The following is a 142,592-nucleotide window of genomic DNA, read 5'->3' as shown; positions in this document are numbered from 1 at the left end:
GCCTTTAACCCTAACCCTAACCCTAACCCTAGCCCCCAGCCTTTAACCCTAACCCTAACCCTAACCCTAGCCCCCAGCCTTTAACCCTAACCCTAACCCTAACCCTAGCCCCCAGCCTTTAACCCTAACCCTAACCCTAACCCTAGCCCCCAGCCTTTAACCCTAACCCTAACCCTAACCCTAGCCCCCAGCCTTTAACCCTAACCCTAACCCTAACCCTAGCCCCCAGCCTTTAACCCTAACCCTAACCCTAACCCTAGCCCCCAGCCTTTAACCCTAACCCTAACCCTAACCCTAGCCCCCAGCCTTTAACCCTAACCCTAACCCTAACCCTAGCCCCCAGCCTTTAACCCTAACCCTAACCCTAACCCTAGCCCCCAGCCTTTAACCCTAACCCTAACCCTAACCCTAGCCCCCAGCCTTTAACCCTAACCCTAACCCTAACCCTAGCCCCCAGCCTTTAACCCTAACCCTAACCCTAACCCTAGCCCCCAGCCTTTAACCCTAACCCTAACCCTAACCCTAGCCCCCAGCCTTTAACCCTAACCCTAACCCTAACCCTAGCCCCCAGCCTTTAACCCTAACCCTAACCCTAACCCTAGCCCCCAGCCTTTAACCCTAACCCTAACCCTAACCCTAGCCCCCAGCCTTTAACCCTAACCCTAACCCTAACCCTAGCCCCCAGCCTTTAACCCTAACCCTAACCCTAACCCTAGCCCCCAGCCTTTAACCCTAACCCTAACCCTAACCCTAGCCCCCAGCCTTTAACCCTAACCCTAACCCTAACCCTAGCCCCCAGCCTTTAACCCTAACCCTAACCCTAACCCTAGCCCCCAGCCTTTAACCCTAACCCTAACCCTAACCCTAGCCCCCAGCCTTTAACCCTAACCCTAACCCTAACCCTAGCCCCCAGCCTTTAACCCTAACCCTAACCCTAACCCTAGCCCCCAGCCTTTAACCCTAACCCTAACCCTAACCCTAGCCCCCAGCCTTTAACCCTAATCCTAACCCTAACCCTAGCCCCCAGCCTTTAACCCTAATCCTAACCCTAACCCTAGCCCCCAGCCTTTAACCCTAATCCTAACCCTAACCCTAGCCCCCAGCCTTTAACCCTAATCCTAACCCTAACCCTAGCCCCCAGCCTTTAACCCTAATCCTAACCCTAACCCTAGCCCCCAGCCTTTAACCCTAATCCTAACCCTAACCCTAGCCCCCAGCCTTTAACCCTAATCCTAACCCTAACCCTAGCCCCCAGCCTTTAACCCTAATCCTAACCCTAACCCTAGCCCCCAGCCTTTAACCCTAATCCTAACCCTAACCCTAGCCCCCAGCCTTTAACCCTAATCCTAACCCTAACCCTAGCCCCCAGCCTTTAACCCTAATCCTAACCCTAACCCTAGCCCCCAGCCTTTAACCCTAATCCTAACCCTAACCCTAGCCCCCAGCCTTTAACCCTAATCCTAACCCTAACCCTAGCCCCCAGCCTTTAACCCTAATCCTAACCCTAACCCTAGCCCCCAGCCTTTAACCCTAATCCTAACCCTAACCCTAGCCCCCAGCCTTTAACCCTAATCCTAACCCTAACCCTAGCCCCCAGCCTTTAACCCTAATCCTAACCCTAACCCTAGCCCCCAGCCTTTAACCCTAATCCTAACCCTAACCCTAGCCCCCAGCCTTTAACCCTAATCCTAACCCTAACCCTAGCCCCCAGCCTTTAACCCTAATCCTAACCCTAACCCTAGCCCCCAGCCTTTAACCCTAATCCTAACCCTAACCCTAGCCCCCAGCCTTTAACCCTAATCCTAACCCTAACCCTAGCCCCCAGCCTTTAACCCTAATCCTAACCCTAACCCTAGCCCCCAGCCTTTAACCCTAATCCTAACCCTAACCCTAGCCCCCAGCCTTTAACCCTAATCCTAACCCTAACCCTAGCCCCCAGCCTTTAACCCTAATCCTAACCCTAACCCTAGCCCCCAGCCTTTAACCCTAATCCTAACCCTAACCCTAGCCCCCAGCCTTTAACCCTAATCCTAACCCTAACCCTAGCCCCCAGCCTTTAACCCTAATCCTAACCCTAACCCTAGCCCCCAGCCTTTAACCCTAATCCTAACCCTAACCCTAGCCCCCAGCCTTTAACCCTAATCCTAACCCTAACCCTAGCCCCCAGCCTTTAACCCTAATCCTAACCCTAACCCTAGCCCCCAGCCTTTAACCCTAATCCTAACCCTAACCCTAGCCCCCAGCCTTTAACCCTAATCCTAACCCTAACCCTAGCCCCCAGCCTTTAACCCTAATCCTAACCCTAACCCTAGCCCCCAGCCTTTAACCCTAATCCTAACCCTAACCCTAGCCCCCAGCCTTTAACCCTAATCCTAACCCTAACCCTAGCCCCCAGCCTTTAACCCTAATCCTAACCCTAACCCTAGCCCCCAGCCTTTAACCCTAATCCTAACCCTAACCCTAGCCCCCAGCCTTTAACCCTAATCCTAACCCTAACCCTAGCCCCCAGCCTTTAACCCTAATCCTAACCCTAACCCTAGCCCCCAGCCTTTAACCCTAATCCTAACCCTAACCCTAGCCCCCAGCCTTTAACCCTAATCCTAACCCTAACCCTAGCCCCCAGCCTTTAACCCTAATCCTAACCCTAACCCTAGCCCCCAGCCTTTAACCCTAATCCTAACCCTAACCCTAGCCCCCAGCCTTTAACCCTAATCCTAACCCTAACCCTAGCCCCCAGCCTTTAACCCTAATCCTAACCCTAACCCTAGCCCCCAGCCTTTAACCCTAATCCTAACCCTAACCCTAGCCCCCAGCCTTTAACCCTAATCCTAACCCTAACCCTAGCCCCCAGCCTTTAACCCTAATCCTAACCCTAACCCTAGCCCCCAGCCTTTAACCCTAATCCTAACCCTAACCCTAGCCCCCAGCCTTTAACCCTAATCCTAACCCTAACCCTAGCCCCCAGCCTTTAACCCTAATCCTAACCCTAACCCTAGCCCCCAGCCTTTAACCCTAATCCTAACCCTAACCCTAGCCCCCAGCCTTTAACCCTAATCCTAACCCTAACCCTAGCCCCCAGCCTTTAACCCTAATCCTAACCCTAACCCTAGCCCCCAGCCTTTACTCCTGGTGTGCCCCCTGGTCCCAAGGGTTGCAAAATCCTGGTCCTCAGGGCCCCCCTGCCCTGCACATTTTTTATTTTTCCCCACTCCAACATACCTGATACAAATGAACAGTCATTACTAAGCTTCTCCAGAGCTTGATAACAACCAATTCATTTGTATCAGGTATGTTGGAGCGGGGAAAAATCTAAAATGTGCAGGACAGGGGAGGCCCTGAGGACCAGGGTTGAGCACTAGTGACCTAAGCCTGTGATTTTCGACCTTAAGCATTACAGACCAATTGTTCTGAATGAATCGGTAGTTATCTAGCTCTGCAGAAGCTTGATAATCACCCTTCATTTGAATCGGGTATGTAAGAGCAGTGAAGCATGTAAGACAGGGGGGCCCCAAAAACTAAGATTTTGAACCACTGCCATACTATAAGGTCACAATTGCTGCCCCTTGTGGTGGATATAACATGTTGAGGGGTCAAAATGCAGGTAATTTGCAACGGGATGGGTAATGCCTGTTCTGTGACCACAGGTATGTACGTGGGTCATACAAAGGTTCCCCAAGGAAACAGGCATGGACGGTAAGGGTTTAGCAATCGCGGAGGACAACTTTGGTGTCAGCTTCTACATCCAACCAGTGTCTTGGCCCCTTGTTAAGATAATGAGGGGGTTGTTGGAGTAATGTGATCAGGGCTGGGTGTTCAAGGGAGGGAAGCGAGTTCTGAATAAAAGGCCCTACAAGGGTCTTCAGGATGAAAAGCCATGGGTTGGGTTGCCAGGAGATGGATGGGGTTTTCAAACTAAAAGTCCTCTGAGAATGGTGAGAAGGCTAATGAGCGAGTATTGGGAGTATAAGTTCAAAGTTACTGTGCCGGAAAGCCAAAAAGCTTGTCAAAATAAGTCCCTTTAGGAAGAGGACAATCACTGGGGGTAAAAAAAGACTGTGGGTGAAAGGAAGGTCCTTGAAACTAAGACTCCCTTCAAATTGTGCCCGAGAGGGAAAGTCATGATGGTAGCAGAGATCCAATGTGTGTGTGGGGGTAACCAGAGATGGGCTGTAGCATTTTCAATAAAGTCACAATGAAGTGAAAGTATGGCAGGATGATGACCACTGGGGGTTGGAGAGGACCCTACAAGGGTTCAACAAATGGAAGGCCATGGGTCAGGGTGACCAGTGGCAGGTAAGAGGAAAGCCTTTCAAAAAAAAGGTCCTTTACAATTTCAGGCAGAGGAGGTCGGTAGGTCTGACGAGGGTCGTGGTGGACTGAGACAATCAATGAGAGCTTGTCAAAATAAGTCCCATTGAAGTGGAGGAGGATGCTGCAGGTAGCAGGAAGGTCAGAACCGAGTCCTTTAAGATACGTCAGAGAGGCCCTACAAGGGTCTTAATGGATGAAAACCCAGGGTTGGGTTGCCAGGAGATGGACAGGGTTTTCAAAAAAGTCTGAGAATGATTGGGAGTATAAGGTCAAAGTTAGACCGTGGCAGAAAGCCAAAAGGCTTATCAAAATAAGTCCCATTAGGAAGAGGACAATCACTGGGGGTACGGAAAGATCTTACAAGGGCCTTATTGTAAGAAGACCATGACTGACCAGTGGTGGGTGAAAGGAAGGTCCTTAAAAATAAGAGGCCCTTCAAATTGTGCCCAAGAGGGAAAGTCATGATGGTAGCAGAGAGGTCCAATGAGAATGTGAGTCTGTGTGGGGGTAACCAGAGATGGGCGGTAGCGTTTAAAAAAAAGTCCCAATGAAGTGAAGGTATGGCAGGATGACCACTGGGGTGGGAGAGGGCCCTACAAGGGTTCAATGAATGGAAAGCCATCGGTCAGGGTGACCAGTGGCAGGTAAGATGAAAGCCTTTCAAGAAAAAGGTCCTTTACAATTTCAGGCACAGGAGGGGGGTGGGCAGTGTGGTGGACAGAGACAACCAATGAGAGTTTGTCAAAAAAAAAGTCCCATTGGAGTGGAGGATGCTGTAGGTAGCAGGAAGGTCAGAACCGGGTCCTTTAGGCATAGGTCCCAAATGGTTAGGGTTAGAGTCAGAGTTGGGTAGGGTTCTGGTTACAACAGCGACTAGTACAGGTCCAAAGCTCCAACAAGGTTAGGGTTAGGTGTTGGTCCAGAGGCTCAGGGATGTATAGACAGGAGAGATGACAAGGAGAAGTCAGGAAGTGGGAGAGAGAGAAATGACTACAGAGCCAACACCCACAGGGCAAAGGACACTTTCCCACAGGGCTAAGCAAGTCTACCTCCCATCCAAAGGGTGGTCCCAAGGATGGGAGGAGAGGGTGCAAAGGGGTAATTAAGGGTAGGGTTTTAGGTGAAGAATCATAAGCACCTTCCCAGAGGAGAGGATTGCAGGGTGAAATTGGGGGACTGTATCCATTTCCCAGAAGAACACAGCTGCTATCAAGGGGTCCCCAAGGCAAGGGAGAGGGTTTTTTGGGTAAAGGAAGAGAACCGAAGGAGAGAGAATTGATGGCAAATCTTCAGATCTTCTTAATGATAAAGGAATCAAGGCAAATCTAAGGTTGGAATGAGAAGGAGCTGTAGGGGTGAGTAGAGACCAAGGCCCAGGCAGGTTAGGTAGCATTAATGAGGGTAAGGTGTGGCAGTAATGATGAGGAAACACCCTGTGGGACCCCAACGGGACCACAGTACAGGTGAGGCCCCATTTAGGCACGCCCACCTGAAACCCCACTAACTCCGTCCCCTTATGATAAACTAGGGTTAGTATAGAGTTTGTATAATGTCTAAAGTCCAGTAAAGATCCAAGAAGGGTATCAATCCCAACATTTGGTAATATAGGTCTAGCAATGACAAACTGGATATACCAAGGTCTAGGATGAGATCTGTTGGAAACCGGTCTGGAGAATGGGAGTAAAAGTGATGACATACCGCTGTCCGAAGACTAACCCCATTCTTGTCCAAATCGGGCCAGTAGAACTAATTTGTGAAGGAAACCTTTTTATTAGCAATCAATGCTAATGCTAATAAGCAAAATGGTGCAAGTTTTAGGAGGGATTGGAGAGTAAGTTCAATGTGAAATAAAATGTGAATTGTAAAGCTTGAATTTTTGGAAAAATAAATTTATTTGAAAATAAATTTAAAAAATATATATTAGCAATCAGTGCTAATGCTAATAAGCAAAAATGGTGCAATTCTTACCTTGGATCCTGCCCACTGCTCTCGCCACACGGAAAATGTTGGGGTAGAATGGATACCCAGTAAGAGGCACAATAAACTGTGCAAGAGAACATGTCCAAGAGAATACATTTCTCATGGGGAAGCCAACAAGCACCAGAAACCAGGGAGGCAAAAGCGTATCCTGGGGTATGGGTTTGATCACACCCCTTGGGCTAAAGGGTGATGATCAGAATCAGTCAAGGTGTAGTGCAGTGGTGCATGAGTGGGGCTACCCCCCGTAAAAGACTAGGCTACGATCAAGGTCCTGAGCCCTGGACCACCACATCCTGCGTGCTGTCCCGAGTGGGACGCAGGAGGGCCGCATACTTACCGCCCACCCAAACAGACTGCTTGTTAACACCGCAAGGTTACCACAGCCTGCCCGGAGAGGGCCTGAAGAACCACTTGCCCGGACAGACTGCTTGTGGTCACAGCCTGCCCAGAGTGGATCAAAGTCTCCCGCCCACCCAGACAAGCTGCCCCTGTCGCAGCTTACCCAGCGGGGGCTAAGGAGTGCTGGCGGAAGGGAGGTAAGGCTCCTATCGAGCCTTGGAACTCCCTACAAGCTTCTACCAGCGGCTAGGGCCTAGGTTTGTCGGCGGGTGAGTCCTGGGAATATGTCCCATTGTGCTAAACCACTGGACCCACCAATCTTCTACCGACGCTAACTATACCTCGGAAAAGCATACTCACCAAAGCTGTGTAAAACCCAGTCTGGAACCCCTACGTCAGGAGTCTGCCGAGGGATCCGGATGAGGCCTTGAATTGTTTCAGGGAGACCCCATCAACTGAGGTAGCAAATCTTTCAACGGTGAGAGCGGCAAGCGGCGTCAGCAACGGGTATCAAAAACCCCATTGAGCCTAATCAAACTGGAAAATGATTGAGAAACCAAAGGTAGGAATGGTAGCCCCGAAGAGGGGTATCGGCCTGCGTATTGGTGAAGATTAAATCGATCTGCTTCTCTGATAGACACAGCGATTGGTTGACTGGCACCAAAGTGTCGAGGCCGCTCCCCAGAAATGGGGAGGAGCCCCTGTGAAATAAAATGGGTCCCCCAACCTGTCAGTCCAGGGGACATGGCAGTGTAGGGAGGACCCAGGCACCTGAGGGTGTCAGGGCCACCCCCCCAGAAATGGGGAGAGGCCCAGGACAACCCCCCAGAAATGGGGAGGGGCCCCTGTGAAATAAAATGAGTCCCCCAACCTGTCAGTCCAGGGGACATGGCAGTGTAGGGCAGGACCAGGCACCTTGGGTTAGAGAAAGAGACTTTAGGACTTTACCATGGAGAAGAAAGGGGGGTTAGGACTTAATCATGTAGAAGGGGGGTTTGGAATTTACCATGGACAAGAGAGAAAGAGACTTTTACCGTTTTGAAGAAAGGGGGGTTTGGACTCCCGCTTGACTTCCGCTTGATTGAGAGAAACCAAAGGTAGGAATGGTAGCCCCGAAGAGGGGTATCGGCCTGAGTATTGGTGAAGATTAAATCGATCTGCTTCTCTGATAGACACAGCGATTGGTTGACTGGCACCAAAGTGTCAAGGCCACCCCCCAGAAATGGGGAGGGGCCCCTGTGAAATAAAATGGGTCCCCCAACCTGTCAGTCCAGGGGACATGGCAGTGTAGGGAGGACCCAGGCACCTGAGGGTGTCAGGGCCACCCCCCCAGAAATGGGGAGAGGCCCAGGACAACCCCCCAGAAATGGGGAGGGGCCCCTGTGAAATAAAATGGGTCCCCCAACCTGTCAGTCCAGGGGACATGGCAGTGTAGGGAGGACCCAGGCATCTGAGGGTGTCAGGGCCACCCCCCCAGAAATGGGGAGGGGCCCCTGTGAAATAAAATGAGTCCCCCAACCTGTCAGTCCAGGGGACATGGCAGTGTAGGGCAGGACCAGGCACCTAAGGGTTAGAGAAAGAGACTTTAGGACTTTACCATGGAGAAGAAAGGGGGGTTAGGACTTAATCATGTAGAAGGGGGGTTTGGAATTTACCATGGACAAGAGAGAAAGAGACTTTTACCGTTTTGAAGAAAGGGGGGTTTGGACTCCCGCTTGACTTCCGCTTGAGTGAGAGAAACCAAAGGTAGGAATGGTAGCCACAAAGAGGGGTACAGGCATAATTTTAAGTGAAGATCAAGCTAATCTGTTTGTCTGATAGACACAGCAATTGGTTGACTGGCACCAAAGGTGTCAGGGCCACTCCCCAGAAATGAGGAGAGGTCCAGGGCCACCCCCCCAGAGAGATGGGGAGGGGCCCCTGTGAAACTAAATGGGTCCACCGACCTGTCAGTCCAGGGGACATGGCAGTGTAGGGCGGGACCAGGCACCTGAGGGTTAGGGTTAGAGAAAGAGACTTTAGGACTTTACCATGTAGTTTTTTTTTGGATTGTACCATTTTGAAGAAAAGGGGGTTTTGGACCTTTCTCCCCCCCATAACTCTGCCTAGGAGGCTCCCCCTGGCCCCAAACTAGGTCTGGTCTGCTCATTAGAAGCCCCTCTATGTGCAGTGTTTGGATGGGATTTTTGTATTTGTATTTTTTGGAAACACCCCCTCTGAAGCCTTTTTTCCCCACAATCCCGACTAATCTGTTTACTGCCTGCCTACCTTTCTGTCTGTCTGTCTGTGTCTGTCTTAGTATATTGTATTTTTATATTTATCTGTATATTTAGGAGGTTTAGCTTGGGTGTGTCATGGGATTTCAACAAGTTGAGACCATGCCAACAGGTCTTCTGCTCTAAGAGAAAGCTGAGACCATGTCAACAAGATCATCTCAAAAAGTATTTTGAAAAGTATTTTGAAAAGTAATTAGAAAAGTCAGGTGAGTCAGGTGGCTGAGCGGTGAGGGAATCGGGCTAGTAATCCAGCCAACTGACGTTGTGTCCTTGGGCAAGGTACTTCACCCTACTTGCCTCGGGGGAATGTCCCTGTACTTACTGTAAGTCGGTCTGGATAAGAGCGTCTGCTAAATGACTAAATGTAAATGTAAAGTATTAAAGTATTTTTGAAAAGTAATTAGAAAAGTATTAAAGTATTTTTGAAAAGTAATTAGAAAAATATTAAAGTATTTTTGAAAAGTAATTAGAAAAGTATTAAAGTATTTTTGAAAAGTAATTAGAAAAATATTAAAGTATTTTTGAAAAGTAATTAGAAAAATATTAAAGTATTTTTGAAAAGTAATTAGAAAAATATTAAAGTATTTTTGAAAAGTAATTAGAAAAATATTAAAGTATTTTTGAAAAGTAATTAGAAAAATATTAAAGTATTTTTGAAAAGTAATTAGAAAAGTATTAAAGTATTTTTGAAAAGTAATTAGAAAAATACTAAAGTATTTTTGAAAAGTAATTAGAAAAATACTAAAGTATTTTTGAAAAGTAATTAGAAAAATACTAAAGTATTTTTGAAAAGTAATTAGAAAAATATTAAAGTATTTTTGAAAAGTAATTAGAAAAATATTAAAGTATTTTTGAAAAGTAATTAGAAAAATATTAAAGTATTTTTGAAAAGTAATTTATTAAAGTACTTTTCAAAATACTTTCAGAAATACTTTAATAATTTTCTAATTACTTTTCAAAATACTTTTCAAAATACTCCCGGCACATTGATGGGATTTCAACAAGTTGAGACCATGTCAACAGGTCTACTGCTCTAAGAGAAAGCTGAGACCATGTCAACAGGTTTACTGCTCGAAGAGAACCTGGGAAGCACCTGGGAACCAAACTTGGTCTGGTCGAAAAACAGGTTAAAATCCAATCCAAAACACGCCCGTAGAGGGGACTCTGATGAGCAGACCAGACCTAGTTTGGGGCATGTAGGGCCTTTCTAGGCAGAGTTATGGGCCGGACAGAAAGGGAAGACAAATATGGTCGGAAATCTTAAAAAACAATCCAAAACACGCCCGTAGAGGGGACTCTGATGAGCAGACCAGACCAAGTTTGGGGCATGTAGGCCCTTTCTAGGCAGAGTTATGGGCCGGACAAAAAGGGAAGTCAAATATGGTCGAAAATCTTAAAATCCAATCCAAAACACGCCCGTAGAGGGGACTCTGATGAGCAGACCAGACCTAGTTTGGGGCATGTAGGCCCTTTCTAGGCAGAGTTATGGGCCGGACAAAAAGGGAAGTCAAATATGGTCAATTTAAAACAAAATCCAATCCAAAACACGCCCGTAGAGGGGACTCTGATGAGCAGACCAGACCAAGTTTGGGGCATGTAGGGCCTTTCTAGGCAGAGTTATGGGCCGGACAAAAAGGGAAGTCAAATATGGTCAATTTAAAACAAAATCCAATCCAAAACACGCCCGTAGAGGGGACTCTGATGAGCAGACCAGACCAAGTTTGGGGCATGTAGGGCCTTTCTAGGCAGAGTTATGGGCCGGACAAAAAGGGAAGACAAATATGGTCAATTTAAAACAAAATCCAATCCAAAACACGCCCGTAGAGGGGACTCCGATGAGCAGACCAGACCAAGTTTGGGGCATGTAGGCCCTTTCTAGGCAGAGTTATGGGCCGGACAAAAAGGGAAGACAAATATGGTCGGAAATCTTAAAATCCAATCCAAAACACGCCCGTAGAGGGGACTCTGATGAGCAGACCAGACCAAGTTTGGGGCATGTAGGGCCTTTCTAGGCAGAGTTATGGGCCGGACAAAAAGGGAAGTCAAATATGGTCAATTTAAAACAAAATCCAATCCAAAAAACGCCCGTAGAGGGGACTCTGATGAGCAGACCAGACCAAGTTTGGGGCATGTAGGGCCTTTCTAGGCAGAGTTATGGGCCGGACAAAAAGGGAAGAGAAATATGGTCGAAAATCTTAAAATCCAATCCAAAACACGTCCGTAGAGGGGACTCTGATGAGCAGACCAGACCAAGTTTGGGGCATGTAGGGCCTTTCTAGGCAGAGTTATGGGCCGGACAAAAAGGGAAGTCAAATATGGTCGAAAATCTTAACCTTTTCAAAATCCAGTTAAATTTGCCTGAAAACGCCTAAACAGCATACCCAAAGTAAATTGGAAGCTGTTCTTGAACCATTTGGAGTACATGCATGTAAATGATCTCTTTTGAAAGCTGACACTCTGAAGTTATGTCCCCTGTTGTCAGGACCCCTGTCAGTCCTACTAGTGTTGAGTAATAGAAGCTTGAACACAAGGAAAGTGAAAATTTCTATTTCCGTCTAGATTTTGTTTTGAAAACAGAGGCCTGAAGAGGTCTAGAGGTGGTAGGTATTAGCTGGAAGACTAAATTGGACCACAGGTTGAAGCCTTACCCAATTCAAATCAAAAGTCAAACATAATACCACAATATATTCATATTTGACACATGTTTTTATAAGAGTACATCCATTCATTTTCTAAAAGGGCCTTTTGGAGACTCCAAAATGACCCTTTGTAACCAAGGTCAAATACTCAGGATAAAAGGTATTATTTTTCATAATTGTTATCTCTAATGAAAGGTGGTACTTAGAACTATCATATATAATAGCTAAATCCCTAATTAGTATTACTGAAACACAAAAATTGAAGCATGAACACATTGGAGTGCTTTATCTGATTCCCAGGATTGGCGCACAAAGAAAACGGATTCTTTCAACCTTATTGCGCAATCGACTTTTATTTTGACGGCTCCACAGACACATACAAATGAGGTATTGGCATTTTCAGCTAGCTTTCAGCTACAAGGCTAACGAGCTCATTTTGTAGCCAGTCGAAGCCAGTTCGAGAAATTTGTTTAGAAAGAGTGTGGGGGGGGGGGGGGCGGGGGGGGGGGCAGGACGCACAGACCTAATTGGCTTTAGAGGGCTGTCAACGGGGCATGGAAGCTCCTATTGGGTCAAACAAGGTGTCAATCAAAAGGGGAGGGTTCAACGGACATTTTGATTGCTTCATATCGTGAAAACTCCGTTGCTAACCGGAGAACAGAACACTTTTATGTGAACAAGTTGTTTCTTCCGTCGGCTAACTTGCATAATGAAACAAAGGATAATGGCTATTCATGAACGTAAAACATTGTATTTGGACGAATTACTTTAATAGTTAGATACTTTGAACCCTTGGGAATGTACGCAGATCAAGTTTTGATGTGTTGTTTGCATACCTGGACGACACAGAACCTTTGAGGGTAAGTAGAGACGTTTGGCTTTGTAAACAACACCAAAGTGGTGACTGGACAAAGACGTTGACTAAACTTGTTGTTGTGACTCGATCTTGAAATGGTTTACATATCTACAAGCACAAGAATCGTAGCTTTTGTTTGTTTTGGATTGGATTTTAAGATTTCCGACCATATTTGACTTCCCTTTTTGTCCGGCCCATAACTCTGCCTAGAAAGGCCCTACATGCCCCAAACTAGGTCTGGTCTGCTCATCAGAGTCCCCTCTACGGGCGTGTTTTGGATTGGATTTTAAGATTTTCGACCATATTTGTCTTCCCTTTTTGTCCGGCCCATAACTCTGCCTAGAAAGGCCCTACATGCCCCAAACTTGGTCTGGTCTGCTCATCAGAGTCCCCTCTACGGGCGTGTTTTGGATTGGATTTTGTTTTAAATTGACCATATTTGACTTCCCTTTTTGTCCGGCCCATAACTCTGCCTAGAAAGGCCCTACATGCCCCAAACTTGGTCTGGTCTGCTCATCAGAGTCCCCTCTACGGGCGTGTTTTGGATTGGATTTTGTTTTAAATTGACCATATTTGACTTCCCTTTTTGTCCGGCCCATAACTCTGCCTAGAAAGGCCCTACATGCCCCAAACTAGGTCTGGTCTGCTCATCAGAGTCCCCTCTACGGGCGTGTTTTGGATTGGATTTTAAGATTTCCGACCATATTTGACTTCCCTTTTTGTCCGGCCCATAACTCTGCCTAGAAAGGGCCTACATGCCCCAAACTTGGTCTGGTCTGCTCATCAGAGTCCCCTCTACGGGCATGTTTTGGATTGGATTTTAAGATTTCCGACCATATTTGACTTCCCTTTTTGTCCGGCCCATAACTCTGCCTAGAAAGGCCCTACATGCCCCAAACTTGGTCTGGTCTGCTCATCAATCCCCTCTACGGGCGTGTTTTGAAATGGATTTTAAGATTTTCGACCATATTTATCTTCCCTTTTTGTCCGGCCCATAACTCTGCCTAGAAAGGGCCTACATGCCCCAAACTTGGTCTGGTCTGCTCATCAGAGTCCCCTCTACGGGCGTGTTTTGGATTGGATTTGTCTTCCCTTTTTGTCCGGACCATAACTCTGCCTAGAAAGGCCCTACATGCCCCAAACTTGGTCTGGTCTGCTCATCAGAGTCCCCTCTACGGGCGTGTTTTGGATTGGATTTTAAGATTTTCGACCATATTTATCTTCCCTTTTTGTCCGGCCCATAACTCTGCCTAGAAAGGCCCTACATGCCCCAAACTTGGTCTGGTCTGCTCATCAGAGTCCCCTCTACGGGCGTGTTTTGGATTGGATTTGTCTTCCCTTTTTGTCCGGCCCATAACTCTGCCTAGAAAGGCCCTACATGCCCCAAACTTGGTCTGGTCTGCTCATCAGAGTCCCCTCTACGGGCGTGTTTTGGATTGGATTTGTCTTCCCTTTTTGTCCGGACCATAACTCTGCCTAGAAAGGCCCTACATGCCCCAAACTTGGTCTGGTCTGCTCATCAGAGTCCCCTCTACGGGCGTGTTTTGGATTGGATTTTAAGATTTTCGACCATATTTATCTTCCCTTTTTGTCCGGCCCATAACTCTGCCTAGAAAGGGCCTACATGCCCCAAACTTGGTCTTTTCTGCTCATCAGAGTCCCCTCTACGGGCGTGTTTTGGATTGGATTTTAAGATTTTCGACCATATTTCTCTTCCCTTTCTGTCCGGCCCATAACTCTGCCTAGAAAGGCCCTACATGCCCCAAACTAGGTCTGGTCTGCTCATCAGAGTCCCCTCTACGGGCGTGTTTTGGATTGGATTTTAAGATTTTCGACCATATTTATCTTCCCTTTTTGTCCGGCCCATAACTCTGCCTAGAAAGGGCCTACATGCCCCAAACTTGGTCTTTTCTGCTCATCAGAGTCCCCTCTACGGGCGTGTTTTGGATTGGATTTTAAGATTTTCGACCATATTTCTCTTCCCTTTCTGTCCGGCCCATAACTCTGCCTAGAAAGGCCCTACATGCCCCAAACTAGGTCTGGTCTGCTCATCAGAGTCCCCTCTACGGGCGTGTTTTGGATTGGATTATAAGATTTTCGACCATATTTGACTTCCCTTTTTGTCCGGCCCATAACTCTGCCTAGAAAGGCCCTACATGCCCCAAACTAGGTCTGGTCTGCTCATCAGAGTCCCCTCTACGGGCGTGTTTTGGATTGGATTTTAAGATTTTCGACCATATTTCTCTTCCCTTTCTGTCCGGCCCATAACTCTGCCTAGAAAGGCCCTACATGCCCCAAACTAGGTCTGGTCTGCTCATCAGTGTCCCCTCTACGGGCGTGTTTTGGATTGGATTTTAAGATTTTCGACCATATATGACTTCCCTTTATGTCCGGCCCATAACTCAGCCTAGAAAGGCCCTACATGCCCCAAACTTGGTCTGGTCTGCTCATCAGAGTCCCCTCTACGGGCGTGTTTTGGATCGGATTTTAAGATTTTCGACCATATTTCTCTTCCCTTTTTGTCCGGCCCATAACTCTGCCTAGAAAGGCCCTACATGCCCCAAACTTGGTCTGGTCTGCTCATCAGAGCCCTCTACGGGCGTGTTTTGGATTGGATTTTAAGATTTTCGACCATATTTGACTTCCCTTTATGTCCGGCCCATAACTCTGCCTAGAAAGGCCCTACATGCCCCAAACTTGGTCTGGTCTGCTCATCAGAGTCCCCTCTACGGGCGTGTTTTGGATTGGATTTTGTTTTAAATTGACCATATTTGTCTTCCCTTTTTGTCCGGCCCATAACTCTGCCTAGAAAGGGCCTACATGCCCCAAACTTGGTCTGGTCTGCTCATCAGAGTCCCCTCTACGGGCGTGTTTTGGATTGGATTTTAAGATTTTCGACCATATTTGACTTCCCTTTTTGTCCGGCCCATAACTCTGCCTAGAAAGGCCCTACATGCCCCAAACTTGGTCTGGTCTGCTCATCAGAGTCCCCTCTACGGGCTTGTTTTGGATTGGATTTTAAGATTTTCGACCATATTTCTCTTCCCTTTTTGTCCGGCCCATAACTCTGCCTAGAAAGGGCCTACATGCCCCAAACTTGGTCTGGTCTGCTCATCAGAGTCCCCTCTACGGGCGTGTTTTGGATTGGATTTTAAGATTTTCAACCATATTTCTCTTCCCTTTCTGTCCGGCCCATAACTCTGCCTAGAAAGGGCCTACATGCCCCAAACTTGGTCTTTTCTGCTCATCAGAGTCCCCTCTACGGGCGTGTTTTGGATTGGATTTTAAGATTTTCGACCATATTTCTCTTCCCTTTCTGTCCGGCCCATAACTCTGCCTAGAAAGGACCTACATGCCCCAAACTAGGTCTGGTCTGCTCATCAGAGTCCCCTCTACGGGCGTGTTTTGGATTGGATTTTGTTTTAAATTGACCATATTTGACTTCCCTTTTTGTCCGGCCCATAACTCTGCCTAGAAAGGGCCTACATGCCCCAAACTTGGTCTGGTCTGCTCATCAGAGTCCCCTCTACGGGCGTGTTTTGGATTGGATTTTAAGATTTTCGACCATATTTCTCTTCCCTTTCTGTCCGGCCCATAACTCTGCCTAGAAAGGCCCTACATGCCCCAAACTAGGTCTGGTCTGCTCATCAGAGTCCCCTCTACGGGCGTGTTTTGGATTGGATTATAAGATTTTCGACCATATTTGACTTCCCTTTTTGTCCGGCCCATAACTCTGCCTAGAAAGGCCCTACATGCCCCAAACTAGGTCTGGTCTGCTCATCAGAGTCCCCTCTACGGGCGTGTTTTGGATTGGATTTTAAGATTTTCGACCATATTTCTCTTCCCTTTCTGTCCGGCCCATAACTCTGCCTAGAAAGGCCCTACATGCCCCAAACTAGGTCTGGTCTGCTCATCAGTGTCCCCTCTACGGGCGTGTTTTGGATTGGATTTTAAGATTTTCGACCATATATGACTTCCCTTTATGTCCGGCCCATAACTCAGCCTAGAAAGGCCCTACATGCCCCAAACTTGGTCTGGTCTGCTCATCAGAGTCCCCTCTACGGGCGTGTTTTGGATCGGATTTTAAGATTTTCGACCATATTTCTCTTCCCTTTTTGTCCGGCCCATAACTCTGCCTAGAAAGGCCCTACATGCCCCAAACTTGGTCTGGTCTGCTCATCAGAGCCCTCTACGGGCGTGTTTTGGATTGGATTTTAAGATTTTCGACCATATTTGACTTCCCTTTATGTCCGGCCCATAACTCTGCCTAGAAAGGCCCTACATGCCCCAAACTTGGTCTGGTCTGCTCATCAGAGTCCCCTCTACGGGCGTGTTTTGGATTGGATTTTGTTTTAAATTGACCATATTTGTCTTCCCTTTTTGTCCGGCCCATAACTCTGCCTAGAAAGGGCCTACATGCCCCAAACTTGGTCTGGTCTGCTCATCAGAGTCCCCTCTACGGGCGTGTTTTGGATTGGATTTTAAGATTTTCGACCATATTTGACTTCCCTTTTTGTCCGGCCCATAACTCTGCCTAGAAAGGCCCTACATGCCCCAAACTTGGTCTGGTCTGCTCATCAGAGTCCCCTCTACGGGCGTGTTTTGGATTGGATTTTAAGATTTTCGACCATATTTCTCTTCCCTTTTTGTCCGGCCCATAACTCTGCCTAGAAAGGGCCTACATGCCCCAAACTTGGTCTGGTCTGCTCATCAGAGTCCCCTCTACGGGCGTGTTTTGGATTGGATTTTAAGATTTTCAACCATATTTCTCTTCCCTTTCTGTCCGGCCCATAACTCTGCCTAGAAAGGGCCTACATGCCCCAAACTTGGTCTTTTCTGCTCATCAGAGTCCCCTCTACGGGCGTGTTTTGGATTGGATTTTAAGATTTTCGACCATATTTCTCTTCCCTTTCTGTCCGGCCCATAACTCTGCCTAGAAAGGACCTACATGCCCCAAACTAGGTCTGGTCTGCTCATCAGAGTCCCCTCTACGGGCGTGTTTTGGATTGGATTTTGTTTTAAATTGACCATATTTGACTTCCCTTTTTGTCCGGCCCATAACTCTGCCTAGAAAGGGCCTACATGCCCCAAACTTGGTCTGGTCTGCTCATCAGAGTCCCCTCTACGGGCGTGTTTTGGATTGGATTTTTAAAAATTTGACCATATTTTTCTTCCCTTTTTGTCCGGCCCATAACTCTGCCTAGAAAGGCCCTACATGCCCCAAACTAGGTCTGGTCTGCTCATCAGAGTCCCCTCTACGGGCGTGTTTTGGATTGGATTTTAAAAAATTTGACCATATTTTTCTTCCCTTTTTGTCCGGCCCATAACTCTGCCTAGAAAGGGCCTACATGCCCCAAACTTGGTCTGGTCTGCTCATCAGAGTCCCCTCTACGGGCGTGTTTTGGATTGGATTTTAAGATTTTCGACCATATTTGACTTCCCTTTATGTCCGGCCCATAACTCTGCCTAGAAAGGCCCTACATGCCCCAAACTTGGTCTGGTCTGCTCATCAGAGTCCCCTCTACGGGCGTGTTTTGGATTGGATTTTGTTTTAAATTGACCATATTTGTCTTCCCTTTTTGTCCGGCCCATAACTCTGCCTAGAAAGGGCCTACATGCCCCAAACTTGGTCTGGTCTGCTCATCAGAGTCCCCTCTACGGGCGTGTTTTGGATTGGATTTGGTTTTAAATTGACCATATTTGACTTCCCTTTTTGTCCGGCCCATAACTCTGCCTAGAAAGGGCCTACATGCCCCAAACTTGGTCTGGTCTGCTCATCAGAGTCCCCTTTATGGGCGTATTTTGGATTGGATTTTAAGATTTCCGACCATATTTGACTTCCCTTTTTGTCCGGCCCATAACTCTGCCTAGAAAGGGCCTACATGCCCCAAACTTGGTCTTTTCTGCTCATCAGAGTCCCCTCTACGGGCGTGTTTTGGATTGGATTTTAAGATTTTCGACCATATTTCTCTTCCCTTTCTGTCCGGCCCATAACTCTGCCTAGAAAGGCCCTACATGCCCCAAACTAGGTCTGGTCTGCTCATCAGAGTCCCCTCTACGGGCGTGTTTTGGATTGGATTTTAAGATTTTCGACCATATTTGACTTCCCTTTTTGTCCGGCCCATAACTCTGCCTAGAAAGGCCCTACATGCCCCAAACTAGGTCTGGTCTGCTCATCAGAGTCCCCTCTACGGGCGTGTTTTGGATTGGATTTTAAGACTTTCGACCATATTTCTCTTCCCTTTTTGTCCGGCCCATAACTCTGCCTAGAAAGGCCCTACATGCCCCAAACTTGGTCTGGTCTGCTCATCAGAGTCCCCTCTACGGGCGTGTTTTGGATTGGAATTTAAGATTTTCGACCATATTTCTCTTCCCTTTTTGTCCGGCCCATAACTCTGCCTAGAAAGGGCCTACATGCCCCAAACTTGGTCTGGTCTGCTCATCAGAGTCCCCTCTACGGGTGTGTTTTGGATTGGATTTGGTTTTAAATTGACCATATTTGACTTCCCTTTTAGTCCGGCCCATAACTCTGCCTACAAAGGCCCTACATGCCCCAAACTTGGTCTGGTCTGCTCATCAGAGTCCCCTCTACGGGCGTGTTTTGGATTGGATTTTGTTTTAAATTGACCATATTTGTCTTCCCTTTTTGTCCGGCCCATAACTCTGCCTAGAAAGGGCCTACATGCCCCAAACTTGGTCTGGTCTGCTCATCAGAGTCCCCTCTACGGGCGTGTTTTGGATTGGAATTTAAGATTTTCGACCATATTTCTCTTCCCTTTTTGTCCGGCCCATAACTCTGCCTAGAAAGGGCCTACATGCCCCAAACTTGGTCTGGTCTGCTCATCAGAGTCCCCTCTACGGGCGTGTTTTGGATTGGATTTGGTTTTAAATTGACCATATTTGACTTCCCTTTTTGTCCGGCCCATAACTCTGCCTAGAAAGGGCCTACATGCCCCAAACTTGGTCTGGTCTGCTCATCAGAGTCCCCTCTACGGGCGTGTTTTGGATTGGATTTGGTTTTAAATTGACCATATTTGACTTCCCTTTTTGTCCGGCCCATAACTCTGCCTAGAAAGGCCCTACATGCCCCAAACTTGGTCTGGTCTGCTCATCAGAGTCCCCTCTACGGGCGTGTTTTGGATTGGATTTTGTTTTAAATTGACCATATTTGTCTTCCCTTTTTGTCCGGCCCATAACTCTGCCTAGAAAGGGCCTACATGCCCCAAACTTGGTCTGGTCTGCTCATCAGAGTCCCCTCTACGGGCGTGTTTTGGATTGGATTTGGTTTGAAAGGCCCTACATGCCCCAAACTAGGTCTGGTCTGCTCATCAGAGTCCCCTCTACGGGCGTGTTTTGGATTGGATTTTAAGATTTTCGACCATATTTGACTTCCCTTTTTGTCCGGCCCATAACTCTGCCTACAAAGGCCCTACATGCCCCAAACTTGGTCTGGTCTGCTCATCAGAGTCCCCTCTACGGGCGTGTTTTGGATTGGATTTTGTTTTAAATTGACCATATTTGTCTTCCCTTTTTGTCCGGCCCATAACTCTGCCTAGAAAGGGCCTACATGCCCCAAACTTGGTCTGGTCTGCTCATCAGAGTCCCCTCTACGGGCGTGTTTTGGATTGGATTTGGTTTTAAATTGACCATATTTGACTTCCCTTTTTGTCCGGCCCATAACTCTGCCTAGAAAGGGCCTACATGCCCCAAACTTGGTCTGGTCTGCTCATCAGAGTCCCCTCTACGGGCGTGTTTTGGATTGGATTTGGTTTTAAATTGACCATATTTGACTTCCCTTTTTGTCCGGCCCATAACTCTGCCTAGAAAGGGCCTACATGCCCCAAACTTGGTCTGGTCTGCTCATCAGAGTCCCCTCTACGGGCGTGTTTTGGATTGGATTTTAAGATTTTCAACCATATTTCTCTTCCCTTTCTGTCCGGCCCATAACTCTGCCTAGAAAGGCCCTACATGCCCCAAACTAGGTCTGGTCTGCTCATCAGAGTCCCCTCTATGGGCGTGTTTTGGATTGGATTTTAAGATTTTCGACCATATTTGTCTTCCCTTTTTGTCCGGCCCATAACTCTGCCTAGAAAGGGCCTACATGCCCCAAACTTGGTCTGGTCTGCTCATCAGAGTCTCCTCTACGGGCGTGTTTTGGATTGGATTTTAAGATTTCCGACCATATTTGACTTCCCTTTTTGTCCGGCCCATAACTCTGCCTAGAAAGGCCCTACATGCCCCAAACTTGGTCTGGTCTGCTCATCAGAGTCCCCTCTACGGGCGTGTTTTGGATTGGATTTTAAGATTTTCGACCATATTTCTCTTCCCTTTCTGTCCGGCCCATAACTCTGCCTAGAAAGGCCCTACATGCCCCAAACTTGGTCTGGTCTGCTCATCAGAGTCCCCTCTACGGGCGTGTTTTGGATTGGATTTTTAAAAATTTGACCATATTTTTCTTCCCTTTTTGTCCGGCCCATAACTCTGCCTAGAAAGGCCCTACATGCCCCAAACTAGGTCTGGTCTGCTCATCAGAGTCCCCTCTACGGGCATGTTTTGGATTGGATTTTGTTTTAAATTGACCATATTTGACTTCCCTTTTTGTCCGGCCCATAACTCTGCCTAGAAAGGGCCTACATGCCCCAAACTTGGTCTGGTCTGCTCATCAGAGTCCCCTCTACGGGCGTGTTTTGGATTGGATTTTAAGATTTTCGACCATATTTCTCTTCCCTTTTTGTCCGGCCCATAACTCTGCCTAGAAAGGCCCTACATGCCCCAAACTAGGTCTGGTCTGCTCATCAGAGTCCCCTCTATGGGCGTGTTTTGGATTGGATTTTAAGATTTTCGACCATATTTGTCTTCCCTTTTTGTCCGGCCCATAACTCTGCCTAGAAAGGGCCTACATGCCCCAAACTTGGTCTGGTCTGCTCATCAGAGTCTCCTCTACGGGCGTGTTTTGGATTGGATTTTAAGATTTCCGACCATATTTGACTTCCCTTTTTGTCCGGCCCATAACTCTGCCTAGAAAGGCCCTACATGCCCCAAACTTGGTCTGGTCTGCTCATCAGAGTCCCCTCTACGGGCGTGTTTTGGATTGGATTTTAAGATTTTCGACCATATTTCTCTTCCCTTTCTGTCCGGCCCATAACTCTGCCTAGAAAGGCCCTACATGCCCCAAACTAGGTCTGGTCTGCTCATCAGAGTCCCCTCTACGGGCGTGTTTTGGATTGGATTTTAAGATTTTCGACCATATTTGACTTCCCTTTATGTCCGGCCCATAACTCTGCCTAGAAAGGCCCTACATGCCCCAAACTTGGTCTGGTCTGCTCATCAGAGTCCCCTCTACGGGCGTGTTTTGGATTGGATTTTGTTTTAAATTGACCATATTTGACTTCCCTTTTTGTCCGGCCCATAACTCTGCCTAGAAAGGGCCTACATGCCCCAAACTTGGTCTGGTCTGCTCATCAGAGTCCCCTCTATGGGCGTATTTTGGATTGGATATTAAGATTTCCGACCATATTTGACTTCCCTTTTTGTCCGGCCCATAACTCTGCCTAGAAAGGGCCTACATGCCCCAAACTTGGTCTGGTCTGCTCATCAGAGTCCCCTCTACGGGCGTGTTTTGGATTGGATTTTTAAAAATTTGACCATATTTTTCTTCCCTTTTTGTCCGGCCCATAACTCTGCCTAGAAAGGCCCTACATGCCCCAAACTAGGTCTGGTCTGCTCATCAGAGTCCCCTCTATGGGCGTGTTTTGGATTGGATTTGTAAAAATTTGACCATATTTTTCTTCCATTTTTGTCCGGCCCATAACTCTGCCTAGAAAGGGCCTACATGCCCCAAACTTGGTCTTTTCTGCTCATCAGAGTCCCCTCTACGGGCGTGTTTTGGATTGGATTTTAAGATTTTCGACCATATTTCTCTTCCCTTTCTGTCCGGCCCATAACTCTGCCTAGAAAGGCCCTACATGCCCCAAACTAGGTCTGGTCTGCTCATCAGAGTCCCCTCTACGGGCGTGTTTTGGATTGGATTTTAAGATTTTCGACCATATTTGACTTCCCTTTATGTCCGGCCCATAACTCTGCCTAGAAAGGCCCTACATGCCCCAAACTTGGTCTGGTCTGCTCATCAGAGTCCCCTCTACGGGCGTGTTTTGGATTGGAATTTAAGATTTTCGACCATATTTCTCTTCCCTTTTTGTCCGGCCCATAACTCTGCCTAGAAAGGGCCTACATGCCCCAAACTTGGTCTGGTCTGCTCATCAGAGTCCCCTCTACGGGCGTGTTTTGGATTGGATTTGGTTTTAAATTGACCATATTTGACTTCCCTTTTTGTCCGGCCCATAACTCTGCCTAGAAAGGGCCTACATGCCCCAAACTTGGTCTGGTCTGCTCATCAGAGTCCCCTCTACGGGCGTGTTTTGGATTGGATTTGGTTTTAAATTGACCATATTTGACTTCCCTTTTTGTCCGGCCCATAACTCTGCCTAGAAAGGCCCTACATGCCCCAAACTTGGTCTGGTCTGCTCATCAGAGTCCCCTCTACGGGCGTGTTTTGGATTGGATTTTGTTTTAAATTGACCATATTTGTCTTCCCTTTTTGTCCGGCCCATAACTCTGCCTAGAAAGGGCCTACATGCCCCAAACTTGGTCTGGTCTGCTCATCAGAGTCCCCTCTACGGGCGTGTTTTGGATTGGATTTGGTTTGAAAGGCCCTACATGCCCCAAACTAGGTCTGGTCTGCTCATCAGAGTCCCCTCTACGGGCGTGTTTTGGATTGGATTTTAAGATTTTCGACCATATTTGACTTCCCTTTTTGTCCGGCCCATAACTCTGCCTACAAAGGCCCTACATGCCCCAAACTTGGTCTGGTCTGCTCATCAGAGTCCCCTCTACGGGCGTGTTTTGGATTGGATTTTGTTTTAAATTGACCATATTTGTCTTCCCTTTTTGTCCGGCCCATAACTCTGCCTAGAAAGGGCCTACATGCCCCAAACTTGGTCTGGTCTGCTCATCAGAGTCCCCTCTACGGGCGTGTTTTGGATTGGATTTGGTTTTAAATTGACCATATTTGACTTCCCTTTTTGTCCGGCCCATAACTCTGCCTAGAAAGGGCCTACATGCCCCAAACTTGGTCTGGTCTGCTCATCAGAGTCCCCTCTACGGGCGTGTTTTGGATTGGATTTGGTTTTAAATTGACCATATTTGACTTCCCTTTTTGTCCGGCCCATAACTCTGCCTAGAAAGGGCCTACATGCCCCAAACTTGGTCTGGTCTGCTCATCAGAGTCCCCTCTACGGGCGTGTTTTGGATTGGATTTTAAGATTTTCAACCATATTTCTCTTCCCTTTCTGTCCGGCCCATAACTCTGCCTAGAAAGGCCCTACATGCCCCAAACTAGGTCTGGTCTGCTCATCAGAGTCCCCTCTATGGGCGTGTTTTGGATTGGATTTTAAGATTTTCGACCATATTTGTCTTCCCTTTTTGTCCGGCCCATAACTCTGCCTAGAAAGGGCCTACATGCCCCAAACTTGGTCTGGTCTGCTCATCAGAGTCTCCTCTACGGGCGTGTTTTGGATTGGATTTTAAGATTTCCGACCATATTTGACTTCCCTTTTTGTCCGGCCCATAACTCTGCCTAGAAAGGCCCTACATGCCCCAAACTTGGTCTGGTCTGCTCATCAGAGTCCCCTCTACGGGCGTGTTTTGGATTGGATTTTAAGATTTTCGACCATATTTCTCTTCCCTTTCTGTCCGGCCCATAACTCTGCCTAGAAAGGCCCTACATGCCCCAAACTAGGTCTGGTCTGCTCATCAGAGTCCCCTCTACGGGCGTGTTTTGGATTGGATTTTAAGATTTTCGACCATATTTGACTTCCCTTTATGTCCGGCCCATAACTCTGCCTAGAAAGGCCCTACATGCCCCAAACTTGGTCTGGTCTGCTCATCAGAGTCCCCTCTACGGGCGTGTTTTGGATTGGATTTTGTTTTAAATTGACCATATTTGACTTCCCTTTTTGTCCGGCCCATAACTCTGCCTAGAAAGGGCCTACATGCCCCAAACTTGGTCTGGTCTGCTCATCAGAGTCCCCTCTATGGGCGTATTTTGGATTGGATATTAAGATTTCCGACCATATTTGACTTCCCTTTTTGTCCGGCCCATAACTCTGCCTAGAAAGGGCCTACATGCCCCAAACTTGGTCTGGTCTGCTCATCAGAGTCCCCTCTACGGGCGTGTTTTGGATTGGATTTTTAAAAATTTGACCATATTTTTCTTCCCTTTTTGTCCGGCCCATAACTCTGCCTAGAAAGGCCCTACATGCCCCAAACTTGGTCTGGTCTGCTCATCAGAGTCCCCTCTACGGGCATGTTTTGGATTGGATTTTGTTTTAAATTGACCATATTTGACTTCCCTTTTTGTCCGGCCCATAACTCTGCCTAGAAAGGGCCTACATGCCCCAAACTTGGTCTGGTCTGCTCATCAGAGTCCCCTCTACGGGCGTGTTTTGGATTGGATTTTAAGATTTTCGACCATATTTCTCTTCCCTTTTTGTCCGGCCCATAACTCTGCCTAGAAAGGCCCTACATGCCCCAAACTAGGTCTGGTCTGCTCATCAGAGTCCCCTCTATGGGCGTGTTTTGGATTGGATTTTAAGATTTTCGACCATATTTGTCTTCCCTTTTTGTCCGGCCCATAACTCTGCCTAGAAAGGGCCTACATGCCCCAAACTTGGTCTGGTCTGCTCATCAGAGTCTCCTCTACGGGCGTGTTTTGGATTGGATTTTAAGATTTCCGACCATATTTGACTTCCCTTTTTGTCCGGCCCATAACTCTGCCTAGAAAGGCCCTACATGCCCCAAACTTGGTCTGGTCTGCTCATCAGAGTCCCCTCTACGGGCGTGTTTTGGATTGGATTTTAAGATTTTCGACCATATTTCTCTTCCCTTTCTGTCCGGCCCATAACTCTGCCTAGAAAGGCCCTACATGCCCCAAACTAGGTCTGGTCTGCTCATCAGAGTCCCCTCTACGGGCGTGTTTTGGATTGGATTTTAAGATTTTCGACCATATTTGACTTCCCTTTATGTCCGGCCCATAACTCTGCCTAGAAAGGCCCTACATGCCCCAAACTTGGTCTGGTCTGCTCATCAGAGTCCCCTCTACGGGCGTGTTTTGGATTGGATTTTGTTTTAAATTGACCATATTTGACTTCCCTTTTTGTCCGGCCCATAACTCTGCCTAGAAAGGGCCTACATGCCCCAAACTTGGTCTGGTCTGCTCATCAGAGTCCCCTCTATGGGCGTATTTTGGATTGGATATTAAGATTTCCGACCATATTTGACTTCCCTTTTTGTCCGGCCCATAACTCTGCCTAGAAAGGGCCTACATGCCCCAAACTTGGTCTGGTCTGCTCATCAGAGTCCCCTCTACGGGCGTGTTTTGGATTGGATTTTTAAAAATTTGACCATATTTTTCTTCCCTTTTTGTCCGGCCCATAACTCTGCCTAGAAAGGCCCTACATGCCCCAAACTAGGTCTGGTCTGCTCATCAGAGTCCCCTCTATGGGCGTGTTTTGGATTGGATTTGTAAAAATTTGACCATATTTTTCTTCCCTTTTTGTCCGGCCCATAACTCTGCCTAGAAAGGGCCTACATGCCCCAAACTAGGTCTGGTCTGCTCATCAGAGTCCCCTCTACGGGCGTGTTTTGGATTGGATTTTAAGATTTTCGACCATATTTGACTTCCCTTTATGTCCGGCCCATAACTCTGCCTAGAAAGGCCCTACATGCCCCAAACTTGGTCTGGTCTGCTCATCAGAGTCCCCTCTACGGGCGTGTTTTGGATTGGATTTTGTTTTAAATTGACCATATTTGACTTCCCTTTTTGTCCGGCCCATAACTCTGCCTAGAAAGGGCCTACATGCCCCAAACTTGGTCTGGTCTGCTCATCAGAGTCCCCTCTATGGGCGTATTTTGGATTGGATATTAAGATTTCCGACCATATTTGACTTCCCTTTTTGTCCGGCCCATAACTCTGCCTAGAAAGGGCCTACATGCCCCAAACTTGGTCTGGTCTGCTCATCAGAGTCCCCTCTACGGGCGTGTTTTGGATTGGATTTTTAAAAATTTGACCATATTTTTCTTCCCTTTTTGTCCGGCCCATAACTCTGCCTAGAAAGGCCCTACATGCCCCAAACTAGGTCTGGTCTGCTCATCAGAGTCCCCTCTATGGGCGTGTTTTGGATTGGATTTGTAAAAATTTGACCATATCTTTCTTCCATTTTTGTCCGGCCCATAACTCTGCCTAGAAAGGGCCTACATGCCCCAAACTTGGTCTTTTCTGCTCATCAGAGTCCCCTCTACGGGCGTGTTTTGGATTGGATTTTAAGATTTTCGACCATATTTCTCTTCCCTTTTTGTCCGGCCCATAACTCTGCCTAGAAAGGCCCTACATGCCCCAAACTAGGTCTGGTCTGCTCATCAGAGTCCCCTCTACGGGCATGTTTTGGATTGGATTTTGTTTTAAATTGACCATATTTGTCTTCCCTTTTTGTCCGGCCCATAACTCTGCCTAGAAAGGCCCTACATGCCCCAAACTAGGTCTGGTCTGCTCATCAGAGTCCCCTCTACGGGCATGTTTTGGATTGGATTTTGTTTTAAATTGACCATATTTGTCTTCCCTTTTTGTCCGGCCCATAACTCTGCCTAGAAAGGCCCTACATGCCCCAAACTAGGTCTGGTCTGCTCATCAGAGTCCCCTCTACGGGCATGTTTTGGATTGGATTTTGTTTTAAATTGACCATATTTGTCTTCCCTTTTTGTCCGGCCCATAACTCTGCCTAGAAAGGCCCTACATGCCCCAAACTAGGTCTGGTCTGCTCATCAGAGTCCCCTCTACGGGCATGTTTTGGATTGGATTTTGTTTTAAATTGACCATATTTGTCTTCCCTTTTTGTCCGGCCCATAACTCTGCCTAGAAAGGCCCTACATGCCCCAAACTAGGTCTGGTCTGCTCATCAGAGTCCCCTCTACGGACGTGTTTTGGATTGGATTTTAAGATTTTCGACCATATTTCTCTTCCCTTTTTGTCCGGCCCATAACTCTGCCTAGAAAGGCCCTACATGCCCCAAACTTGGTCTGGTCTGCTCATCAGAGTCCCCTCTACGGGCGTGTTTTGGATTGGATTTTAAGATTTTCGACCATATTTCTCTTCCCTTTTTGTCCGGCCCATAACTCTGCCTAGAAAGGCCCTACATGCCCCAAACTAGGTCTGGTCTGCTCATCAGAGTCCCCTCTACGGGCATGTTTTGGATTGGATTTTGTTTTAAATTGACCATATTTGTCTTCCCTTTTTGTCCGGCCCATAACTCTGCCTAGAAAGGCCCTACATGCCCCAAACTTGGTCTGGTCTGCTCATCAGAGTCCCCTCTACGGACGTGTTTTGGATTGGATTTTAAGATTTTCGACCATATTTCTCTTCCCTTTTTGTCCGGCCCATAACTCTGCCTAGAAAGGCCCTACATGCCCCAAACTTGGTCTGGTCTGCTCATCAGAGTCCCCTCTACGGGCATGTTTTGGATTGGATTTTGTTTTAAATTGACCATATTTGTCTTCCCTTTTTGTCCGGCCCATAACTCTGCCTAGAAAGGCCCTACATGCCCCAAACTAGGTCTGGTCTGCTCATCAGTCCCCTCTACGGGCGTGTTTTGGATTGAATTTTAAGATTTTCGACCATATTTGACTTCCCTTTTTGTCCGGCCCATAACTCTGCCTAGAAAGGGCCTACATGCCCCAAACTTGGTCTGGTCTGCTCATCAGAGTCCCCTCTACGGGCGTGTTTTGGATTGGATTTTAAGATTTTCGACCATATTTGACTTCCCTTTATGTCCGGCCCATAACTCTGCCTAGAAAGGCCCTACATGCCCCAAACTTGGTCTGGTCTGCTCATCAGAGTCCCCTCTACGGGCGTGTTTTGGATTGGATTTTAAGATTTTCGACCATATTTTTCTTCCCTTTATGTCCGGCCCATAACTCTGCCTAGAAAGGCCCTACATGCCCCAAACTTGGTCTGGTCTGCTCATCAGAGTCCCCTCTACGGGCGTGTTTTGGATTGGATTTTAAGATTTTCGACCATATTTCTCTTCCCTTTTTGTCCGGCCCATAACTCTGCCTAGAAAGGCCCTACATGCCCCAAACTTGGTCTGGTCTGCTCATCAGAGTCCCCTCTACGGGCGTGTTTTGGATTGGATTTTAAGATTTTCGACCATATTTCTCTTCCCTTTTTGTCCGGCCCATAACTCTGCCTAGAAAGGCCCTACATGCCCCAAACTAGGTCTGGTCTGCTCATCAGAGTCCCCTCTACGGGCATGTTTTGGATTGGATTTTGTTTTAAATTGACCATATTTGTCTTCCCTTTTTGTCCGGCCCATAACTCTGCCTAGAAAGGCCCTACATGCCCCAAACTAGGTCTGGTCTGCTCATCAGAGTCCCCTCTACGGGCATGTTTTGGATTGGATTTTGTTTTAAATTGACCATATTTGTCTTCCCTTTTTGTCCGGCCCATAACTCTGCGTAGAAAGGGCCTACATGCCCCAAACTTGGTCTTTTCTGCTCATCAGAGTCCCCTCTACGGGCGTGTTTTGGATTGGATTTTAAGATTTCCGACCATATTTGACTTCCCTTTTTGTCCGGCCCATAACTCTGCCTAGAAAGGGCCTACATGCCCCAAACTAGGTCTGGTCTGCTCATCAGAGTCCCCTCTATGGGCGTATTTTGGATTGGATTTTAAGATTTCCGACCATATTTGACTTCCCTTTTTGTCCGGCCCATAACTCTGCCTAGAAAGGGCCTACATGCCCCAAACTAGGTCTGGTCTGCTCATCAGAGTCCCCTCTACGGGCGTGTTTTGGATTGGATTTTTAAAAATTTGACCATATTTTTCTTCCCTTTATGTCCGGCCCATAACTCTGCCTAGAAAGGCCCTACATGCCCCAAACTTGGTCTGGTCTGCTCATCAGAGTCCCCTCTACGGGCGTGTTTTGGATTGGATTTTGTTTTAAATTGACCATATTTGACTTCCCTTTTTGTCCGGCCCATAACTCTGCCTAGAAAGGGCCTACATGCCCCAAACTTGGTCTGGTCTGCTCATCAGAGTCCCCTCTATGGGCGTATTTTGGATTGGATTTTAAGATTTCCGACCATATTTGACTTCCCTTTTTGTCCGGCCCATAACTCTGCCTAGAAAGGGCCTACATGCCCCAAACTAGGTCTGGTCTGCTCATCAGAGTCCCCTCTACGGGCGTGTTTTGGATTGGATTTTTAAAAATTTGACCATATTTTTCTTCCCTTTTTGTCCGGCCCATAACTCTGCCTAGAAAGGCCCTACATGCCCCAAACTAGGTCTGGTCTGCTCATCAGAGTCCCCTCTACGGGCGTGTTTTGGATTGGATTTTTAAAAATTTGACCATATTTTTCTTCCATTTTTGTCCGGCCCATAACTCTGCCTAGAAAGGGCCTACATGCCCCAAACTAGGTCTGGTCTGCTCATCAGAGTCCCCTCTACGGGCGTGTTTTGGATTGGATTTTAAGATTTTCGACCATATTTCTCTTCCCTTTTTGTCCGGCCCATAACTCTGCCTAGAAAGGCCCTACATGCCCCAAACTTGGTCTGGTCTGCTCATCAGAGTCCCCTCTACGGGCGTGTTTTGGATTGGATTTTAAGATTTTCGACCATATTTCTCTTCCCTTTTTGTCCGGCCCATAACTCTGCCTAGAAAGGGCCTACATGCCCCAAACTTGGTCTGGTCTGCTCATCAGAGTCCCCTCTACGGGCGTGTTTTGGATTGGATTTTAAGATTTTCGACCATATTTCTCTTCCCTTTTTGTCCGGCCCATAACTCTGCCTAGAAAGGCCCTACATGCCCCAAACTAGGTCTGGTCTGCTCATCAGAGTCCCCTCTATGGGCGTGTTTTGGATTGGATTTTAAGATTTTCGACCATATTTGTCTTCCCTTTTTGTCCGGCCCATAACTCTGCCTAGAAAGGGCCTACATGCCCCAAACTTGGTCTGGTCTGCTCATCAGAGTCTCCTCTACGGGCGTGTTTTGGATTGGATTTTAAGATTTCCGACCATATTTGACTTCCCTTTTTGTCCGGCCCATAACTCTGCCTAGAAAGGCCCTACATGCCCCAAACTTGGTCTGGTCTGCTCATCAGAGTCCCCTCTACGGGCGTGTTTTGGATTGGATTTTAAGATTTTCGACCATATTTCTCTTCCCTTTCTGTCCGGCCCATAACTCTGCCTAGAAAGGCCCTACATGCCCCAAACTAGGTCTGGTCTGCTCATCAGAGTCCCCTCTACGGGCGTGTTTTGGATTGGATTTTAAGATTTTCGACCATATTTGACTTCCCTTTATGTCCGGCCCATAACTCTGCCTAGAAAGGCCCTACATGCCCCAAACTTGGTCTGGTCTGCTCATCAGAGTCCCCTCTACGGGCGTGTTTTGGATTGGATTTTGTTTTAAATTGACCATATTTGACTTCCCTTTTTGTCCGGCCCATAACTCTGCCTAGAAAGGGCCTACATGCCCCAAACTTGGTCTGGTCTGCTCATCAGAGTCCCCTCTATGGGCGTATTTTGGATTGGATATTAAGATTTCCGACCATATTTGACTTCCCTTTTTGTCCGGCCCATAACTCTGCCTAGAAAGGGCCTACATGCCCCAAACTTGGTCTGGTCTGCTCATCAGAGTCCCCTCTACGGGCGTGTTTTGGATTGGATTTTTAAAAATTTGACCATATTTTTCTTCCCTTTTTGTCCGGCCCATAACTCTGCCTAGAAAGGCCCTACATGCCCCAAACTAGGTCTGGTCTGCTCATCAGAGTCCCCTCTATGGGCGTGTTTTGGATTGGATTTGTAAAAATTTGACCATATTTTTCTTCCATTTTTGTCCGGCCCATAACTCTGCCTAGAAAGGGCCTACATGCCCCAAACTTGGTCTTTTCTGCTCATCAGAGTCCCCTCTACGGGCGTGTTTTGGATTGGATTTTAAGATTTTCGACCATATTTCTCTTCCCTTTCTGTCCGGCCCATAACTCTGCCTAGAAAGGCCCTACATGCCCCAAACTAGGTCTGGTCTGCTCATCAGAGTCCCCTCTACGGGCGTGTTTTGGATTGGATTTTAAGATTTTCGACCATATTTGACTTCCCTTTATGTCCGGCCCATAACTCTGCCTAGAAAGGCCCTACATGCCCCAAACTTGGTCTGGTCTGCTCATCAGAGTCCCCTCTACGGGCGTGTTTTGGATTGGATTTTGTTTTAAATTGACCATATTTGACTTCCCTTTTTGTCCGGCCCATAACTCTGCCTAGAAAGGGCCTACATGCCCCAAACTTGGTCTGGTCTGCTCATCAGAGTCCCCTCTATGGGCGTATTTTGGATTGGATATTAAGATTTCCGACCATATTTGACTTCCCTTTTTGTCCGGCCCATAACTCTGCCTAGAAAGGGCCTACATGCCCCAAACTTGGTCTGGTCTGCTCATCAGAGTCCCCTCTACGGGCGTGTTTTGGATTGGATTTTTAAAAATTTGACCATATTTTTCTTCCCTTTTTGTCCGGCCCATAACTCTGCCTAGAAAGGCCCTACATGCCCCAAACTAGGTCTGGTCTGCTCATCAGAGTCCCCTCTATGGGCGTGTTTTGGATTGGATTTGTAAAAATTTGACCATATCTTTCTTCCATTTTTGTCCGGCCCATAACTCTGCCTAGAAAGGGCCTACATGCCCCAAACTTGGTCTTTTCTGCTCATCAGAGTCCCCTCTACGGGCGTGTTTTGGATTGGATTTTAAGATTTTCGACCATATTTCTCTTCCCTTTTTGTCCGGCCCATAACTCTGCCTAGAAAGGCCCTACATGCCCCAAACTAGGTCTGGTCTGCTCATCAGAGTCCCCTCTACGGGCATGTTTTGGATTGGATTTTGTTTTAAATTGACCATATTTGTCTTCCCTTTTTGTCCGGCCCATAACTCTGCCTAGAAAGGCCCTACATGCCCCAAACTAGGTCTGGTCTGCTCATCAGAGTCCCCTCTACGGGCATGTTTTGGATTGGATTTTGTTTTAAATTTACCATATTTGTCTTCCCTTTTTGTCCGGCCCATAACTCTGCCTAGAAAGGGCCTACATGCCCCAAACTTGGTCTTTTCTGCTCATCAGAGTCCCCTCTACGGGCGTGTTTTGGATTGGATTTTAAGATTTTCGACCATATTTCTCTTCCCTTTTTGTCCGGCCCATAACTCTGCCTAGAAAGGCCCTACATGCCCCAAACTAGGTCTGGTCTGCTCATCAGAGTCCCCTCTACGGGCATGTTTTGGATTGGATTTTGTTTTAAATTGACCATATTTGTCTTCCCTTTTTGTCCGGCCCATAACTCTGCCTAGAAAGGCCCTACATGCCCCAAACTAGGTCTGGTCTGCTCATCAGAGTCCCCTCTACGGGCATGTTTTGGATTGGATTTTGTTTTAAATTGACCATATTTGTCTTCCCTTTTTGTCCGGCCCATAACTCTGCCTAGAAAGGCCCTACATGCCCCAAACTAGGTCTGGTCTGCTCATCAGAGTCCCCTCTACGGACGTGTTTTGGATTGGATTTTAAGATTTTCGACCATATTTGTCTTCCCTTTTTGTCCGGCCCATAACTCTGCCTAGAAAGGCCCTACATGCCCCAAACTTGGTCTGGTCTGCTCATCAGAGTCCCCTCTACGGGCGTGTTTTGGATTGGATTTTAAGATTTTCGACCATATTTCTCTTCCCTTTTTGTCCGGCCCATAACTCTGCCTAGAAAGGCCCTACATGCCCCAAACTAGGTCTGGTCTGCTCATCAGAGTCCCCTCTACGGGCATGTTTTTGATTGGAATTTGTTTTAAATTGACCATATTTGTCTTCCCTTTTTGTCCGGCCCATAACTCTGCCTAGAAAGGCCCTACATGCCCCAAACTTGGTCTGGTCTGCTGATCAGAGTCCCCTCTACGGACGTGTTTTGGATTGGATTTTAAGATTTTCGACCATATTTCTCTTCCCTTTTTGTCCGGCCCATAACTCTGCCTAGAAAGGCCCTACATGCCCCAAACTTGGTCTGGTCTGCTCATCAGAGTCCCCTCTACGGGCATGTTTTGGATTGGATTTTGTTTTAAATTGACCATATTTGTCTTCCCTTTTTGTCCGGCCCATAACTCTGCCTAGAAAGGCCCTACATGCCCCAAACTAGGTCTGGTCTGCTCATCAGTCCCCTCTACGGGCGTGTTTTGGATTGAATTTTAAGATTTTCGACCATATTTGACTTCCCTTTTTGTCCGGCCCATAACTCTGCCTAGAAAGGGCCTACATGCCCCAAACTTGGTCTGGTCTGCTCATCAGAGTCCCCTCTACGGGCGTGTTTTGGATTGGATTTTAAGATTTTCGACCATATTTGACTTCCCTTTATGTCCGGCCCATAACTCTGCCTAGAAAGGCCCTACATGCCCCAAACTTGGTCTGGTCTGCTCATCAGAGTCCCCTCTACGGGCGTGTTTTGGATTGGATTTTGTTTTAAATTGACCATATTTGACTTCCATTTTTGTCCGGCCCATAACTCTGCCTAGAAAGGGCCTACATGCCCCAAACTTGGTCTTTTCTGCTCATCAGAGTCCCCTCTACGGGCGTGTTTTGGATTGGATTTTAAGATTTTCGACCATATTTCTCTTCCCTTTTTGTCCGGCCCATAACTCTGCCTAGAAAGGGCCTACATGCCCCAAACTTGGTCTGGTCTGCTCATCAGAGTCCCCTCTACGGGCGTGTTTTGTATTGGATTTTTAAAAATTTGACCATATTTCTCTTCCCTTTTTGTCCGGCCCATAACTCTGCCTAGAAAGGCCCTACATGCCCCAAACTAGGTCTGGTCTGCTCATCAGAGTCCCCTCTACGGGCGTGTTTTGGATTGGATTATAAGATTTTCGACCATATTTCTCTTCCCTTTTTGTCCGGCCCATAACTCTGCCTAGAAAGGCCCTACATGCCCCAAACTAGGTCTGGTCTGCTCATCAGAGTCCCCTCTACGGGCGTGTTTTGGATTGGATTTTAAGATTTTCGACCATATTTCTCTTCCCTTTCTGTCCGGCCCATAACTCTGCCTAGAAAGGCCCTACATGCCCCAAACTAGGTCTGGTCTGCTCATCAGTGTCCCCTCTACGGGCGTGTTTTGGATTGGATTTTAAGATTTTCGACCATATTTGACTTCCCTTTATGTCCGGCCCATAACTCTGCCTAGAAAGGCCCTACATGCCCCAAACTTGGTCTGGTCTGCTCATCAGAGTCCCCTCTACGGGCGTGTTTTGGATTGGATTTTTAAAAATTTGACCATATTTTTCTTCCCTTTTTGTCCGGCCCATAACTCTGCCTAGAAAGGCCCTACATGCCCCAAACTAGGTCTGGTCTGCTCATCAGAGTCCCCTCTACGGGCGTGTTTTGGATTGGATTTTTAAAAATTTGACCATATTTTTCTTCCATTTTTGTCCGGCCCATAACTCTGCCTAGAAAGGGCCTACATGCCCCAAACTAGGTCTGGTCTGCTCATCAGAGTCCCCTCTACGGGCGTGTTTTGGATTGGATTTTAAGATTTTCGACCATATTTCTCTTCCCTTTTTGTCCGGCCCATAACTCTGCCTAGAAAGGCCCTACATGCCCCAAACTTGGTCTGGTCTGCTCATCAGAGTCCCCTCTACGGGCATGTTTTGGATTGGATTTTGTTTTAAATTGACCATATTTGTCTTCCCTTTTTGTCCGGCCCATAACTCTGCCTAGAAAGGCCCTACATGCCCCAAACTAGGTCTGGTCTGCTCATCAGAGTCCCCTCTACGGGCATGTTTTGGATTGGATTTTGTTTTAAATTGACCATATTTGTCTTCCCTTTTTGTCCGGCCCATAACTCTGCGTAGAAAGGGCCTACATGCCCCAAACTTGGTCTTTTCTGCTCATCAGAGTCCCCTCTACGGGCGTGTTTTGGATTGGATTTTAAGATTTCCGACCATATTTGACTTCCCTTTTTGTCCGGCCCATAACTCTGCCTAGAAAGGGCCTACATGCCCCAAACTAGGTCTGGTCTGCTCATCAGAGTCCCCTCTATGGGCGTATTTTGGATTGGATTTTAAGATTTCCGACCATATTTGACTTCCCTTTTTGTCCGGCCCATAACTCTGCCTAGAAAGGGCCTACATGCCCCAAACTAGGTCTGGTCTGCTCATCAGAGTCCCCTCTACGGGCGTGTTTTGGATTGGATTTTTAAAAATTTGACCATATTTTTCTTCCCTTTATGTCCGGCCCATAACTCTGCCTAGAAAGGCCCTACATGCCCCAAACTTGGTCTGGTCTGCTCATCAGAGTCCCCTCTACGGGCGTGTTTTGGATTGGATTTTAAGATTTTCGACCATATTTTTCTTCCCTTTATGTCCGGCCCATAACTCTGCCTAGAAAGGCCCTACATGCCCCAAACTTGGTCTGGTCTGCTCATCAGAGTCCCCTCTACGGGCGTGTTTTGGATTGGATTTTAAGATTTTCGACCATATTTCTCTTCCCTTTTTGTCCGGCCCATAACTCTGCCTAGAAAGGCCCTACATGCCCCAAACTTGGTCTGGTCTGCTCATCAGAGTCCCCTCTACGGGCGTGTTTTGGATTGGATTTTAAGATTTTCGACCATATTTCTCTTCCCTTTTTGTCCGGCCCATAACTCTGCCTAGAAAGGCCCTACATGCCCCAAACTAGGTCTGGTCTGCTCATCAGAGTCCCCTCTACGGGCATGTTTTGGATTGGATTTTGTTTTAAATTGACCATATTTGTCTTCCCTTTTTGTCCGGCCCATAACTCTGCCTAGAAAGGCCCTACATGCCCCAAACTAGGTCTGGTCTGCTCATCAGAGTCCCCTCTACGGGCATGTTTTGGATTGGATTTTGTTTTAAATTGACCATATTTGTCTTCCCTTTTTGTCCGGCCCATAACTCTGCGTAGAAAGGGCCTACATGCCCCAAACTTGGTCTTTTCTGCTCATCAGAGTCCCCTCTACGGGCGTGTTTTGGATTGGATTTTAAGATTTCCGACCATATTTGACTTCCCTTTTTGTCCGGCCCATAACTCTGCCTAGAAAGGGCCTACATGCCCCAAACTAGGTCTGGTCTGCTCATCAGAGTCCCCTCTATGGGCGTATTTTGGATTGGATTTTAAGATTTCCGACCATATTTGACTTCCCTTTTTGTCCGGCCCATAACTCTGCCTAGAAAGGGCCTACATGCCCCAAACTAGGTCTGGTCTGCTCATCAGAGTCCCCTCTACGGGCGTGTTTTGGATTGGATTTTTAAAAATTTGACCATATTTTTCTTCCCTTTTTGTCCGGCCCATAACTCTGCCTAGAAAGGCCCTACATGCCCCAAACTAGGTCTGGTCTGCTCATCAGAGTCCCCTCTACGGGCGTGTTTTGGATTGGATTTTTAAAAATTTGACCATATTTTTCTTCCATTTTTGTCCGGCCCATAACTCTGCCTAGAAAGGGCCTACATGCCCCAAACTAGGTCTGGTCTGCTCATCAGAGTCCCCTCTACGGGCGTGTTTTGGATTGGATTTTAAGATTTTCGACCATATTTCTCTTCCCTTTTTGTCCGGCCCATAACTCTGCCTAGAAAGGCCCTACATGCCCCAAACTTGGTCTGGTCTGCTCATCAGAGTCCCCTCTACGGGCGTGTTTTGGATTGGATTTTAAGATTTTCGACCATATTTCTCTTCCCTTTTTGTCCGGCCCATAACTCTGCCTAGAAAGGCCCTACATGCCCCAAACTTGGTCTGGTCTGCTCATCAGAGTCCCCTCTACGGGCGTGTTTTGGATTGGATTTTAAGATTTTCGACCATATTTCTCTTCCCTTTTTGTCCGGCCCATAACTCTGCCTAGAAAGGCCCTACATGCCCCAAACTTGGTCTGGTCTGCTCATCAGAGTCCCCTCTACGGGCGTGTTTTGGATTGGATTTTAAGATTTTCGACCATATTTCTCTTCCCTTTTTGTCCGGCCCATAACTCTGCCTAGAAAGGCCCTACATGCCCCAAACTAGGTCTGGTCTGCTCATCAGAGTCCCCTCTACGGGCATGTTTTGGATTGGATTTTGTTTTAAATTGACCATATTTGTCTTCCCTTTTTGTCCGGCCCATAACTCTGCCTAGAAAGGCCCTACATGCCCCAAACTAGGTCTGGTCTGCTCATCAGAGTCCCCTCTACGGGCATGTTTTGGATTGGATTTTGTTTTAAATTGACCATATTTGTCTTCCCTTTTTGTCCGGCCCATAACTCTGCGTAGAAAGGGCCTACATGCCCCAAACTTGGTCTTTTCTGCTCATCAGAGTCCCCTCTACGGGCGTGTTTTGGATTGGATTTTAAGATTTCCGACCATATTTGACTTCCCTTTTTGTCCGGCCCATAACTCTGCCTAGAAAGGGCCTACATGCCCCAAACTAGGTCTGGTCTGCTCATCAGAGTCCCCTCTATGGGCGTATTTTGGATTGGATTTTGTTTTAAATTGACCATATTTGTCTTCCCTTTTTGTCCGGCCCATAACTCTGCCTAGAAAGGCCCTACATGCCCCAAACTAGGTCTGGTCTGCTCATCAGAGTCCCCTCTACGGGCATGTTTTGGATTGGATTTTGTTTTAAATTGACCATATTTGTCTTCCCTTTTTGTCCGGCCCATAACTCTGCCTAGAAAGGCCCTACATGCCCCAAACTAGGTCTGGTCTGCTCATCAGAGTCCCCTCTACGGACGTGTTTTGGATTGGATTTTAAGATTTTCGACCATATTTCTCTTCCCTTTTTGTCCGGCCCATAACTCTGCCTAGAAAGGCCCTACATGCCCCAAACTTGGTCTGGTCTGCTCATCAGAGTCCCCTCTACGGGCGTGTTTTGGATTGGATTTTAAGATTTTCGACCATATTTGACTTCCCTTTATGTCCGGCCCATAACTCTGCCTAGAAAGGCCCTACATGCCCCAAACTTGGTCTGGTCTGCTCATCAGAGTCCCCTCTACGGGCGTGTTTTGGATTGGATTTTGTTTTAAATTGACCATATTTGACTTCCCTTTTTGTCCGGCCCATAACTCTGCCTAGAAAGGGCCTACATGCCCCAAACTTGGTCTGGTCTGCTCATCAGAGTCCCCTCTATGGGCGTATTTTGGATTGGATATTAAGATTTCCGACCATATTTGACTTCCCTTTTTGTCCGGCCCATAACTCTGCCTAGAAAGGGCCTACATGCCCCAAACTTGGTCTGGTCTGCTCATCAGAGTCCCCTCTACGGGCGTGTTTTGGATTGGATTTTAAAAAATTTGACCATATTTTTCTTCCCTTTTTGTCCGGCCCATAACTCTGCCTAGAAAGGCCCTACATGCCCCAAACTAGGTCTGGTCTGCTCATCAGAGTCCCCTCTACGGGCGTGTTTTGGATTGGATTTTAAGATTTTCGACCATATTTCTCTTCCCTTTCTGTCCGGCCCATAACTCTGCCTAGAAAGGCCCTACATGCCCCAAACTAGGTCTGGTCTGCTCATCAGTGTCCCCTCTACGGGCGTGTTTTGGATTGGATTTTAAGATTTTCGACCATATTTGACTTCCCTTTATGTCCGGCCCATAACTCTGCCTAGAAAGGCCCTACATGCCCCAAACTTGGTCTGGTCTGCTCATCAGAGTCCCCTCTACGGGCGTGTTTTGGATTGGATTTTGTTTTAAATTGACCATATTTGACTTCCCTTTTTGTCCGGCCCATAACTCTGCCTAGAAAGGGCCTACATGCCCCAAACTTGGTCTGGTCTGCTCATCAGAGTCCCCTCTATGGGCGTATTTTGGATTGGATTTTAAGATTTCCGACCATATTTGACTTCCCTTTTTGTCCGGCCCATAACTCTGCCTAGAAAGGGCCTACATGCCCCAAACTAGGTCTGGTCTGCTCATCAGAGTCCCCTCTACGGGCGTGTTTTGGATTGGATTTTTAAAAATTTGACCATATTTTTCTTCCCTTTTTGTCCGGCCCATAACTCTGCCTAGAAAGGCCCTACATGCCCCAAACTAGGTCTGGTCTGCTCATCAGAGTCCCCTCTACGGGCGTGTTTTGGATTTGATTTTTAAAAATTTGACCATATTTTTCTTCCATTTTTGTCCGGCCCATAACTCTGCCTAGAAAGGGCCTACATGCCCCAAACTAGGTCTGGTCTGCTCATCAGAGTCCCCTCTACGGGCGTGTTTTGGATTGGATTTTAAGATTTTCGACCATATTTCTCTTCCCTTTTTGTCCGGCCCATAACTCTGCCTAGAAAGGCCCTACATGCCCCAAACTTGGTCTGGTCTGCTCATCAGAGTCCCCTCTACGGGCGTGTTTTGGATTGGATTTTAAGATTTTCGACCATATTTCTCTTCCCTTTTTGTCCGGCCCATAACTCTGCCTAGAAAGGCCCTACATGCCCCAAACTTGGTCTGGTCTGCTCATCAGAGTCCCCTCTACGGGCGTGTTTTGGATTGGATTTTAAGATTTTCGACCATATTTCTCTTCCCTTTTTGTCCGGCCCATAACTCTGCCTAGAAAGGCCCTACATGCCCCAAACTTGGTCTGGTCTGCTCATCAGAGTCCCCTCTACGGGCGTGTTTTGGATTGGATTTTAAGATTTTCGACCATATTTGACTTCCCTTTATGTCCGGCCCATAACTCTGCCTAGAAAGGCCCTACATGCCCCAAACTTGGTCTGGTCTGCTCATCAGAGTCCCCTCTACGGGCGTGTTTTGGATTGGATTTTGTTTTAAATTGACCATATTTGTCTTCCCTTTTTGTCCGGCCCATAACTCTGCCTAGAAAGGGCCTACATGCCCCAAACTTGGTCTGGTCTGCTCATCAGAGTCCCCTCTACGGGCGTGTTTTGGATTGGATTTAAAGATTTTCGACCATATTTGACTTCCCTTTATGTCCGGCCCATAACTCTGCCTAGAAAGGCCCTACATGCCCCAAACTTGGTCTGGTCTGCTCATCAGAGTCCCCTCTACGGGCGTGTTTTGGATTGGATTTTAAGACTTTCGACCATATTTGTCTTCCCTTTTTGTCCGGCCCATAACTCTGCCTAGAAAGGCCCTACATGCCCCAAACTAGGTCTGGTCTGCTAATCAGAGTCCCCTCTACGGGCGTGTTTTGGATTGGATTTTAAGATTTTCGACCATATTTCTCTTCCCTTTTTGTCCGGCCCATAACTCTGCCTAGAAAGGCCCTACATGCCCCAAACTTGGTCTGGTCTGCTCATCAGAGTCCCCTCTACGGGCGTGTTTTGGATTGGATTTTAAGATTTTCGACCATATTTGACTTCCCTTTATGTCCGGCCCATAACTCTGCCTAGAAAGGCCCTACATGCCCCAAACTTGGTCTGGTCTGCTCATCAGAGTCCCCTCTACGGGCGTGTTTTGGATTGGATTTTGTTTTAAATTGACCATATTTGTCTTCCCTTTTTGTCCGGCCCATAACTCTGCCTAGAAAGGGCCTACATGCCCCAAACTTGGTCTGGTCTGCTCATCAGAGTCCCCTCTACGGGCGTGTTTTGGATTGGATTTTAAGATTTTCGACCATATTTCTCTTCCCTTTTTGTCCGGCCCATAACTCTGCCTAGAAAGGCCCTACATGCCCCAAACTTGGTCTGGTCTGCTCATCAGAGTCCCCTCTACGGGCGTGTTTTGGATTGGATTTTAAGATTTTCGACCATATTTGACTTCCCTTTATGTCCGGCCCATAACTCTGCCTAGAAAGGCCCTACATGCCCCAAACTTGGTCTGGTCTGCTCATCAGAGTCCCCTCTACGGGCGTGTTTTGGATTGGATTTTGTTTTAAATTGACCATATTTGTCTTCCCTTTTTGTCCGGCCCATAACTCTGCCTAGAAAGGGCCTACATGCCCCAAACTTGGTCTGGTCTGCTCATCAGAGTCCCCTCTACGGGCGTGTTTTGGATTGGATTTTAAGATTTTCGACCATATTTGACTTCCCTTTATGTCCGGCCCATAACTCTGCCTAGAAAGGGCCTACATGCCCCAAACTTGGTCTGGTCTGCTCATCAGAGTCCCCTCTACGGGCGTGTTTTGGATTGGATTTTAAGATTTTCGACCATATTTCTCTTCCCTTTTTGTCCGGCCCATAACTCTGCCTAGAAAGGCCCTACATGCCCCAAACTAGGTCTGGTCTGCTCATCAGAGTCCCCTCTACGGGCGTGTTTTGGATTGGATTTTAAGATTTTCGACCATATTTCTCTTCCCTTTTTGTCCGGCCCATAACTCTGCCTAGAAAGGCCCTACATGCCCCAAACTAGGTCTGGTCTGCTCATCAGAGTCCCCTCTACGGGCGTGTTTTGGATTGGATTTTAAGATTTTCGACCATATTTCTCTTCCCTTTTTGTCCGGCCCATAACTCTGCCTAGAAAGGCCCTACATGCCCCAAACTTGGTCTGGTCTGCTCATCAGAGTCCCCTCTATGGGCGTGTTTTGGATTGGATTTTGTTTTAAATTGACCATATTTGTCTTCCCTTTTTGTCCGGCCCATAACTCTGCCTAGAAAGGGCCTACATGCCCCAAACTTGGTCTGGTCTGCTCATCAGAGTCCCCTCTACGGGCGTGTTTTGGATTGGATTTTAAGATTTTCGACCATATTTGACTTCCCTTTATGTCCGGCCCATAACTCTGCCTAGAAAGGCCCTACATGCCCCAAACTTGGTCTGGTCTGCTCATCAGAGTCCCCTCTACGGGCGTGTTTTGGATTGGATTTTGTTTTAAATTGACCATATTTGTCTTCCCTTTTTGTCCGGCCCATAACTCTGCCTAGAAAGGGCCTACATGCCCCAAACTTGGTCTGGTCTGCTCATCAGAGTCCCCTCTACGGGCGTGTTTTGGATTGGATTTAAAGATTTTCGACCATATTTGACTTCCCTTTATGTCCGGCCCATAACTCTGCCTAGAAAGGCCCTACATGCCCCAAACTTGGTCTGGTCTGCTCATCAGAGTCCCCTCTACGGGCGTGTTTTGGATTGGATTTTAAGACTTTCGACCATATTTGTCTTCCCTTTTTGTCCGGCCCATAACTCTGCCTAGAAAGGCCCTACATGCCCCAAACTAGGTCTGGTCTGCTAATCAGAGTCCCCTCTACGGGCGTGTTTTGGATTGGATTTTAAGATTTTCGACCATATTTCTCTTCCCTTTTTGTCCGGCCCATAACTCTGCCTAGAAAGGCCCTACATGCCCCAAACTTGGTCTGGTCTGCTCATCAGAGTCCCCTCTACGGGCGTGTTTTGGATTGGATTTTAAGATTTTCGACCATATTTGACTTCCCTTTATGTCCGGCCCATAACTCTGCCTAGAAAGGCCCTACATGCCCCAAACTTGGTCTGGTCTGCTCATCAGAGTCCCCTCTACGGGCGTGTTTTGGATTGGATTTTGTTTTAAATTGACCATATTTGTCTTCCCTTTTTGTCCGGCCCATAACTCTGCCTAGAAAGGGCCTACATGCCCCAAACTTGGTCTGGTCTGCTCATCAGAGTCCCCTCTACGGGCGTGTTTTGGATTGGATTTTAAGATTTTCGACCATATTTCTCTTCCCTTTTTGTCCGGCCCATAACTCTGCCTAGAAAGGCCCTACATGCCCCAAACTTGGTCTGGTCTGCTCATCAGAGTCCCCTCTACGGGCGTGTTTTGGATTGGATTTTAAGATTTTCGACCATATTTGACTTCCCTTTATGTCCGGCCCATAACTCTGCCTAGAAAGGCCCTACATGCCCCAAACTTGGTCTGGTCTGCTCATCAGAGTCCCCTCTACGGGCGTGTTTTGGATTGGATTTTGTTTTAAATTGACCATATTTGTCTTCCCTTTTTGTCCGGCCCATAACTCTGCCTAGAAAGGGCCTACATGCCCCAAACTTGGTCTGGTCTGCTCATCAGAGTCCCCTCTACGGGCGTATTTTGGATTGGATATTAAGATTTCCGACCATATTTGACTTCCCTTTTTGTCCGGCCCATAACTCTGCCTAGAAAGGGCCTACATGCCCCAAACTTGGTCTGGTCTGCTCATCAGAGTCCCCTCTACGGGCGTGTTTTGGATTGGATTTTAAAAAATTTGACCATATTTTTCTTCCCTTTTTGTCCGGCCCATAACTCTGCCTAGAAAGGCCCTACATGCCCCAAACTAGGTCTGGTCTGCTCATCAGAGTCCCCTCTACGGGCGTGTTTTGGATTGGATTTTAAGATTTTCGACCATATTTCTCTTCCCTTTCTGTCCGGCCCATAACTCTGCCTAGAAAGGCCCTACATGCCCCAAACTAGGTCTGGTCTGCTCATCAGTGTCCCCTCTACGGGCGTGTTTTGGATTGGATTTTAAGATTTTCGACCATATTTGACTTCCCTTTATGTCCGGCCCATAACTCTGCCTAGAAAGGCCCTACATGCCCCAAACTTGGTCTGGTCTGCTCATCAGAGTCCCCTCTACGGGCGTGTTTTGGATTGGATTTTGTTTTAAATTGACCATATTTGACTTCCCTTTTTGTCCGGCCCATAACTCTGCCTAGAAAGGGCCTACATGCCCCAAACTTGGTCTGGTCTGCTCATCAGAGTCCCCTCTATGGGCGTATTTTGGATTGGATTTTAAGATTTCCGACCATATTTGACTTCCCTTTTTGTCCGGCCCATAACTCTGCCTAGAAAGGGCCTACATGCCCCAAACTAGGTCTGGTCTGCTCATCAGAGTCCCCTCTACGGGCGTGTTTTGGATTGGATTTTTAAAAATTTGACCATATTTTTCTTCCCTTTTTGTCCGGCCCATAACTCTGCCTAGAAAGGCCCTACATGCCCCAAACTAGGTCTGGTCTGCTCATCAGAGTCCCCTCTACGGGCGTGTTTTGGATTGGATTTTTAAAAATTTGACCATATTTTTCTTCCATTTTTGTCCGGCCCATAACTCTGCCTAGAAAGGGCCTACATGCCCCAAACTAGGTCTGGTCTGCTCATCAGAGTCCCCTCTACGGGCGTGTTTTGGATTGGATTTTAAGATTTTCGACCATATTTCTCTTCCCTTTTTGTCCGGCCCATAACTCTGCCTAGAAAGGCCCTACATGCCCCAAACTTGGTCTGGTCTGCTCATCAGAGTCCCCTCTACGGGCATGTTTTGGATTGGATTTTGTTTTAAATTGACCATATTTGTCTTCCCTTTTTGTCCGGCCCATAACTCTGCCTAGAAAGGCCCTACATGCCCCAAACTAGGTCTGGTCTGCTCATCAGAGTCCCCTCTACGGGCATGTTTTGGATTGGATTTTGTTTTAAATTGACCATATTTGTCTTCCCTTTTTGTCCGGCCCATAACTCTGCCTAGAAAGGCCCTACATGCCCCAAACTAGGTCTGGTCTGCTCATCAGAGTCCCCTCTACGGACGTGTTTTGGATTGGATTTTAAGATTTTCGACCATATTTCTCTTCCCTTTTTGTCCGGCCCATAACTCTGCCTAGAAAGGCCCTACATGCCCCAAACTTGGTCTGGTCTGCTCATCAGAGTCCCCTCTACGGGCGTGTTTTGGATTGGATTTTAAGATTTTCGACCATATTTGACTTCCCTTTATGTCCGGCCCATAACTCTGCCTAGAAAGGCCCTACATGCCCCAAACTTGGTCTGGTCTGCTCATCAGAGTCCCCTCTACGGGCGTGTTTTGGATTGGATTTTGTTTTAAATTGACCATATTTGACTTCCCTTTTTGTCCGGCCCATAACTCTGCCTAGAAAGGGCCTACATGCCCCAAACTTGGTCTGGTCTGCTCATCAGAGTCCCCTCTATGGGCGTATTTTGGATTGGATATTAAGATTTCCGACCATATTTGACTTCCCTTTTTGTCCGGCCCATAACTCTGCCTAGAAAGGGCCTACATGCCCCAAACTTGGTCTGGTCTGCTCATCAGAGTCCCCTCTACGGGCGTGTTTTGGATTGGATTTTAAAAAATTTGACCATATTTTTCTTCCCTTTTTGTCCGGCCCATAACTCTGCCTAGAAAGGCCCTACATGCCCCAAACTAGGTCTGGTCTGCTCATCAGAGTCCCCTCTACGGGCGTGTTTTGGATTGGATTTTAAGATTTTCGACCATATTTCTCTTCCCTTTCTGTCCGGCCCATAACTCTGCCTAGAAAGGCCCTACATGCCCCAAACTAGGTCTGGTCTGCTCATCAGTGTCCCCTCTACGGGCGTGTTTTGGATTGGATTTTAAGATTTTCGACCATATTTGACTTCCCTTTATGTCCGGCCCATAACTCTGCCTAGAAAGGCCCTACATGCCCCAAACTTGGTCTGGTCTGCTCATCAGAGTCCCCTCTACGGGCGTGTTTTGGATTGGATTTTGTTTTAAATTGACCATATTTGACTTCCCTTTTTGTCCGGCCCATAACTCTGCCTAGAAAGGGCCTACATGCCCCAAACTTGGTCTGGTCTGCTCATCAGAGTCCCCTCTATGGGCGTATTTTGGATTGGATTTTAAGATTTCCGACCATATTTGACTTCCCTTTTTGTCCGGCCCATAACTCTGCCTAGAAAGGGCCTACATGCCCCAAACTAGGTCTGGTCTGCTCATCAGAGTCCCCTCTACGGGCGTGTTTTGGATTGGATTTTTAAAAATTTGACCATATTTTTCTTCCCTTTTTGTCCGGCCCATAACTCTGCCTAGAAAGGCCCTACATGCCCCAAACTAGGTCTGGTCTGCTCATCAGAGTCCCCTCTACGGGCGTGTTTTGGATTTGATTTTTAAAAATTTGACCATATTTTTCTTCCATTTTTGTCCGGCCCATAACTCTGCCTAGAAAGGGCCTACATGCCCCAAACTAGGTCTGGTCTGCTCATCAGAGTCCCCTCTACGGGCGTGTTTTGGATTGGATTTTAAGATTTTCGACCATATTTCTCTTCCCTTTTTGTCCGGCCCATAACTCTGCCTAGAAAGGCCCTACATGCCCCAAACTTGGTCTGGTCTGCTCATCAGAGTCCCCTCTACGGGCGTGTTTTGGATTGGATTTTAAGATTTTCGACCATATTTCTCTTCCCTTTTTGTCCGGCCCATAACTCTGCCTAGAAAGGCCCTACATGCCCCAAACTTGGTCTGGTCTGCTCATCAGAGTCCCCTCTACGGGCGTGTTTTGGATTGGATTTTAAGATTTTCGACCATATTTCTCTTCCCTTTTTGTCCGGCCCATAACTCTGCCTAGAAAGGCCCTACATGCCCCAAACTTGGTCTGGTCTGCTCATCAGAGTCCCCTCTACGGGCGTGTTTTGGATTGGATTTTAAGATTTTCGACCATATTTGACTTCCCTTTATGTCCGGCCCATAACTCTGCCTAGAAAGGCCCTACATGCCCCAAACTTGGTCTGGTCTGCTCATCAGAGTCCCCTCTACGGGCGTGTTTTGGATTGGATTTTGTTTTAAATTGACCATATTTGTCTTCCCTTTTTGTCCGGCCCATAACTCTGCCTAGAAAGGGCCTACATGCCCCAAACTTGGTCTGGTCTGCTCATCAGAGTCCCCTCTACGGGCGTGTTTTGGATTGGATTTAAAGATTTTCGACCATATTTGACTTCCCTTTATGTCCGGCCCATAACTCTGCCTAGAAAGGCCCTACATGCCCCAAACTTGGTCTGGTCTGCTCATCAGAGTCCCCTCTACGGGCGTGTTTTGGATTGGATTTTAAGACTTTCGACCATATTTGTCTTCCCTTTTTGTCCGGCCCATAACTCTGCCTAGAAAGGCCCTACATGCCCCAAACTAGGTCTGGTCTGCTAATCAGAGTCCCCTCTACGGGCGTGTTTTGGATTGGATTTTAAGATTTTCGACCATATTTCTCTTCCCTTTTTGTCCGGCCCATAACTCTGCCTAGAAAGGCCCTACATGCCCCAAACTTGGTCTGGTCTGCTCATCAGAGTCCCCTCTACGGGCGTGTTTTGGATTGGATTTTAAGATTTTCGACCATATTTGACTTCCCTTTATGTCCGGCCCATAACTCTGCCTAGAAAGGCCCTACATGCCCCAAACTTGGTCTGGTCTGCTCATCAGAGTCCCCTCTACGGGCGTGTTTTGGATTGGATTTTGTTTTAAATTGACCATATTTGTCTTCCCTTTTTGTCCGGCCCATAACTCTGCCTAGAAAGGGCCTACATGCCCCAAACTTGGTCTGGTCTGCTCATCAGAGTCCCCTCTACGGGCGTGTTTTGGATTGGATTTTAAGATTTTCGACCATATTTCTCTTCCCTTTTTGTCCGGCCCATAACTCTGCCTAGAAAGGCCCTACATGCCCCAAACTTGGTCTGGTCTGCTCATCAGAGTCCCCTCTACGGGCGTGTTTTGGATTGGATTTTAAGATTTTCGACCATATTTGACTTCCCTTTATGTCCGGCCCATAACTCTGCCTAGAAAGGCCCTACATGCCCCAAACTTGGTCTGGTCTGCTCATCAGAGTCCCCTCTACGGGCGTGTTTTGGATTGGATTTTGTTTTAAATTGACCATATTTGTCTTCCCTTTTTGTCCGGCCCATAACTCTGCCTAGAAAGGGCCTACATGCCCCAAACTTGGTCTGGTCTGCTCATCAGAGTCCCCTCTACGGGCGTGTTTTGGATTGGATTTTAAGATTTTCGACCATATTTGACTTCCCTTTATGTCCGGCCCATAACTCTGCCTAGAAAGGGCCTACATGCCCCAAACTTGGTCTGGTCTGCTCATCAGAGTCCCCTCTACGGGCGTGTTTTGGATTGGATTTTAAGATTTTCGACCATATTTCTCTTCCCTTTTTGTCCGGCCCATAACTCTGCCTAGAAAGGCCCTACATGCCCCAAACTAGGTCTGGTCTGCTCATCAGAGTCCCCTCTACGGGCGTGTTTTGGATTGGATTTTAAGATTTTCGACCATATTTCTCTTCCCTTTTTGTCCGGCCCATAACTCTGCCTAGAAAGGCCCTACATGCCCCAAACTAGGTCTGGTCTGCTCATCAGAGTCCCCTCTACGGGCGTGTTTTGGATTGGATTTTAAGATTTTCGACCATATTTCTCTTCCCTTTTTGTCCGGCCCATAACTCTGCCTAGAAAGGCCCTACATGCCCCAAACTTGGTCTGGTCTGCTCATCAGAGTCCCCTCTATGGGCGTGTTTTGGATTGGATTTTGTTTTAAATTGACCATATTTGTCTTCCCTTTTTGTCCGGCCCATAACTCTGCCTAGAAAGGGCCTACATGCCCCAAACTTGGTCTGGTCTGCTCATCAGAGTCCCCTCTACGGGCGTGTTTTGGATTGGATTTTAAGATTTTCGACCATATTTGACTTCCCTTTATGTCCGGCCCATAACTCTGCCTAGAAAGGCCCTACATGCCCCAAACTTGGTCTGGTCTGCTCATCAGAGTCCCCTCTACGGGCGTGTTTTGGATTGGATTTTGTTTTAAATTGACCATATTTGTCTTCCCTTTTTGTCCGGCCCATAACTCTGCCTAGAAAGGGCCTACATGCCCCAAACTTGGTCTGGTCTGCTCATCAGAGTCCCCTCTACGGGCGTGTTTTGGATTGGATTTAAAGATTTTCGACCATATTTGACTTCCCTTTATGTCCGGCCCATAACTCTGCCTAGAAAGGCCCTACATGCCCCAAACTTGGTCTGGTCTGCTCATCAGAGTCCCCTCTACGGGCGTGTTTTGGATTGGATTTTAAGACTTTCGACCATATTTGTCTTCCCTTTTTGTCCGGCCCATAACTCTGCCTAGAAAGGCCCTACATGCCCCAAACTAGGTCTGGTCTGCTAATCAGAGTCCCCTCTACGGGCGTGTTTTGGATTGGATTTTAAGATTTTCGACCATATTTCTCTTCCCTTTTTGTCCGGCCCATAACTCTGCCTAGAAAGGCCCTACATGCCCCAAACTTGGTCTGGTCTGCTCATCAGAGTCCCCTCTACGGGCGTGTTTTGGATTGGATTTTAAGATTTTCGACCATATTTGACTTCCCTTTATGTCCGGCCCATAACTCTGCCTAGAAAGGCCCTACATGCCCCAAACTTGGTCTGGTCTGCTCATCAGAGTCCCCTCTACGGGCGTGTTTTGGATTGGATTTTGTTTTAAATTGACCATATTTGTCTTCCCTTTTTGTCCGGCCCATAACTCTGCCTAGAAAGGGCCTACATGCCCCAAACTTGGTCTGGTCTGCTCATCAGAGTCCCCTCTACGGGCGTGTTTTGGATTGGATTTTAAGATTTTCGACCATATTTCTCTTCCCTTTTTGTCCGGCCCATAACTCTGCCTAGAAAGGCCCTACATGCCCCAAACTTGGTCTGGTCTGCTCATCAGAGTCCCCTCTACGGGCGTGTTTTGGATTGGATTTTAAGATTTTCGACCATATTTGACTTCCCTTTATGTCCGGCCCATAACTCTGCCTAGAAAGGCCCTACATGCCCCAAACTTGGTCTGGTCTGCTCATCAGAGTCCCCTCTACGGGCGTGTTTTGGATTGGATTTTGTTTTAAATTGACCATATTTGTCTTCCCTTTTTGTCCGGCCCATAACTCTGCCTAGAAAGGGCCTACATGCCCCAAACTTGGTCTGGTCTGCTCATCAGAGTCCCCTCTACGGGCGTATTTTGGATTGGATATTAAGATTTCCGACCATATTTGACTTCCCTTTTTGTCCGGCCCATAACTCTGCCTAGAAAGGGCCTACATGCCCCAAACTTGGTCTGGTCTGCTCATCAGAGTCCCCTCTACGGGCGTGTTTTGGATTGGATTTTAAAAAATTTGACCATATTTTTCTTCCCTTTTTGTCCGGCCCATAACTCTGCCTAGAAAGGCCCTACATGCCCCAAACTAGGTCTGGTCTGCTCATCAGAGTCCCCTCTACGGGCGTGTTTTGGATTGGATTTTAAGATTTTCGACCATATTTCTCTTCCCTTTCTGTCCGGCCCATAACTCTGCCTAGAAAGGCCCTACATGCCCCAAACTAGGTCTGGTCTGCTCATCAGTGTCCCCTCTACGGGCGTGTTTTGGATTGGATTTTAAGATTTTCGACCATATTTGACTTCCCTTTATGTCCGGCCCATAACTCTGCCTAGAAAGGCCCTACATGCCCCAAACTTGGTCTGGTCTGCTCATCAGAGTCCCCTCTACGGGCGTGTTTTGGATTGGATTTTGTTTTAAATTGACCATATTTGACTTCCCTTTTTGTCCGGCCCATAACTCTGCCTAGAAAGGGCCTACATGCCCCAAACTTGGTCTGGTCTGCTCATCAGAGTCCCCTCTATGGGCGTATTTTGGATTGGATTTTAAGATTTCCGACCATATTTGACTTCCCTTTTTGTCCGGCCCATAACTCTGCCTAGAAAGGGCCTACATGCCCCAAACTAGGTCTGGTCTGCTCATCAGAGTCCCCTCTACGGGCGTGTTTTGGATTGGATTTTTAAAAATTTGACCATATTTTTCTTCCCTTTTTGTCCGGCCCATAACTCTGCCTAGAAAGGCCCTACATGCCCCAAACTAGGTCTGGTCTGCTCATCAGAGTCCCCTCTACGGGCGTGTTTTGGATTGGATTTTTAAAAATTTGACCATATTTTTCTTCCATTTTTGTCCGGCCCATAACTCTGCCTAGAAAGGGCCTACATGCCCCAAACTAGGTCTGGTCTGCTCATCAGAGTCCCCTCTACGGGCGTGTTTTGGATTGGATTTTAAGATTTTCGACCATATTTCTCTTCCCTTTTTGTCCGGCCCATAACTCTGCCTAGAAAGGCCCTACATGCCCCAAACTTGGTCTGGTCTGCTCATCAGAGTCCCCTCTACGGGCGTGTTTTGGATTGGATTTTAAGATTTTCGACCATATTTCTCTTCCCTTTTTGTCCGGCCCATAACTCTGCCTAGAAAGGCCCTACATGCCCCAAACTTGGTCTGGTCTGCTCATCAGAGTCCCCTCTACGGGCGTGTTTTGGATTGGATTTTAAGATTTTCGACCATATTTCTCTTCCCTTTTTGTCCGGCCCATAACTCTGCCTAGAAAGGCCCTACATGCCCCAAACTTGGTCTGGTCTGCTCATCAGAGTCCCCTCTACGGGCGTGTTTTGGATTGGATTTTGTTTTAAATTGACCATATTTGTCTTCCCTTTTTGTCCGGCCCATAACTCTGCCTAGAAAGGGCCTACATGCCCCAAACTTGGTCTGGTCTGCTCATCAGAGTCCCCTCTACGGGCGTGTTTTGGATTGGATTTAAAGATTTTCGACCATATTTGACTTCCCTTTATGTCCGGCCCATAACTCTGCCTAGAAAGGCCCTACATGCCCCAAACTTGGTCTGGTCTGCTCATCAGAGTCCCCTCTACGGGCGTGTTTTGGATTGGATTTTAAGACTTTCGACCATATTTGTCTTCCCTTTTTGTCCGGCCCATAACTCTGCCTAGAAAGGCCCTACATGCCCCAAACTAGGTCTGGTCTGCTAATCAGAGTCCCCTCTACGGGCGTGTTTTGGATTGGATTTTAAGATTTTCGACCATATTTGACTTCCCTTTATGTCCGGCCCATAACTCTGCCTAGAAAGGCCCTACATGCCCCAAACTTGGTCTGGTCTGCTCATCAGAGTCCCCTCTACGGGCGTGTTTTGGATTGGATTTTGTTTTAAATTGACCATATTTGTCTTCCCTTTTTGTCCGGCCCATAACTCTGCCTAGAAAGGGCCTACATGCCCCAAACTTGGTCTGGTCTGCTCATCAGAGTCCCCTCTACGGGCGTGTTTTGGATTGGATTTTAAGATTTTCGACCATATTTCTCTTCCCTTTTTGTCCGGCCCATAACTCTGCCTAGAAAGGCCCTACATGCCCCAAACTTGGTCTGGTCTGCTCATCAGAGTCCCCTCTACGGGCGTGTTTTGGATTGGATTTTAAGATTTTCGACCATATTTGACTTCCCTTTATGTCCGGCCCATAACTCTGCCTAGAAAGGCCCTACATGCCCCAAACTTGGTCTGGTCTGCTCATCAGAGTCCCCTCTACGGGCGTGTTTTGGATTGGATTTTGTTTTAAATTGACCATATTTGTCTTCCCTTTTTGTCCGGCCCATAACTCTGCCTAGAAAGGGCCTACATGCCCCAAACTTGGTCTGGTCTGCTCATCAGAGTCCCCTCTACGGGCGTGTTTTGGATTGGATTTTAAGATTTTCGACCATATTTGACTTCCCTTTATGTCCGGCCCATAACTCTGCCTAGAAAGGGCCTACATGCCCCAAACTTGGTCTGGTCTGCTCATCAGAGTCCCCTCTACGGGCGTGTTTTGGATTGGATTTTAAGATTTTCGACCATATTTCTCTTCCCTTTTTGTCCGGCCCATAACTCTGCCTAGAAAGGCCCTACATGCCCCAAACTAGGTCTGGTCTGCTCATCAGAGTCCCCTCTACGGGCGTGTTTTGGATTGGATTTTAAGATTTTCGACCATATTTCTCTTCCCTTTCTGTCCGGCCCATAACTCTGCCTAGAAAGGCCCTACATGCCCCAAACTAGGTCTGGTCTGCTCATCAGTGTCCCCTCTACGGGCGTGTTTTGGATTGGATTTTAAGATTTTCGACCATATTTGACTTCCCTTTATGTCCGGCCCATAACTCTGCCTAGAAAGGCCCTACATGCCCCAAACTTGGTCTGGTCTGCTCATCAGAGTCCCCTCTACGGGCGTGTTTTGGATTGGATTTTGTTTTAAATTGACCATATTTGACTTCCCTTTTTGTCCGGCCCATAACTCTGCCTAGAAAGGGCCTACATGCCCCAAACTTGGTCTGGTCTGCTCATCAGAGTCCCCTCTATGGGCGTATTTTGGATTGGATTTTAAGATTTCCGACCATATTTGACTTCCCTTTTTGTCCGGCCCATAACTCTGCCTAGAAAGGGCCTACATGCCCCAAACTAGGTCTGGTCTGCTCATCAGAGTCCCCTCTACGGGCGTGTTTTGGATTGGATTTTTAAAAATTTGACCATATTTTTCTTCCCTTTTTGTCCGGCCCATAACTCTGCCTAGAAAGGCCCTACATGCCCCAAACTAGGTCTGGTCTGCTCATCAGAGTCCCCTCTACGGGCGTGTTTTGGATTGGATTTTTAAAAATTTGACCATATTTTTCTTCCATTTTTGTCCGGCCCATAACTCTGCCTAGAAAGGGCCTACATGCCCCAAACTAGGTCTGGTCTGCTCATCAGAGTCCCCTCTACGGGCGTGTTTTGGATTGGATTTTAAGATTTTCGACCATATTTCTCTTCCCTTTTTGTCCGGCCCATAACTCTGCCTAGAAAGGCCCTACATGCCCCAAACTTGGTCTGGTCTGCTCATCAGAGTCCCCTCTACGGGCGTGTTTTGGATTGGATTTTAAGATTTTCGACCATATTTCTCTTCCCTTTTTGTCCGGCCCATAACTCTGCCTAGAAAGGCCCTACATGCCCCAAACTTGGTCTGGTCTGCTCATCAGAGTCCCCTCTACGGGCGTGTTTTGGATTGGATTTTAAGATTTTCGACCATATTTCTCTTCCCTTTTTGTCCGGCCCATAACTCTGCCTAGAAAGGCCCTACATGCCCCAAACTTGGTCTGGTCTGCTCATCAGAGTCCCCTCTACGGGCGTGTTTTGGATTGGATTTTAAGATTTTCGACCATATTTGACTTCCCTTTATGTCCGGCCCATAACTCTGCCTAGAAAGGCCCTACATGCCCCAAACTTGGTCTGGTCTGCTCATCAGAGTCCCCTCTACGGGCGTGTTTTGGATTGGATTTTGTTTTAAATTGACCATATTTGTCTTCCCTTTTTGTCCGGCCCATAACTCTGCCTAGAAAGGGCCTACATGCCCCAAACTTGGTCTGGTCTGCTCATCAGAGTCCCCTCTACGGGCGTGTTTTGGATTGGATTTAAAGATTTTCGACCATATTTGACTTCCCTTTATGTCCGGCCCATAACTCTGCCTAGAAAGGCCCTACATGCCCCAAACTTGGTCTGGTCTGCTCATCAGAGTCCCCTCTACGGGCGTGTTTTGGATTGGATTTTAAGACTTTCGACCATATTTGTCTTCCCTTTTTGTCCGGCCCATAACTCTGCCTAGAAAGGCCCTACATGCCCCAAACTAGGTCTGGTCTGCTAATCAGAGTCCCCTCTACGGGCGTGTTTTGGATTGGATTTTAAGATTTTCGACCATATTTCTCTTCCCTTTTTGTCCGGCCCATAACTCTGCCTAGAAAGGCCCTACATGCCCCAAACTTGGTCTGGTCTGCTCATCAGAGTCCCCTCTACGGGCGTGTTTTGGATTGGATTTTAAGATTTTCGACCATATTTGACTTCCCTTTATGTCCGGCCCATAACTCTGCCTAGAAAGGCCCTACATGCCCCAAACTTGGTCTGGTCTGCTCATCAGAGTCCCCTCTACGGGCGTGTTTTGGATTGGATTTTGTTTTAAATTGACCATATTTGTCTTCCCTTTTTGTCCGGCCCATAACTCTGCCTAGAAAGGGCCTACATGCCCCAAACTTGGTCTGGTCTGCTCATCAGAGTCCCCTCTACGGGCGTGTTTTGGATTGGATTTTAAGATTTTCGACCATATTTCTCTTCCCTTTTTGTCCGGCCCATAACTCTGCCTAGAAAGGCCCTACATGCCCCAAACTTGGTCTGGTCTGCTCATCAGAGTCCCCTCTACGGGCGTGTTTTGGATTGGATTTTAAGATTTTCGACCATATTTGACTTCCCTTTATGTCCGGCCCATAACTCTGCCTAGAAAGGCCCTACATGCCCCAAACTTGGTCTGGTCTGCTCATCAGAGTCCCCTCTATGGGCGTGTTTTGGATTGGATTTTGTTTTAAATTGACCATATTTGTCTTCCCTTTTTGTCCGGCCCATAACTCTGCCTAGAAAGGGCCTACATGCCCCAAACTTGGTCTGGTCTGCTCATCAGAGTCCCCTCTACGGGCGTGTTTTGGATTGGATTTTAAGATTTTCGACCATATTTGACTTCCCTTTATGTCCGGCCCATAACTCTGCCTAGAAAGGGCCTACATGCCCCAAACTTGGTCTGGTCTGCTCATCAGAGTCCCCTCTACGGGCGTGTTTTGGATTGGATTTTAAGATTTTCGACCATATTTCTCTTCCCTTTTTGTCCGGCCCATAACTCTGCCTAGAAAGGCCCTACATGCCCCAAACTAGGTCTGGTCTGCTCATCAGAGTCCCCTCTACGGGCGTGTTTTGGATTGGATTTTAAGATTTTCGACCATATTTCTCTTCCCTTTTTGTCCGGCCCATAACTCTGCCTAGAAAGGCCCTACATGCCCCAAACTAGGTCTGGTCTGCTCATCAGAGTCCCCTCTACGGGCGTGTTTTGGATTGGATTTTAAGATTTTCGACCATATTTCTCTTCCCTTTTTGTCCGGCCCATAACTCTGCCTAGAAAGGCCCTACATGCCCCAAACTTGGTCTGGTCTGCTCATCAGAGTCCCCTCTATGGGCGTGTTTTGGATTGGATTTTGTTTTAAATTGACCATATTTGTCTTCCCTTTTTGTCCGGCCCATAACTCTGCCTAGAAAGGGCCTACATGCCCCAAACTTGGTCTGGTCTGCTCATCAGAGTCCCCTCTACGGGCGTGTTTTGGATTGGATTTTAAGATTTTCGACCATATTTGACTTCCCTTTATGTCCGGCCCATAACTCTGCCTAGAAAGGCCCTACATGCCCCAAACTTGGTCTGGTCTGCTCATCAGAGTCCCCTCTACGGGCGTGTTTTGGATTGGATTTTGTTTTAAATTGACCATATTTGTCTTCCCTTTTTGTCCGGCCCATAACTCTGCCTAGAAAGGGCCTACATGCCCCAAACTTGGTCTGGTCTGCTCATCAGAGTCCCCTCTACGGGCGTGTTTTGGATTGGATTTGGTTTTAAATTGACCATATTTGACTTCCCTTTTTGTCCGGCCCATAACTCTGCCTAGAAAGGGCCTACATGCCCCAAACTTGGTCTGGTCTGCTCATCAGAGTCCCCTCTACGGGCGTGTTTTGGATTGGATTTTAAGATTTTCGACCATATTTGACTTCCCTTTATGTCCGGCCCATAACTCTGCCTAGAAAGGCCCTACATGCCCCAAACTTGGTCTGGTCTGCTCATCAGAGTCCCCTCTACGGGCGTGTTTTGGATTGGATTTTGTTTTAAATTGACCATATTTGTCTTCCCTTTTTGTCCGGCCCATAACTCTGCCTAGAAAGGGCCTACATGCCCCAAACTTGGTCTGGTCTGCTCATCAGAGTCCCCTCTACGGGCGTGTTTTGGATTGGATTTAAAGATTTTCGACCATATTTGACTTCCCTTTATGTCCGGCCCATAACTCTGCCTAGAAAGGCCCTACATGCCCCAAACTTGGTCTGGTCTGCTCATCAGAGTCCCCTCTACGGGCGTGTTTTGGATTGGATTTTAAGACTTTCGACCATATTTGTCTTCCCTTTTTGTCCGGCCCATAACTCTGCCTAGAAAGGCCCTACATGCCCCAAACTAGGTCTGGTCTGCTAATCAGAGTCCCCTCTACGGGCGTGTTTTGGATTGGATTTTAAGATTTTCGACCATATTTCTCTTCCCTTTTTGTCCGGCCCATAACTCTGCCTAGAAAGGCCCTACATGCCCCAAACTTGGTCTGGTCTGCTCATCAGAGTCCCCTCTACGGGCGTGTTTTGGATTGGATTTTAAGATTTTCGACCATATTTGACTTCCCTTTATGTCCGGCCCATAACTCTGCCTAGAAAGGCCCTACATGCCCCAAACTTGGTCTGGTCTGCTCATCAGAGTCCCCTCTACGGGCGTGTTTTGGATTGGATTTTGTTTTAAATTGACCATATTTGTCTTCCCTTTTTGTCCGGCCCATAACTCTGCCTAGAAAGGGCCTACATGCCCCAAACTTGGTCTGGTCTGCTCATCAGAGTCCCCTCTACGGGCGTGTTTTGGATTGGATTTTAAGATTTTCGACCATATTTCTCTTCCCTTTTTGTCCGGCCCATAACTCTGCCTAGAAAGGCCCTACATGCCCCAAACTTGGTCTGGTCTGCTCATCAGAGTCCCCTCTACGGGCGTGTTTTGGATTGGATTTTAAGATTTTCGACCATATTTGACTTCCCTTTATGTCCGGCCCATAACTCTGCCTAGAAAGGCCCTACATGCCCCAAACTTGGTCTGGTCTGCTCATCAGAGTCCCCTCTACGGGCGTGTTTTGGATTTTGTTTTAAATTGACCATATTTGTCTTCCCTTTTTGTCCGGCCCATAACTCTGCCTAGAAAGGGCCTACATGCCCCAAACTTGGTCTGGTCTGCTCATCAGAGTCCCCTCTACGGGCGTGTTTTGGATTGGATTTTAAAAAATTTGACCATATTTCTCTTCCCTTTTTGTCCGGCCCATAACTCTGCCTAGAAAGGCCCTACATGCCTCAAACTAGGTCTGGTCTGCTCATCAGAGTCCCCTCTACGGGCGTGTTTTGGATTGGATTTTAAGATTTTCGACCATATTTCTCTTCCCTTTTTGTCCGGCCCATAACTCTGCCTAGAAAGGCCCTACATGCCCCAAACTTGGTCTGGTCTGCTCATCAGAGTCCCCTCTATGGGCATGTTTTGGATTGGATTTTGTTTTAAATTGACCATATTTGTCTTCCCTTTTTGTCCGGCCCATAACTCTGCCTAGAAAGGGCCTACATGCCCCAAACTTGGTCTGGTCTGCTCATCAGAGTCCCCTCTACGGGCGTGTTTTGGATTGGATTTTAAGATTTTCGACCATATTTGACTTCCCTTTATGTCCGGCCCATAACTCTGCCTAGAAAGGCCCTACATGCCCCAAACTTGGTCTGGTCTGCTCATCAGAGTCCCCTCTACGGGCGTGTTTTGGATTGGATTTTGTTTTAAATTGACCATATTTGTCTTCCCTTTTTGTCCGGCCCATAACTCTGCCTAGAAAGGGCCTACATGCCCCAAACTTGGTCTGGTCTGCTCATCAGAGTCCCCTCTACGGGCGTGTTTTGGATTGGATTTGGTTTTAAATTGACCATATTTGACTTCCCTTTTTGTCCGGCCCATAACTCTGCCTAGAAAGGGCCTACATGCCCCAAACTTGGTCTGGTCTGCTCATCAGAGTCCCCTCTACGGGCGTGTTTTGGATTGGATTTTAAAAAATTTGACCATATTTCTCTTCCCTTTTTGTCCGGCCCATAACTCTGCCTAGAAAGGCCCTACATGCCTCAAACTAGGTCTGGTCTGCTCATCAGAGTCCCCTCTACGGGCGTGTTTTGGATTGGATTTTAAGATTTTCGACCATATTTCTCTTCCCTTTTTGTCCGGCCCATAACTCTGCCTAGAAAGGCCCTACATGCCCCAAACTTGGTCTGGTCTGCTCATCAGAGTCCCCTCTATGGGCGTGTTTTGGATTGGATTTTGTTTTAAATTGACCATATTTGTCTTCCCTTTTTGTCCGGCCCATAACTCTGCCTAGAAAGGGCCTACATGCCCCAAACTTGGTCTGGTCTGCTCATCAGAGTCCCCTCTACGGGCGTGTTTTGGATTGGGTTTTAAGATTTTCGACCATATTTGACTTCCCTTTATGTCCGGCCCATAACTCTGCCTAGAAAGGCCCTACATGCCCCAAACTTGGTCTGGTCTGCTCATCAGAGTCCCCTCTACGGGCGTGTTTTGGATTGGATTTTGTTTTAAATTGACCATATTTGTCTTCCCTTTTTGTCCGGCCCATAACTCTGCCTAGAAAGGGCCTACATGCCCCAAACTTGGTCTGGTCTGCTCATCAGAGTCCCCTCTACGGGCGTGTTTTGGATTGGATTTGGTTTTAAATTGACCATATTTGACTTCCCTTTTTGTCCGGCCCATAACTCTGCCTAGAAAGGGCCTACATGCCCCAAACTTGGTCTGGTCTGCTCATCAGAGTCCCCTCTACGGGCGTGTTTTGGATTGGATTTTAAAAAATTTGACCATATTTCTCTTCCCTTTTTGTCCGGCCCATAACTCTGCCTAGAAAGGCCCTACATGCCTCAAACTAGGTCTGGTCTGCTCATCAGAGTCCCCTCTACGGGCGTGTTTTGGATTGGATTTTAAGATTTTCGACCATATTTCTCTTCCCTTTTTGTCCGGCCCATAACTCTGCCTAGAAAGGCCCTACATGCCCCAAACTTGGTCTGGTCTGCTCATCAGAGTCCCCTCTATGGGCGTGTTTTGGATTGGATTTTGTTTTAAATTGACCATATTTGTCTTCCCTTTTTGTCCGGCCCATAACTCTGCCTAGAAAGTGCCTACATGCCCCAAACTTGGTCTGGTCTGCTCATCAGAGTCCCCTCTACGGGCGTGTTTTGGATTGGATTTGGTTTTAAATTGACCATATTTGACTTCCCTTTTTGTCCGGCCCATAACTCTGCCTAGAAAGGGCCTACATGCCCCAAACTTGGTCTGGTCTGCTCATCAGAGTCCCCTCTACGGGCGTGTTTTGGATTGGATTTTAAAAAATTTGACCATATTTCTCTTCCCTTTTTGTCCGGCCCATAACTCTGCCTAGAAAGGCCCTACATGCCTCAAACTAGGTCTGGTCTGCTCATCAGAGTCCCCTCTACGGGCGTGTTTTGGATTGGATTTTAAGATTTTCGACCATATTTCTCTTCCCTTTTTGTCCGGCCCATAACTCTGCCTAGAAAGGCCCTACATGCCCCAAACTTGGTCTGGTCTGCTCATCAGAGTCCCCTCTATGGGCGTGTTTTGGATTGGATTTTGTTTTAAATTGACCATATTTGTCTTCCCTTTTTGTCCGGCCCATAACTCTGCCTAGAAAGGGCCTACATGCCCCAAACTTGGTCTGGTCTGCTCATCAGAGTCCCCTCTACGGGCGTGTTTTGGATTGGATTTTAAGATTTTCGACCATATTTGACTTCCCTTTATGTCCGGCCCATAACTCTGCCTAGAAAGGCCCTACATGCCCCAAACTTGGTCTGGTCTGCTCATCAGAGTCCCCTCTACGGGCGTGTTTTGGATTGGATTTTGTTTTAAATTGACCATATTTGTCTTCCCTTTTTGTCCGGCCCATAACTCTGCCTAGAAAGGGCCTACATGCCCCAAACTTGGTCTGGTCTGCTCATCAGAGTCCCCTCTACGGGCGTGTTTTGGATTGGATTTGGTTTTAAATTGACCATATTTGACTTCCCTTTTTGTCCGGCCCATAACTCTGCCTAGAAAGGGCCTACATGCCCCAAACTTGGTCTGGTCTGCTCATCAGAGTCCCCTCTACGGGCGTGTTTTGGATTGGATTTTAAAAAATTTGACCATATTTCTCTTCCCTTTTTGTCCGGCCCATAACTCTGCCTAGAAAGGCCCTACATGCCTCAAACTAGGTCTGGTCTGCTCATCAGAGTCCCCTCTACGGGCGTGTTTTGGATTGGATTTTAAGATTTTCGACCATATTTCTCTTCCCTTTCTGTCCGGCCCATAACTCTGCCTAGAAAGGCCCTACATGCCCCAAACTAGGTCTGGTCTGCTCATCAGAGTCCCCTCTACGGGCGTGTTTTGGATTGGATTATAAGATTTTCGACCATATTTGACTTCCCTTTATGTCCGGCCCATAACTCTGCCTAGAAAGGCCCTACATGCCCCAAACTTGGTCTGGTCTGCTCATCAGAGTCCCCTCTACGGGCGTGTTTTGGATTGGATTTTGTTTTAAATTGACCATATTTGACTTCCCTTTTTGTCCGGCCCATAACTCTGCCTAGAAAGGGCCTACATGCCCCAAACTTGGTCTGGTCTGCTCATCAGAGTCCCCTCTATGGGCGTATTTTGGATTGGATTTTAAGATTTCCGACCATATTTGTCTTCCCTTTTTGTCCGGCCCATAACTCTGCCTAGAAAGGGCCTACATGCCCCAAACTTGGTCTGGTCTGCTCATCAGAGTCCCCTCTACGGGCGTGTTTTGGATTGGATTTTTAAAAATTTGACCATATTTTTCTTCCCTTTTTGTCCGGCCCATAACTCTGCCTAGAAAGGCCCTACATGCCCCAAACTAGGTCTGGTCTGCTCATCAGAGTCCCCTCTACGGGCGTGTTTTGGATTGGATTTTTAAAAATTTGACCATATTTTTCTTCCATTTTTGTCCGGCCCATAACTCTGCCTAGAAAGGCCCTACATGCCCCAAACTTGGTCTGGTCTGCTCATCAGAGTCCCCTCTACGGGCGTGTTTTGGATTGGATTTTAAGATTTTCGACCATATTTCTCTTCCCTTTTTGTCCGGCCCATAACTCTGCCTAGAAAGGCCCTACATGCCCCAAACTAGGTCTGGTCTGCTCATCAGAGTCCCCTCTACGGGCGTGTTTTGGATTGGATTTTAAGATTTTCGACCATATTTCTCTTCCCTTTTTGTCCGGCCCATAACTCTGCCTAGAAAGGCCCTACATGCCCCAAACTTGGTCTGGTCTGCTCATCAGAGTCCCCTCTATGGGCGTGTTTTGGATTGGATTTTGTTTTAAATTGACCATATTTGTCTTCCCTTTTTGTCCGGCCCATAACTCTGCCTAGAAAGGGCCTACATGCCCCAAACTTGGTCTGGTCTGCTCATCAGAGTCCCCTCTACGGGCGTGTTTTGGATTGGATTTTAAGATTTTCGACCATATTTGACTTCCCTTTATGTCCGGCCCATAACTCTGCCTAGAAAGGCCCTACATGCCCCAAACTTGGTCTGGTCTGCTCATCAGAGTCCCCTCTACGGGCGTGTTTTGGATTGGATTTTGTTTTAAATTGACCATATTTGTCTTCCCTTTTTGTCCGGCCCATAACTCTGCCTAGAAAGGGCCTACATGCCCCAAACTTGGTCTGGTCTGCTCATCAGAGTCCCCTCTACGGGCGTGTTTTGGATTGGATTTGGTTTTAAATTGACCATATTTGACTTCCCTTTTTGTCAGGCCCATAACTCTGCCTAGAAAGGGCCTACATGCCCCAAACTTGGTCTGGTCTGCTCATCAGAGTCCCCTCTACGGGCATGTTTTGGATTGGATTTTAAAAAATTTGACCATATTTCTCTTCCCTTTTTGTCCGGCCCATAACTCTGCCTAGAAAGGCCCTACATGCCTCAAACTAGGTCTGGTCTGCTCATCAGAGTCCCCTCTACGGGCGTGTTTTGGATTGGATTTTAAGATTTTCGACCATATTTGTCTTCCCTTTTTGTCCGGCCCATAACTCTGCCTAGAAAGGGCCTACATGCCCCAAACTTGGTCTGGTCTGCTCATCAGAGTCCCCTCTACGGGCGTGTTTTGGATTGGATTTTAAGATTTTCGACCATATTTGACTTCCCTTTATGTCCGGCCCATAACTCTGCCTAGAAAGGCCCTACATGCCCCAAACTTGGTCTGGTCTGCTCATCAGAGTCCCCTCTACGGGCGTGTTTTGGATTGGATTTTGTTTTAAATTGACCATATTTGTCTTCCCTTTTTGTCCGGCCCATAACTCTGCCTAGAAAGGGCCTACATGCCCCAAACTTGGTCTGGTCTGCTCATCAGAGTCCCCTCTACGGGCGTGTTTTGGATTGGATTTGGTTTTAAATTGACCATATTTGACTTCCCTTTTTGTCCGGCCCATAACTCTGCCTAGAAAGGGCCTACATGCCCCAAACTTGGTCTGGTCTGCTCATCAGAGTCCCCTCTACGGGCATGTTTTGGATTGGATTTTAAAAAATTTGACCATATTTCTCTTCCCTTTTTGTCCGGCCCATAACTCTGCCTAGAAAGGCCCTACATGCCTCAAACTAGGTCTGGTCTGCTCATCAGAGTCCCCTCTACGGGCGTGTTTTGGATTGGATTTTAAGATTTTCGACCATATTTCTCTTCCCTTTCTGTCCGGCCCATAACTCTGCCTAGAAAGGCCCTACATGCCCCAAACTAGGTCTGGTCTGCTCATCAGAGTCCCCTCTACGGGCGTGTTTTGGATTGGATTATAAGATTTTCGACCATATTTGACTTCCCTTTTTGTCCGGCCCATAACTCTGCCTAGAAAGGCCCTACATGCCCCAAACTTGGTCTGGTCTGCTCATCAGAGTCCCCTCTACGGGCGTGTTTTGGATTGGATTTTGTTTTAAATTGACCATATTTGACTTCCCTTTTTGTCCGGCCCATAACTCTGCCTAGAAAGGGCCTACATGCCCCAAACTTGGTCTGGTCTGCTCATCAGAGTCCCCTCTATGGGCGTATTTTGGATTGGATTTTAAGATTTCCGACCATATTTGACTTCCCTTTTTGTCCGGCCCATAACTCTGCCTAGAAAGGGCCTACATGCCCCAAACTTGGTCTGGTCTGCTCATCAGAGTCCCCTCTACGGGCGTGTTTTGGATTGGATTTTTAAAAATTTGACCATATTTTTCTTCCCTTTTTGTCCGGCCCATAACTCTGCCTAGAAAGGCCCTACATGCCCCAAACTAGGTCTGGTCTGCTCATCAGAGTCCCCTCTACGGGCGTGTTTTGGATTGGATTTTTAAAAATTTGACCATATTTTTCTTCCATTTTTGTCCGGCCCATAACTCTGCCTAGAAAGGGCCTACATGCCCCAAACTTGGTCTGGTCTGCTCATCAGAGTCCCCTCTACGGGCGTGTTTTGGATTGGATTTTGTTTTAAATTGACCATATTTGTCTTCCCTTTTTGTCCGGCCCATAACTCTGCCTAGAAAGTGCCTACATGCCCCAAACTTGGTCTGGTCTGCTCATCAGAGTCCCCTCTACGGGCGTGTTTTGGATTGGATTTGGTTTTAAATTGACCATATTTGACTTCCCTTTTTGTCCGGCCCATAACTCTGCCTAGAAAGGCCCTACATGCCCCAAACTAGGTCTGGTCTGCTCATCAGAGTCCCCTCTACGGGCGTGTTTTGGATTGGATTATAAGATTTTCGACCATATTTGACTTCCCTTTATGTCCGGCCCATAACTCTGCCTAGAAAGGCCCTACATGCCCCAAACTTGGTCTGGTCTGCTCATCAGAGTCCCCTCTACGGGCGTGTTTTGGATTGGATTTTGTTTTAAATTGACCATATTTGACTTCCCTTTTTGTCCGGCCCATAACTCTGCCTAGAAAGGGCCTACATGCCCCAAACTTGGTCTGGTCTGCTCATCAGAGTCCCCTCTATGGGCGTATTTTGGATTGGATTTTAAGATTTCCGACCATATTTGTCTTCCCTTTTTGTCCGGCCCATAACTCTGCCTAGAAAGGGCCTACATGCCCCAAACTTGGTCTGGTCTGCTCATCAGAGTCCCCTCTACGGGCGTGTTTTGGATTGGATTTTTAAAAATTTGACCATATTTTTCTTCCCTTTTTGTCCGGCCCATAACTCTGCCTAGAAAGGCCCTACATGCCCCAAACTAGGTCTGGTCTGCTCATCAGAGTCCCCTCTACGGGCGTGTTTTGGATTGGATTTTTAAAAATTTGACCATATTTTTCTTCCATTTTTGTCCGGCCCATAACTCTGCCTAGAAAGGCCCTACATGCCCCAAACTTGGTCTGGTCTGCTCATCAGAGTCCCCTCTACGGGCGTGTTTTGGATTGGATTTTAAGATTTTCGACCATATTTCTCTTCCCTTTTTGTCCGGCCCATAACTCTGCCTAGAAAGGCCCTACATGCCCCAAACTAGGTCTGGTCTGCTCATCAGAGTCCCCTCTACGGGCGTGTTTTGGATTGGATTTTAAGATTTTCGACCATATTTCTCTTCCCTTTTTGTCCGGCCCATAACTCTGCCTAGAAAGGCCCTACATGCCCCAAACTTGGTCTGGTCTGCTCATCAGAGTCCCCTCTATGGGCGTGTTTTGGATTGGATTTTGTTTTAAATTGACCATATTTGTCTTCCCTTTTTGTCCGGCCCATAACTCTGCCTAGAAAGGGCCTACATGCCCCAAACTTGGTCTGGTCTGCTCATCAGAGTCCCCTCTACGGGCGTGTTTTGGATTGGATTTTAAGATTTTCGACCATATTTGACTTCCCTTTATGTCCGGCCCATAACTCTGCCTAGAAAGGCCCTACATGCCCCAAACTTGGTCTGGTCTGCTCATCAGAGTCCCCTCTACGGGCGTGTTTTGGATTGGATTTTGTTTTAAATTGACCATATTTGTCTTCCCTTTTTGTCCGGCCCATAACTCTGCCTAGAAAGGGCCTACATGCCCCAAACTTGGTCTGGTCTGCTCATCAGAGTCCCCTCTACGGGCGTGTTTTGGATTGGATTTGGTTTTAAATTGACCATATTTGACTTCCCTTTTTGTCCGGCCCATAACTCTGCCTAGAAAGGGCCTACATGCCCCAAACTTGGTCTGGTCTGCTCATCAGAGTCCCCTCTACGGGCGTGTTTTGGATTGGATTTTAAAAAATTTGACCATATTTCTCTTCCCTTTTTGTCCGGCCCATAACTCTGCCTAGAAAGGCCCTACATGCCTCAAACTAGGTCTGGTCTGCTCATCAGAGTCCCCTCTACGGGCGTGTTTTGGATTGGATTTTAAGATTTTCGACCATATTTCTCTTCCCTTTCTGTCCGGCCCATAACTCTGCCTAGAAAGGCCCTACATGCCCCAAACTAGGTCTGGTCTGCTCATCAGAGTCCCCTCTACGGGCGTGTTTTGGATTGGATTATAAGATTTTCGACCATATTTGACTTCCCTTTTTGTCCGGCCCATAACTCTGCCTAGAAAGGCCCTACATGCCCCAAACTTGGTCTGGTCTGCTCATCAGAGTCTCCTCTACGGGCGTGTTTTGGATTGGATTTTGTTTTAAATTGACCATATTTGACTTCCCTTTTTGTCCGGCCCATAACTCTGCCTAGAAAGGGCCTACATGCCCCAAACTTGGTCTGGTCTGCTCATCAGAGTCCCCTCTATGGGCGTATTTTGGATTGGATTTTAAGATTTCCGACCATATTTGACTTCCCTTTTTGTCCGGCCCATAACTCTGCCTAGAAAGGGCCTACATGCCCCAAACTTGGTCTGGTCTGCTCATCAGAGTCCCCTCTACGGGCGTGTTTTGGATTGGATTTTTAAAAATTTGACCATATTTTTCTTCCCTTTTTGTCCGGCCCATAACTCTGCCTAGAAAGGCCCTACATGCCCCAAACTAGGTCTGGTCTGCTCATCAGAGTCCCCTCTACGGGCGTGTTTTGGATTGGATTTTTAAAAATTTGACCATATTTTTCTTCCATTTTTGTCCGGCCCATAACTCTGCCTAGAAAGGGCCTACATGCCCCAAACTTGGTCTGGTCTGCTCATCAGAGTCCCCTCTACGGGCGTGTTTTGGATTGGATTTTGTTTTAAATTGACCATATTTGTCTTCCCTTTTTGTCCGGCCCATAACTCTGCCTAGAAAGTGCCTACATGCCCCAAACTTGGTCTGGTCTGCTCATCAGAGTCCCCTCTACGGGCGTGTTTTGGATTGGATTTGGTTTTAAATTGACCATATTTGACTTCCCTTTTTGTCCGGCCCATAACTCTGCCTAGAAAGGGCCTACATGCCCCAAACTTGGTCTGGTCTGCTCATCAGAGTCCCCTCTACGGGCGTGTTTTGGATTGGATTTTTAAAAATTTGACCATATTTCTCTTCCCTTTTTGTCCGGCCCATAACTCTGCCTAGAAAGGCCCTACATGCCCCAAACTAGGTCTGGTCTGCTCATCAGAGTCCCCTCTACGGGCGTGTTTTGGATTGGATTTTTAAAAATTTGACCATATTTTTCTTCCATTTTTGTCCGGCCCATAACTCTGCCTAGAAAGGCCCTACATGCCCCAAACTTGGTCTGGTCTGCTCATCAGAGTCCCCTCTACGGGCGTGTTTTGGATTGGATTTTAAGATTTTCGACCATATTTCTCTTCCCTTTTTGTCCGGCCCATAACTCTGCCTAGAAAGGCCCTACATGCCCCAAACTAGGTCTGGTCTGCTCATCAGAGTCCCCTCTACGGGCGTGTTTTGGATTGGATTTTAAGATTTTCGACCATATTTCTCTTCCCTTTTTGTCCGGCCCATAACTCTGCCTAGAAAGGCCCTACATGCCCCAAACTTGGTCTGGTCTGCTCATCAGAGTCCCCTCTATGGGCGTGTTTTGGATTGGATTTTGTTTTAAATTGACCATATTTGTCTTCCCTTTTTGTCCGGCCCATAACTCTGCCTAGAAAGGGCCTACATGCCCCAAACTTGGTCTGGTCTGCTCATCAGAGTCCCCTCTACGGGCGTGTTTTGGATTGGATTTTAAGATTTTCGACCATATTTGACTTCCCTTTATGTCCGGCCCATAACTCTGCCTAGAAAGGCCCTACATGCCCCAAACTTGGTCTGGTCTGCTCATCAGAGTCCCCTCTACGGGCGTGTTTTGGATTGGATTTTGTTTTAAATTGACCATATTTGTCTTCCCTTTTTGTCCGGCCCATAACTCTGCCTAGAAAGGGCCTACATGCCCCAAACTTGGTCTGGTCTGCTCATCAGAGTCCCCTCTACGGGCGTGTTTTGGATTGGATTTGGTTTTAAATTGACCATATTTGACTTCCCTTTTTGTCCGGCCCATAACTCTGCCTAGAAAGGGCCTACATGCCCCAAACTTGGTCTGGTCTGCTCATCAGAGTCCCCTCTACGGGCATGTTTTGGATTGGATTTTAAAAAATTTGACCATATTTCTCTTCCCTTTTTGTCCGGCCCATAACTCTGCCTAGAAAGGGCCTACATGCCCCAAACTTGGTCTGGTCTGCTCATCAGAGTCCCCTCTACGGGCGTGTTTTGGATTGGATTTGGTTTTAAATTGACCATATTTGACTTCCCTTTTTGTCCGGCCCATAACTCTGCCTAGAAAGGGCCTACATGCCCCAAACTTGGTCTGGTCTGCTCATCAGAGTCCCCTCTACGGGCATGTTTTGGATTGGATTTTAAAAAATTTGACCATATTTCTCTTCCCTTTTTGTCCGGCCCATAACTCTGCCTAGAAAGGCCCTACATGCCTCAAACTAGGTCTGGTCTGCTCATCAGAGTCCCCTCTACGGGCGTGTTTTGGATTGGATTTTAAGATTTTCGACCATATTTCTCTTCCCTTTCTGTCCGGCCCATAACTCTGCCTAGAAAGGCCCTACATGCCCCAAACTAGGTCTGGTCTGCTCATCAGAGTCCCCTCTACGGGCGTGTTTTGGATTGGATTATAAGATTTTCGACCATATTTGACTTCCCTTTTTGTCCGGCCCATAACTCTGCCTAGAAAGGCCCTACATGCCCCAAACTTGGTCTGGTCTGCTCATCAGAGTCCCCTCTACGGGCGTGTTTTGGATTGGATTTTGTTTTAAATTGACCATATTTGACTTCCCTTTTTGTCCGGCCCATAACTCTGCCTAGAAAGGGCCTACATGCCCCAAACTTGGTCTGGTCTGCTCATCAGAGTCCCCTCTATGGGCGTATTTTGGATTGGATTTTAAGATTTCCGACCATATTTGACTTCCCTTTTTGTCCGGCCCATAACTCTGCCTAGAAAGGGCCTACATGCCCCAAACTTGGTCTGGTCTGCTCATCAGAGTCCCCTCTACGGGCGTGTTTTGGATTGGATTTTTAAAAATTTGACCATATTTTTCTTCCCTTTTTGTCCGGCCCATAACTCTGCCTAGAAAGGCCCTACATGCCCCAAACTAGGTCTGGTCTGCTCATCAGAGTCCCCTCTACGGGCGTGTTTTGGATTGGATTTTTAAAAATTTGACCATATTTTTCTTCCATTTTTGTCCGGCCCATAACTCTGCCTAGAAAGGGCCTACATGCCCCAAACTTGGTCTGGTCTGCTCATCAGAGTCCCCTCTACGGGCGTGTTTTGGATTGGATTTTGTTTTAAATTGACCATATTTGTCTTCCCTTTTTGTCCGGCCCATAACTCTGCCTAGAAAGTGCCTACATGCCCCAAACTTGGTCTGGTCTGCTCATCAGAGTCCCCTCTACGGGCGTGTTTTGGATTGGATTTGGTTTTAAATTGACCATATTTGACTTCCCTTTTTGTCCGGCCCATAACTCTGCCTAGAAAGGGCCTACATGCCCCAAACTTGGTCTGGTCTGCTCATCAGAGTCCCCTCTACGGGCGTGTTTTGGATTGGATTTTAAAAAATTTGACCATATTTCTCTTCCCTTTTTGTCCGGCCCATAACTCTGCCTAGAAAGGCCCTACATGCCTCAAACTAGGTCTGGTCTGCTCATCAGAGTCCCCTCTACGGGCGTGTTTTGGATTGGATTTTAAGATTTTCGACCATATTTCTCTTCCCTTTCTGTCCGGCCCATAACTCTGCCTAGAAAGGCCCTACATGCCCCAAACTAGGTCTGGTCTGCTCATCAGAGTCCCCTCTACGGGCGTGTTTTGGATTGGATTATAAGATTTTCGACCATATTTGACTTCCCTTTTTGTCCGGCCCATAACTCTGCCTAGAAAGGCCCTACATGCCCCAAACTTGGTCTGGTCTGCTCATCAGAGTCCCCTCTACGGGCGTGTTTTGGATTGGATTTTGTTTTAAATTGACCATATTTGACTTCCCTTTTTGTCCGGCCCATAACTCTGCCTAGAAAGGGCCTACATGCCCCAAACTTGGTCTGGTCTGCTCATCAGAGTCCCCTCTATGGGCGTATTTTGGATTGGATTTTAAGATTTCCGACCATATTTGACTTCCCTTTTTGTCCGGCCCATAACTCTGCCTAGAAAGGGCCTACATGCCCCAAACTTGGTCTGGTCTGCTCATCAGAGTCCCCTCTACGGGCGTGTTTTGGATTGGATTTTTAAAAATTTGACCATATTTTTCTTCCCTTTTTGTCCGGCCCATAACTCTGCCTAGAAAGGCCCTACATGCCCCAAACTAGGTCTGGTCTGCTCATCAGAGTCCCCTCTACGGGCGTGTTTTGGATTGGATTTTTAAAAATTTGACCATATTTTTCTTCCATTTTTGTCCGGCCCATAACTCTGCCTAGAAAGGGCCTACATGCCCCAAACTTGGTCTGGTCTGCTCATCAGAGTCCCCTCTACGGGCGTGTTTTGGATTGGATTTTGTTTTAAATTGACCATATTTGTCTTCCCTTTTTGTCCGGCCCATAACTCTGCCTAGAAAGTGCCTACATGCCCCAAACTTGGTCTGGTCTGCTCATCAGAGTCCCCTCTACGGGCGTGTTTTGGATTGGATTTGGTTTTAAATTGACCATATTTGACTTCCCTTTTTGTCCGGCCCATAACTCTGCCTAGAAAGTGCCTACATGCCCCAAACTTGGTCTGGTCTGCTCATCAGAGTCCCCTCTACGGGCGTGTTTTGGATTGGATTTTGTTTTAAATTGACCATATTTGACTTCCCTTTTTGTCCGGCCCATAACTCTGCCTAGAAAGGGCCTACATGCCCCAAACTTGGTCTGGTCTGCTCATCAGAGTCCCCTCTATGGGCGTATTTTGGATTGGATTTTAAGATTTCCGACCATATTTGACTTCCCTTTTTGTCCGGCCCATAACTCTGCCTAGAAAGGGCCTACATGCCCCAAACTTGGTCTGGTCTGCTCATCAGAGTCCCCTCTACGGGCGTGTTTTGGATTGGATTTTTAAAAATTTGACCATATTTTTCTTCCCTTTTTGTCCGGCCCATAACTCTGCCTAGAAAGGCCCTACATGCCCCAAACTAGGTCTGGTCTGCTCATCAGAGTCCCCTCTACGGGCGTGTTTTGGATTGGATTTTTAAAAATTTGACCATATTTTTCTTCCATTTTTGTCCGGCCCATAACTCTGCCTAGAAAGGGCCTACATGCCCCAAACTTGGTCTGGTCTGCTCATCAGAGTCCCCTCTACGGGCGTGTTTTGGATTGGATTTTGTTTTAAATTGACCATATTTGTCTTCCCTTTTTGTCCGGCCCATAACTCTGCCTAGAAAGTGCCTACATGCCCCAAACTTGGTCTGGTCTGCTCATCAGAGTCCCCTCTACGGGCGTGTTTTGGATTGGATTTGGTTTTAAATTGACCATATTTGACTTCCCTTTTTGTCCGGCCCATAACTCTGCCTAGAAAGGGCCTACATGCCCCAAACTTGGTCTGGTCTGCTCATCAGAGTCCCCTCTACGGGCGTGTTTTGGATTGGATTTTAAGATTTTCGACCATATTTCTCTTCCCTTTTTGTCCGGCCCATAACTCTGCCTAGAAAGGCCCTACATGCCCCAAACTAGGTCTGGTCTGCTCATCAGAGTCCCCTCTACGGGCGTGTTTTGGATTGGATTTTAAGATTTTCGACCATATTTCTCTTCCCTTTTTGTCCGGCCCATAACTCTGCCTAGAAAGGCCCTACATGCCCCAAACTTGGTCTGGTCTGCTCATCAGAGTCCCCTCTATGGGCGTGTTTTGGATTGGATTTTGTTTTAAATTGACCATATTTGTCTTCCCTTTTTGTCCGGCCCATAACTCTGCCTAGAAAGGGCCTACATGCCCCAAACTTGGTCTGGTCTGCTCATCAGAGTCCCCTCTACGGGCGTGTTTTGGATTGGATTTTAAGATTTTCGACCATATTTGACTTCCCTTTATGTCCGGCCCATAACTCTGCCTAGAAAGGCCCTACATGCCCCAAACTTGGTCTGGTCTGCTCATCAGAGTCCCCTCTACGGGCGTGTTTTGGATTGGATTTTGTTTTAAATTGACCATATTTGTCTTCCCTTTTTGTCCGGCCCATAACTCTGCCTAGAAAGGGCCTACATGCCCCAAACTTGGTCTGGTCTGCTCATCAGAGTCCCCTCTACGGGCGTGTTTTGGATTGGATTTGGTTTTAAATTGACCATATTTGACTTCCCTTTTTGTCCGGCCCATAACTCTGCCTAGAAAGGGCCTACATGCCCCAAACTTGGTCTGGTCTGCTCATCAGAGTCCCCTCTACGGGCGTGTTTTGGATTGGATTTTAAAAAATTTGACCATATTTCTCTTCCCTTTTTGTCCGGCCCATAACTCTGCCTAGAAAGGCCCTACATGCCTCAAACTAGGTCTGGTCTGCTCATCAGAGTCCCCTCTACGGGCGTGTTTTGGATTGGATTTTAAGATTTTCGACCATATTTCTCTTCCCTTTCTGTCCGGCCCATAACTCTGCCTAGAAAGGCCCTACATGCCCCAAACTAGGTCTGGTCTGCTCATCAGAGTCCCCTCTACGGGCGTGTTTTGGATTGGATTATAAGATTTTCGACCATATTTGACTTCCCTTTATGTCCGGCCCATAACTCTGCCTAGAAAGGCCCTACATGCCCCAAACTTGGTCTGGTCTGCTCATCAGAGTCCCCTCTACGGGCGTGTTTTGGATTGGATTTTGTTTTAAATTGACCATATTTGACTTCCCTTTTTGTCCGGCCCATAACTCTGCCTAGAAAGGGCCTACATGCCCCAAACTAGGTCTGGTCTGCTCATCAGAGTCCCCTCTACGGGCGTGTTTTGGATTGGATTTTAAAAAATTTGACCATATTTTTCTTCCCTTTTTGTCCGGCCCATAACTCTGCCTAGAAAGGCCCTACATGCCCCAAACTAGGTCTGGTCTGCTCATCAGAGTCCCCTCTACGGGCGTGTTTTGGATTGGATTTTTAAAAATTTGACCATATTTTTCTTCCATTTTTGTCCGGCCCATAACTCTGCCTAGAAAGGCCCTACATGCCCCAAACTTGGTCTGGTCTGCTCATCAGAGTCCCCTCTACGGGCGTGTTTTGGATTGGATTTTAAGATTTTCGACCATATTTCTCTTCCCTTTTTGTCCGGCCCATAACTCTGCCTAGAAAGGCCCTACATGCCCCAAACTAGGTCTGGTCTGCTCATCAGAGTCCCCTCTACGGGCGTGTTTTGGATTGGATTTTAAGATTTTCGACCATATTTCTCTTCCCTTTTTGTCCGGCCCATAACTCTGCCTAGAAAGGCCCTACATGCCCCAAACTTGGTCTGGTCTGCTCATCAGAGTCCCCTCTATGGGCGTGTTTTGGATTGGATTTTGTTTTAAATTGACCATATTTGTCTTCCCTTTTTGTCCGGCCCATAACTCTGCCTAGAAAGGGCCTACATGCCCCAAACTTGGTCTGGTCTGCTCATCAGAGTCCCCTCTACGGGCGTGTTTTGGATTGGATTTTAAGATTTTCGACCATATTTGACTTCCCTTTATGTCCGGCCCATAACTCTGCCTAGAAAGGCCCTACATGCCCCAAACTTGGTCTGGTCTGCTCATCAGAGTCCCCTCTACGGACGTGTTTTGGATTGGATTTTGTTTTAAATTGACCATATTTGTCTTCCCTTTTTGTCCGGCCCATAACTCTGCCTAGAAAGGGCCTACATGCCCCAAACTTGGTCTGGTCTGCTCATCAGAGTCCCCTCTACGGGCGTGTTTTGGATTGGATTTGGTTTTAAATTGACCATATTTGACTTCCCTTTTTGTCCGGCCCATAACTCTGCCTAGAAAGGGCCTACATGCCCCAAACTTGGTCTGGTCTGCTCATCAGAGTCCCCTCTACGGGCATGTTTTGGATTGGATTTTAAAAAATTTGACCATATTTCTCTTCCCTTTTTGTCCGGCCCATAACTCTGCCTAGAAAGGCCCTACATGCCTCAAACTAGGTCTGGTCTGCTCATCAGAGTCCCCTCTACGGGCGTGTTTTGGATTGGATTTTAAGATTTTCGACCATATTTCTCTTCCCTTTCTGTCCGGCCCATAACTCTGCCTAGAAAGGCCCTACATGCCCCAAACTAGGTCTGGTCTGCTCATCAGAGTCCCCTCTACGGGCGTGTTTTGGATTGGATTATAAGATTTTCGACCATATTTGACTTCCCTTTTTGTCCGGCCCATAACTCTGCCTAGAAAGGCCCTACATGCCCCAAACTTGGTCTGGTCTGCTCATCAGAGTCCCCTCTACGGGCGTGTTTTGGATTGGATTTTGTTTTAAATTGACCATATTTGACTTCCCTTTTTGTCCGGCCCATAACTCTGCCTAGAAAGGGCCTACATGCCCCAAACTTGGTCTGGTCTGCTCATCAGAGTCCCCTCTATGGGCGTATTTTGGATTGGATTTTAAGATTTCCGACCATATTTGACTTCCCTTTTTGTCCGGCCCATAACTCTGCCTAGAAAGGGCCTACATGCCCCAAACTTGGTCTGGTCTGCTCATCAGAGTCCCCTCTACGGGCGTGTTTTGGATTGGATTTTTAAAAATTTGACCATATTTTTCTTCCCTTTTTGTCCGGCCCATAACTCTGCCTAGAAAGGCCCTACATGCCCCAAACTAGGTCTGGTCTGCTCATCAGAGTCCCCTCTACGGGCGTGTTTTGGATTGGATTTTAAGATTTTCGACCATATTTCTCTTCCCTTTTTGTCCGGCCCATAACTCTGCCTAGAAAGGCCCTACATGCCCCAAACTTGGTCTGGTCTGCTCATCAGAGTCCCCTCTACGGGCGTGTTTTGGATTGGATTTTAAGATTTTCGACCATATTTGACTTCCCTTTATGTCCGGCCCATAACTCTGCCTAGAAAGGCCCTACATGCCCCAAACTTGGTCTGGTCTGCTCATCAGAGTCCCCTCTACGGGCGTGTTTTGGATTGGATTTTGTTTTAAATTGACCATATTTGTCTTCCCTTTTTGTCCGGCCCATAACTCTGCCTAGAAAGGGCCTACATGCCCCAAACTTGGTCTGCTCATCAGAGTCCCCTCTACGGGCGTGTTTTGGATTGGATTTTAAGATTTTCGACCATATTTCTCTTCCCTTTTTGTCCGGCCCATAACTCTGCCTAGAAAGGCCCTACATGCCCCAAACTTGGTCTGGTCTGCTCATCAGAGTCCCCTCTACGGGCGTGTTTTGGATTGGATTTTAAGATTTCCGACCATATTTGACTTCCCTTTATGTCCGGCCCATAACTCTGCCTAGAAAGGCCCTACATGCCCCAAACTTGGTCTGGTCTGCTCATCAGAGTCCCCTCTACGGGCGTGTTTTGGATTGGATTTTGTTTTAAATGACCATATTTGTCTTCCCTTTTTGTCCGGCCCATAACTCTGCCTAGAAAGGGCCTACATGCCCCAAACTTGGTCTGGTCTGCTCATCAGAGTCCCCTCTACGGGCGTGTTTTGGATTGGATTTTAAGATTTTCGACCATATTTGACTTCCCTTTATGTCCGGCCCATAACTCTGCCTAGAAAGGCCCTACATGCCCCAAACTTGGTCTGGTCTGCTCATCAGAGTCCCCTCTACGGGCGTGTTTTGGATTGGATTTTGTTTTAAATTGACCATATTTGTCTTCCCTTTTTGTCCGGCCCATAACTCTGCCTAGAAAGGGCCTACATGCCCCAAACTTGGTCTGGTCTGCTCATCAGAATCAGAATCAGAATCAGAATCAGAATCAGAATCAGAAAGGGATTTATTCGCCATGAAAGTTTGCACAGACAAGGAATTTGCTTTGGCAGGAAGGTGCATACAATAAACATATACCTAAAATTTAAATATGTGGACTAACTATACTAAGGGTACATAAACTAGCAGTACTAAGTGGGATAAATATAAGTTGCCGTAAATTACAATATAAAAATACAAAAATACAAATATTACAAAAAATACAAATGTACAAGATACCATGTTGTGGTGCAGTGCAAAAGCAGTGTGTTTTAAGCAATAAGTCATTTGAGTCAGTGTGGTCCCTTGGCCTTGTTGAAGAGGCCCACAGCGGAAGGGAAGAAACTGTTTTTGTGGCGTGAGGTATTGGTCCTGATAGACCGCAGCCTTCTGCCGGAGGGGAGTGACTGAAACAGGGAGTGTCCAGGGTGGGAGGAGTCGGCCACAATCTTCCTCGCTCGCCTCAGGGTCCTCGAGGTGTGCAGGTCCTCGAGGGTAGGCAGATTGCAGCCAATCACCTTCTCAGCAGTACGGATGATACGCTGCAGTCTGCTCTTGTCCTTGGCAGTGGCAGCAGCGTACCAGACGGTGATGGAGGAGGTGAGGATGGACTCAATGATGGCTGAGTAGAAGTGCACCATCATTGTCTTTGGCAGGTTGAACTTCTTCAGCTGCCGAAGGAAGTACATCCTCTGTTGTGCTTTCTTGATGAGGGAGCTGATGTTCAGTTCCCACTTGAGGTCCTGGGAGAGGATAGTGCCCAGGAAGCGGAAGGACTCCACAGTGTTGACTGGGGAGTCACACAGGGTGATGGGGGTGAGTGGGGCTGTGTTCCTCCTGAAGTCCACAACCATCTCCACTGTCTTAAGAGCATTGAGCTCTAAGTTGTTCTGGCTGCACCAGGTCACCAGGTTGGCCGCTTCCCACCTATAATCAGACTCGTCTCCACCAGAGATGAGCCCAATAAGGGTGGTGTCGTCCGCAAACTTCAGGAGTTTGACGGACGGATGACTGGAGGTGCAACTGTTGGTGTACAGGGAGAAGAGCAGAGGAGAAAGGACGCAGCCCTGAGGTGATCCGGTGCTGATGGACCGGGAGTCAGAGACTTGTGTTCCCAGCTTAACGCACTGCTTCCTGTCAGACAGGAAGTCTGTGATCCACCTGCAGGTGGAATCAGGCACGTTCAGCTGGGAGAGCTTGTCCTGAAGCAGGGCGGGGATGATGGTGTTGAAGGCAGAGCTGAAGTCCACAAACAGGATCCTGGCATAGGATGCTGGGGAGTCCAGGTGCTGTAGGGTGAAGTGGAGGGCCATGTTAACTGCATCGTCCACAGACCTGTTGGCTCTGTAGGCAAACTGCAGGGGGTCCAGTAGAGGGTCAGTGATGGATTTAAGGTGTGCCAGCACCAGGCGCTCGAAAGACTTCATTACCACAGAGGTCAGGGCGACGGGTCTGTAGTCATTATGTCCTGTTGGCCTTGGCTTTTTGGGCACAGGGATGATGGTGGAGGACTTGAGACAGGCTGGCACATGGCATGTCTCAAGGGAGGTGTTAAAGATGTGGGTAAACACCGGAGACAGCTGGTCAGCGCAGTGCTTGAGGGTGGCTGGAGAGACAGAGTCCGGCCCAGCTGCTTTGCGGGGGTTCTGCCTCTTGAAAAGTCTGTTAACTTCACCCTCCTGAATGGAGAGAGTCGTCACTGTAGAGGGGGGGAGGTGGGAGGCCTCCTGGGTGGGAAGGGGTAGTTCAAGACTGTCCAATTGTCTTTCAAATCTGCAGTAGAACTCATCAGAGTCCCCTCTACGGGCGTGTTTTGGATTGGATTTTAAGATTTTCGACCATATTTGACTTCCCTTTATGTCCGGCCCATAACTCTGCCTAGAAAGGCCCTACATGCCCCAAACTTGGTCTGGTCTGCTCATCAGAGTCCCCTCTACGGTCGTGTTTTGGATTGGATTTTGTTTTAAATTGACCATATTTGACTTCCCTTTTTGTCCGGCCCATAACTCTGCCTAGAAAGGGCCTACATGCCCCAAACTTGGTCTGGTCTGCTCATCAGAGTCCCCTCTACGGGCGTGTTTTGGATTGGATTTTAAGATTTTCGACCATATTTCTCTTCCCTTTTTGTCCGGCCCATAACTCTGCCTAGAAAGGCCCTACATGCCCCAAACTTGGTCTGGTCTGCTCATCAGAGTCCCCTCTACGGGCGTGTTTTGGATTGGATTTTAAGATTTTCGACCATATTTGACTTCCCTTTATGTCCGGCCCATAACTCTGCCTAGAAAGGCCCTACATGCCCCAAACTTGGTCTGGTCTGCTCATCAGAGTCCCCTCTACGGGCGTGTTTTGGATTGGATTTTAAGATTTTCAACCATATTTCTCTTCCCTTTCTGTCCGGCCCATAACTCTGCCTAGAAAGGGCCTACATGCCCCAAACTTGGTCTGGTCTGCTCATCAGAGTCCCCTCTATGGGCGTATTTTGGATTGGATTTTAAGATTTCCGACCATATTTGACTTCCCTTTTTGTCCGGCCCATAACTCTGCCTAGAAAGGGCCTACATGCCCCAAACTTGGTCTGGTCTGCTCATCAGAGTCCCCTCTACGGGCGTGTTTTGGATTGGATTTTAAGATTTTCGACCATATTTGACTTCCCTTTTTGTCCGGCCCATAACTCTGCCTAGAAAGGCCCTACATGCCCCAAACTAGGTCTGGTCTGCTCATCAGAGTCCCCTCTACGGGCGTGTTTTGGATTGGATTTTAAGATTTTCGACCATATTTCTCTTCCCTTTCTGTCCGGCCCATAACTCTGCCTAGAAAGGCCCTACATGCCCCAAACTAGGTCTGGTCTGCTCATCAGAGTCCCCTCTACGGGCGTGTTTTGGATTGGATTTTAAGATTTTCGACCATATTTGACTTCCCTTTATGTCCGGCCCATAACTCTGCCTAGAAAGGCCCTACATGCCCCAAACTTGGTCTGGTCTGCTCATCAGAGTCCCCTCTACGGGCGTGTTTTGGATTGGATTTTGTTTTAAATTGACCATATTTGACTTCCCTTTTTGTCCGGCCCATAACTCTGCCTAGAAAGGGCCTACATGCCCCAAACTTGGTCTGGTCTGCTCATCAGAGTCCCCTCTATGGGCGTATTTTGGATTGGATATTAAGATTTCCGACCATATTTGACTTCCCTTTTTGTCCGGCCCATAACTCTGCCTAGAAAGGGCCTACATGCCCCAAACTTGGTCTGGTCTGCTCATCAGAGTCCCCTCTACGGGCGTGTTTTGGATTGGATTTTTAAAAATTTGACCATATTTTTCTTCCCTTTTTGTCCGGCCCATAACTCTGCCTAGAAAGGCCCTACATGCCCCAAACTAGGTCTGGTCTGCTCATCAGAGTCCCCTCTATGGGCGTGTTTTGGATTGGATTAGTAAAAATTTGACCATATTTTTCTTCCCTTTTTGTCCGGCCCATAACTCTGCCTAGAAAGGCCCTACATGCCCCAAACTTGGTCTGGTCTGCTCATCAGAGTCCCCTCTACGGGCGTGTTTTGGATTGGATTTTTAAAAAAATTGACCATATTTGTCTTCCCTTTTTGTCCGGCCCATAACTCTGCCTAGAAAGGCCCTACATGCCCCAAACTTGGTCTGGTCTGCTCATCAGAGCCCCCTCTACGGGCGTGTTTTGGATTGGATTTTGATATTTTTTACCATATTTTTCTTCCCTTTTTGTCCGGCCCATAACTCTGCCTAGAAAGGCCCTACATGCCCCAAACTTGGTCTGGTCTGCTCATCAGAGTCCCCTCTACGGGCGTGTTTTGGATTGGATTTAAAAAAAAATTGACCATATTTGTCTTCCCTTTTTGTCCAGCCCATAACTCTGCCTAGAAAGGCCCTACATGCCCCAAACTTGGTCTGGTCTGCTCATCAGAGTTCCCTCTACGGGCATGTTTTGGATTGGATTTTAAGATTTTTGACCATATTTGTCTTCCCTTTTTGTCCGGCCCATAACTCTGCCTAGAAAGGCCCTACATGCCCCAAACTTGGTCTGGTCTGCTCATCAGAGTCCCCTCTACGGGCGTGTTTTGGATTGGATTTTGATATTTTTTACAATATTTGTCTTCCCTTTTTGTCCGGCCCATAACTCTGCCTAGAAAGGCCCTACATGCCCCAAACTTGGTCTGGTCTGTTCATCAGAGTCCCCTCTACGGGCGTGTTCTTGATTGGATTTTAAGATTTTTTGACTTCCCTTTTTGTCTGGCCCATAACTCTGCCTAGAAAGGCCCTACATGCCCCAAACTTGGTCTGGTCTGCTCATCAGAGTCCCCTCTACGGGCCTGTTTTGGATTGGATTTTCAGATTTTTACCATCGCCTTTTTTTTGTTCTTTGTCCTCCTTCTACCCCTATGCAGTACTGTACCCTGCATCTCACTACTCACAACTCACTCTTGTTCTTTGTTGATATGAACCTGCAACCAGTCAAAATCTATTGAGACAAATGGAAAGCACAATGTTCAGGGCATTGTTGTACAGTATACAGCCTACAATGCACTGTACTACAGTATACAATACTACAGTTTTTCTCAATTGTTTACACACAAATACTGGTACTTGAGACACAATGACCACAACATGTAACTCATGCACCAACCCCATGAGCCAATTCTGCTAAACTACAAGCACAATTCCTGCTTTACACTCAAATTGCAGTTCTAAAACACACTTTTTTCAAAACACTACACACAATTCTCTGCATTTGGCACAATTTTCATGAAGAAAATCTTTTGTTTTCACAAGGAACACACTGCCATTCAAATACGCACACTGACTCATCGCATGGACAAACACCTGTCACACAGTTTTACAATTAGCAAGCAGAGCTTTAGCATAGTAAAAGGGCAACAGGTGACCTCTTCTGTTTTTGAGCAATGGATGCTAACATTGGAAACAGAGGCAGAGGCAGAGGAGTGAGATTAAGAGGGGGAGGACGAGGATGAGGAAGGCCAAGGACCATAATCTCTGATGAGATCCGAGCCGCTTTGGTTGACCATGTGGTCAACCATGGTCTAACAATGAGGGAGGCTGGGCAAAGAGTACAGCCAAATTTGAGCAGGTACACTGTAGCATCCATCATCCGGACTTTCCGAAATGAGAATAGGTAAGAAATCTACTCTCACTACAAAATTGAAGTAGGCCTACTGCATATCAATACAGTACTCAATGAGTACAGTAGTACAGTATTGCCTGTGGACTGTTCTGTATGACTGTAAAAATAAAGTATGTTTCAAGTATTTGGAAAATGTATTCCTACTTTGTATTCCTACACAGTATTTACAGTATTTTACTATTTGTTTGGCAGAACTGAAAGATTACCAACACAAGGTGGTCGGGAATGTCTTCTGTCTCCTGAACAGGAAACTGAAATCATGAACATGGTCCTAGAAAATAACGCCATAACATTACGGCAAACACAAAGAAAAATAATAATAATGTAACTGTATACACTATACAGTAAATGATTCTGTTGTTTTGTATGTAGACCACTGTAGCACATTAGTGTTCAAATGGTTCTTATAAATGTCTATTCATATGATGGTTTGTGTTTGTCATTTGAAAACAAAATACAATTTTGAGATTAAATAACATTGTTTTGAATGTTAAATTTAATTTTGCAGGAGAAGTGAGGGGTTTTTCCCATGTGTTTTTTTGATTTGTGTGTAGAGTTCTGAGAGTATGAGGTATGCATTCAGAAAATGTGTGTAACCAATCGAGAAAAACTGTAAAAGGGACAAAAATCAAAGGAGTAAACATGTGATCAATGTGCTTCTTCTTGTCTTTGGGCTGGGTCAGGCCAGAGCACTTCGTCAACATCACAAGCAATATTTTCCCACCATCAACAACCTGTTTGCTTTCTGAACTGGCTTATATTGGTTGTGTCACATCATTTGAAACAAGTGAAATTAATTTTGAGTGGTTGTGTTTTGTCAATGACATGTTTTCTCTATTTGTATTTTATTGTTGCCATTTGTGTTTACCCGTATGGATGACATGTGCATTAGAGTGCAGAATGCGTGAGTGAGATCTGCAAATTGTGTTTTACCATGTGAAAGGGTTTAAGGTATTGACAACAGACTGCACAATTAGCTACATGAGTTCAGGCAACTGAGAACTTTGTTCAGCCAATGGCTGCTACTTGTCAGATATGGTGACCTCTGTGGTACTGGCTCTGTGAGGACTCCAAATAAGTAAACATTATATTTTATTTTTTCTTCTTCCACCTTTATCCACCCCATAACTCTGACTAGGAAGGTCCCCCCGGCCCCAAACCTGGTCTGGTTTACTCATTAGAATCCCCTCTACCTGCGGTTTTTTAATGGGATTTTTTGATTTTTAAAAGATTTTCTTCCACCTTTATCCACCCCATAACTCTGACTAGGAAGGTCCCACATGCACAAATCTTGGTCTGGTTACTCATACCAGTCCCCTCAACGTGCAGTAAAAATCATTTGATGCTGGGATCATTTGTTTTCTGTTTTTCTGTCCGTCTACCTTTGTTCACAAAAAACGGCCCCTCTGTGGCTTTTACTAGAAAAGAGCAGACATCTCCATTTTATCTCAGGTTGTTCATTGTGACCAAAAGAACACAGAAAATAACACACATGATGGCAGGTCAGACTCTTTGCATGTTAGGAGAGGGGGTACACATTATATCAGGTGAAAAAACGGCCTGATCATTAAAATCAAAATGTATTTGTAAAGCCCTTTTTACACGCAAGCATGTCACAGAGGGCTTCACATATGCCCATAGAACTGCCCCTCAACCAACCTAAACCCTCAAGGAACACAAGTAAAAACTCCCAGAAAAACTCACTAGAGGAGAAAAATTTGAAGAAACCTTGGGAGCAATTCAGTGAGGGATCCCCTCCTCCAGAGACGGTTGGTGAAAGAGAGGAGCAGAACACAGGCTTAACATAGTCATACAGCAGGGAAATGTCAATGGGTATAATCTGTTGAAATAATCTGTATCCCCTCTGTGACTTTTGCTTGAAAAGAGCAGACATCTCCATAGTATTAGGTTCCACATGCACGAAACTTGGTCTGGTTACTCATACCAGTCCCCTCAATGTGCAGTTTGTCATTTTTATGTTTGTTTTTTTTCACCTTTATCCACCCCATAACTCTGACTAGGAAGGTCCCACATGCTTACTCTGGTTACCCTACTAGTCCCCTCAATGTACAGTAAGAATCATTTGATGCTGTAATTATTATTTTTTTAAGGTTTCAAAAAAAAGTTTTGAAAGTTTAAAAAATATTTTCGAAAAAGGTTTCGAAAAAAATGATACACGGATACTTGTCTCATCCATTGCTTGATAATAGTTTGCTTCTCCTTGCTGTTCATTGCGTCAAGTACCCCCTCGATAATCTTCAATCGCATTTCCGGTTTAGCTAATTTGCCTTCAAAATAAGAGTTTGGCGTGAGCCATGTCAGAATGTGTGAATTCAATGTTCAGATCAAGACTAATTTCTATAATTAACATGTTTTTATTTGAGTTGAGATATCCTTGGTCCTTACGCCATCACTAAGAATAATCATTTTAAATAGAAAAAACTACCATCAATTTTTGAATTAGCATTATTCTAAGCAGCATGAATGTAATTTTCTGTTATTGCCAAATCTGTCAACAACACAAAAAATTGGTTGGAAAAAAACAAGTTAATTCTAAACATTTCATATACTCCCCCATCCTTTTAAGAGGGCATGTTTTTAACTATGGTACATTTTGTATTGGGACCTTTATTTTGAATAGGTCTGACGAAATCAACAGGAAATTAGATGCTTTTATTGAGGCTGGCTTCGCCTTCTACTGTACTGTTGAAGGAGGATACGTTTGACAACAACATGGATGATTAAACATAACTGACAATTCAACATAGGCTCGTATACAGCAACCTGCGATCATGACAAATGGTGGGTTTGCAAAATGTGGAGCTCATTTAGTAAAATGATCGTATTTGTTATGCAATGTTAGCTAGCTAGACTACATCGCCCGACATATCTGTAGACGTGGCCCACACAGACATTAGCTAGTCAGTAAACCTGGCTAGTTAGCTACATAGTCACCCTACCGATTAAGTTGACATTTATTATATTGTATCAATACACCCTCCCTTCCCTTTGTTTCAAACCGATCATTGTCTTTCGTTGCATAAAGGCAAGAGTAGGCCTAGCTAGTATGACGTTCTAGATGCTGCTAGCTAGGCTAACAGGGTTTGTACTGTACTATTACCTGGCTGCGGTTGCTGTCTAGCTAACCACTTCTATTTAGCTAGTAGTGTAAAACATGTTTAATTTTAGTCATTCCTATACATAAGTCAGCTAAGTTTACAGTTCAGGATATCCATGGCTGGTTCTCTTGTTGACTGCTTTGTTTCTCTGCTAGCTAGCAAGTTAAATATGAACTAGCTAAGTGTTTCAGTCATGGCAGGCTTTTTAGTGATGGTGGTGAACTTTCGATCGCTACCGTAGCTAGGTTGCCATTACATCAGTTTTGTACTCGGTACGTTGTTATGAATTATTGAAACTCATACATGGTTGGTAGTTATGCTGTTAGGTTAGTCTAAGTAGATGGTTGTGTAACGTTACTTATTTTATGCAGTTCAGCTATTAACAGCACACAGGTGTAGACACGCGAGTTGTCAAACCTGTCTAACTTGCATTGTTGAATTATATCAGAGCTACTTCACTCAGTGGTCAGAGGGCACAAATGAGTCCATGGAAACATAACGTCAAACACCTACCATAACAAGTTAACATTTGTGTATGTAGACTAAGTTGTTTCTATTGCAGCATCTTTTCAAGTTAAGACATTGTATCCTCTTATTGTCAGTGAGACTATAAGTCAGTCTAGGAAGTGTAGGATAACGAGTGAGCCGTTCCTCTCTCCCTAGTGTACTCTTTCGACGGCATCCTGGTGTTCGGGCTGCTCTTCATCTGCACATGTGCATACCTCAAGAAAGTTCCCCGTCTCAACAGCTGGCTGCTGTCAGAGAAGAGAGGACTGTGGGGAGTGTTTTATAAAGGTACGCTACAGAGCACTCTATGGATCCCAGTGTGTGGATTGCTTCTTGCATGTGACTCGGAATGTAGAGACAAAATTCAGAATTTCTGTCCAATGCTTTGCGTAATTAAAGAATGATGCGATTAATAGTACTGTTTTGTACTTTACAGTTATTTACTCAGTACTATTTTCTGTTCCTGTTGTCTTCCTCTTTCCCAGCTGCGGTGATTGGAACCAGGCTCCACATTGCCGTAGCGGTGTCCTGCATGTCCATGGCCTTCTACCTGGTCTTTTTAAAGTGACTGTTTACAGGCTGGGAGGGTGTAGGACTGGCCTGAACTGGGCTTGGCTGCTACACCCTAAGAGACATTGTTTGGACAATGTATGCAGTAACCCTCAAAGACCCTTTCTGAAACACAAGCAAATACTGCCCCCTTCTGGTGTGTGAATCATTCTACCCCTCACCTCCCACCTAGCGTCTCTGCACCACACCATGTCAGTGGATTCAGACCAGCTACACAGTTACGATGGAGGGGAGGAAAACCAGACCGGGGTGGAAATACTGCTGAGATGGTTTAAGTGTGTTTGAATCAGCTTCCCTAATGCTCCAGCTCAGAAGCCTGTGCACTTCTTTTGGGATATATTGTGCTGCGGGAGCTAAATCAAACATACCTCATCACATTTTAGATGTTTTGACCCAGTCTGGGCAGGGCTCTTCGGTTGTGGGTTAATTTGTCGTTATTGGCTTGTAAATTTGTATCGTCCCCGTGCCCCCCTTCTATGAATAGTACTGTCTAGATATGAGACTTGCTGAAGAATGTACAGGTACAGGGTGCAGATGGGGGAGCTCCTTCAACATGTTTATTTACTGTAGAGACGCTGTGTATGCGGACCAGATGTTCTACATACGTTTCTTTCATGGCACCACAGACCGAATTACACCACATCTTGCAAGCCAAGTGTGAGTTGTTTTGTTTGAAAGGGTATTCTATGTCCTGATAACCTTCCTTAGTAGAGAGAAATAGAATAAAGAGCTAAGTTAATATATGTACCTGTTGTTACTATTAACAATTTCTACATTTCTTGTGATAAGTTGCTGCACAAAGTCAATTTTGTATTTTATTTTTCATCCTCTAAAAAATTGGTTTAAACAACCAATCTGGCCTTGTTTATCAAACCATATAACACATTTTGCTCTTGTTGTTTAGATTCAAAGGTTTATTGACCATTCAAGACCATTTATGACAACAGAGCTGTACATTATTGTTACATTTAGAGAAGCCTGTCTTATGAATGAAAGTAAATAAAGGACTGTATGAAGTTGATTTATTAATATACTTGTGGAGGCGGGATTTCTGTAAACTATAACTTTGAAAGGGTATAGAAGGAAGAAATATTTACATTTTGTTGCAAAGCCTCAAAGCAACTTTGAAAATAATCAAACTCCTTGGTTGGTTGCTTGACTGATCCAACATGAATTTCCATAGCTTTTACCTTTATTTTTGTATAAACATAAATTGTTACAGTTTTATCTGTTGTTGACCAATTGGAATTTTCAATAAATAGCCAAAAAATGCATTTCACAATTCTGTGTAGTTTGCTTAATTAAAGGATGCAATGCATTCTAAATCTCCATAGACTACATGACCAATATTCTTTGTATTTGATTAATTCTATAACAGAAACATTTGTTATCAAATCCTGGTTAACTTCAATACCTCGGCTATGTCAAATCAGATTTATATATGTATTTTAATCTTTGTATGATGCATCTCACAAAAAGACCTGGGAATTCCCACTTGAAGTATTTCCCGTATTTCCCAGAAAGGAAACTGGGGTCACTTCACGCGAGACGTGGGAGTCGGGAGCGCGCTTGGTGCGTGACGTAAAACGTCTGTTCATGTTTCCTCCCGTCAGAACAAACACGACATGTCTCCATGTACGTCGGGAAAAATATACAGCAGTTGACCGCCTGTCTGGAGATATTTACTGTAAATGCACCTCAGAAACAACGTGCAACAATTAAGATTTGCATGACCAAAATTAGCATGGATGTGCAAAAACACATTTACGTATTTGAGTAACTATAGTTTTGGAGTTTGGTTGTATCGTTTTTTAGTTTCTGAAAGGGCATCACCACGCTTAAGAGATCAGAAGTTTCGGCTGGTTTGTTTTTCTATGCGGGACTGGTCTTTCTGCAGGAATGTCGCAGATGGAAAGACCCACTTTTTATCGACAGGAGCTCAACAAAACGATATGGGAGGTCCCGGAGCGGTACCAGAACCTGTCTCCGGTTGGTTCCGGTGCTTACGGATCTGTATGGTAAATACTGCTGGTCAACTTATTGCACAACCATTGTTATAGTTGGACGTTTTTGATAACGCCCAAACGTTTTCACGGTAGCCTAGTATCTTACGTGCATGGATGTTGCAAAGCTCGGGAATGGTTTCAACTGGGGAATACTTTTATTAACTGTGCACATTGTAAAGTTTTAAACGATGCAATCATCTCGCGCAGCCGTATCTCTCACGCAGCACTCGGGGTCGTTCGGATAGTTTCGGCGGGGATTATCTTTGTTTTTGTGCAGAAAGCAACATTTTGTGTTTTCATGGTGTTCTCGCCACACATCCAGTAAACGAAGCATTTACATTACATTTACATTACATGTATGCATTTAGCAGACGCTTTTATCCAAAGCGACTTCCAAGACAGAGCTTTACAAGTGACTTTGTCTCACTGTATCGAAGCACGAGTAATTGCTTATGCCATGCGCGAGAACGTACTGTTTGTGTATATAACGATTTGCATACGAAAACTACTAGAATGTAGTTTGTTATATAGAATCAAGATAGGATTGCCTACAAGAAATATTCTGCATGACTGAAATATTGCCACAACTGTCAGTCCATGAAATCCAGTGCGTGAATAGGTAATGTCAAGGTTACCAGAGTTATAGAGGCTATGAGCATACGTTTGGTATTATTTTGTGATAGCATTGCGTCATGTCAACGCGATGCATGTCAACTGTACATTGTAGAAGATTTAATGTGGAAATGAACGCAAGGTAAATTAACCATTGGTATAGAGAAAGAACTTGCTGTCACAATGTTCTATTTATTGTTGACATGTCGGCTACCGCACCTTAAATCATGCATTTGCCAGCAGCGATACAGTGAGACAAAGTCACGTGTTTTCCAGAAAACAGGCCCATCCACGGTAAACGTATAGAGGCACGAGCCCGATGAGTCCAGAATGATGTCACCATCCTCCTGTTGTCTGCATGAGTCACAGTCCCGGGATTAGGTCTCTCCTCAACCGTGACTGTTAGTCATTATGCACTCAAGGTCTTTTTTTTTTGGACAAAAACTCATTTCAATTCAATTACAATTTATAACCCCTATTTTCTGCTCCTATACTCAGTGCTGAGTGAGTGTGTGCAGTCTTTCTATAAACCATGTTCATGGTCTGACAACTAAAAAGATATAGTCCACCTGCTTCTGTTTCATCATTCAGCTGCTAAAATGTTCCTACTTGGCCACTTTTGAAAGAGAACTATTTGATGTAACTGTACTTTGCAGGTAACGTGAAAATAATAATTCAAATGAGCTTTTGCAACTTGGCATTACAGGAATGAACCAAACCTCCCCCGGCACTAAGATTACACAGCAGTAAAGGAAGGTGGAATTAGCCCGTTCCATAAATAGCCCACTAGCTTTTTCTGTACCAAGTCCAGTGTGACTTGGCTGCGGTGTGTTTCAGTATGTCAGGGAGACAGGCGTGCTTTGTTCCTCACGCTTCGGTCCTCCTTCCCCGGGGGGTACATTTGAACTTGAACTGCTTGAAGAATGTAAAGCCCCATTTATGTTTTCAACCTGTCCCTCAAAGGCACTATCCCTCATAAGGAAACTCCCTGCTTGTCTATGAATTGTATGTCCCACCTTGATCTGGATGTCAGGTAGCTAACACGCTGGACAAGATTTGGCTTTCAACCTAACCCTTGTTTTACCCTAGTTGAGTTTTACCTGACCTACAATTATGCCCGAAAAATTCAGGCATTCCCCTCAATCCTTATCCGATATCATTCTAGTCAGTCACTAGGTCTGACTATAAGTTAAATATAGTTGACGGATAGCAAGCTGGTAAGAGTTTGTTATGCAATAAGGTGCATGTAAACTTATTTCAGTCTGAAGTTTCACTTCCCCTGTTTTGGAGTTGTGATGCAAGCATGAAAAGTAAGAGTATGCTTTAATTGATAAGTTCCTAAATCTTTTCCCAAACATGCCCTGTAGTAGCCGTATTGTACAGTTTTGAGGAGGTTTATCTGTGGGATTGAGTATTGCAACATGCCACACACAATACACACGCAGACACACACACACACATTAGCACAGGCACCGTGTTATGTCCGGAGCAGAGGACCATGTTGTCTGTTTCTCATTCTGCTTCCTGGCTCTCTACTGCTTCTCCTTAATGCTGTTGTCTTTACAGCCCCACACTTTTACAGCTTATTGTTATTGCACTTAGCTTCATTACAGCATATTTGTGTGTGAGTGTGATTCCAGTCGTAAACTGTTTGTTCTGCCAATTAATCTGGCTTGATGGACTGTGACCTATGGGTGGGGTGAGCGAGTTTGTGTGCATACATTTGTGCCTGTATTTCCTTGTGTGTGTTTTAAAGTTTGTATGTGTCTTAGTATACATTCCCGGCGCCACCTTATTTCGTGTTTATTATTTGATAATACTGTGTCCATACAATGCTGACAAACACACACACACACACACACACACACACACACACACACACACACAGAACATGTCTTTTCTGGAACAAGAACTTGTCCCAGAAAGGACATGCTGCTCTTGTTTACAGATGTTTACAATCAGTTAATGGTCTGCATATTTGGCCATTTTGTTCCCAAAGTTATTGGGTTTTTACATGCAACATGTTTTGAATGTTAACCCTAACACTAACCCTTGAATGTCTGTTTGAATATGTGATATATGTGAAGGAAGGTTTAGCACTGTATTCATTCACTGAGTTAGAGAATGAAGAAGAGAATCAGGGTTAGGCTAACCCTAAGCCTAACCCTAGCTTTATTACATAGGGAATTTAGCTATGGTTTACACTCTCACTGTACACAGAACAGGCATGAATTACAAAAAACAAGGGCATGTAGACAGTACAAATGAAGTTAAAAGTTAAGCTAAAACAACAGATAAAAAATAAAAATCTGCATATGAGCTGTTTACATAAACAAATTACTTTCTGAAATCTGAAAGCCATCCTTCGTCTCCCACTCAGCCACCTGCGTTCACAACTGTACAGATAAACTAAACTGCTTTATATCTTATTTGAAAGACTTGCTTCACCCAATGTCATTCGACTCATTTTGGCCAACCAATAGATTTTGACACTTTTCCCACAAATGAGGCTTTTTGACCAAGTCTTAAGTGAGATGTCCTGTGTGGTGAAGTTACACTAGGGAAGCTATGTACCATCTGTTCGCTTGTCTCTCCTGCGCTGTGTGGCTATCTCATAGGTTTCCTTAAGTTACACACAGAAATTCTCTTGAATGCAAATTTCAGAAAGTTTAAAAATGAAAAAGAAAAATCTGTCATCTCAATTAATTTCCTCCGAACATCCCCAAACATTATAGCTTGAGAGGTCTGTACCCAAAACAACACACCTATGCTTACTTAACGCAATTAAATTTGATTCTGATTCTGGATTATAGAGATGGGGATCTGTGTGGGTGATAAACTGGTTCTCCCTGATTCACACAGTGAGTCACACTTGCACATGCACAACAAATACATGACAGGTGCGATTCAGTTGTATGGATGAACAGCTAGCATAGTGCTGCTGTATGGATGAACAGCTAGCATAGTGCTGCTGTATGGATGAACAGCTAGCACAGTGCTGCTGTATGGATGAACAGCTAGCACAGTGCTGCTGTATGGATGAACACCTAGCACAGTGCTGCTGTATGGATGAACAGCTAGCACAGTGCTGCTGTATGGATGAACACCTAGCACAGTGCTGCTGTATGGATGAACAGCTAGTATAGTGCTGCTGTATGGATCAACACCTAGCATGGTGCTGCTGTATGGATGAACATGTAGTGTCATCGTCTGAAAGTTAGCCTCCACTGCCCCGGCTTGTTCCTGCTAGCGAACCAAACCTACTCCTGTTGGACGACGTTTGTCTTTGTCTGGGCACGCCAAGTTCCATCAGGAGGTAAATATATCCACAACTGCACGCTAGCAGACACACAAACCAGCGTGTCTGCTGAGCACTGAAAACTACCACTACCCAGACTGCTACAACACTGGCCTACTTACGACTTCCTGGAAAAGGGATTCGTCAGACATCTCGCTACGCCAGCTCCTGTTGCCTTGGCAACAGAGTAGGAAAGGCCATTGTTATTGTTCTCAAACATCAGTGGGTGGGTGGGGCTTCAGTGGGGCAGCAGGACCTGGAAGGGATGTGAATGTTTTATGGACCCAATTTACAGAAAGATTAAAAGAGTTCTGGCCATTTTTTTGTGTGGGCTGAAACCTAAGTTAGAAGTTACACCTTGTGTGAGCTTCCTAGTTAGGCTGCAGCCAAAGCAACACTGAGCAAAAAGCCCTGTGTCCCTTCAGAGGAAAGCCCCTCTCCTTCAACTGTTGCATGGTGCTGAAGGTTCCTTCCTGTCAGCCTCTCCTGGGATGGGTGTGGAATGGAGGTGGCTTTCTCCTGGGTTAGGGTCAGCCAGCTAACCCTCTCCTGGAACTCCACAGGGGTACACACTCATGCACGCATGGCTTTGGTATTGGATGATGCCCTGCCTAAGTGAAAACCTTAGCCCAAACAGGCAGCTCTACCAGACAGCAGCTCTACCAGACAGCAGCTCTACCAGGCAGCAGCTCTACCAGGCAGCAGCTCTACCAGGCAGCAGCTCTACCAGGCAACAGCTCTACCAGGCAGCAGCTCTACCAGGCAGCAGCTCTACCAGGGAGAGAACAACAGACAACCATCAGTCGTGTTTGAATACAAAAAACGAAGGCTAATCCACCACATTCCTGCCCTAACCCTAACCCAGTCTGCTTATGGTTTCAGCACAATGTTGAAAGTGAGCTGTCATTGTAATTAAGTTTGCATAACAGGTTCATACAGTTACTAGTTTCATTCGCAAAACAATGGCGCTACTGTCCTGTGAGTTGAATGTACATAATAACAGACATAGCTCCTCTCGGAACTGTGGGAATGCAGTTACATTTTGGATGAAATGAGGCGATTGAGGTGAATCTGATGTATGAGATGTGACACTTGATCACTGAGATAATAGAGGGACTTGAGGTGGGGTGGGACTAGGAATAGGGGTGATGTGGGACTAGGGGTGAGGTGAGGTGGGACTAGGAATAGGGGTGGGGTGATGTGGGACTAGGTGGGGTGAGGTGGGACTAGGAATAGGGGTGGGGTGAGGTGGGACTAGGAATAGGGGTGGGGTGATGTGGGACTAGGTGGGGTGAGGTGGGACTAGGAATAGGGGTGGGGTGAGGTGGGACTAGGGGTGGGGTGAGGTGGGACTAGGAATAGGGGTGGGGTGATGTGGGACTAGGGGTGAGGGGAGGTGGGACTAGGACTAGGTGGGGTGAGACACCTCGTCGTATCTGTACCTCACTGCTCGTCATGGTTTTGTTTCCTCAGCTCGTCGTACGACACCAAGACTGGTCTCAAGATTGCCGTGAAGAAGCTGTCCCGGCCGTTCCAGTCCATCATCCACGCCAAGAGGACTTACCGAGAGCTGAGGCTGCTGAAACACATGAAGCATGAGAATGTGAGTCCCTCTTCTAACCCCACCCCCTCTTGTGTATCTAACTACTCCATCTAGCCTCTCTTAGCTCTCTTAGCCCTCCTGTAACATCAATCCCTTTATTAGTGATGAATAATTAGACACATTTCACAGGGAACTGTTAAAGATGAACTTGACCCCATATTTGAAGGTCATGAAGACAACATTCCGCTGCATGAGAGAGCCCAGGCTGTTCAGGGAGAGAATAGTGTAACTGTTCACACCTGGCTTTGACTGAGCAGAGAGGATACAGCACAACTGGAAGGCCAGGGGTTTTCCCAGCAGGCACCAGGGCTCCTCTGCACTTTGCAGGACAACACTCATACAGATAGTGATAGTGTCAGTCAGGAAATGTCTGTCAGAGAGGGCCAAGCATTTTCTTTCTTGACTTTCACTCTCTCTCTGGCACCCTGCTCTAGATCAACTCTCCCAGTCGAAGTCAGGAGCGTGTTTGTGCAACTGACTCTGGGAAGGAGGGTGTGGGTGTGCGTTATGAAATGTTATTGATTGCCTTCTCCTAACCGGAACTGAAGATGTTTGTTTCTCTTTTGTCCAGTGTAGGCCGGAGGTCAAGAGGTAGATGGGGTGTAGGATGTGTTGTGTGTGTGAATGTTTTGGTGTGTTCCTGTGTGTGTGTGTGTGCGTGTGTGTGTGTGTCTGGTGGGGTCAACTGGAAGGTCTCCATAACAGAGGCATGTTAGTCGACACCCTTCCTCCTGTGTTCCCTCCCGCCTCACAACAGCCCTATCCCTGTCTCTTGCTGACTCATAGCTGGAAGTAACACCTTGCCTCCTGTTACTCACAACTGGGCTCTCTATGGCTTATATTCCAGTTCTGTTTTGTTGCCTAGCATTTCAAAGTAGTTGCAACAGACCAGCTGTTATGCAATGCTGGTATAGAAGAACAAAGACAACATTTTCTTCACTATATAGCAGGTTCAGGTGGACAGGGAAAGGCAGTTAAGCTAGCCTAGCACACGTAGGGTCAGGTTCCACTGAATGATTCAACTCTGTTGAGAAATATTGTGGGTCAAACGGTCATGTCTGGTCTGCAAGTTGAGTTGAGACATGTAAACGTCCATACCGCTGCACTGCAGAAAACAAGCTGGGGTACCTGGGCTGCCTGTGGTAGTTCTGTGGAGCCACTCAACTATCTTTGATGTGTTATCTTAGCAGTCTTCTCTAATCTTGTGCGAGAAACCTCCTTGAGTGGGCATAGGGTAGAAAGCCTGCTGTTAGTTAAAAGTTAGTAGGGACGTCTCTTGAAGTTTACTTTTTGCATGAAAATGTTAAAACTACAATAATGCAACAGTGCAAAGACGGTGCTTGGCTGTTTTTTGCTCTCTATGTTTATCCACTTCACTGTTGCCAGGATACTGCCTGGGTTTTTGTTTTTTGTTAGCACTTGTCGAACCAATCACTGTTAGTCTTGTCCAGAGCCCACCAATGGCTGCAGACCTTTTCCCTATGTGGGCGGTCTCCTCTTTGTTGTTATGATACCCACCTACCTCAGTCGCTATTGTTGGGAGGGGGGGGGGGGGCAGCTCTGCTCTGCACCTCCACCCACTTCAGTGTTTCCCACACATAGACTAATTGTGGCGTATTCGTTCAGCTGCATTTCCTTTCCCTGCTCTCCCTCCGTCTCTCTGTCACTCACGCGTCTCACACACACACACAGTCACAACGTCAGCATACATTAGCAACAACGTATATATACGCCGTTCTAGTAAGACAGACAGCTATATCAGCGAGCCTTCAGCATTATTACCGTAGCTAAAAGTTGAGGCTACTTTTCGCTAGGTACCTACAAACATGTCTTAATCTGCTAAACAAGTGTGTTCCCCTTCGTTCTTTAGGTGAGCAGTCTTACGAGCCCTACTTACCCAGCGTCATGGAGCCAACCAGCTAAATAGTCATTTAGCACTTGCGTTGTTACCTGCATATATGCAGAAATTGTTTAAAATATTTTCAGGCTTCAAACAGTGCTGCTCAAGCAGAAAGACAGGGTCAGGGATAGAAAGAGATACTAGATTCATTAGGCATTGAAGAAAGAGTAGGAGAGGAGGACAGCATCCAACATGCTGCTGTGAGAGAGCCAGCTGAAGCAACAGATGAGGTGGACAAACAGATGTAGAAACAGGCAGCTAGGAAAGCAGGTCTCAGGACAAGGGAACTCATTTCTATTCTTCGGTTTCTGGCAGATAGGACTTGAATGGTGTGTGAATTTTGTATAGGGTGTTGAATGTGTGGATTTTGGGTTGAGCGTGTGGATTTTGTGAAGGTGTGAATCATTTTTTATTCATATTTAATATAATAAAGTTATGTGTCACATATTATTAACAAAGGAATGATTTTGACCCACCCCCCCCAACACGGGGCGACCCCCCCCCCCCCCCAACACAAATTGCTTTCTAATCTGTGGGAAACACTGCACTTACACACACACATACTTCCTGCAGGCTCTCTCTTTCTGTCTCTCTGTCACACAAGGAATCATAGTAATGAAAATGAACATACACACACTCTAGCATCCTTGGCTCTGAGCAGTTTCCTATTGTGCCCATCATTCAACTGTTGTCTGAAAGCTGCAGTCATCCAAAGCCACTTTCATTGTCACGGTCCAATCACTGCTCTCGTTCACCTAACGGTGCGTGTCCACTTCAGCGTTTTTTAACGCTCTGCACCGCTTGCCTTCCCACAGTGCACCACGCTCGGGGGCGTGTTAGACAAGTTGTAGTTCTCTAAGGTCACTGTTGTAGTCATGGCCAAGCTTGCAGACTTGGGTTCCTGTACTCACAATATCACTCAAAATACCACTTTTACACAACATTTGTGTAAAAAGACACAATTTTACTAGTGCAACATTACAATAGAGTACATGCTACACCACCGGTCACTCAACCAGTCGTTTGTCGGCTTGGCTAGCGAGCTAGCAGTGGCACAGAACAGTCAGGTAATGTGACGAGACTGAATTTAAAAGTATAAAAACACACCAGGGACACTGACAACATCGGCAACCCTGCACCATGCATTATTATTTTAATGAAATCTTTAAATTCAGGCTTGTCACATTACGTAACTTTGTTCTGAACAGGACTGGGTGTGCAGACACATACGATAGGTTTGGGGAGGGGGAGGTGGGTTAAGAAAGGTAGAGAAGGTAGAGAAAAGTTTGTGAGGGTTTGAGGCAGAGTTAATTTTGTTCAGGAAGTAGTGAGTTTTAATTTACACTATAAAAATACAAAAAATACAAATAGTACAAAAGATACAAATGTGTAAAGTAGTGCAAATTGCAATGTGTTTAAGATAAAGTCAGTGTGAGCCCTTGGCCTTGTTGAAGAGGCCAACAGTGGATGGAAAGAAACTGTTTTTGCGGCGTGAGGTTTTTGTCCTGATGGACCGCAGCCTTCTGCCAGAGGGGAGTAGCGGAAACTGAGTGTGTCCAGGATGGGAGGAGTCGGCCACAGTCTTCCTTGCTCGCTTCAGGGACCTCGAGGTGTGTTGGTCCTTGAGGGTAGGCAGATTGCAGCCAATCACCTTCTCTGCAGTGCAGATGATACGCTGCAGTCTGATCTTGTCGTTTGCAGTGGCAGCAGCGTACCAAACGGTGATGGATGAAGTGAGGATGGACTCAAGGATGGCTGTGTAGAAGTGCACCATCATTGTCTTTGGCAGGTTGAATTACTTTAGCTGCCATAAGGAAGTACATCCTCTGTTGTGCTTTTTTGGTGAGGGAGGGTGATGGGGGTGAGTGGGGCTGTATTCTTCCTGAAGACGCTCTGGATAAGAGCGTCTGCTAAATTACTAAATGTAAGTCCACAACCATCTCCACTGTCTTGAGAGCAATGAGCTCTAAGTTGTTCTGGCTACACCAGGTCACCAGGTTGTCGGCTTCCCACCTATAATCAGACTCGTCCCCGCCAGAGATGAGCCGGTGTGGTGCAGATGAGTGGTGTCGTCCGCAAACTTCAGGAGTTTGACGGACTGATGACTGGAGGTGCAGCTGTTGGTGTACAGAGAGAAAAGCAAAGGGGGAAAGGACGCAGCCCTGGAGATCCAGTGCTGATGGACCAGGAGTCAGAGACTTGTGTTCCCAGCTTAACACACTGCTTCCTGTCAGACAGGAAGTCTGTGATCCACCTGCAGGTGGAATCAGGCACGTTCAGCTGGGAGAGCTTGTCCTGAAGCAGGGCGGGGATGATGGTATTGAAGGCAGAGCTGAAGTCCACAAACAGGATCCTGGCGTAGGATGCTGGGAAGTCCAGGTGCTGTAGGGTGAAGTGGAGGGCCATGTTAACTGCGTCATCCACAGACCTGTTGGCTCTGTAGGCAAACTGCAGGGGGTCCAGTACAGGGTCTGTGATGGATGTAAGGTATGCCAGCACCAGGCGCTCGAAAGACTTCATTACCACAGAGGTCAGGGCAACGGGTCTGTAGTCATTGAGTCCTGTTGGCCTTGGCCTTTTGGGCACAGGGATGATGGTGGAGGACTTGAGACAGGCTGGCACATGGCATGTCTCCAGGGAGGTGTTAAAGATGTAGGTGGAGACAGCTGGTCTGCACAGAGCTTGAGGGTGGCAGGGGAGACAGCGTCCGGCCCAGCTGCTTTGCGTGGGTTCTGCCTCTTGAAAAGTCTGTTAACTTCACTCTCCTGAATGGAGAGTGTCATCACTGTGTTGATAGGGGGGGAGGAGGGGAGGGAAGGGGTAGTTCAGGACAGTCCAATTGTCTTTCAAATCGACAGTAGAACTCATTCAGGTCGTTGGCCAGGCGAGAGTCGTTAGTGGAGTGGGGGGCTCTGGGCTTGAAGTTGGTAATCTTCCTTAGCCCTCTCCAGACAGATGCAGAGTATGGTTAGGGTTAGACTGTAAGGGTGTAGGGGTTTAAGACTGTAAGGGTTCAAGGGTTAACAGTGTGTTCTGTTCTGCAGGTGATTGGTCTACTGGATGTCTTCACCCCTGCCACCTGTCTAGAGGAGTTTAATGACGTGTGAGTAGCTCTCTCTATCTGCCTTTCTTCCATTTTTCTCCCTCTGTTTCTCTCCCTCTGTTTCTCTCTTATTTCTTTCTGTCCATCCCTCTCCCCTGTGCTCTCTCTTTCTCTCCCCTGTCCTCTCTTTTTCTCTCCCCTGTCCCCTGGGTCTGTTTCTGTTTGGCCCCCCCGGTGTGTAGAGCAGTGATGTCACACTATACCCCGTATCCACGGTAACAAGTATTCTACCGTGTCTCGGGGTCTGCTGTGTGCTGAACACTCAATTAGTAACCTTGAGACCTGATGTGACTTACACACACACATACACACACACACAAACACACACATATAAAGGCTGTACAGAGGCTTCAAGCCCCTAACACTTTTACACAAACAAGATCACTGTTCTGTCCCCTCTTCAGCTCTTACGATCATGACCTTTGACCTTTTTGTAGATGCTGTGGGTGGGGCTTAGAGGCAGAGGGCTGGTTAGGGAAGGCTGCTTCTCACAGCCTAAATAACCAACACCCACATAACCCTAACCCTTTCCTGTGGGTCTGTCATGTACAGGTAAATCACTGGATCATTACTGACTGGTTCAGTTTGCAGATGGTGCCAATATACGCTTACACACACACACACACACCAGATTCCTGATTTGATCCTGCAGCTGACCTCGGGCCAGGAGCCAGACTCGGCTCGACTTCTCAAAGCGCCAGAATGTTCCGGAAAAACGCTTCAACATCTCTGAGCTTTCCAGGAAACTACCCAACATGTTTTTGTTTGATGATGTCATTGCTTTTGTAGTCCTGGCAAGCAGAACTACAAACCCCACCTCACCAGTCTAGACGTCTGCCAGCGCGTGCGTGTCTCTGCGTCTCCACGGAGGGGTGTGATTGGTCTTGTTGTGTTTGACTGACAGGTACCTGGTGACCCACCTGATGGGGGCGGACCTCAACAACATCGTTAAGTGTCAGAAGCTGACTGACGACCATGTCCAGTTCCTCATCTACCAGATTCTGCGGGGGTTAAAGGTCAGGGGGGGAGGTCAGAATGGGCATGTGTAGGTGTGTGTCCTTTGGTAACAGCCTGGCTCCCAGGTGTATGCACACTGTAATCAGTAATTGAATTAAAGATAAAACTATTTATGGCCCCTGTTCTCAAATATCCGTGACCATAATAAATCACGGTAATATGCACTTACAAATTGTGTTTTTGTTTTGCAGTACATTCACTCGGCAGATATCATACACAGGGTAAGGTCGGCTGTACATTAGTGTCTAACATGTCAGTATATATCACATTTGACCAGTTCATGTATCCCTTCTAACCCTAACCCTTCAGTTGGTTTATGTGTGAGCTTTCGCATGCTGCATTATCAGATGTCAGAAAAATGTCAGAGGGCCGTGCTGTACTGTGTCCGCTCCTGCCGCGCAGTACTGTTTCCCCTCCTGCCGCGCGGTACTGTGTCTGCCGCGCGGTACTGTGTCTCCTCCTGCCGCGCGGTACTGTGTCCGCTCCTGACGCGCGGTACTGTGTGTGCTCCTGCCGCGCGGTACTGTGTCCGCTCTCCTGACGCGCGGTACTGTGTCTCCTGCCGCACGGTACTGTGTCCGCTCCTGCCGCGTGGTACTGTGTCTCCTGCCGCGTGGTACTGTGTCTCCTGCCGCACGGTACTGTGTCCACTCCTGACGCGCGGTACTGTGTCCTGTGTCCGCTCCTGACGCGCGGTACTGTGTCCTGTGTCCGCTCCTGACGCGCGGTACTGTGTCCTGTGTCCGCTCCTGACGCGCGGTACTGTCTCCTCCTGACGCGCGGTACTGTGTCTCCTCCTGACGCGCGGTACTGTGTCTCCTCCTGACGCGCGGTACTGTGTCTCCTCCTGCCGTGCGGTACTGTGTCTCCTCCTGACGCGCGGTACTGTGTCTGCTCCTGCCGCGCGGTACTGTGTCCGCTCTCCTGACGCGCGGTACTGTGTCCGCTCTCCTGACGCGCGGTACTGTGTCTCCTGCCGCACGGTACTGTGTCCGCTCCTGACGCGCGGTACTGTGTCCTGTGTCCGCTCCTGACGCGCGGTACTGTGTCCTGTGTCCGCTCCTGCCGCGCGGTACTGTCTCCTCCTGACGCGCGGTACTGTGTCTCCTCCTGACGCGCGGTACTGTGTCTCCTCCTGCCGCGCGGTACTGTCTCCTCCTGACGCACGGTACTGTGTCTCCTCCTGACGCGCGGTACTGTGTCTCCTCCTGCCGCGTGGTACTGTGTCTCCTCCTGACGTGCGGTACTGTGTCTGCTCCTGCCGCGCGGTACTGTGTCCGCTCTCCTGACGCGCGGTACTGTGTCTCCTCCTGTCGCGCGGTACTGTGTCTCCTCCTGACGCGCGGTACTGTGTCCTGTGTCCGCTCCTGCCGCGCGGTACTGTCTCCTCCTGACGCGCGGTACTGTGTCTCCTCCTGACGCGCGGTACTGTGTCTCCTCCTGCCGCGCGGTACTGTCTCCTCCTGACGCACGGTACTGTGTCTCCTCCTGACGCGCGGTACTGTGTCTCCTCCTGCCGCGTGGTACTGTGTCTCCTCCTGACGTGCGGTACTGTGTCTGCTCCTGCCGCGCGGTACTGTGTCCGCTCTCCTGACGCGCGGTACTGTGTCTCCTCCTGTCGCGCGGTACTGTGTCTCCTCCTGCCGCGCGGTACTGTGTCCGCTCCTGCCGCACGGTACTGTGTCTGCTCCTGACGCGCGGTACTGTGTCTGCTCCTGACGCGCGGTACTGTGTCCGCTCCTGACGCGCGGTACTGTATCTGCTCCTGACGCGTCTGTCTCCACGCAGGACCTCAAGCCCAGTAACCTGGCTGTGAACGAGGACTGCGAACTCAAGGTGAGGACAAAATGACATGTATTTTTTTCTCACTCCAGTAGTTAAGATTACATTTAAAAAACTGTGTGTTTGTGAGGAGTCTGAAATGAAAGGATATTTAAATCACCCACCACAGGCGCCTGATTAAATAAAACTTACATAAACTAATAAAAACTCGAAAGACACGACTGCAGGGTTATGTGTTTAGTTTTATTATATTTAAACATGGGCTGTATGGGCCACCTACACATGCTGAGTAGCCCAGAGGAGCTTATCTTTTCTTCTTCCTACACGCTTGCATGCATTACCGTACACACACACACACCATACTCTCCCAGATCCTGGACTTTGGTTTGGCGCGACACACAGATGACGAGATGACGGGTTATGTAGCAACACGGTGGTACCGCGCCCCGGAGATCATGCTCAACTGGATGCACTACAACATGACAGGTAACTCAAACACACTCATACACACACACAACACAACATGATAGGTGACACACACACATAACACAACATGATAGGTAACAGACACACGTACACACACACACAACACATAATGATAGGTAACACACACACAACACAACATGATTGGTAACATACACACACACACAACACAACATGATAACATTACACATGGGAGAAGACATCTTGCATGATGTCCTCCAGTATTACACAGAAGTGCAGACACTCTAAACTGACTAGTGGTTATAGAGAGGATTAAACCTGTGTGTGTGTGTGTGTGTGTGTGCGTGCGTGTGTGTGTGTGTGTGCGTGCGTGCGCGCACGTGTGCGTGTGAAGTGGATATCTGGTCAGTGGGCTGCATCATGCCAGAGCTGCTTACAGGACGGACTCTCTTCCCCGGCACCGACCGTATCCTTTATTCATCCTGCCACGACAAAGCAGGAGTTACTCTGGTAACCCTTACAAAAAAGAAGTATATTAAAGTATACTATAAGTATACTAAAATATGGATAGTACACTTTTAGTTCACTTTTGATATACTTTTAAGAAGTATGCTTAGAAAATAGTTAACTTTTGATATACTTTTAAGAAGTATACTTAGAAAATAGTTCACTTTTCATATACTTTTAAGTATGCTTTGAAAATAGTTCACTTTTTATACACTTTTAAGGAGTATACTTAGAAAATAGTTCACTTCTGATATACTTTTAAGTATGCTTTGAAAATAGTTCACTTTAGTTCACAGACCAAACATGAACCAACATGATACGGAAATCAAACACACACCAGTTGTAAACAAACTGCAACACATAAATAGACAAGTAGATCCCTGCTCCTCCTCCTCCTGCTCTGTGCTGCTGTTTAGAAACACTTGACCCGGAAGCTAAGATATAAACCAGCTGCAGCAGATCATGCGTTTGACCGGCACGCCTCCGGCCTCCCTCATCAGCAGGATGCCCAGCCACGAGGTGAGCCTCCTCCTTCCCAGCTGCCCCGGCTGCAGACACACCTGCCAACCAGAACACCCTTCCTGTCCCCCTGCCAACCAGAACACCCTTCCTGTCCCCCTGCCAACCAGAACACCCTTCCTGTCCCCCTGCCAACCAGAACACCCTTCCTGTCCCCCTGCCAACCAGAACACCCTTCCTGTCCCCCTGCCAACCAGAACACACTTCCTGCCCCCCTGCCAACCAGAACACCCTTCCTGTCCCCCTGCCAACCAGAACACCCTTCCTGTCCCCCTGCCAACCAGAACACCCTTCCTGTCCCCCTGCCAACCAGAACACACTTCCTGTCCCCCTGCCAACCAGAACACACTTCCTGCCCCCCTTCCTGTTTTTTATCATATGAAAAGACGAACAGACATAAAACATATTGCAACATACAGGAGCAACATTAATCAATGTTAGTTTATGTTCATACAAGAGCAATGTTATAAAGGTTAGTTTGTGTTCTTACAGTAGTAATATTACATTCTGCAACCGCAATCTCTTTTTAACAGGCCAGAAACTACATTAACTCCCTTCCACAAATGCCCAAGAGAAACTTCGCTGATGTGTTCATTGGTGCCAACCCGCTAGGTAATCAATAAGAGTCTGATCATGTTTAACCACTAGGTAATAAATAAGTCTGATTATGTTTAAGCAGCTCTCTGGCTCCCCCTCCTCATTACTGTCATTAATTGTCTTTTGTCCTTTCTTTTCCTCTCTCTCTCTCCATTCTTTCTGTTTCAACCGTCCACCCCAGCGGTGGACCTGCTGGAGAAGATGTTGGTTCTGGACACTGACAAGCGGATCACAGCGGCCGAAGCTCTGGCCCACCCCTACTTCTCCCAGTACCACGACCCGGATGACGAGCCCGAAGCCGAGCCCTACGACCAGAGCTTTGAGAGCCGCGAGCTGGAGATAGAGGAGTGGAAAAGTAAGTGACGGGAGGGTTGGGAAGAGAGGGATGTAGGCTTGTTTATGGTGCTGACCTCTCTCCCTCTGTCAGGGTTGACCTACGAGGAAGTGATCAGCTTCGAGCCGCAGGTGTATGACACGGACGAGATGGAGTCTTGAGTGGGAGAGGCCACCTCTAGACACGCCCCTCCTGCTTAAAGCTGCGAGGCGATCAATCAACTCACTGGACTTCTCCACAAACAAGACAAACCAAACCAGAGAAACCATGACATTCAAGTGCCTGTTGGTGTTCGTGTCAGGGTGGAAGCGACCACGCCCTCTTAGGGTGGAAGCCACGCCCTCTTAGGGTGGAAGCCACGCCCTCTCAGGGTGGAAGCCACGCCCTCTTATGGTGGAAGCCACGCCCTCTTAGGGTGGAAGCCACGCCCTCTCAGGGTGGAAGCAACGCCCTCTTTCTGCTCTGTTGGGAGCCTGGACATTCGTTTGATCTACTTTGTCTTCTGATGTGTTTTTCACTTTCTAAGATAGCACAACGTTCTACACAAAGTACCTTAGTAAATAACGGTACTCCAATCTTGTTTTATTAAACCCTCAGAAGATCTAAAATATCCATGCTCCCTGCTTGGAACAGTTATTTATGATTCATTTTCTAGTTTGGATCTTTCTTGCGAGTTGACCTCCTTTTGAAAGAACATTTGTTGAAATACCCTCCACTCTTTTCTTACCTAACCTAGGCTTGCTCAGTAGAACCGAGCAGTGTTTTCTTTATTGCCATTGTCTAGAATATTTAAATATACAGTATATAATATATATACGGCTGTGTTCACAAAAGGAATGATCATGTGCACCAATTATAATGGCCATTTCTAAACAGAATAATATACTTTATATACCCTCCCCCAGCACACAGTTTTGAATGTCACCCCTTAGTGACACAAAGACTTGCAGGATGGTTCCAGAATCCAACTAATCCAAATCAGTGAATAAGTGTATAAGTCTGACTAGTCTAAGAGGATCAATAAGTCCTAAGATGGAGAATGTACATTTTGCCAGGTTGTGTATTCACTTATTTGACCCATTCCTTAAATCCATGCTTTCACTCCTCTGTAAGACTTTACGATGTGTTAGCATAGACATGAGGGTCATGTGAAATGGTTTCTGCAACAATCTCAAACAGTTTAAAAAACATGCAATCAGTGTGGGTTTTCTTTCAAGTGCAAAATTGTGTCCAGTTTTGTTAAGACCGTAAGATGATGTTTACGTGACACCATCACCTGCAATAGAGGGAACACTGGAGTGCAGTCATATCTTATAATGTAATTTCAATCTTATTTTTTGATGAGTATTTTCATTTTTGTTGCATTTTTTTTATAGATGTCTAATATTAAATATTTGTATTTAAGAGGGGGGTTGTCTTCTCCTGTTAGGATTGAAGACAAAGGCGTTCCCTTAGCTGTCAGAAGGCTGCATTACCCTAGCTTCAGTTTGTTTAAATGCTCTTCTATTATTTATGCTGTGTTCGAACACATCTATATCCAGAATCCCTTTCTGTTATGTACATTAAACAAGGTTCTTTATTATATCATTTTTTGCTTTTTATAATATAATTGTAGGACTTTTGTATATTGAATAGAATACAGGTTTTGTGAACCAAAATGTATTCAGGGCGGCCATGTCTTTGTGTTGAATAGAGAGTCTGTGAGAAGGTGTCGCTTGGTTGACTGTGTAAACACGTTTACAGGATACTGAAGGGGAATGCTGACGCCTCATGTTTTATAATACTACAATGGATTAAGGTAGCTAGTTTACAGAATTATATTTATAATCCTGTCCATCAGACAGGTCTCATCCCATTTGACCTTTTGTTGTTTTTCTTTGGTTGTTGTTGCTTGGTTGAGATGCTTTTATCACTTACATGATCAGACATTTCTTTACTATGTGTACTTAAATGATTCACCACATTCTGAACCAAGAGGGCAGGTAAAGTTGCCTGTAAAACCACTGGTAGAAAATAAAGGCAGTTATTTTCCAAAAACTGTCTATTGTCTTGTCAGTGTTTTTGGTACCGATATTTCTCCGATCACAATTTAAATTCTCTTTTATCTCTAAAGTACTTGTTCAACCTCCACATCTATTCTAGTCTTTGACAATGCTGTGGTAGCCTACAATCAATGCACATGATTATGTAGACTTCATTTGTCTGCTGTTTCCTACGTTATGAATTGCTTATGTTATGTTGATCAAATATACTGTATTGGTTCTCTGTTGTCTTACCAGCACAAACACCTAAACATTTAGCTCATAACAGAAGTAATTACATGCACAATGGTTGAGCCAGTTGTCATAATTGTAGACCTAATTCACCATACAGCTCTTGAACATTTGCAATGTGCTGGCAGTTTTGACATCAGTAAACACATACATTTATGTAACAATTCACTGATCTATATATATGAAAGTATATCCACTTTATATTGTTGTTCTGTTCTCTAGCCAGCCCCTTTGAAAGCAGCTGAATATCGGTTGTAAAAGCGAATTTCCCTATTTTCCTGGCTTAGTTTCATTTAATTGCGAACGCCTTTTTTACAGTTTTTCTCAATTGCTAGAACACAATTTATGAAACCTTGCTTAAAACATTAAACACAACCTCATCTTCAAGCATTATTTACAAAACCTCTGACTCTTCTTGCAAAATCAAACTTTCGCCTCAAAACAGATTTACCTGCTCTCAAATCATAAACAAAGTGATCCAAATGACATACATTATCAAGCAGTCAGTAAACAATACACCAAAAAATAGAAAGCACATTGTTCAAAACATATAGTTCTCAGGGAGAACATTTTTTATCTCAAAACAAATTTCATATTCAACCGTCATTGTCTTTTGATGAGCGAAAACATGTCCTATCATAGTAGCTCAAAATTGATCAGAAATTTCTACTCTGCTTTGCTCTTTTTTTCCTCCTCCTTGTACGCCTATTTTTACCGTACTGTATCCTGCATCTCACAAACTTGTCCTTTGTCTCTGTGATACTGTAATTCTTGTTCTATGATATGAACCTGCAACCAGTCAAAATATATTGAGCAGTCAGTGCTGTAACTGTAACCAGACCAGACTCAGGATCCAAGTGCAGAGGGTTTATTAAAGAGCAGGGTAGTCCAGGAACAGGCAGAGGTTGATACACAGGCAGGCGAAGTCGCTCCGCAGTAAAAGTCGCATCAGTCAAAAAACGCGTCATGAAGAGGATAAAAACATATATAAGTCACACTGGACTATAAGTCGCATTTATTTAGAAATGTATTTCACAAAATCCAAGAGCAAGAACAGACATTTAATCTGGAAAGGCAAGTTATTCAACTACACAATAGCACACAAAACAACAGGCTGAATAGGTGTCCGGTATGTTACAGTTTTTTACAATCGCTATGACAATTTTTTCAATACTTCTAACAAGTTTCCTAAACTTAATGCGCCAACACACCTACTACACACAATTGGCAAAACAGTTTCTCAAAATCACACAATGTAAACTAAACTCAAACACTAATTGTCATAACACAAAAATACACTAAACATGACACCATGTCTACCAAAACACTAACACACGTTCTCTTTCCACAGGAACATTTAATCAATCATAGCATAATGTCAGCTGATTCCCAACTAGGAAACACTCAAGTGTTTCCTAGTTGGGAATGATTTACAGTATTTGCATAACTTCAACCAGCTTTTTCTCAGTAGCAATGGAATAAAATACAGGGGATATATTTGTGTTTCAATTCACAATATGAACAGCTGTTCACTTTGACTTTAGCCAATAAGTTAGGTTTTGAACATTATGTTATCTGTTCTGACATACAGTGTGAAAAAATTGGTAAATTGGGCTGTAAAAATTGATTGTTTTGTTCTTGGTTGACCTTGTGTGTAAAAGAAGTTCAAGCATTTTAAATTTGTGTTTACACTACGCATTTTGTATCAAAGCAACAAGAAATGTGTTAATTGTATAGCCAACACAGACAGATGGTAGGCCACTTCACCCCACTTGCCTCGGGGGGGAATGTCCCTGTACTAACTGTAAGTCGCTCTGGATGAGAGCGTCTGCTAAATGACTAAATGTAAATGACAAATAAAGCTTCTATATGTACATGTCACCCCATGTTGATTTTACTAATAAAGTAAACCTGTTACCGTATATTGTTCCTGTTCTTGTTTCTGTTACTAGTTGGAGACGACAGGGGGTGGGGCTTCTTATTCGTATTTTATAGTTTCTCTTCCCTGGAACATATTTCATGTTCCAACCGAGGGGGGCTGGCACTATCTTAGTGTCAAGGGCTGCATCAAATACCCTTTTTACTAAATTGCTGCACTAGTCCACCCTTGACCAGTGGGGATCTCATTCTAATATTACTGTAACTGTTTTATCCTGGCATTCTCTAAGTCCTGCTCTCCTTTCTCTGTCCCCCCTCCACACATCCCCTGTGGTGTGGGGGGTTTGAGCTGTCAGCATCTTCCTGGGTCAGTCAACGCCGGACCTGGTTGCCAGTGGACGTCGATCCTTGACAGTCTGCCAAAGCTGTATCTAGTCGCCCAGTGGACACCGGTCTCCCTGACGGACGACAGCGAGTTCCCGGTCCCTTTCCTCACCCCCCGGCCTGTGATGCTGCGCCGGTCACAGTCCCCAGCCCTGTGGCTACCTCTGCTTAAACTGACATTTACCAACTGACCCAAGTTGACCACTGGATTTTGGTGTTTCAGCACCCATTGACACTTCCCTGCTGTATGACTATGTTAAGCCTGTGTTCTGCACCTCTCTTTCACCGTCTCTGGAGGAGGGGATCCCTCACTGAATTGCTCTTCCCAAGGTTTCTTCAATTTTTTCTCCTCTAGTGAGTTTTTTTGGGAGTTTGTCCTGGTCTTCCTTGAGGGTTTAGGTTGGTTGAGGGGAAGTTCTATGGGTGTTTGTAAAGCCCTTTGTGACATTGCTTGTAAAAAGGGCTATACAAATACATTTTGATTTGATTTTGATATTTTTGTAATAGAAATACATTTTGATTTGATTTTGATATTTTTGTAAAGAAATTAAGGCGTTAAAGTTAAAAGTTGTCAGAAAAATAAAGTGATACAGTGGATGCACTGATATTTGCATTCAGAGTCCTCTGTTTCAGGGTACTTTATCCCGGGACACATTCAACCCGGTTTTAATCTAAATTGACAGACAACAAGTGGGCGTGTCTTGTACTGAGTTTTGTTGGTGGAAGTTCCGAGCTGCGGACGCCTGCGCAGTAGCACGCCAAGGCAAGCCGCTCATATCACTGCCACTTGAATTTCCCAGCCCGCTAACAACATGGAAAGAAAAGGTAATTTGTTTGTTTGAGGAAAACTGCGAAATAGTCCAAAATGTGACCACAACCTATGTGAAGTTATATACGAAAACTGGATAACCCAAAATAAATAGTCATGGCCTTGCATAGTGACACTGAACAAAAGCGAACCACGCGTTAGCCTGCTACTAGCTAGCTCCATATCCACTGTTAATGCTGCATGTCCAGCCTGCTGGCTAGCTACAATGTCCACTGTTAAAGCTCCATGTCCAAACTGCTGGATAGTTACAATGTCCACTGTTAAAGCTCCGTGTCCAGCCTGGTGGCTAGCTACAATGTCCACTGTTATGCTGTCCAGCCTGCTGGTAGTTACGCTGAGCAGATCGCTAGCTAGCGTATCCTAGGCTAGAGCAGACAGCATGGAGTCACGAGCCCCGCGTAAACTTTAAACCAGTTGCCAACTGAGTTGGTTGGTAGTTAATCAGAAAGATGAGCTGAAATCCTGACACTGTCAGCACGTTACACCCCATGTTTAATGTTGAATTGCACACTTATAGATAACACGGATCATGGATAGTTTAACTCTTTAGTTTCAAATGTTGCACATAATCGTGTTTTCTAACCAACGTATACTCTAGTTTACCCAGTGCTACTAAAGTCATTCAAGCTAGTTAGCCCAACGCGTTTGGCTAGCAAATTCAACAAGCAGGTGAACATAGCTTAGCTAGCTAGTGAGTTATTGTACAGTCATTGTGGCAGAGCGCTCTACGGTTTACGGAGAGAATTATTTAATGTTTGAGTAGGCATTTGCTGTGTAAGAAACGTTACCTAACTACGTATTTAACATTTTCCAATTCAGTACTTGCTGCTCAAGCGAGAAAGAAGAGGACAAAGACGAAAAAACCTGGAAAAAGGTGTGTAACAGAGTGACTAATATCAATTTAGTCGTAGATGTTAATCTTCAAACTGTAACCACCATAAACATGCATGTCTGGTTCCAGTCAGGCATGTTGATGACAGCTCATGAGGCTTCCCATGAATCTACAGATTCAGAAACATTTCCCTGGACCCTCTTCAGAGTTAGATTGAAAGACTGATGCCAGGTTTTTGGTATGTGTGTGTGTTCACCCTGGGTGTTCTGACGGCTGAGCCGCTGTCCTTGGTTAACTCTGTTACATAAAGAGACAGATGATAACCCCACCACACACACACTCTCTCTCTCTCTCTCTCTCTCTCTCTCTCTCTCTCTCTCTCTCTCTCTCTCTCTCTCTCACACACACACATGCATACTTTTACACATACTCTCACACACTCACACTCACTCAGAAGTCTGCATGTGCTCCTCTGGTCAGAGTGTGCCTGGTTAGACACTAAGATCCTCAGCTGACTCACAGAGGGTGTAGAGCAGATGGGTCCAGGGGACAAGGCTGTGTGCTGAGGTCTGTGTGCTGGTCCAGGGGACAAGGCTGTGTGCTGAGGTCTGTGTGCTGGTCCAGGGGACAAGGCTGTGTCCTGAGGTCTGTGTGCTGGTCCAGGGGACAAGGCTGTGTGCTGAGGTCTGTGTGCTGGTCCAGGGGACAAGGCTGTGTCCTGAGGTCTGTGTGCTGGTCCAGGGGACAAGGCTGTGTGCTGAGGTCTGTGTGCTGGTCCAGGGGACAAGGCTGTGTCCTGAGGTCTGTGTGCTGGTCCAGGGGACAAGGCTGTGTGCTGAGGTCTGTGTGCTGGTCCAGGGGACAAGGCTGTGTCCTGAGGTCTGTGTGCTGGTCCAGGGGACAAGGCTGTGTCCTGAGGTCTGTGTGCTGGTCCAGGGGACAAGGATGTGTGCTGAGGTCTGTGTGCTGAGGTCTGTGGTGCTGAGGTCTGTGGTGCTGAGGTCTGTGTGCTGAGGTCTGTGTGCTGAGGTTAAATGGATTACTAGGGATGTCACGAGAACCGATACTACTGACACCTTCCGGTTCTAAAATGACAAAATACCAACAATGCCCATTTTTTGAAGCACCGTAGGCACAGTTAGCGATGATGCCAGTTAGGGTTAAGGCTAACAGGGTTAGGGATAACAGGGTTAGGGTTAGGGCTAACACTGAATGCCTCCAGACAGGCTCTTTAATCAGTGTTAGCAGCATCGGTGCTGCGCCTCTTCCGGAACTGATGGTGGCAGTATACGCTTCAGAGTGTTCCAGTACTTGCATTCAGAAGTAAGCCCACCCGAAGGGGAGGGACTTCGCCTCTACCTGATGAAAAACACATGTGGAAGATGGCAACTGCGGCTGCAGAGATCGCCCCTCCTCGACTTGTTGATAAAAAAGGCACAAAGAGTCGTGTATGGAAGTACTTTGTGCATGAGGCAGATGACCGTGGCGTTATCATTAATCATGATTTGCAAGGAGGTATCTCTGTATTGCGGCTTCAAGCTGTGCTTCCGAATGGGTCTTCAGTGTCTCAGGAATCAATAGGTGTGTTTGAGTCGAACACACCTATTGTCTGTCCAAGACGTTCCCGACTTACCCAAGACCATGTTGACATGTTAGTTTCCCTCTCTAAAAACCTTGAACTTGACAAAAAAAGGTGTGCAATGCTGTGAAAAAAAACCATGTTCATCTTGTTAGCTGAATGTCTGCACTGCTATGTCCACAGTTTTGTTTTGCACTGTTGTTTTTGCACAGTACCTTTTGCAAAGATGTCTGGAATGTGTCTGGGGACACTAGTTGTTGCACTATGAGCATTAATTGCATTTTATTATGTTGTTATATGCTATATTGCATGTTTTTATGTCTTGTTATGACATTTTGAAAATGTTCAAGTATTTTAATAAAGAAGTTCATGGTTCAAGTACATGGAATCTTAAAAAAACTTGAAAATACCGTGGTATCGAAATCGGCATCGAGAATTGTGTCATTTTACTGGTATTGGCACCGACTACTGAATTTTTGGTATCGTGACACCCCTAATTACTAGTAGCCTAAATATCATAAAATTTGCTAGTAACTAAAGAATGGAAGTGCTAGTCGTTAGTTTTAAAACAATCTTGTGAAATGAATGTTTACCAGAGTGTATGGATGTGTGTCTATCTGTCAGCATCCCAAACTCTCCCTTCATCACTCTGCCTTAATTTGTTCTTTCTCTGTTTCCCTCTCACAATTCCAAGCTTCCCTACCTTCCTCCCTCTGTTCCTATCTTAATCGCTCTTTCTCTGTCCCCGTCCCCCAACCCACCCTCTCACATTCTACCCCTTTCTCTCTCTGTCTCAATCGCTCGCTCTCTCTCCCCTCTCTCCCTTCCTCCTCACGTTCTTTCCCTCCCACTCCAGCCTTAGTTGTTCAGTAGCATTAGCCTTGCTGTGAGCAGCCTGATCAGCAGGGATAAGGCAAGGGAGCAGAGAGGAGACTGGAACCCCAGAGCAGGGCACTTTTCCTGTGCTGCCATTGCTGCCCTCCCCTGTAGACTAGCATAGCTTAGCCTCTCCCCTGTAGCATAGCTTAGCCTCTCCCCTGTAGCATAGCTTAGCCTCTCTAGGCCATGTGGCTCCTGGACTGGATCTTCTCTCTCAACACGGCGGTGGTGAAGCTTGCCAGCGACCTGAGGGGCAAGTGAGTGGCACTCTGGACTGTGTGTGTGTGTGGAGGGTGGGGGGGGTGCATTTGGAAATTGGATTTGTGTGAAAGACAGTGTACAGAGCCTGTGTGAGAGAGAGAACGAGTGTGTGTGTGTCAGGTGGCTGATGGTGTGTGTGTTTGAGTGTGAAGGGGGTGCCCCTGGTGGCTCTTATGTTGGTCAGTTCTCACTTGGTAAACACTTGTTCCTCTGGCTCAACACCCCCCCCCCCCCCTTCTCTCTTGGTCTCTCTCTGTCTCTCCTCTCTGTCTGTCTCTCTCCTCTGTCTCTCTCTCCCCTCTGTCTCTCTCCTCTCTGTCTTTCTCTCTCTGTCTCCTCTGTCTCTCTCTCCTCTCTGTCTCTCTCCTCTCTTTCTCTGTCTCTCTGTCTTTCTGTCTCTCTCTTTCTGTCTTTCTCTGTCTCCTCTGAATGTCTCTTTGTTTCTACCTGTCCAGCCAGTTTGCAACAGTTGTTTCCAGGTCATTGTCAGGTTGTTGTTTGAGTGCTAGTGCAGGACTCAGAGCTGATGAAGGTGGCTGTGTCACAGACTTCTCCAAAACCTGACTCTTTGCCGTCTAACTCTCCTCCCCTCCTGCCTAGCTGCAGACATAGCTCATTATATAAGCCATGCTGTGTGTATGTGTGTGTCTTCAGAGAGCTGGTGCTCGGAGAGGGAGCAGAGCACGGTTTCAGGACACAGGCAGGGTGGGGGGGGATTGTCCCAAGATCACTGCAGTCTTCTTTAGCAGCAGTGAACAGTTATTGTATCCTGTGTCCTACTTTGTGTGCCTCTCTGTATTTGCCTCTGTATTTGTCAGCCTGTCAGTTGGACAGGACCCCAGTAGGAGTAATGTTGGAACACAGTAGGAGTAATGTTGGAACACAGTAGGTGTAATGTTGGAACACAGTAGGAGTAATGCTGGAACACAGTAGGAGTAATGTTGGAACACAGTAGGAGTAATGCTGGAACACAGTAGGAGTAATGTTGGAACACAGTAGGACTAATGTTGGAACACAGTAGGAGTAATGTTGGAACACAGTAGGAGTAATTTTGGAACACGGTAGGACTAATGTTGGAACACGGTAGGACTAATGTTGGAACACGGTAGGACTAATGTTGGAACACAGTAGGAGTAATGCTGGAACACGGTAGGAGTAATGCTGGAACACGGTAGGAGTAATGTTGGAACACAGTAGGAGTAATGTTTGAACACAGTAGGAGTAATGTTTGAACACGGTAGGAGTAATGTTTGAACACGGTAGGAGTAATGTTGGAACACAGTAGGAGTAATGTTGGAACACAGTAGGAGTAATGTTGGAACACAGTAGGAGTAATGTTGGAACACAGTAGGAGTAATGTTGGAACACAGTAGGAGTTATTTTGGAACACGGTAGGAGTAATGTTGGAACACGGTAGGAGTAATGTTGGAACACGGTAGGAGTAATGTTGGAACACAGTAGGAGTAATGCTGGATCATTACCTGAAAGACATTAGACACGACGCACTACAGTGTTTCCTCTAGGATTCCCCCCCCCCCCCCCCCCCCCCCCCGGCCGAAACAAAGTGCTAACCCTAAGATTAATTAAAGGGTTAATGTAATAGTCTAATAGCTAATGTAATATTGCACATATGTTTGTCCTATTTCCCCTAAAGACATAAAGTTAGTCTACTTAATGACACCTTACAGTCATAAAGTATGTTCTAAATGGCATAATAATTGACGTAACTTATTGTAAATGGTCAGTAGCCTAGCCTATCGATTAAGGGGCCACTCGGAAGCATGTACGCTGTCTGCTTCATTTGATCTTGATAGGCTAAGCATTCTGAAGCTAATAATAACAATATACCCACTATTTATTAATTAAAACTACTTCAGGATAATAATGCACCTAAAATACAAACGTGAGCAAGGGCAGCAATCGCTATCGAATCAACATGTGCAATTTCGCTAGCAGGGGAAGAATAGCCTACAAACAACGAAAATCACCAGTTAGCTTAATTTAAATTAGCAAAAACTATAGACTAATACAATAATAGCCTTAAATTAACTGACAACATAAGTTATACGACTTAGCTCTACAGCTCTCAAGGACGCACACACGCAATCTCAACTGCGCTGTGAAGCGTGTGAGCCGCCACAGAAAAATCAACACAGCGGAAACACTGCACTAACACAACACACACTGCACTAACACAACACACACTGCACTAACACAACACACACTGCACTAACACAACACACACTGCACTAACACAACACACACTGCACTAACACAACACACACTGCACTAACACAACACACACTGCACTAACACAACACACACTGCACTAACACAACACACACTGCACTAACACAACACACAACGTATGTTATGTCGTTAAAAAATGTCCCCCAACATTTAAACACCTATCAGCACTGGCCAGCATTTTCCTCTTGTAGTCATAGCAACATAATGATAATGATGGAGGAGGAGGGGGAGAGAGAGAGAGGGTGTAGGGGGAGAGAGAGAATGGAGGGGGGGCGAGAGAGAGGATGGAGGGGAAGGGAGAGGAGGAGGAGGAGGGGGAGAGAGAGGGGGGAGGGAGAGAGGATGGAGGGGCACGGAGACAGGAGGAGGAGGGTGAGAGAGGATGGAGGGGGCTGGGGTTGTTTTGGTCTGAAGAGAAGGAAGCAGCTTCCTTCACCTGCAATGCAGTGCTGAGCTGCACCGGCCAATCAGAGCGAAGCTGGCCATGGAGCAGGAGGGGCCAGGGTGGTGACGACAGTCAAGGAGAGTTGTCGGTCAGAGAGAGAATGGTTGAGCAGGAATGAGAGAGAGAGAGGTGCAGAGAGTAGGAGGGAGAGAGAAACAGATGCAGAGAGTGAGAGAGAGATGCAGAGCGGGAGGGAGAGAGAGATGCAGAGTGGGAGGGAGGGAGAGATGCAGAGTGGGAGGGAGGGAGATGGAGAGCGAGGGAGAGAGAAAGGGAGGAAGATGGGGAGATGGAGAGAGGAGAGGGAGGGAGCGTGGGGGAGGGGGGTCTAGAAAGCAGTGATGTCTAGCGCCTCCTCAGCACCTTCATTGAGGCAGATCTGCCACCACATCCATCCTTCTTCTCTGCACTGCTCTCCTCTTCCTCCCTTCCCCTGTCACCCCCTCTTCTCTCCCCTCCCTGTGTTCCTCCTCTACTGTTTTTTGCTTTTCTTCTCTTCAACACTTTTCTCTTCTCCTCCTCTCCTCCTGAGTCTGGTGTGTGTGGGGAGAGGGTGACTTGCTCTCACCTGGACCCCTCCCCTCTCCTTCCCCTGGACCTGTCCTCTCCTGTCTCTACCAGCTGCCATGGGCATACGTTCTTCCTGCAGGTAAGAGTCTAGAGAGAGAGAGAGAGAGAGAATGTAGTGTAGCAGCTGTACAGTTACAGGTGGTCTAGAAAGAGTGTGTGTGTGTTCGGAATCAGGATGGGTTTTTATTCGCCATGAAAGTTTGCACAGACAAGGAATTTACTTTGGCCGAAAGGTGCCGACCGAGGCACCTTCCGACCAACGGCGTTGTAACAGCTGTATAGTTACTGGTGCTCTAGAGAGTGTGTACTGTAAAAGCTGTTCAGTTCCAGGTGGTTCTAAGAGGGGCAGTGGTGCATTAGGGTTTGAACCTGTGGCATTTGATTTCTCTGTCACAAATATTTATTTTCGGATGTTTCACTTCGATGTTTGTTCTGCTGGTTCTGTCTCTCAGTAGTCATCCTTCTCAGCCCTGACCCCTCATTGTCTCTTTGTCTCTCTCTGACTGTGCTTCTCTGCCTCTCTCCTGGTCCCTCAGTGCAAGTTCTCTGGCCAGCCTCTAGCATAGGGTGCCAAAGCTTTTGAAGGGAAATACTTTAAGTAAAGGAGGAGAGGGCTCCCTAACCTAGAGCAGGAGAGAAGAGATGGCCCAGTTTGGGACGAGATGTGCAGGGGTTTAAACTGGGTTTCTCAGGGCTTCATTCTGCTGCTTGTGTATGACTAAGAGCACGTCAGCGAGCTGTGTGTGTGGGCTAGATGAGTCCTTTCACGTGATCAGATGGATTTAACCATATAATTGCCATAGAAAGAATTAATTTTTAAAAACAATTGCGTGTTTTTATATCACCTCCGCATGCACACACAGGGTTCCTCCAGGTGGTTAGAGTTAGGGCTACGCCAGGGTTCCTCTAGGACAGACCTGGGCATTTGACGGCCCTTTGGCTGTCTGGACCACGTGAGGTAAATCAAAAATTAAAATTCAATAAATGTATTGAGCGGTAGGAAATCTGTAGTCCTGAAAGGAGACACTGAGTTAGCTGTTGGTTAGCCCTCAAATGTCCGCTCACGGTACAAAATGAAAGGTTGAGACAGAATGTAGAGTTTTCATAAGACATGGACTTCTTAGTATCTGTTTACTAAAGTCAAAGGCAAAGCAGTGTGCTTAGTTTGTGGAGAACAGGTTGCTGTGTTGGATTACAATTTGAACCCTCAGATAATCACGCTCATTCTGTCATGTGCTTGTCACTGATTGGCCTTTTATTCAGCCATGTGATTCCTCATGTCTATGACCAAAGCTCCAGACTAGCCCAACCTGACTGGTGCCCTGCCATCTAGCCATGCTCTTGGCCAGCTAGCCCTGCTGTTAGCCACCTAACCCTGCTGTTAGACAGCTAGCCCTGATGTCAGCCAGCTAGCCCTGCTGGTATCCAGCTAGCCCTGCTGTTATCCAGCTAGCCCTGCTGTAAGCCAGCTAGCCCTGATGTTATCCAGCTAGCCCTGCTGTAAGCCAGTTAGCCCTGCTGTTAGCCAGATAGTCCTGCTGTAAGCCAGCTAGCCCTGCTGTTAGCCCAGCAGGAAAACTTCGAGATTAGCGATACAGCCTTATGTTGTTTTTTAAAGAGTATTTCTTTATTAGTTGTATTTCTTTATTTGATTTGGGATTTACATTTAGTCATTTGGCAGACGCTCTTATCCAGAGCAACTTACAGTGAGTACAGGGACATCCCCCGAGGCAAGTAGGGTGAAGTGCCTTGCCCAAGGACACAACGTCATTTTTCACAGGAAGAAATCGAACCGGCAACATTTTGATTACTAGCCCGATTCCCTAACCGCTCAGCCACCTGACTCTGATTTGTTTTAGTATTAATATTTTGGGGTTAAAACAAAACATATTTTCTGTTTCACTCAAGGAAAGGACATATTCATTGTATTGCATGGTTATTTATTACTTAAAAAATATATATTTCCGAGATTCTTCAATTTGATTAGAAGAGAAAATATACAATATTTTTTAGTATTCGTCAGAATCAATTGAAAAATGCCCCAAAAATTATAAAACAAAACAGGTCATAAATCTATCTTGTTAAATGTTTTTTTTAATAAACTTGTATTGTGAACTTAGTATTGTGAATTGTATTGTGCGTTGAGTATCGTTCCATCACTATTTCTACTATGGTTAGAAAGTAACCATGAGGAGGCAGTTCAAGAGTGTTGATGGTGGAGTTAACACTAGCAGACATGGTGAGGCCCTTGTAGTCTTCAGACTAAAACATCCATCCCCATATTCCCTTCCATCTCTCTCATGGATGTTGTCAGATGTAATAGACAACAAAAGATCACTGACTACATCACATTTAATACAACCCTAGTCATTCAGGCGAAGGTTATTCAATGATTCGGTTAATGTTTGATGGCACTTGGTGTCTGTCAGGTCTGTTGTTTTAACTGTAGTTAGTACCGGGCTCTGGTACATTTAGCTTCCAGGTTAGTTAGATTTGAAGAGAATACATGAGTTGTGTCTGTAGGTACCTGATTTAGCGTGACCTGTAGGCACTTGTACTCAGGAACCTACACCCAAAGCTTTGTGTTTCAGAAAACGATCTCTGCAGGTAAAGAAGGGTCATCTGAGTCACACGAGTTTCCAGCCCTTTTACTTTTGGAGAAACGTCATTTCTGAGACACCTTGATTGTTTTGTTGTCGTCAAACAAGTTAGTTACCTGTGGTTCAGTTGATCGGCTATCTCCCTGTCCATATTTCCGTATTTGTCTAAGTTGTGTATCTGCTTGTACAGTTCCCCTAATGCTGTGTGAGTAGAGGACGGTAGTTCTGTGTTGGAGGTGCCACTAAGCTGTATCTCCCTCTGCAGGCCGGAGGCGGCGTTGCGGGGAGCACCCCAGCAACCAGACTCTCCCCTCCCAGAGCAGCAGGAAGTCCTGGGCTCTGATGAGGATGAGCAGGAGGACCCCAACGACTACTGCAGGGGTACTACACACTCACACACACACTCACACACACACACACACACTCACACACATGACTACTGCAGGGGTACTACACACACACAAACACACACTCACACACACGACTACTGCAGGGGTACTACACCCTCACACACACTCACACACACGACTACTGCAGGGGTACTACACACGCACACACACACTCACACACAGGACTACTGCAGGGGTACTACTCACACACACCGATTACTGCAGAGGTACTGCTCTCACACAACATGCACAGACCCAGTCTCCCCGTGTGACCCCTCTAAGTGGTGCCGTGTGTGTGTGTGCGCCCTGTGTGTCTAGGGGGCTACCACCATGTGAGTATCGGGGACCTGTTCAGTGGGAGGTACCACGTGATCCGCAAGCTGGGCTGGGGACACTTCTCCACCGTGTGGCTGGCCTGGGACATCCAGTAAGACCTCACCCGGTCTGTCTGTTAGGGAAGTGTATGTGTGTTTTAGGGAAGTATGTATAATAGATGTGTGTGTTCTAGGGGAAAGCGTTTCGTGGCCATGAAGGTGGTTAAGAGTGCAGAGCACTACACAGAGACAGCCCTGGACGAGATCAAGCTGCTCAAAACAGTAAGATACACCACACACACAAACACCTCTACCTCCATACTACCCCACACACCTCTACCTCCATACTACCACACACACACCACACACAGACACCTCTACCTCCATACTACCACACACACCTTTACCTCCATACTACCACACACACAGACCTGGCGCCAGACACAAATTCACGGGCATGCCATTGTTTTTGGGGGGGCGCAAATTTAATAAATCTCATCATGTAACATATCTTTGTGTGTGGTATCTTAATTATCTTCCAAATTATAATTGATTGAATCCATACAGGTTTACACATATAACAGATTTTATTTGGTGTTGAAACAGGTAAGTAATGGACAACTAGCCTACCATTGCGCAGAACCGGCTCATACAGAAAATAAAAAGATGAGCTTTAGGCCTCTTGAACCGCAAAGCATCAACTTAGAAACAGCCTAAATTGTGTGGTATAACATTAAGCTCTATTACCTCCTAAGTGAACTTTGAATTATACACGTCTAACGGTATTAACATAACACATTTCGTATTGAAACAGATGAAGCATGGACAACAAATGCGCACAACCAACATAGGCATAGCTAGCTAGCTTCGGCAGTGACAACCTCTTGTTCTTCAGAACTAACGTTACACCCTGTACTACCGTCTTTGTCACTTTCTTCCACCAACCTTGGTGGTTGTTGATTAACAGTAAGGAAACACTGTATATCCATAGCTTAATTCTTTCTAGTTCATCAAACAAAAGGTGGGATTGGTGACAGACTCGTCAGTAAAAAAGAAAACGTTTTGTCTGTCCAGGGCATGCACAGCTGGCTCTGGGGGCGGGCCCGGCCCTCTAAAGCCTGCCCATAACGCCGGGACTGCACACACACCTACTACCACACACCTCTACCTCCATAATACCATACACACACACCTACTACCACACACCTCTACCTCCATAATACCATACACACACACCTACTACCACACACCTCTACCTCCATAATACCATACACACACACCTACTACCACACACCTCTACCTCCATAATACCATACACATCTGCCTCTGTACTACCACACACATACTGTATGTCTTCCATCACATTCAGTGTCTTAAGGTTATGAACCAGGTTTAACTGCTGATGAGGACGCCATGGCAACACATGGTAGTACACTACCTCACCCATCTGTCTCTCCTGTGTGTGTGTGTGTGTGTGCCAGGTCAGGAACACTGACCCCAGTGACCCCAGCAGAGAGAAGGTTGTTCAGCTGCTAGACGACTTCAAGATCTCAGGCGTGAATGGAACCCGTATCCTCCAATCACAGCCCGAAAACTCCTCAGCCTATCAGGGCCCTTGTTACTTCAGAGCGTCCTGCTGTTCTCCCAACACCTGGTATCACTAGAGGTAGATGGTGTTAAACTAGAGGTAGATGGTGTTAAACTAGAGGTAGATGGTGTTAAACTAGAGGTAGATGGTGTTAAACTAGAGGTGGATGGTGTTAAACTAAAGGTGGCTGACTTCCCCAGAACACGCACACCGTCAGACCTCCTTCCTGACAGTCTCGTGTTATGTGGCCATGGGCCGAACACACTTTATAACACACTATAAGGGACAGCTGAGTCTCCAGGCAACATGCCCAGACTTCCTCCCTTTGGTTTGGCCAGTGTTCAGATAGACTAGGAGGTCATCAGTCCTTAACCCTCCCCAGACGTGGTGATGGTGTTTGAGGTGCTTGGTCACCACCTGCTCAAGTGGATCATCAAGTCCAACTACCAGGGTCTCCCCCTGCCCTGCGTCAAGAGCATCATACGGCAGGTACTCTCTCACACACACACACGCACACATTCACACTGTGTGTAGGGGGACCCTGACCTTTCTTGTGTGTTGCAGGTGCTGCAGGGTCTAGACTACCTCCACACCAAGTGCAGGATCATCCATACAGACATCAAGCCTGAGAACGTGCTGCTGACGGTGAACGAGGCCTACATCAGGAAGATGGCCGCCGAGGCCACTGCCTGGCAGCGCTCCGGAGCCCCGCCCCCCTCCGGCTCAGCAGGTACCCTTATCCAATCACCACGCACAGCTCTCTCCTGGAGGAGCATCGAAGTTGTGGTGATCGGCCTTTGTACTTAGTGTTTCTGCTCTAGAACGGTCGAGTGTCGTTTGTGTGAGATGTGATGGAATTACTTGGATGAGACTGAAAGAACAGGATCTTGATATGAAGGAACAAGCTGGGTCTGTTTTGAGGGGTGATTGGTACAAACAGGCTTTTATAAAAAGCTGTTTCTGAGTAAATCAACCTTCCTATTTTTTGTGTGTGTGTTAGTGATAGTGAGTCACCCAAGTTTATAACAGAAATAACCGTCACGGTCTGAAGTATGACTCCTGGTCTGCAGGAGACCAGAGAGATTATCACATCAACACACTTTCTCAATCAGTGTTGATATGTTACTGTCATGTAGTCATCAGATGTGACCCTAACCAACAGATGAGAAGCTGATTATAATCTCTTTCCTCTGTCTCCCTCTTCCTCCTGTTTTCTCTCTCTCTCCCCCTTTCCGTCTCCCTCCCTCTCTCTGTCTCCCTCCCTCTCTCCTCTCTGTTTCCCTCTCTCTTTTCTGTCTTCCTCCCTCTCTCTCACCTTACTGTCTCCCTCTCTCTCCCCCTCCCTGCAGTAAGCACAGCCCCAGCACCCAAACAAGTATGTGTCTCCATCCTCCTGTCTGATTTATGAACACATTCTTTGACACAAATTCACTCACATATTTACAGGTATACACGTATGGTGCTCTCCACTTCTCTCCTCCTCAGATGGTGAAGATATCTAAGAACAGGAAGAAGAAGTTGAAAAGGAAGCAGAGGAGGCAGGCGGAGCTGCTGGAGAAGAGGATCCAAGAGATGGAGGGAGCACCTGCGAGAGGCGAGGAGGAAGTGGAGGAGGAAGTGGAGGAGGATGAGGAGGAGGAGGAGGAGGACACTACAGAAGCCACAGACAGCAGCCTGGCCGATGCCGGCTCCACACTGCAGGACATCGCCAGCGCAGGTCCCTCATCCACGACATGCACTCAGAACTGCTGATCTTCTTTCTCCACCTTTCTCCCTCCCTCTCTCCCTCTTTCTCCCTCACCACCTCTCTCCCTCCCTCCACCTCTTTTTCCCTCACCACTTCACACTCTTCCTCTCTCTACCTCTCTCTCTTCCTCACCCCCTCTCTCTAAAGCAATGTACATACATGGATCTGTTGTGAGGGATGGTTCACGTATTTGACAGAATCGCTGGGCCCAAATGCAGGTTCATCAAGTCGTTGAAGCTTGTTCCTGTGAGACCAAACACTGTTCTCTGTGAGCTCAGTGGGCTGAATCAAGGGATGTTGGCCTGATAAAGGAAGGTTCTCTAAGAGATTAAATACAGGATGAACGTTTTTATTTACTGTGTTGTTCAGATGCCGTGACAGAGATCTGGAGTCAGGAGGAGAAACAGCCCCCAGACTTGAGGGAGGAGGAGGAGAGGAAGGAGGAGGAGATCAGGAGCGAGGAGCAGGACAACAGTAAGGAGATGAACTGCAATGGCCACGCACCCCTGGAGAGCCAGATAACAAGGACCAATCAGGAGCAGAGAGAGGAGGAGGACCAGCAGAATGCTAACGAGACGCAGCCTGACCACAACGCCATGACCAGCCAGCCCTACCCAGCATGCAACGGGACAGGTCCTGGTGATCCGTACGACTCCATCCCTATGACCCCTGACCCCGACCTGGAGGGTAAAGAACCTGGAGGGGAGGAGGAGAGGAAGGAGGAAGGGAGAGAGGAGGCAATGGAGCTGGAAGGAGAGGCCAGAAGAGAGGACGAGACGGAGAAACCGAACGGTTTGTGACAGGAAGTTATAAAGAGGGGCTGGGAGTTGACATGCTTTATCTGTTTACAGTAGCTTCAGTACTTGTCTTTTTACTTCCTTTCTCGTTCATGTATTCTCTGTCTTTCTCTGTCTTTCTCCCCCCTTATTGACCTCCTACCTGACTCCTGTTTGGGCGCCCCTCCTACTACCCACAATCGTTGGCTTCCTCATGCCCTCTCACTACCCACAATCCTCTGTTGCGATCTGTGACTGGATCACACCTTCTCCCTCTTGTCAATTTAACTCTTATTCTCACTCCGTCCCTCTCCTTCCTTCCCTCTGGACCTCTCTCCCTCCTTGACTCCCTTCTCTCCCTCCTCTCTTCTCTCCACTCTTTCCCCTCTCCCTCCTCCTCTCCTCTCTTTCTCCCCTCTCCCTCCTCCGGCCTTCTCTCCATCCTCTCCTCTCTTCCTCCTCCTTTCCTTCTCTCGTCTGGGGAGTCAGGTGGCTGAGCGGTGAGGGAATCGGGCTAGTAATCCGAAGGTTGCCAGTTCGATTCCTGGTCATGCAAACTGACGTTGTGTCCTTGGGCAAGGCACTTCACCCTACTTGCTTCGGGGGGAATGTCCCTGTACTTACTGTAAGTCGCTCTGGATAAGAGCGTCTGCTAAATGACTAAATGTAAATGTCTCCCCTCTCCCTCCTTTTCTCCTCCACTCCTCTCCCTTCTCCTTTCCCTCTCCTCTCTTGTGTGTCTTCAGCCTCCATGACAGCAGATAGCCTGCTAGTGAACCCATTGGAGCCCCAGAATGCTGAGGCGCTGCAGGTGAAGATGGCCGACCTGGGCAACGCCTGCTGGGTGGTGAGTCTGCAGGACGACGACTGTTAGCTACCAGACCTGTAAGATTTGTTAACGTGTCCATCCTTCCTCATCTTCCCCTTCTCTCTCTTCCTCCCTCCCTACACCCCCCCCCCCTCCTCAGAACAAGCACTTCACAGATGACATCCAGACCCGTCAGTATCGTTCTCTGGAGGTGTTGATGGGGGCTGGATACAGCACCCCTGCAGACATCTGGAGCACCGCATGCATGGTACACCACCCCAATTATATTTTACCACAAGTTTCCAACATTTTTGAAAGGTTGGGGAAAAAAGTTACAGTAAAAAGGAAAAGAAACGTTGACAAAATATTTTTTCCCAAAAAGCAAAAATACCCAATAAGATCCATTCCCCCCCCAAAAAAATGGAAAGGTAAAAAAAGGTTGTTTTTGAAAGGTTGAAAATATTGTTTTGGGAAAACCAATTCTAAAGGTTACATTTTTTCTCAAAATGTTTGCATCATTGATGAGGACTCTACTACCATATTTTTCGGAAAATACCGTAATCTGAGTATAAACCGCACTGGAATATATGCCGCACTTGATACGGGAACAATGATACCAAGCAATCCACGCGTATAGTAGCCTGGTCCTAACCAGACTCTTGTACATTTCATTTGTACAGAGGGTCTGGGATCTCTCCATTGACAAGCGTTAACTTCCTTGAAGGCGGGTACTCTGTTGAAGTTTAAAACTATTGGATCTGCCCAGAGCCACTCTGGATCTGCCATAACCAATCGCTAGCGTTCGCCTTAGCCAACTCCTTCTCCACTAACGAGCGAGCTGGAAAATCAAACTTTTCCCAAACCCCGTGGAGAGGAGGGCCACTACATCATGGCCACCAACAAAACTCAGCAAAGATTGTTCCTGCTCCGGCTCTAACTTCTGGATATTCGGCAACGTTGCCACAACAGACCGAATGGCTTCGCTCGCACCTTTCTCTGCCGCCATTACTGAACTACAACTCTAACTAGGGCGCAACATCAACGTCATCGTTCTCAGCCACTCCCTCTGTTCGCTGATTGGACCGCCAAAAACCGACTAATATACCAAAAGCCCAGACCTAGTACAGAAGCAAAATGAAAATTGAGCGGAAGTACTTGAGGGCAGAGCCAGGCTACGAGTATAGGCGATCTTACAGCATGCCGTTGTGTAACACACTTCGAAAACGAAAGTAAGTGCGTAATGTATGTTTTCTATTGCACGGGAATTAACTTGTCTAATATTTACCTTTGGACGCGTGAGTTCTAAATATTTCCGACGGTCCCCAAAGCCTAAGTTATTTTTCCAAAACGGTAGCTAGCTTTAGTTAGCTTCTGGGCTAAGTTAGCTAGCATAATACTTGTAGCAATGCTACTACCATGCTAGTGTTACTTGTTAGCCTTCTCATTAGTACATTTTGAAGCCTGTTTTGTTATAAAAACATTCTATAAGCCGCTTCGAAATATAAGCCTCACCACCTCAAGAACAATTTAAAATCGGGGTATAAACTGTGGCTTTAGTTCCGAAAAATACGGTATATTCTATTATATTCTGCTCTGCTTAATCTACTCTGTATTATTTATTTTTTTGAAAGGTTGAAAACATGTTTTCCCAAAAAAGTTTTGGAAAATACGTTTTGAAAGGTTGGAAAAAAAGTTTTGAAAGGTTGAAGAATTGTCCTCTGCTATGCTTTAATCTACTCTGTTTTAGGCTTCTGTTTTCCTCTACCATTTCCTCCTCTCCTTTCACTGTGTGTGGGGAAAAAAGGTTTGCATCATTGATGAGGACTCATAACTATACTATACTCAACTGTACTCTTGTCTCTCCCCCTCTGTCTCCCCCCCTCTCTGTCTCCCTCTATCTTCCCCTCTCTGTCTCCCTTTGTCTCTCCCCCTCTATGTCTCCCTCTGTCTCTCCCCCTCTCTGTCTCCCTCTCTCTCCCCCTCTCTGTCTCCCCCTCTGTCTCTCCCCCTCTGTCTCTCTCCCTCTGTCTCTCCCCCTCTCTGTCTCCCTCTGTCTCCCCCTCTGTGTCCCCTCCTCTCTGTCTCCCTCTCTCTCCCCCTCTCTGTCTCTCCCCCTCTCTGTCTCCCTCTGTCTCCCCCTCTGTGTCCCCTCCTCTCTGTCTCCCTCTCTCTTCCCCTCTCTGTCTCTCTGTCTCTTTCTCCCTCTGTCTCCCTCTGTCTCTCCCCCTCTCTGTCTCCCTCTCTTTCTCTGATGTTGTTGTGGTCTCCTCAGGCGTTTGAGTTGGCTACAGGGGACTACCTGTTTGAGCCTCACTCTGGAGAGGACTACTGCAGAGATGAAGGTACTGATGCTGCTCTCACACATGTATACCTACACACTTTCTCGCTGTGTTAAAGTAATCTCTTCTCTTTATCCCTTTATCTCCATCTCACTCCTCTCACACACACTCATATACAGACCACATAGCATTGATCATCGAGCTGTTGGGAAAAGTACCTCGTAAGCTCATCATGGCGGGGAAATACTCGAAGGAGTTCTTCACAAAGAAAGGTAAACACACCCAGCTGTCAGGACATCATCAACACTGTGTGTGTGCCCACTAATAAAGTAATACAACAGTTGTCTTGTCCCAGGTGGTTTATATAAACACAGCAGATAATCCAACATCATACTTGTGTGCATTTGATCTGGACTTCTTGTCCATAATACTGGTCTTGTCTCTGTGCTCTCTCTGTATGTGTGTATGTATAGGTGACCTGAGGCACATCACCAGGCTGAAGCCCTGGGGTCTGCTGGAGGTGTTGGTTGAGAAGTATGACTGGTCCAGAGAAGAGGCCCAGACCTTCTCCAGCTTCCTTCTGCCCATGTTAGACCTGGTCCCAGAGAGGAGGCCCACGGCTGCAGAGTGCCTCCGTCATGCCTGGATAGCCCCCTAGAGGCCCCTTGCTGCCCTGCATGCTGCCGCACCATAGGGATTACACATGAATACACACACACACACACACTTTCAAACAGGATGATGTGTAACAACAGATACACTCCCTGTAGAGGGCCTGTGTCTGCACATCATGCTCTCATCACCCCTTATGGACACACAAACACACACACACTGAGACTGGCTGATGAACTCAGTTGACGCCCGTCAGTAACTCAGCTACCAGAGGACCCAGGAGCACCATGTCATTATCCTGCTGTCTTTAGTCACCTGCTTGTTTCCCCCTGCCTTCTCTCTCCATGTCTTCTATGTTTCAATTCCTTGTAAGTTCAGGCTTGTCAGATGGAAGATATGAGAACGTGAGGCTTTCACAGGAAGGGCTGGACTACACACACCCTCATGAACAGGAAAACAGTTAGTTTGTATTTTTTACACAAAGAAATAGGACTGTCATTTGAAATCTGAAGAAGGGAGTGTTTTGGTGTGAAGGACTAGGTGAGAAGCTAACTGGGAGGGGCTGCAGGTTGTGTTGTCCCCCTTTTATTCTGGTCCCTGTCTAGAAGTCTTCCTCTAGTCCCTGTCCAGAAGTCTCCCTCTAGTCCCTGTCCAGAAGTCTCCCTCTAGTCCCTGTCCAGAAGTCTCCCTCTAGTCCCTGTCCAGAAGTCTCCCTCTAGTCCCTGTCCAGAAGTCTCCCTCTAGTCCCTGTCCAGAAGTCTCCCTCTAGTCCCTGTCCAGAAGTCTTCCTCTGGTCCCTGTCCAGAAGTCTTCCTCTTGTCCCTGTCTAGAAGTCTTCCTCTGGTCCCTGTCCAGAAGTCTCCCTCTAGTCGGGTTTGACAAGGTGTGACAGAGAATGGCAGGTGTCAGTTTCTTTTTAACATGACTGTAACCGACATTTCCTGTAACCGAGGCTTCACTCCTGGTTATCCTGGATGAAGAACACCAGAAGCCACACGTGCGACTGGTCCCCACTCGTATCTTGTACATGTATGTATCAGTTAGCCAAGGCGCTCTGTGTGTCTGCAGCTTTCCTGAACAGTTTCTAGAAGCAGATGTTGGGTGTAAAAAGAATGAATAACAATAATTTTGCAAACATTTGAATGACATTTGTAGATGCATTGATGAGTTTTTGCAACTTGTTGCTGCATTTTAAAAGCTTATTTTCGTACTTTGGCCCTGATACTTCCCCCATCAACATGCTGTTACAACAGTATTTGAAGCCAACAAACAAAAAGGATTGTGCAGATACTACGGTATGAAAGATGTTCACCGCTCTACCAGGAAACAGGCCTCCAGTGGCCCACCCCAACCATTAGCCTGCTACTGTTTACAAAGCACAACTCTCATTAGCCTGCTACTGTTTACAAAGCACAACTCTCATTGTCTCTCTTCCTCTCCTCGCCCCCTCCCTGCATTTGATTGTAAAACGACTAAAACAAAGACCTTTTTCTGTAGTTGAGAAGAATAAAGATTTTGAAAAAGCCGAACAGCTTGTGTGGGTCTGGTATGAACAGTATGTGTGAAGCATTGCTGGAACGATCGAATGCTAGGCCTACTTGTGTGGTTTAGGGTTAGCTATGGGTTAGTTATTCTAGCTATGTGGAACATTGGCCTACATATGATCTGCCAGTTAAGAATGAGGAGCCTTTAGATATTTAGAATAATTTATTGTCACTGACAAATCTGTATTGCTCCAAGGTGTTACTGCATCAGGAATTCTTGTTGCATAATTATTTTGAATGTTAATGTATTTCATCAAGCTGAACTCCCATCTCTACGATCCAAAAATACGTTAGCAGATCTGTTTCTGTAGTCTCTGAAACATGATTACATTATTAACTCATGTTCATGATTCATTCTTTTTTAGGGGGAATTACCGAAATGGCTATCTAACAAGTTCTCAACCAACAGATCATATTTTTTCATCTTGAGTTGAAAAAAAATCTCGATCTTCAGTTGGAGATGTCAGGCATCGTCTGAAACGAAGAGAAAACAATCCTGTCAAAAATTGAGTTGAAAGAAAAACGTTATAACTTGTTTGGGTGTACAATTTTAAACATTTTCAGTTTATTAACAAAAACAAGTCACCCTTCTGTACAGCCCCCTAACCCTTCAGTACAGCACCCTATACCTTTTCACAGTCATTATAGGGATGTAATCTTGTTCCTTACATTAGGTTGAGACAAATGTGCATACTACCCAGTATGACCCAACTCTCACACACACCCGTGCTCAACATCTATTAATAAGTTGCTTCACACTCCTGTCTGTTCTGAGAGGTGGGTGAGATGTATATTTAATGGTGGGTTCTGTTTGAAGTTGGAGCTCGTTAGTGTGGAGGGGACTGGATGCTCTGGCCTCTGATGAGGCTGATGTGGACCGCTGCCAGAGATGGATCAGGAGCGCCTTGAATGGGTGGAACACACCGCTGGGGTTGGAAATGAGGTTAAATGTGTGTGGCTTTTCTAGTTCACATTCTTCGGGTTTTTATTTGGGGAGGTGGTGAGGAGCTTGTGTAGACACAAGTTTTGTTTCACCTCCTTACCTGTCATTCACTAGTCCACCCTTTCCCCTGCTGCTCTTCACCCTTTTAATCTGCCTAGCTGTTATACCCCTGGAAAGGTCATGAGATCTTATACACCTGTAACACGTAACACCCTCCTCTCATCCCTCCATCTGTCTCCTATAACACCCTCCTCTCATCCCTCCATCTGTCACCTGTAACACCCTCCTCTCATCCCTCCACCTGTCACCTGTAACACCCTCCTCTCATCCCTCCATCTGTCACCTGTAACACCCTCCTCTCATCCCTGTCACCTGTAACACCCTCCTCTTATCCCTCCACCTGTCACCTGTAACACCCTCCTCTCATCCCTCCATCTGTCACCTGTAACACCCTCCTCTCATCCCTCCATCTGTCTCCTGTAACACCCTCCTCTCATCCCTCCACCTGTCACCTGTAACACCCTCCTCTCATCCCTCCACCTGTCACCTGTAACACCCTCCTCTCATCCCTCCATCTGTCTCCTATAACACCTTCTCTCATCCCTGTCTCCTATAACACCCTCCTCTCATCCCTCCATCCCTGCCTCTTGTAACACACTCCTCTCATTCCTCCATCCCTGCCACCCCCTCCTCTCATCCCTGTCTCCCCCTCATCCCTCCGTACCTTTGCCCTCCACCTTGAAGTCGTCTGGCAGCAGCTTGTCCTGTCGGTTTCCCAGGCTGAAGGCGAGGAAGGAGAGGATGAGTGAGTCCATGATGCTGATGATGGCCAGGATGTAGGCCCAGCGCACTGTGCAGTTCCCCAGGGTGTACTTGTCTGTCCGCTGGCCGCACATGCGCTTCACCTCCTCCGAGTCCCAGCCGTCTGGGTAGATCATGCAGCCAATCACCATACAAGTACCTGCGGAAGAGGGGAATTAATGGGTGTTATAGGGTAGGAATCATGGTTCAGGTTATGGTGGAGGGGTATGATTTAAAGTGTACTGAATGATAAGTTTGTTAGTTTTCTAAAAAGGATTTGTACATGTGAACAAACAAGTTACACACACAGCAGCTGTTGCTTAGCAACTCCAGACGGAGCAACTTGTTAATTATTCAGTGAGATGCTGAAGGTCTCACCTGCACATGCTGCTGCTGACACCTTACCCCAGGAAACATGACACACCTTCAAACACACTCACTTTCTCCCCAGGAAGGGAAAGTTGGAATGGTTTAACCTATCCAGCCTGAACTGGACAGTGTCACTAGCTGATGTAGGTTTGGTCATACTGGACTGAACCATCAACACATTCCACGGCCGTATCTCAAACTTGTTCTCCGACTGAGAACCGTTGCCTTCAACGGTTGAATACATTCAGATCATGAGAGGTGAGAAGGAACTTGGCCTGATGTAGCTGACGTATCCATGGTGCTGAACTGCTGGAGTGGGAGAGCAAGGCTTGACAATAAGTCTGAATGCTTCCTGCTGTCTGCTGGTTTGCATGACCTCAATCCAAGTTCTACTGATATTCTGCTGTTTGGGTCTCTAATCATCGACTTGTTTCACGACAACTTTGAGTTGATTGAAACTCTCAGAAAATATATTTGGGCACTGAACATCTGTTGATTTCACTGTGTTCTGGCTGTGAACACACTTATTTTAACCTATCACACAAGTGGATTGGTTGGCATGGTGAATAGTTCTGGTGTACCATTACCAGCAGGTCCCAGGAGGGAGCAGGTGTGAGGTGAGGGGAGGAGGAGAAAGTGCAACAGGATACTCAGAATCTCCAGTGAAACTTGTAATATCTGCTGGTATCTGTAGATGTTGTCAAATGTCCACAATCTTATATTGTCAGAATTTGGAAAACAAGCATTTGAAAACAACATGCATCACCGGCCTCCTTCCCCAAATTAAATGAAAATAAATAATGATCTGCTTTTACCGCACATTGTCTACTTACAGGAGGCCAGCTGCATCCAGGCGCAAATCTTATAAACGCTTCCCGCGTTACAGAAGAAAAACAAGCTGAAACAAATGATGCTGCCCACCACGAGCAGCATCGAGATCCCCACAAAGAACATCGCCGTTTTGAAGGCGCCGGACGGGATGGAACCGAAATCCAGCGCGCTTCCTTTGCAGGTGAGCTCCGAGGTCAGCGCGTTGCCGATGCAGTAGTGGAAGAGGCCGAAGTACCCGGCCTGCGGGGTGTTGACGCTGTCTCCGATCCAGTAGGGCTGGATGAACACCACCACGGTGATTATGGCGAAGCAGATGGTAAAGATGGTCCAGAGGACCCCGACTGCGCGAGCATTACGCACGTAATTGGTGTGGTAGATTTTAGCGGCTTCTTGAGCTGGGAGCATGATGATGGACTGTAATGGACAGAAATATCAACGAATTAGAAAAATTAAGGGAAAACTACTAACTCAAAAGGTAGGCTAATCTCACAAAGTTGAAAAGCGCTGAAAAGCAGGAGCAAGCGTGGATGCCTTGAACCCCTTTTTACTTATAAACTTGGAGAATTTAACACCAAGTTTATGTGTCCGTCATGAGACAGAAAAGGACCGTCCGTTTCTTGGTGTTCCGGTCTGCTCTCTCACATTAATGTAACCTAAGTTTCAAATTAACTGGGTTTACAATGTCCAGCGTCTACATTTCTTATAGGCCTACTGCAAAATGTTATTTCACCTTTACACTGGAAGATGCTAAAGTCTTGGAAATACGAAGAACTGCAAATTTTCGTCGCCTTTTCTTGCTGGGCTCTGACGCACACTGCTGAGCAGTTTAAAGCCATGGACAGCTCCCGTTGTTGATAACGTCAATCGATGACGAGTAGCCTATGAGTCGTAAAACAAACTTGTTTCACGTGGGACCCATACATGTTTTATCATCTCGTGTGTTCGGGTTTGTCTACCTCCCCTATCCAACACAGCAGTATCCAGGCATATGTGTCAAGAGGAGGCGGCAGGAGGAGCTCTCGCGCTGCTGAAGCAATGAAACGGCAGGCCATTTCCCCATGGTAGCTAATACATCGTGTGGTTCCGGAGAATGGTTTATTAATGGTACAAGTATGACAGAACTCAGCTTGTCCGAGTGAAGTCCATCTTTTGATGAAAGATAAGACACAAAATTCCCAAAAAAGTTTTTACCCAAACGTAGCCTAGGCTATATACTTTTTTAAGACTTCATGTGGTTTTACAAACATACAACAGTAGATGACGCTATAGGGTAGGCACCATGTATAATGAGAAATACGTTTCAGGACAAATTGACTTTAAAATAATAATTATCTCCAGATGATCCGTCAGCATCATCGTTTTTTACAGGGCAATTAGCCATTTGTTTTAAACAAATTACCACTCCGAAAATTATTTTTACTCCCTGTCCGATCTACGCAATTACCCAAACTGCTTACCGAATGTAATTACAAACCGAATTTGCATATCAAATTAGTTTGCCATTTTCCAGTTAACGTTTTTCACAATAGCATGTCCAGATGCGCTCGTGAAAACCAAGCCAACGTAAAACATAATCATGACATTGAACGAGAATAATGGGCCCACAATATTAGCCGTCACCTGTCTCATCGCATAATTTCACAATACATCTCAGGACTATTAATACAAATGAAACGCGCGAGACAAATCGAACAATAGCCTCGTGGGAGGGGAGGGGTCAGTAAATCAATAAAATGCTCGTGCTCATCTGCTCCATTCATCCCCTCTGCGCGCTGCTTCTCATGAATAGCCAGCAGACACGCGCCGCTTGATGAACGGAAATCACCAACTGTTTCCGTAGATAGTCCTTGCTCAATAGGGGTGTTAAATGTCATTCAAGCATGGGGAGGGGGTAAAAGCGGATTAAATGCGATGTAATGATACGGTTCTTGATTGTTTTTGAAAAGTTAAAGCTGCCGATATAAGTAATTTAATTTGTTTTATTTAGAGTCAGTAGCCTAATTTTGCTTAAAGCAATGACCAAGGGTTTTTGTCTGACTATCTTTTGGTTCATCCGCTGTGTGTCTTATCAGATCATCTTAGTACAGTATACAGTGCAGTCAGTATGTCCATGAGTTGCCTTTGCATTGTACAGCATCTGTCTATCTTTCAACATTGAATGACTGTGTTGAGTTAAAGCGCTACTTTGAAATGCTAGCACAGTAACTCCTTTGACAGTACCACCGGAACCTAGATTCTTATCAGCCAATCCCTGAAGGCAAGACAACATGTTTTGAAGTGGTGATGCTTCCATAGGAATGGTGACTAGTTTAGACAAAGAACCAATTGTTTTGAATGAGAACACAAAAAAAGTATGTTTTGGTGGGGGGCGTGGCTGTTTTCATAATAACTGAAGTGGCTTTTTGTCAGACTGTGTGTGTGTAAATATGTGTGTGTAAATATGTGCGTGTGTTCATATATGTGTGTGTAAATATGTATGTGTGCTCATATATGTGTGTGTGTGTTGATATGTGGCATGCTCTCGTGTCACTGCTTTCAGCTTTATGGAGTGGCAGCTCTTCTGTCAGAGGTAAACTTTTTATAATCAAGTTACTCTGCTTGGCTGGACCTGATGTTAGTTTCCTCCAGGATCACAATGACTCTTATTGAGAGACTTGCTGCTCTTGTTGGTTAGTTGTAACGGTTTTGAATTATTGTACTAGCTGTGAAATATGTTATTGTTTATTGTTTTTCTACAGGTACACTCTTGCACTTTTTGAGTTTCATGTTGTTTAATTGTAACTTGTTTAACTGCATGCTCTTATGGTTCTTCCCTTTGGCACTTATTTGGTTTTTCACAATGTATGCTTCATGTTTTGGCTGCTCGCAATGTTTGGGGCTATCTCGTTGTTATGATCAGTGACCTATGCTCTTTTGTAAAGCTCTCTCTTGGAAGTCGCTTTGGATAAAAGCGTCTGCTAAATGCATAAATGTACTTAGCAATCAAATTTTCTTTCACAGAATGAAGTCAATCGGCATGTAATGGAGTGTGTGCGTGTGTGTGTGTGTGTGTAGGGCTGACAGTTACATTTAGTCATTTAGCAGACGCTCTTATCCAGAGCGACTTACATTACTTAAGTACAGGGACATTCCCCCGAGGCAAGTAGGGTGAATCAGAATCAGAATCAGAATGGGTTTTATTCGCCATGAAAGTTTGCACAGACAAGGAATTTGCTTTGGCAGGAAGGTGCAAACATTAAACATATAGGAATCTAACATTTAAATATGAGGACTAACTATACTAAGGGTACATAAATAGCAATACTAAGTGGAATTAGATTAAAATAAACTATACAATAAAATATAACAAAATATAAGTTGCAGTAATTTACAATATAAAAATACAAAAGAAATATAAATTACAAAAAATACAAATGGTACAAGATTATATTGTGCAGTGCAAAAACAGTGTGTTTTAAGGGCATTAAGTCATTAAGTCAGTGGGAACCCTTGGCCTTGTTGAAGAGGCCAACAGCAGAAGGGAAGAAACTGTTTTTGTGGCATGTGGTATTGGTCCTGATGGACCGCAGCCTTCTGCCGGAGGGGAGTGACTGAAACAGGGAGTGACCAGTGTGGGAGGAGGAGTCGGCCACAATCTTCCTCGCTCGCCTCAGGGTCCTCGAGGTGTGCAGGTCCTCGAGGGCAGGCAGATTGCAGCAAATCACCTTCTCAGCAGTGCGGCTGATAGGCTGCAGCCTGCTCTTGTCCTTGGCAGTGGCAGCAGCGTGTACCAGATGGTAATGGAGGAGGTGAGGATGGACTCAATGATGGCTGTGTAGAAGTGCACCATCATTGTCTTTGGCAGGTTGAATTTCTTCAGCTGCCGTAGGAAGTACATCCTCTGTTGTGCTTTCTTGGTGAGGGAGCTGATGTTCAGTTCCCACTTGAGGACCTGGGAGAGGATAGTGCCCAGGAAGCGGAAGGACTCCACAGTCTTGACTGGGGAGTCACACAGGGTGATAGGGGTGAGTGGGGCTGTATTCTTCCTGAAGTCCACAACCATCTCCACTGTCTTAAGAGCATTGAGCTCTAGGTTGTTCTGGCTGCACCAGGTCACCAGGTTGGCTGCTTCCCACCTATAATCAGACTCGTCTCCACCAGAGATGAGCCCAATGAGGGTGGTGTCGTCCGCAAACTTCAGGAGTTTGACGGACGGATGACTAGAGGTGCAGCTGTTGGTGTACAGGGAGAAGAGCAGAGGAGAAAGGACGCAGCCCTGGGGTGATCCAGTGCTGATGGACCGGAAGTCAGATACTTGTGTTCCCAGCTTAACGCACTGCTTCCTGTCAGACAGGAAGTCTGTGATCCACCTGCAGGTGGAATCAGGCACGTTCAGCTGGGAGAGCTTGTCCTGAAGCAGGGCTGGAATGATGGTATTGGGAAGTCAGGTGGCTGAGCGGTTAGGGAGTCGGGCTAGTAATCTGAAGGTTACCGGTTCGATTCCCGGCTGTGCCAATGATGTTGTGTCCTTGGGCAAGGCACTTCACCCTACTTGCCTCAGGGGGAATGTCCCTGTACTTACTGTAAGTCGCTCTGGATAAGAGCGTCTGCTAAATGACTAAATGTTAATGTATTGAAGGCAGAGCTGAAGTCCACAAACAGGATCCTGGCATAGGATGCTGGGGAGTCCAGGTGCTGTAGGGTAGTGCCTTGCCCAAGGACACAATGTCATTTAGCACAGCCGGGAATTGAACTGGCAACCTTCTGATTACCAGCCCGATTTCCTAACCGCTCAGCCACCCGACTCCCAGTTCCCTGGTCCCAGAGCAGTCTCCTGGAGTTCTCAGTTGCGTCTGTCTCATAATGAGAGGAGAATGGACATTAGCGACCACTCAGTCTCCCTGCCAGGACAATTCTGGACGCTCTCTTAATGCTGCTAGCTAGCTCTGTCTCTCTGTGTGTGTGTGTGTCTCTGTCTGTGTGTGTGTCTCTGTGTGTGTGTGTCTCTGTGTGTCTGTGTGTGTGTATCTGTGTTTGTGTGTATGTGTCTGTGTGTGTGTGTAGGACAAAGAGGCTTTTTGTCTCTTCAGCATCTCTGGCTCTCCCCCAGATGACTTTAGACTCTGTTGCCATAGAAACGAGGTATGGGATGCCCTTAAGAGAAATGGGTTGAGGGAGGGGGAGGAGACCAGGGGGAGGGAGGCAGAGGGGAAGGGAGTGAGAGTTGAGGGGGAGGGCTGAGACCAGGGAGAGACCACACCCAAATCAGTCAGCAGAAATGGACGTATTGTGTAAAAATTTGAAATTGATTTTATTAGAGTATTGGTACTGTACACTTGAGATTTTTACCTTAACTTAACCTACCCAAAAAAATTCTTCAATTAGAAATTCTGCAGTATTTCTCTGACTGAATTTCCCTCATCTCAGCCTCTGTAAGGCTTTTGGTTTCTCTTACCTAAAGGCCTCAGTCATTAGTCATTGAAGATGCAGGGGCTCTGTCGGCTTTGTGTGTGTTTTTGGGATTGGGGGAAGGGCGGGATCAAAGAACTACTTCAGTATTCCTTCTGACCTGTCTTCCATACCCACTCATTGCCACATACACACACAACGACACAGACACACACACACAGACACACACACAGACACACACACACACAAACCCACTCTTGTCCCATAGTTGCCTTACTGGTTGTGGCACAACCTCAGTCAACAATAGTGTCAGTCGGCCAACGATCTCTCTCTACCATGGCCCTAGGCTGGGTTAGGGTTAGGGTAGTCAGTAGGCCAACCATCTCTCTCTACCCTGGCCCTAGGCTGGGTCCACGTCCATCCATCCACCCGGCTGGCCCCTAGAGCGAGGCACCCTGGCCTGGGTAGAGGGGGAGGCACACACACACACACACAGTGACCCAGATGAAGTCCCAACCAGCTGACTGTGTGCTTGGCTGCTCTCTCTGTCTCCTCTGTTTGAGCCTCTCTCATTCTCAATGTGTTCCTTTCACTGCAATGTTCAAAATGAGGGTAACTTTATTGACGTGAAAATGTAATTTGGTGACACCAAAGTTTAGACCTACATCTTTCTAGAGGCCAAGACATCTCTGTCTGTCAATCTGTTTGAAGGTTTTTCTGCTTATCCTCATTGTGACATTTACACACACACACACAAACAGTTGTGTCCACATTCCAACTTGTACACACTCTTCCTGTACACACCTCCACTCTTCCTGTATACACCTCCACTCTTCCTGTACACACCTCCACTCTTCCTGTATACACCTCCACTCTTCCTGTATACACCTCCACTCTTCCTGTATACACTCTTCCTGTATACACCTCCACTCTTCCTGTATACAACTCCACTCTTCCTGTATACACCTCCACTGTTCCTGTATACACCTCCACTCTTCCTGTATACACTCTTCCTGTATACACCTCCACTGTTCCTGTATACACCTCCACTGTTCCTGTATACACCTCCACTCTTCCTGTATACACCTCCACTCTTCCTGTATACACCTCTACTCTTCCTGTATACACCTCCACTCTTCCTGTATACACCTCCACTATTCCTGTATACACCTCCACTCTTTCTGTTTACACCTCCACTCTTCCTGTATACACCTCCACTATTCCTGTATACACCTCCACTATTCCTGTATACACCTCCACTCTTCCTGTTTACACCTCCACTCTTCCTGTATACACCTCCACTATTCCTGTATACACCTCCACTCTTCCTGTATACACCTCCACTCTGTACTAGCTGCAGAGTGTGTGAATGACCACATGCCCACACACACAGAAAAGATGATGCCACTCTCAGTTCTCCCTCACAGCCAATGAGTCGGCAAAACGCCTCCTACATAATCCTCCTCCCATTCCAGAGCGACAGACAAGGGTTATTACAGCAGAGAATGGAACTCAGTTTATGCCTTCAAAGACAAATAAAGCAGAGTGCGTGTGAGAGATTAGAGAGACATCAAAGAATCGGAACAGACAATATATTACATTTCCATTTAGCAGACGCACTTATCCAGAGCGACTTACAGTAAATACAGGGACATTCCCCCCAAGGCAAGTAGGGTGAAGTGCCTTGCCCAAGGACACAACGTCATTTTGCACAGCCGGGAATCGAACCGATAACCTTCAGATTACTAGCCCAACTCCCTAACCGCTCAGCCACCTGACTCGCTATTACTGAGCACGTTCTCCTCTCAATCTCTCTCTGTCATCCAGACTCTGTAGGCTTGATATCTCAGTCACTGGAGAGCACATAGAGTGATCTTGGTAATGGTTCGTGGTTGTTTTTCTCAAACTGACACGTTTGTTGAGGAAAGCGATGTGTACTCTTATATAGTGTGTGTGTGTGCATGTGCGTGTGTCCAATGGAACTTAGAGTAAGTGGTTGTGTGTATACTGTTGTGTGATGAAATGTTTTGTGCTGTGGGTGTTAAGCCTAATTAAGGAAAATTCCTTATAAGGTCTGGGAAGTGGTGTGTGTAGCCAGCGTAGATCAACTCACTCCTCAGGTATGTAACAGACCACCCATGCCCACGCAATGCTATCTTTCTGTTGGTGTAGTTGGTATTGGTCACGCTTGGGATGTCGGAGTTGGCGGGTTTGATCCCAGGTGCGGGTGAACGTTGGCTGAGTGAACCTCCAACTGGGGCCGGGCCACGGCTGTTACATATGAACAGCCTGTGTGTCTTTCTACATCTATGTGTTTTTTTTCAGTTGCAGCTTGCTCTCTGGCTCAGAGGATTGGGGTTGATCCTGGTAACTAACTATACGTTAATCTATCCAGGAATCCTATTCTCTCTAGAAAATACACAGCACCAATCCCCTGCAACCACCTACTTCCTGGGACTAACAGACTTAATCTCTTAGACTCAGAAAAATGCATATTCATTTATTTATTTATGTCCCTGGAGCTCTTTCTGAAACAGCAATACGTAACATCATTAGTGTCGTAGACTGTCCCAGTTTTCTATAACAATGTGCAATGAAATGCTCTTATGAACACAATTCTCATTTTCTCTTATTTGGCCTGGTGTCTGCACAAACAGTTGGTCTAACATTTACAGGTTTCTTTACAATATAACAACCTCAACAAGAACCAAGATTTTAAAGTGCCATTGTATTATGGAACCTTTCAAAACATCTGTTGGAGAAGCTATGATTCAGATTAGATATTGCATTGGTGCAGTTTGTCAGATTTGACTCTGAGTAGAGAAGGGATCTGGGTCTTAATGGGGCCTGAATCAGGATGAGGCCAAGCTGGAGGCCCTGGCCTCCTTCAGGATGAGGCCTAGCCAAGCTGGAGGCCCTGACCTCTTCAGGATGAGGCCAAGCTGGAGGCCCTGGCCTCCTTCAGGATGAGGCCTAGCCAAGCTGGAGGCCCTGGCCTCCTTCAGGATGAGGCCTAGCCAAGCTGGAGGCCCTGGCCTCCTTCAGGATGAGGCCTAGCCAAGCTGGAGGCCCTGGCCTCCTTCAGGATGAGGCCAAGCTGGAGGCCCTGACCTCCTTCAGGATGAGGCCAAGCTGGAGGCCCTGACCTCCTTCAGGATAAGGCCAAGCTGGAGGCCCTGACCTCTTCAGGATGAGGCCAAGCTGGAGGCCCTGACCTCTTCAGGATGAGGCCAAGCTGGAGGCCCTGACCTCCTTCAGGATGAGGCCTAGCCAAGCTGGAGGCCCGAAAGTCAAACTGCAGGACCTGCATAAGAGAACTGAGGAATTGAGCTACAGCATTTACAAGAAGGCTGTGTGGTCCAGCAAACAGTGGAGGAGAGGAAGAGAGGTGAGGCAGGCATTGTTTGGGCTAGTGATCTGTCTGTTTACCCGAGCTCTGAACAAGAACCTCAGTTTCCTCTTTTGAAGAACCCTGATTCATGGCAGGAAGGAACTTCTGCTCTCTGCAACTTCCCTTTAAACTCGGCTTGTCATCAAAACACTCCGAACTTCCATTCAGTTTGAATTAAACAGGCCCACTTTCTGCTTTACTGGAATATCCCTACAGAATTTTACCTTTGGCTTTGACCTCGTCTGTGTGAAACCCGTGGCCCTTGAGCCAACCCCCGACAGGAGAATGTTCCCTCGTTTTACTGGCGTTTAACGGCTCTCAGATGTTGCCGCCCGACAGCCTTTCTCGGTTAGTGTTCGTGCCTGCTCACTATGCAAGCCAGTGAAAGCACCCCTACTGAACTCTTGGAGCACTCTAATAGGTCTACTGAGTGAATTGGAGGCGGGAGCATTTGATGGGAGTGGTGGAACCGCTGTCAATCTGTTGCGATTACGCCCGCCCGCCCCCTCCTCTCTGCTCTACGAGCACTCAACGTGACAGACGCTCACAGGCAAGCTGTGTTTTGGGTGAGCGTCGAAGCGCATTTGCATGCACGTATGATGACAGGATGTAGCGGTTGAAATAGTGGAAAAGAAAACCGTATTGTCTAAGATATTGCGATGTGACAAACGGCTACCATAGAAATGACTCTGACAATCGCGAGGGCCGGAGCGGAGCGTACGGACGGCAGGTCATGACGGCAGACCGGATCAACCCGACTGCTCGCTGCAGTTGCGCTTTTGTTTAATGCAACAGTGGATTTTCACGATTTTACCAAACTCCCAGAAATAGTTGCAATACTTTACAACTAACCTGCAAGCCTTTGAAAGCGGCGGCATGGCGAGCCAAAACGATTGCTCTGTGAAGGTTTCTTTAAGGTAAGCTCTTTGACGCGCCTCTGAATGTCTACTGAAAGATTTCTGCCGACCTTTGCGGATCACGTTGTGTGTGCTTGTCTGTTGCCCGCTGATCAATACACATTAAAAACATTATTTCCCCACACGTGCGCCCTATTAATGGCATTAGCTGGCTTTGTTTTATCTCCTCGTGTAGTCTTTCGCACTGTGTGAGGATAAGTGCAGGAGATATATTTACCTTTACAACATATGGGTGTTGCCTTACTAACATATATCCTACCTATTGAAGCCATGCCTGAAGCATGCGCGCGTCTGGAGATGACGACAGTCTTATCCTGCAGGAGCCAAGGTGTTACTAAGCTTTTCTTATTTATTTTCTATAATATTGACTGATAGGTTTGTCTGTCATTAATCCAGTCTCATCCTAGTCCATGAGAACGGGGCGTTTTTGTGACCGCAATGAAATATCAAATTTCCTCCATGTGATGCACGCATCGTCCATGCAAAATACTCCTTCGTTTGGTTTTAACTGAGATTAGATTCTGAAAATGACACAAAGAGGTCCTCTCCTTTTAAAGGAACAATCGTCCTTCATCATCTTTGTTAAGAACATCCAAGACTGTCATATAGCCTAGATTATCGATTATATCCTATTATAGACTGTCACATAGCCTAGATTATCGATTATATCCTATTAAAGACTGGAATTTTTGACAATTGATCCATATTGGACAATTACTGTTTTGCGTCAAGGCTGAATTAAGTCGAAGTTCTTGTCTTCATGACAGTTCAGTGGACGTAAAGCCTAAATAATGTGAAAAGACATGACTTCAGTAGGTTAACCTAATTGGAACTGTATCTGCAGTCATGTGTATAGTTTCAGCCCCGTGGCGAGGCTGGGGTCTGTCGGCCCATTGTTTAACCGTCTCCCACAACGGGGGGTGGGGGACTGAGCGGTGAAACACAGCAGACGAACACAGTTTTGAAGTGAGCCGTGGTATTGATGGCCCTATATCCCGGGGCTGTAACACATAAATATAGGTTAGTAGCTCGTTGTCAGTAGTGAGTTCTCTTTGTTCGCGGTGCCGAGTAGAGGAAGTGTAGAGATACTTTCTGCTGATGCTTTAAAAAGACGTGGAAAGAGAAGCACGGCTGGTGGCGACCGTTGTTCATGTCGGGAAGTTGGAGTGTTTAAACCAGACAGACTAACTGGATTATTAAAATGGCCTCTCAGTAGACCGGAATTATGTGAGGATGAAGAGAGCTGGCAGATGTCAGCGCGGAGGTCACACTTCTCACACACCTTTCACGCTGTGCCGCCTGACAGTCTGTCAACACGCAGGCTACGATGTGCCCAGCTGGGTGTCTGCAGCTGGGTGTCTGTTCAGCCTGCCTGTTCAAAACTGAATGGACAACGTATAAAACCACTTAAGACATACAATTCATTATTAATTTAGTTGGAAGGTTTATTGATCTAGAACATTACTTACTAAATCATCATGTCATTGACAGATAGTCTGCCTGAATAGGCCATTATCTCTCTGTAGCTGATGTGGCCTTGTATTTGCATGCATTGTTCCTCATGACTAGCACTGAAGGCAACACTGGGGACAGGAAATATAGGAACAGGTGAACTTCCTGAGGAATAAAACTGGTTTTCCTCATGACAGTGGTCTTTTTCCTGGCAAAACCACAGATAAGAAAGTGTGACTAACCCTAACCCTGCTCCAGCTTTGCTGCTTTGAGTCTGAGTCAAGGCCGTAATCATAATACATATTGGGGGGGACACATCCCAATATATCCAAATCTGGTCAAAATGTCCCCCCCAATATATTGATATAAAAATATAAATGTGTTATGCTACGACAGGCAACCATGCACGCTGTCCGAAATTATCATAACAAATTTAATTTGTCCCCCCCAATGTTGACTCCATGGCTACAGCCTTGTACTGAGTTCTGCTGAGTTCCACACCTGGGTTTGATTGGTGTGTGTGTGTGTGTGGAGGGGATTATGGATGAGCCAAACACTCACACACCACTCTGACCTGGAGACCCCAGGCCTGCCTGCCTTCCGCACGCACACACACACACACACACACACACACAGACACACACACCCACACACACACACACACACACAGACAGACAGAAGCTGTTTGTTTTCTGAATGTCACAGATGTGACATTCAGAAAGTGTCAGAATCCTGCTGGCTTCTGCATGGAAGCTGGGGTAAGCTATGAACAGTGGGACTC

The 142,592-nt window shown here is 46.6% G+C and overlaps 5 protein-coding genes across 7 annotated transcripts in view; 4 read left to right on the top strand and 1 right to left on the bottom strand.

The window, feature by feature from the left end:
* The first annotated feature begins 83,656 nt into the window (after positions 1 to 83,656).
* Positions 83,657 to 85,750, top strand: tmem167b (transmembrane protein 167B). Its single transcript, XM_067240069.1, has 3 exons — positions 83,657 to 83,766; positions 84,747 to 84,878; positions 85,076 to 85,750. The coding sequence occupies exons 1-3, from the start codon at positions 83,757 to 83,759 to the stop codon at positions 85,156 to 85,158; spliced, it is 225 nt and encodes a 74-aa protein (XP_067096170.1). The 5' UTR covers positions 83,657 to 83,756; the 3' UTR covers positions 85,159 to 85,750.
* Positions 85,751 to 86,787: 1,037 nt separating this feature from the next.
* Positions 86,788 to 104,922, top strand: mapk14b (mitogen-activated protein kinase 14b). The gene is made up of 12 exons (XM_067242515.1): positions 86,788 to 87,178; positions 92,550 to 92,679; positions 97,624 to 97,682; positions 98,587 to 98,698; positions 98,891 to 98,920; positions 100,488 to 100,535; positions 100,853 to 100,967; positions 101,320 to 101,391; positions 101,872 to 101,951; positions 102,485 to 102,563; positions 102,730 to 102,903; positions 102,976 to 104,922. Exons 1-12 carry the CDS (start codon positions 87,060 to 87,062, stop codon positions 103,041 to 103,043), a joined length of 1,086 nt encoding a protein of 361 aa, XP_067098616.1. The 5' UTR covers positions 86,788 to 87,059; the 3' UTR covers positions 103,044 to 104,922.
* Positions 104,923 to 108,177: 3,255 nt separating this feature from the next.
* srpk1b (SRSF protein kinase 1b) lies at positions 108,178 to 127,704 on the top strand. 3 transcript variants are annotated; one of them, XM_067237692.1, is made up of 16 exons: positions 108,178 to 108,242; positions 109,066 to 109,120; positions 117,928 to 118,043; positions 118,370 to 118,478; positions 118,560 to 118,647; positions 119,847 to 119,934; positions 120,336 to 120,442; positions 120,518 to 120,683; positions 121,303 to 121,328; positions 121,439 to 121,670; positions 122,070 to 122,492; positions 123,223 to 123,323; positions 123,445 to 123,552; positions 125,557 to 125,626; positions 125,743 to 125,835; positions 126,037 to 127,704. In XM_067237692.1, the coding sequence occupies exons 1-16, from the start codon at positions 108,230 to 108,232 to the stop codon at positions 126,219 to 126,221; spliced, it is 1,980 nt and encodes a 659-aa protein (XP_067093793.1). In that variant the 5' UTR covers positions 108,178 to 108,229; the 3' UTR covers positions 126,222 to 127,704. The 3 variants fall into 3 exon arrangements, with proteins under 3 accessions (XP_067093793.1, XP_067093784.1, XP_067093802.1); XM_067237683.1 differs by lacking the exons at positions 108,178 to 108,242; positions 109,066 to 109,120 and adding an exon at positions 111,646 to 111,793; XM_067237701.1 differs by lacking the exons at positions 108,178 to 108,242; positions 109,066 to 109,120 and adding an exon at positions 115,020 to 115,141.
* Positions 127,705 to 127,893: 189 nt separating this feature from the next.
* lhfpl5a (LHFPL tetraspan subfamily member 5a) lies at positions 127,894 to 131,459 on the bottom strand. Its single transcript, XM_067240932.1, has 4 exons — positions 131,394 to 131,459; positions 130,666 to 131,077; positions 129,387 to 129,623; positions 127,894 to 128,193 (listed from the first exon to the last, which is right to left on the bottom strand). The coding sequence occupies exons 2-4, from the start codon at positions 131,066 to 131,068 to the stop codon at positions 128,183 to 128,185; spliced, it is 651 nt and encodes a 216-aa protein (XP_067097033.1). The 5' UTR covers positions 131,069 to 131,077; positions 131,394 to 131,459; the 3' UTR covers positions 127,894 to 128,182.
* An 8,691-nt stretch (positions 131,460 to 140,150) lies between these two features.
* The window catches only part of kif21b (kinesin family member 21B), a 53,497-nt gene continuing 51,055 nt past the window's right edge, over positions 140,151 to 142,592 (top strand). Inside the window, exon 1 of the mRNA XM_067255105.1 lies at positions 140,151 to 140,359. Coding sequence (XP_067111206.1) covers positions 140,319 to 140,359 — 41 coding nt within the window. The 5' untranslated portion in view covers positions 140,151 to 140,318. The remainder of the gene's footprint in view (positions 140,360 to 142,592) is intronic.

This window comes from Osmerus mordax, chromosome 1, assembly GCF_038355195.1.
Source record: "Osmerus mordax isolate fOsmMor3 chromosome 1, fOsmMor3.pri, whole genome shotgun sequence".
Taxonomy (NCBI): Eukaryota; Metazoa; Chordata; class Actinopteri; order Osmeriformes; family Osmeridae; genus Osmerus; species Osmerus mordax.
This window is presented reverse-complemented; position numbering and strand designations above follow the sequence as displayed.

Excerpts from the sequence above, each read along its gene's own strand:
- mapk14b (XM_067242515.1), top strand. The coding sequence starts at position 87,060 with ATGTCGCAGATGGAAAGACCCACTTTTTATCGACAGGAGCTCAACAAA. Across the intron at positions 87,179-92,549 it reads GGTGCTTACGGATCTGTATG|CTCGTCGTACGACACCAAGA; the intron begins GTAAATACTGCT and ends TTGTTTCCTCAG. Across the intron at positions 102,904-102,975 it reads GGAGATAGAGGAGTGGAAAA|GGTTGACCTACGAGGAAGTG; the intron begins GTAAGTGACGGG and ends TCCCTCTGTCAG.
- srpk1b (XM_067237683.1), top strand. The coding sequence starts at position 111,723 with ATGTGGCTCCTGGACTGGATCTTCTCTCTCAACACGGCGGTGGTGAAG. Across the intron at positions 120,684-121,302 it reads GCCCCCCTCCGGCTCAGCAG|TAAGCACAGCCCCAGCACCC; the intron begins GTACCCTTATCC and ends CCCTCCCTGCAG. Across the intron at positions 121,329-121,438 it reads CAGCCCCAGCACCCAAACAA|ATGGTGAAGATATCTAAGAA; the intron begins GTATGTGTCTCC and ends TCTCCTCCTCAG.
- lhfpl5a (XM_067240932.1), bottom strand. The coding sequence starts at position 131,068 with ATGCTCCCAGCTCAAGAAGCCGCTAAAATCTACCACACCAATTACGTG. Across the intron at positions 129,624-130,665 it reads CTGGATGCAGCTGGCCTCCT|GTACTTGTATGGTGATTGGC; the intron begins GTAAGTAGACAA and ends CCTCTTCCGCAG.
- tmem167b (XM_067240069.1), top strand. Across the intron at positions 84,879-85,075 it reads GTGGGGAGTGTTTTATAAAG|CTGCGGTGATTGGAACCAGG; the intron begins GTACGCTACAGA and ends CCTCTTTCCCAG.